Source organism: Paramisgurnus dabryanus, chromosome 18 (genome assembly GCF_030506205.2).
Source record: "Paramisgurnus dabryanus chromosome 18, PD_genome_1.1, whole genome shotgun sequence".
Lineage (NCBI taxonomy): Eukaryota > Metazoa > Chordata > Actinopteri > Cypriniformes > Cobitidae > Paramisgurnus > Paramisgurnus dabryanus.
The window spans coordinates 27,583,877-27,708,163 of record NC_133354.1 but is presented as its reverse complement, the minus strand read 5'-3'; the positions used below and the strand labels follow the sequence as shown (position 1 = coordinate 27,708,163).

Genomic DNA, 124,287 nt, shown 5'->3' with positions numbered 1-124,287 from the left:
TGAAATCTTTTATAATTTGTAATTAGTAACATACATGTTGTTTTAGGGTCCCCACATATCATGTTGCAAGGTCCCCACATGTCACAGGAATGTGTGTGTGTTATGCAAATAATATGCAAATAAGATCCCCATAAGGCATGTTTACTCGATTTTTCAGAAGTCCCCATTTAGCATGGTCAAGTGATTACTTCATTATTTTAGATATTTAAAGTCGTGTATAGGCTAACAAAGCTATGGTTAGTATACCTATTTTTTTTTAGACCAGTAAAACCTTTCAAAAGGGTGGTCCCCACAGGTGATGACCAAAAAGTTGGTCCCCATACAACAGGGAAACCAGTATGTGTGTGTGTGTGTGTGTGTGTGTGTGTGTGTGTGTGTGTGTGTTTTCTTTCCTAACAGATGGTTTTTAATAATGAGTAATAAAAGTGTTTCCTTAGAAGTAGTATTGCAGTAAAAGATTTAATATGTGTTTATCTATCTAAAGAAGTCAATGTGTGCCTTATTCATATAACCAATTTTACAAATAATGAAATGATGTCATGATATTGAAATATGTTTTACATAATAATCACTTTCATCTTACAGCTTATGTTTTTTATAAATGAATGGTTTTTTTTGTTTTTAAGAAAGCATTATAACATGCTATGTGAAGTCAACCATATGTGAAGTGGAGGAGTACTAGGGAGGAACTGCAGGGCTCCCAGGGATGAGCGGAGAACAGTTTGTTTTTTCTTTGTCTGTCTTCCCCGGCAGGCTGAAATTGGGTGTGGTGAGGGAGTCAGGTTCACGAGGAAAAGCAGCCTTTGTGGGTGGAGACTCTAAGAAGAACGACGACGTCATATACTCTTTAAATAAATGTTTTCCCAAATGCTGTGCATTCGTTGCTTGCCGCTTGTGGCCTTGAAACGATCCAGCGCGCTGTTAAACTTTTTCATATCTGATCAATAAATATTTGAACTTAGATATTTGTATCTTGTGCCTTTCCTCTAAATTATGAACATGCAATGGACGCCTTAAAGTCCAACACAAACCAAAGTTACACCCTTGCATTCAGATATGTAAACCAACATGTACAGTCTTGTTCAAAATAATAGCAGTACAATGTGACTAACCAGAATAATCAAGGTTTTTAGTATATTTTTTATTGCTACGTGGCAAACAAGTTACCAGTAGGTTCAGTAGATTCTCAGAAAACAAATGAGACCCAGCATTCATGATATGCACGCTCTTAAGGCTGTGCAATTGGGCAAGTAGTTGAATTAGTTGAAAGGGGTGTGTTCAAAAAAATAGCAGTGTGGCATTCAATCACTGAGGTCATCAATTTTGTGAAGAAACAGGTGTGAATCAGGTGGCCCCTATTTAAGGATGAAGCCAACACTTGTTGAACATGCATTTGAAAGCTGAGGAAAATGGGTCGTTCAAGACATTGTTCAGAAGAACAGCTTAATTTGATTAAAAAGTTGATTGGAGAGGGGAAAACCTATAAAGAGGTGCAAAAAATGATAGGCTGTTCAGCTAAAATGATCTCCAATGCCTTAAAATGGAGAGCAAAACCAGAGAGACGTGGAAGAAAACGGAAGACAACCATCAAAATGGATAGAAGAATAACCAGAATGGCAAAGGCTCAGCCAAGACAGTCTGGAGTTACCTGTAAGTACTGTGACAGTTAGAAGACGTCTGTGTGAAGCTAATCTATTTTCAAGAATCCCCGCAAAGTCCCTCTGTGGTAAAAAAAGGCATGTGCAGAAGAGGTTACAATTTGCCAAAGAACACATCAACTGGCCTAAAGAGAAATGAGGAACATTTTGTGGACTGATGAGAGTAAAATTGTTCTTTTTGGGTCCAAGGGCCACAGGCAGTTTGTGAGACGACCCCCAAACTCTGAATTCAAGCCACAGTACACAGTGAAGACAGTGAAGCATGGAGCATGATATGGGCATGTTTCTCCTACTATGGTGTTGGGCCTATTTATCGCATACCAGGGATCATGGATCAGTTTGCATATGTTAAAATACTTGAAGAGGTCATGTTGCCCTATGCTGAAGAGGACATGCCCTTGAAATGGTTGTTTCAACAAGACAATGACCCAAAACACACTAGTAAACGGGCAAAGTCTTGGTTCCAAACCAACAAAATTAATGTTATGGAGTGGCCAGCCCAATCTCCAGACCTTAATCCAATTGAGAACTTGTGGGGTGATATCAAAAATGCTGTTTCTGAAGCAAAACCAAGAAATGTGAATGAATTGTTAAAGAATCATGGAGTGGAATAACAGCTGAGAGGTGCCACAAGTTGGTTGACTCCATGCCACACAGATGTCAAGCAGTTTTAAAAAACTGTGGTCATGCAACTAAATATTAGTTTAGTGATTCACAGGATTGCTAAATCCCAGAAAAAAAATGTTTGTACAAAATAGTTTTGAGTTTGTACAGTCAAAGGTAGACACTGCTATTTTTTTGAACACACCCCTTTCAACTAATTGCCCAATTGCACAGCCTTAAGAGCGTGCATATCATGAATGCTGGGTCTTGTTTGTTTTCTGAGAATCTACTGAACCTACTGGTAACTTGTTTGCCACGTAGCAATAAAAATATACTAAAAACCTTGATTATTCTGGTTAGTCACATTGTACTGCTATTATTTTGAACAAGACTGTATAAATTGCTATTAGTCAATTAATGGAAAGATAACCGAGAATCAAATCGAAATCGAACCGGACTGAAAATAATAATAACCGTTAGAATAACCGTTGCATCAAAATAATTATCGCCAGATTAATCATAAAAAAATGTATCGTTTATCCCAGCCCAAAATTTAAGTAGATGTTAATTGGTCAAGGAATTTCTTCTGTTTGCACAGGAAATTCTGGTGACGCAAAGCTGATTAATGGAGAGCCAGATCATCTTGTGCCTTCGTCCTCTGCATTCCTTGTTGAGAGTGACCTGTTTCTGATGGCAGGCTGCATGATTGGTCATTGCTTTTTGCATAGAGGCCGTGCACTGAAGATGGGTATTTGAAAAGCTTCTATGTCATGCAGTTTGAATATTCTTTAAACTATTTAACATCATTAATTATTCTCTTAAACCACTATACGTGTAAAGATTTGTCTTTGTGTCAATTTTATTTATACAGTGCTTTTCACAATAGTTAATTGTTTCAAAGCAGCTTTACATTAATAGATGTATGAAAAGCATAGAAAAACGAGCATAGTAATAATGTAACGTATACAGTAAAATAGTAAGTTAAGCCAAAGGTGGCGGACTCTCCAGGGGATGAAAAAACCCCCTAGGAGAAAAACCAACCTGATCTCACGAATTTCCGTGGCACAGTCACGGAATTTTTTGCTCATTTTTCCGTGGCATTCTCACGGATTGGTTACTCAACTGTTTTGTCCTATTTTCTTACCATTGTCGCTTCGGTTTAGGGTTAGATTTACATAAAATGACATCCCTACCCAAACCCAACTCTAACCCCAACACCAGGCGACAATTGATTAAAGTTTAGAAAATATAAAAGAATACATCAGAAAAAATAGTATAACCCAATACTTAAAGTTACATACTAACGCAAACACCAAATCTAACCCTAAACCGAAGCGACAATGGTTTGAAAATAGGAAAAAGCAGTTGAGTAACCAATCTGTGAGAATGCCACGGAAAAGAAAGTCTGTGGCAGGGCCACGGAAATATGCGGAGATCCGTGAGAATGCCACGGAAAAATGAGCAAAAAATTCCGTGACTATCCCACGGAACTTTGTGAGATCATGTTGCGAAAAACCCTCCTGGCTAGTCCAGGGGGAAAACTCCTAGGAGGGAAAAAACCCTTGAGAGAGATACATATATATATATATATATATATATATATGGGCCATTCTACCGAATTCGTGCAAATTGCTGTCCCAGAACCAAAAAACTAATTTAAAAAGCATTAATAAAAAAATATAAGCAAATAGCAATCAATACCCAAAGTAATATTTGAGGTAGCTGCAGGCTTTATATATAAAATATCATCATTTATATGGTGCTTTCAATTGAGACGTGGTTGTCCCAAACCCCAAGGTCTGAATTTCACCATAGAAAACAAAATATGAAATTATTTTTTTTATAATTTTTTAAAGAAGTATCATTTTGAATACTTTTGTTAATTAAAACCAAAAATATATTTATTGGATATTTTCAGTAAAAATCATGAATAATCATGTAAAAAAAACCACTGTCCCGCATTTTCACGTCGCTACCGAAACATTGCATAGTTTGGTCAATAATATAATACTGCTTTAAGCCACTCCCCTCAATTTTGAACCAGAAACTTTGTCTGTGCCTCGCTCCCTCCTGGTGGCATGGAGATTAGATCAGTCCCATGGTTTTGAAGTAAATGTGATCAAAAGTTTGGAAATCAGTGTGTGACATTTATGAATGTCACTACCGATCACACATTGTCAATGATTAATACATTTTTTAAATTTTTTTCTACTGGTCATTTAGGTTTTACTCATGTTTCAATGTCGAGAACTGTGCTGGCTAACTACGTACTGATTAGCATCTTAGCAGTAGGATCAAAGTTAGCTTAAATTGTCACTACCGAAACAGTCACAACCGAAACATGTGTTGACGTTTCGGTTGTGACGTGATTGTTTCGGTAGTGACAAAATGACACTTATTTCTTTATTTTAATAAATAAATAGAAACTTTCAAGTGCACATATATTCTTTTTCAGTACAAATAATTTGTCGGTCATATTTCTGTAATGTTGTATGTGATTTGACTAGGACTACAAACTAAGATAAAATGAACTAGGTCAGATTAATTTAATTCATAGTAGCTTGACTCATTATTGATATAAATGAAGGCTATATGATTCTACCTCTGGTCTCTAGGAAAACTTTCTGCGCTAATTTAGCGGGACTTTGACTGATTGCTTTTATATAATTGACATAACAGATAGCACTTATCAGTATCATAGTAAATTGACATGTCATTGTTAAGTGTAGACAGGTCAGGCTCACACCAATAATGTAAATGAAAATATCTTTGGTTAATTTGTAGAGATAGCTACAGAGAGAGAGGAATTGCCTATATGCATAGACGGAAAGATGAAAGTAGAGCGGACAGACTGAGAAAATACAGACAAAGATTGAGGGAGGATCCAGAAAGGTACCAAGAATACTTAAAAAAGGAAAGAGAACGAAATCAGAAACGCAGGGAAGAAGGGATGCTGAAAAGTATCAAAGAATTATCTGACAGAAAGCAAAGAAATGTCAGAAAAGAATGGAGGAAAAGACAGGACAAACACAGGAAGATGGTTAAAAGACAGTTCTGTGTGTATAGTTCTTTTTAGGGATCGACCCATATGGATTTTTTTTGTGCCAATGCCGATACCGATTTTTGTTTCATCAGCCTTAGCCGATGACTGATACAGGCTGCCGATTTTCTTGAGCCGATACTTGGAGCCGATACTGCTTTTGCTCACTCAGTTTACATTATAAATGTCTCAATTTAAAAAAGTAACATTTATTGAACTTAAAAAACTATATTTAACAAATAGTAAAAACAGGTGATGGTTCTATGGAACCATGAACTGTACTCTCCACAATGATGAGGAACTATCAGCAAAGGATATTGATTTCTAGCACTTTACTACTACAAATATATATAAATAAAAAATGATATAGAAATAAAAACCCGCTTTGTCCAGTTATGATCAGCTGTTAGGCCGAGCTTTCAATGTTGTCACGGAAAGGTTGTTTGTTTTTAGTGACATGACCTGCAATCGCTTGTGGCTTCCAGCACTCTGTCTGTAAATAATGCCAGTGATAATGTCGGTGAACACAGCAGCCACATATTGGCCAATATACAAATAAACACATAAAATACACGATACACACAAAACTCGCAAAAATCGGCTATCTTGCATCCCTTTAAGGTCTGAACTATCCGCTATCAGCGTAATGTCAGTGCAAAGTGCTTTTATGTGGTGTTGCTTTAGATATTTTTGTGCTGTATGTTTTGACTGCATAATGCCAATCATTTTTGACTAACTAATTACTTTTTTTTACACAAAATATGGACAATCCAATATGGATGTCACTACCGAAACATTACTGTCACGACCGAAACAAATAATGTTCTAGAAAAATAAAATAGGTTTTGTTATCAGAAAAGATGACATAATTTTATTTAGTTAGATAAAAATTTAAACTAATGAATCCTTGAATTTCAAATCTGTATCAGTGCATGTATGGCAATTACAGAGAAATATTGCTTTCAAAATGCATTTCATTTGATAAACCACTCTTATAGTTTTGTTAAAATTATATTTCTAATCAATATAACCATGACACTGTCTTTAAAAAAATTTAAAAAATATATTTAGAAGGTTAATGTACAGAAAACCAGAATAGGATATTAAAAAACAATTTTTTTTATATCAAATGTTGTTGTGTTTCGGTAGTGACACATTTTGGGAGAGAGAAAACATTTCGAAACTGTATAAAAACATGCTAGGAAACTAAAGTGTCAAATCAGTAGATTAGTGTTCCTTAGATGTTCTACTATGTTTATGACTACAAAGCTTGCAGGAAAAAACACACTTTTTTCAAGAAGTTTTGAAGTGTCAATTTGCACCAATTCGGTAGAATGGCCCATATATATACTATCGGGGTATGTGAACGTGTTGTTCTGGCCCTGTGTGGGTTTCTTTTTTTTTCTGGTGGGCATGGGGGAGGATATTTTGGGGGGTGGTGGTGGGCACGCAGCGGTGAGTGGCCGTGGGCTTCCATGGTGGGAATAAAAAAAATATGATGGAACTTCTTACCATTATTTAACAAAATATTTTCTTAGTCATTTATCCAAATACTTACAAAATATTTTTTTCCTACTATGGAGGTCTATGATTGCTTGCTGCTGTGTTTTTGCCATCATTTCTCGGGGTATCTTCTTTTGTGTTCGTCGGAGGGGGGGGGGGGATGTGTGCAGGTTTAGAGCAACGTGGGGATGGGTGGATGGTGGCAGGGTTTTTCATTTTGAAGTGAATTATCTTTAACTCAAGTCACTTTTACTCCTGTTTTATTCTTTTTAACACATTAAACTGTTTTTATTAAAATCACATTTATCTTCTTTAATTGTTATTTTAAATTCTCATATATCTTTGTTTTTATTGTGATTTTATTGTGCTTCTCTTATTTTTACATTTTCTTTTTATATATTGTTTTCTCATTTCTGTGAAAAGCACTTTGAATGACCTCTGTGTATGAAATGTGCTATACAAATAAACTTGCCTTGCCTTGCCTTGAACGGGTAAGTGAATTAAACTGGTTCCGCCTGTGGTCGCTGGTCAGGCAACGGCTGGGCATCTCGTAGAAGGACGGTCAGTAGATCAACAGTGTGATGACCTTCACGGTTGCAGGAACTGGGTCTGTTTGTCTCATTGTCCTCAGGTCGAGGACGAGACAGGGAGAGAGAAACAGAATCCAATTAGCATAGGGGCTGTTCACATGTAATGCAAGTGTCATACAGTATAGTGGTTTAAGTCAGCTCGGTTCCGGACAGGGTAACTATTGCGGCATAAGTATATTACCCAATATGAGTTATGTGAGTGCTTTATTCTAGACAAACTAACTATTGCGGGATAAGTATATTTACTGGACATTTTATGTGAATGCTTTGTTAAAGAAGAATGTCTTGTTTTAGTTTTAAATTGATCGACTGTGTCTGATACTCGAACAGTATTTGGTAAATCATTCCAGAGCTTAGGGGCTAAGTAGGAGAAGGATCTACCACCTTTAGACACTTTTGATATTCTAGGGATAATTAAGTGGCCAGAATTTTGTGATCGCAGTTTACGTGGTGGATTGTATTCTGACAGTAATTCTTTAATATACGAGGGTGTAAAGGATGAGACAGGGAATCTTATGCAAGTAAAATGTTTATTTGAATAAACAGAGAGAGGAGAGGCAAAGGGTAATCCACAAGGGTCTCAGCAAGTCAGCAGCCAACCACACAATCCATGAAAGTTCTCTGAATCGTAGTAAACCCACAGTCTCATAAGGAATCAGCTGGAATACACAATCCTCAATGCGGCAGGGAAAATAATCCTCAGTTCTCAGAAACCGGTAAAAATGGCAGTACGGACGGTGAGAACACCACCACGCTCAATCGGATCTAGCCTGAAAACGAGACACACCGATGAGCAGAGAAACGGGACACAAAAAGTTCACAGATGTGTACAGTACCGGGTAAATGAAAAAACTCTCCCAGCATGAATGAGGCTTGGTTGAATAATGGTGAATACGGCCACCGAAAGTCCACTAGATTCAAAAACAGTAATCCATACCGGAGGTGAGAGCGAGTACCGAGCGACACCAATCTCTGCCGAGTCCTGGAGGCAAAAATTCACAAAGAGAACAAAAACACGATCAACAGACCAACAAGAGTCTAGCATAGCATGACAGCGATCACCCGGAAGTAACTCAACGAACGCGCACAGAACACAGCAACCCCGGACCTAAAATAGAGAAACACAAACACACATCAGCTGGAAAACAATCAGGGATAACAAGAAGGGAGGAGACCGAGTGCGCACACATGAGACACAAAAGGTAAACAAACAAAAGGAGCGACCGATCACACCGGAGTCCTGACAGAGGGTGCTAGGCCATTTAAGGCTTTGTAGGTGATTAGTAATATTTAAAATTCTATGTGATGTGTAACTGGCAGCCAGTGTAAAGATGCCAGCATTGGACTTATGTGGTCATACTTTTTTGGGCGAGTAAGCACTCTTGCGGCAGCGTTTTGAACCAGCTGTAACTTGTTTACCTGTTTTGCGTGACATCCCCAGAGTAACGAATTACAATAGTCTACTCTAGAGGTCACAAAAGCGTGGATAAGCTTTTCTGCATCTGATGCAGACAGCATATGTGTATTTTCGAGATATTTCTAAGATGGAAGAATGCTGTGCGGCAGACATTGGAGATATGACTATAGAAAGATAGATTGCTGTCGAACATCACGCCTAAGTTCTTAACAGTGGAAGATGGCACCACCGTGCAGCCATCTATGGGCAACTTGTAATCTGACATATTATGTTTGGAGCAATTTGGTTCAATAATAAGACTCTGCTCAATCTTATTGGAGTTTAGCATAAGAAAGTTGTGCCATCCAGTAACTAATATCACTAATGCAGTCTGTTAACTTAGAAAACTGGTGGGTTTCGCTAGGATGTGACGAGATGTAAAGCTGGGTATCAACCGCATAGCAGTGAAAACTTATGTTATGTTTCCTGATAATGTCTCCTAGAGGTAACATATATAACGAGAATAGGATAGGGCCTAAAACTGATCCCTGTGGTATGCCGTATTTAACCGGGAAGCGATATGACTCTTCCTCATTTACATAAACAAAGTGATATCGATTGGTTAGATACAAATTTTTCTAGTCTATTAAAGGGATAGTTCGGCCAAAAATTATTTTAAACCCATGATTTACTCACCCCCAAGCTGTCCGAGTTGCATATGTCCATCGTTTTTCAGACAAACACATTTTCGGATATTTTAGAAAATGTTTTAGATCTTTCAGTTGATTAAATGTAATGTTACGGGGTCCACCCATAGTCCACGACCTTCAAGTCCAAAAAAGTGCATCCATCCTTCACAAATTAAATCCAAAGGTTAAGCCATGTACCAATAAAGAACTAACCATAACTATGTCATGAGTCATACAAATTCATGCATGAACAACAACCACCTTAACTACACGTTAATACATGTTTTTTAGTTAATGGTTTACCCATATCAAATGTGCTCTAAAAGAACGAAAATAACTTGTTTATGCATGATGTTTAGATTTGTAATGCAAACTGTTTATAAATTTGCCCCTGAAGTTGTTTTACAAACATCATTAAATGCACTGGATTTCTTGCGATATTTACAGTCAACCTTAATCACAAAATGGACAGTGATGCATTCATAATTAAAATAAGCAATTTTCTTATTTTGAGTGATTTTACTGCTGCCATTAAGAGTTATTTATGTATTTTTTTATAGTTTTAATGACACTTTTTTCTAAATTAAAATTAGTTAGCAATTAGATGCTATTTATTGTGCAGTTAGATGATATTTATTGTGTGAACTGGCTTAATGTATTAACAAAATGCACATTCCTGTCTTGTGTTCCTGCTCTTCTTTTAAGCCACTATAATTTTTAGATGAGCTGAATTTGTGTAGAAAGTGTGTAATTGATAACTTTTAAAGGTAACGCTTTAGATTACAGCCCGGAAAGTACCGCGTAAGTACAGCGAATTTACAGCGTTTGTTTTTGTAATTATAGTGTACTTATGAAGTTGGTATGTGTAATTATAAGGGAACAATTTATAATATTTTGGGAATAAAGGGGTAACAACCAGGATATATGCAGTAAAGTACTGCGTAAGTACAGCGAATTTACTGCGTAAGTTTCTGTAATTATAGTATACTTTTGAAGTACGTACGTGTAATTATAAGTGAACAATTTATAATATTCGGGGAATAAAGGGGTAACAACCAGGATATATGCAGTAAAGTACTCCGTAAGTACAGCAAATTTACAGCATACATTTCTGTAATTATAGTATACTTATAAAGTACATACGTGTAATTTTAAAAGAACAATTTATAATATTTGGGGAACAAAGGGGTAACAACCAGGAAAAATACAAATAATATATTCAGTAAGTATGTTATAACTAAGGGCTAATTATTTTAATATTACATGGCATTATGTAATATTACATATTATGCTAAAGACGTGGGAAATTACAAATTATTTATACAGTAAGTAACCTCTGGCTACCGATTCAAATATCAGGCCTAAGTGATATGGCGTAGGCTACATGCAAAACAATTTTATGTTTGAGAGTAATTTAGCGAGAAAACACATTCACTGAATTGGCTCGATCACACTCTTCTCCACATATCGCTGGTGCGTGGTGATCACACTGGCATCATCTGCTTTCACATGGATTCCACAAACTGCACTGATTCAGAAGAGACCTCTGAGATGGTTGTAACGTACGCTGGGTCTTCATTCAATCATAGTCATACACCACATATATTTTTGAAATAATATAGGTATAAAATATATTTAGGCTAAGTATTTTTTTAACCACGGGGTACCATATTTTATCATTTCATGATGCATGTGATGGAGATTACTGAACAACAAAACTTGAAATTCAGTTAATGTGTTTATGCTATTTATTAGTACGATACAATTTATTTAGAATTTTCAATAAAGGTGTAAGGGTGGATTCACTACAGTGGTTCAGTCTGTAGGAATGCCGAAATGACTGAGAAATGTTAACAGCAAGATATTATAAAACTGTGTATTTCTGGTCAATTATCACCCTTCTGCAACCTACTACAGATGGAAATAAGTGCAGTTATAATAGCAAGATATGTGGGAGAGCATTGCTAGAATATAAATATATTGAATTGCAATATGTAGCGTTTAAGTATTAACACTAAATCAAAACTAAACAACAGATTTGTAAATGATAAGGTTTAGTAACAGTACTGACTTAAAGTAACAATTGAACTGATTACACTATAAATGCATGAAATGGTACTTAATACAAACAATTAACTGTTTCGAATGTATGTGAGATATTACCTGATAAGATAGAGAACAGAGAAAGAAAGAAAGTTTAGATGAAAGAGAATCACCATTTAGAACTGGAATCTTGGCCTAATGGCCTAAACCCAAGAACTCAGGTAAAGAAGAAAAGCAGAGGGTAGCAAGCAAAAGGCAAACGCCAAAAGGCAAAAGCCCAGAGCTCATGAAAACCAAGACCTTTATTCTCTATCACTTGACCATGTGACTAAACCTAACATGATACATTTAAACTGACGAATCAGAAGACCACACCTTTAACCCCCACTGTATTGAATAAACAGCTGTGACAATAGTCTGTGATCACTATCAGTAAACACAGGAATGCAGATGGTAGAGTATGGAAATGGGGATTGTGACGAAGTTATAAATTCCTATATTTTTAATATTACAAAGGTTACTTACCATAAGAAAAAGAGTACAGGAATTTCAAGCAAAATTAAAAATAGGCAAGGCAACTATAGTGAAAGCAAAGCAAGCAAAACTAGAACTATTTTCTGTAGTTACTGTGTAAATATACAATATTTTGTGTTGTTACAGTCTAAGTCAAACTTGTTACCCCCTTGTTTCATGTAGTTACATAGTAAATACAGCATCTGCGGGCTGTAAATTAAAGTGGCACTTGTTACCCCTTTGTTTCACGTAGTTACAGAGTAAGTACAGCATCTGCAGGCTGTAAATTAAAGTGGCACTTGTTACCCCTTTGTTTCACGTAGTTACAGAGTAAGTACAGCATCTGCGGGCTGTAAATTAAAGTGGCACTTGTTACGCCTTTGTTTCCTGTAGTTACAGAGTAAGTACAGCATCTGCGGGCTGTAAAATAAAGTGGCACTTGTTACACCTTTGTTTCAGGTAGTTACATAGTAACTACGACAACTGCGGGCTGTAAATTAAAGTGGCACTTGTTACGCATTTGTTTCAGGTAGTTACAGAGTAAATACGACATCTGCGGGCTGTAAATTAAAGCGGCACTTGTTACACCTTTGTTTCAGGTAGTTACAGAGTAAGTACTACAACTGCGGGCTGTAAATTAAAGTGCCACTTGTTACGCCTTTGTTTCACGTAGTTACAGAGTAAGGACGACATCTGCAGGCTGTAAATTAAAGTGCCACTTGTTACACCTTTGTTTCAGGTAGTTACAGAGTAAGTACGACAACTGCGGGCTGTAAATTAAAGTGCCACTTGTTACACCTTTGTTTCACGTAGTTACAGAGTAAGTATGACAACTGCGGGCTGTAAATTAAAGTGGCACTTGTTACACCTTTGTTTCACGTAGTTACAGAGTAAGTACGACATCTGCGGGCTGTAAATTAAAGTGGCTCTTGTTACCCCCTTGTTCTGTGTAGTTATAGGGTAAATTCAATATTAGAGTACTGGTGTAGATAAACCTAATTTCAGCCCAAGTTATCAACAAAGAACTAAATTACAAATTTAAAAGCATAGTAGAAACACCTTAATTTAACCCAAAACAAGTTTATTTAAAACAAAAATATTTATCCAAACTATAACATATTAATACTAACAATTTTAAAAGAATAACAAGAAACTGTAAAAACAACTAACGATGAATGAACAATTTAACAAAAGAACATCAATTTAATTATTTGAAAATAATTAACCCCTAAATTTGTTTTTTATAGGCAACAGCTTGTTTGCTGCCTTCATTTTTTCAATTTTTGATTTCAGCTGGGGGCAGGATGAAAGAAATTTCAGCAAATCCTTTGCATATGACTGCAAGGTTGTCCCTGCAGTATAGGGAGGCACTGTGAAGTCTTCTCCCTCTGATGCAATTGCCACCTGTAATCACACAAGTAGAGAAATATGTATATATTTAGCAGAATGTCAAAAAAGAAAAAACTTGTTACACTAGTACAGGGATTCCCAAAGTGTGGTGCGCGCACCCCCAGGGGTACGCAAGCTGCCACCGGGGGTGCGCGAGAGGAAAACTGTAATGGCGGTCTGTTTCTTTAAGTGGGATTTTTTCCATACAATAAATAAATAAAAAAATGAACAGTAAACATTTCCTTTGTAATCACTTTTAATTTAAATAAAAAAACTATAATTAATTAGTTTTTGATAGAAACGTAGAAGACAGCTGCTGTCTTTTTCTACGCACTGCTCTTCTGTTATGCACTGCAGCCTAAATGCGTGCCAACTCGTTTCATTCATTCCATATATATTATAAATATGCTTAACTGGCTGAAATCAGGGAAACTGTCAAGTGTGGGACGTCTTATGATAAAGTTGTTAGACACGAAGGAGGAGAGTGACCAAGAGAGAGAAACTTTTTTATGGCAAAAATAGAAATAATAAAATATGACGAGACATGGGCACGTCTAATGCACAGGATATGCGACCAATGTGTTTTCATGCATGGTAAAGAGACCGCCAATGAATAATATAATAAAATACATAAATACTTACAAAGACAATGTAGAGAACTTAATAAAAGCTCTCATTTAATTTTGTTTTAAACTTGAGCTGTTATAATGAATATGATTCAATATGATTATAATGAATCATATTTCGTGAATGATGGGTCTGCACGTTACGCACGCATCTAGAAGGAGAGCGCACTGGTAAACATGAGGAAACTCTCATTTATCATCTATTAGCTGACGGCAGTAAGTGTATGTTTTTTACCATAGTAAACTCGAATGGCATCTAAATACCACAGTGGTTAAACGCATACACGGGGGCGCGCATCATCTACGCTGAGCGTAGCTGCGTCTGGTCGTAGTTTCAGATGGTGCAATAGGCGTAAATATTTTTCACAATGTCAGACGTAGGACTTACAGCCAACTTCTTTTTAGCAAATCTTTTTAGCATTTTTTTTTTTTTAAGCAGGGATTGGGGGTGCGCCAACCCGGTTGGAACATAGAAGGGGGTGCGCAGGAAAAAAAGTTTGGGAACCCCTGCACTAGTACAATAATAGGAAATTAATGCGAAAATATGGAAACAAAAATTGTTTTTGTGTGTGTACAATTCACAAATCAGCCACAATATAAAAAAGTGCTTTGCCGTGTTTGAGCGTGAGCATGTCACGCTTTGCTGTTTGTGTCACTGTCACGTATTGGTTACTCAACATTTTTGTCCTATTTTCAAACCATTGTCGCTTTGGTTTAGGGTTAGATTTGGTGCTTGTGTTATATGTCACTAAGTATTTGTCACTTTAAGTATTGGTTTATAAAAAAAAAAGATACAAGACTTATTCTTTTATATTTTCTAAACTTTAACCAGATGTCACCTGACGTTGGGGTTAGAGTTTGTTTAGGTAAGGATGTAATTTTATGTAAATCTAACTCTAAACCGAAGCGACAATGGTAAGAAATTAGGACAAAAAAGTTGAGTAACCAATACGTGACAGTGACACAAACAGAAAGCGTGACATGCTCACCCTCTGCACGCGACCCTCTGCACGCGCTTCTCCCGGCTTCGCTCTTCACAATCACCTGCCTGCTCTTGTGCTCAGCGCGAACTCAAGTCATTTAAAAAAAATTACCTCATAGACTAACATTGTTTTAGCGTTTCTTTTTTCTTTCTTCAGGTAGTAACTTAAATATATGAGAAGGAAAATATATTTGAGTGATTTCCGATCGATTTGACATGTCTACGCTATTAAGAGAATATAATGTTAGAAGCTTTTGATAGGTGACTAAACAGCAGTGGTAAGATATTACGTTTACCTAAAGCGAATAGAATGTGTGTTTGTCATTTCGTTTTACCTCAGAGTCTAACATTATTCTAGCGAAAATAAACGGCTATGGTAAGATCTGTTAACCTAAAGGGAATTAAATGTTTATTCCTTTTTAATAAATATCTGTTTTAAGTCTTCTATATTGTGTTAAAGTCACTGGTTGTTTATATATTTGATAAAATACCATGTTATCTAAATATGTGTTGAGGTATTTTATTATATTAAATTAAATTAAAAATAACCTGTGTTATAATACATTCATATAATATAACATTCAGTAATATAACATTCAATTATTCTAACGTTAGCGGAACATTAAAATAACCTAAAAATAACATTAGGGGAATGTTTATTTTCTTTAAGAAAACATTCCTTGCTATTAAACAAAAACCTTGGAAAATAACATTCTAGAAACCAAAAACTAATGTTAGGGGAACGTTTTGGGTACCAAATTGTTACCTGGGGATGGGCAGAAATAGTTGGCTTACATGGAAATCCAGGATTTATCAATATTCTACATTAAACAGTGTATTTTTTATTCGGGCTACTTGAATTCATTTCGGGCTACCAAAAATGAAAGAGTGCCTGCCCGAAGGGCTATCAGGGATTAAAAAAATTTGCGAGCCCTGGTATCTCTATGGCAAACATGCGGGGGAGGGCTGAGCCAACTCGGAACTATGGGAGCCCAGAAGGGAGTGTTAGCGGATGTTAGAGAGGAAACAGATTTGATTCAAACAAATCGATGTTAACTCTTTCACCGCCAGCGTTTTAAAAAAAAGTTGCCAGCCAGCGCCAGCGTTTTTCATGATTTTCACCAAAGTTTAATGCCTTCCAGAAAATGTTCTTCTTTAAATAAATAAACATACAATATACCAAATGAAAGAACAGACCCTCTGCTTTCAAACAAAACAAAAAAAACGTTTCATCCTACCTTTAGTGGTTCTTTTGCAATCAGCTTTTGAATATGGGTAGGCTTTTGCAAAAACACCATATTTTGAGCAAAAAGCAAAAATAATTCCATTTTTGTGACGGACTTTTCATAGAGATCCCATCCAGAGCGATCTTTAAAACAGACACGGACATGCAGCAGCTTGACATAGGGCAATACTTCCGGTTTTAAAAAGTTGCGGAAGGGCGCCACCTGGTGGATAATAGCGGTATTGCAGAAAGACGGAAAATCTCGTCATTGGCGGGGAAGCGTTTTTTCTTAATTGACGAGATATCTCGTCAATGGCGGGGAAAGAGTTAAACTACACATTTGAGTTAATCGATAAAATCGATTTATCGCCCAGCCCTATCTGATTGTGTAGTTTGTTTAGTGTGTTGTGATTCGATAGCAGCTAAGCTTGCCGTTAGCTAAGCAGACGACTGACGTATTCCTGTGGGCGGAGTTTAGTAAAAAAAAATTGTCTACTGAGGTCATTAAAGCAGGAAGTAGAGGGCTAAAGTCCAAACCGGCCGTTCGCTGTAGGCTTTGAAAGAGGAATTCTGTTAAAGAAAATATATCACCTGGCAGTGAACTTTGAGCTTCATCATTTTACAAGTATTATTAATGCTATTATAGCAACCTTACACACTAACTAGGGTTTAAAAAATGGGATATAGAAGAACGTGACCTTTAACTAAAGGTGGCATAGGTCTAACAAATTTCACACTTTTAAAACCTGTGCTTTTAATATTGTCTGAACATTTGTAGATAAATAACATATATAACACATTTTGAGTTTATGCATGAGAGCGTCCTCTGGCTTTTGGATGTGGCAGCATTTGACCATAACTTATTGAGAAACTGGGCATAATAATTGTACAATTAATTATTACACCCCTACAGTATAGCCACTGTGCATCTGTGATGGATAAAAGTTTGCCGCACAATGGGTAACACTGAATAGACACACAACAGTACATCATCTAATCATACAAAAGAAGTAATGTAGTACCTATTATAACACAACACAGCCGTGTTTTTCAAAGGCCTTCTTCACCCCTGAACCATCCATGTTCATTGTTGCCATCAATCTGTTTGTAAGAACTTCATTTTAATCTTAATTTTAATCTTTAAAACTGCATCTAGATGCAGACGACGCAGCTATTCTGTCATCTTAGTTTCACTTCTTTCACACATTCACTGTATGATTTAACGAAATATGAATAGCATAGTATTACATTTTGAATTGAAATTTACGTAAAACAAGTTACTCTCTTAACTCTTGACAATCTATTTGGCCTTTATTATACATGTATGATGTGAAAAACAAGAAGGGCATAGCTATATATGAATTTAATGTGAAAAGCGCAGTTGTTGCGGTTACGTGTCATTCGTGCGGTTAAGCTTCTCAGCAGTGCGGTAATGCAGGATTGCGGTTACCGCGACAGCCCTATGTGGAACTCAGACCATTGTTACACCAAACAACACATATAGGCTAACATACAAGGAGAGGAAAAAACCCTGGATAAGCAAATCACAGGGATTCAGAGCACCCACTCACCCCTGGGCCCCGGACAACATCACATGGTGAAAGATGCAAGAGTCACAACACTGGCACGGACAATCCGGATAGTAGTCTCTGGACGAGCATGAAGGAACACAATGGCTGGAACAAACAGAGACTCCAAACAAACGATCTGACAAAGACAAGAGAGACAGGGTGTTAAATATCAGGTGGAATGAGCAGCAGCTTACATCTCCATTTTACAGGGTTTTTCACCACCTTCACCAACACGACATATGACTGAAAAGTTCAATAGCTTAAATGAAGCGGTTCAAATGAGTCATTCGTGTGTGAGAACGTCGTACTGGGGAACTCGCTGTGTACAGTTACAGTATAGCCTAACTTACCAATTCAACGATCCAACTGCACTGATAAAGACATAACAATAATGTTGCCTATGCTATAGTAACTTTAGTGAACAATTTTTTGAGTAACTTTTATTAGTACAAACAAAAACTGTAAAACTAACATTACTCGTGACATTTCAAAATCATAGACATTTAAAAAAAAAACAAGTTATCTGCTTAATGGATCTAACTCTGTTAAATTACCTCAGAATCCTTCACAGTAATGTTACATTAACTAACGGGTAATTTCAATTCACAAAAAGAACAAATTAATCATTGCAACGTCAAATATTTAATCAAAACACAATCTTCTAAGGTTTTAAAGTCACCAAATTATGTTTTATTTCATGAGATGTTTATTACTCACCTGATAAAAGCGCCAACTTTCTCGAGCTTCTTCGACTTCCCCTCACAGCTGGCCTGACGTGATGACGTGCGTTTCAACGGTCATCAACGTCATAAATCTTCCAAATATTTTTTATTTTATGTTTTTCCGTGTATAAATGTATAACATTGTCATCCTAGGTTTGTATCAATTTACACACAAAAATAAATAAATTAATTGTTGTAGTCCATTCTTTAGCTGCAGAGAAACCCAAGAATGTCCAAAAGCTATGGCGCCATCTACAGGTGGTATTAGGAATAGAGAATATAAATAGGCATTGTAGGTCCTACATTTTTCATAATTAAAAATTAAAATTTTTTAAATATATATGATTTTTTTTAAGAACCCTAGCATTACATATATCAGTTAAAGACAAGAAAATCTAAATCATTTAAAAATATGTAGCATTTTCACTATGAAAACTCTTACTAATGTTAATTTTCCATAAATTACCATGTAGTTGTAATACTTTATATGCTTACATTATAGGATATTACAATTTCATTATCAATTACAGCAAATGTATTTTAATTTTAAAGTATATAATATCACTAAAAATAAAAAATGATTTTAAAAAAAAGTACTTCATGTGGGGTTACAGCAAAAATGCTGCCCTTTTTTTCAAATATAATAATTACTGTTCGCTTAATTATTTCATTATCAGTAATTCACATAAATAGTTTTTTTTGTTTGTTTATGTGTTTTACCCACAGAAGTTGCAGAAGTCCACTTTTATGCAGAATTCCAACAACATATGATTCAAAACATTTGTGCCAAATGGATGCATTTTGAGGCCCCAGTTAATTATTTTATTATTTTAAATTTACATTGATATCAATTTGATGTCAATTTGACATCAACTGAACGCCTAACATGACGTTGATTTGACGTCAACTCAATGTCAAACATGATGGCCCATATACTTACATAATCAATTTCAGTATGGAATAAAACTCATATTTTCACAAATTAATCACCAGAAGGACTTAATGTATAATCTAACTTTGAAATGATGCTTTGCAGCATCTTGATCAAATCTTGCCTAATATTTGACGTTAAATTGACATCAAGGTGCCCGCTGGGAAATATACTATAATTACAGAAATGTATGCTGTAAATTCGCTGAACTTACGCAGTACTTTACTGCATATATCCTGGTTGTTACCCCTTTATTCCCCAAATATTATAAATTGTTCCCTTATAAATACACGTACGTACTTCATAATACTACAATTACAGAAACTTGCGCTGTAAATTCACTGCACTTACGCAGTACTTTACTGCATATATCCTTGTTGTTACCCCTTTATTGCCCAAATATTATAAATTGTTCCCTTATAAATACACGTAAGTACTTCATAAGTATACTATAATTACAGAAACTTACGCTGTAAATTCACTGCACTTACGCAGTACTTTACTGCATATATCCTGGTTGTTACCCCTTTATTCCCCAAATATTATAAATTGTTTCCTTATAAATACACGTACGTACTTCATAAGTATACTATAATTACAGAAACTTGCGCTGTAAATTCACTGCACTTACGCAGTACTTTACTGCATATATCCTGGTTGTTACCCCTTTATTCCCCAAATATTATAAATTGTTCCCTTATAATTACACGTACCTACTTCATAAGTACAATATAATTACAGAAACATACGCTGTAAATTCGCTGTACTTACGCAGTACTTTCCGGGCTGTAATCTAAAGCGTTACCTATAAGGCAGGGGTGGGGAACCCTGGTCCTGGAGGGCCATTGTCCTGCAGAGTTTAGTTCCAACCCTAATTAAACACACCTGAAAAAACTAATTCAAGTATTCAGGATTACTTGGAAATTAAATTCAGGTGTGTTTGGTTAGGGTTGGAACTTAACTCTGCAGGACAATGGCCCTCCGGGACCCAGGGTTCCCCACTGCTGGTATAAGGGAATAATATTTTAAGTTTGGGGTAATAAGGGGGTAAGAATATGAAGAATTAGAATTTTTTTATTTTATAACTACAGGGTACCTATTGTAATATTACGTGGTATGTATGACTTAGTCAAGTCTATGGGGAAATTATGTATTAATTTTTTATGATTTTCTTGTGAATTTTTCATATTGACTACTGAATGTTGTATACAGCCGATGTTTACAAGCCACATCTGCAAATAAATATAACAGCACATCACTTTTATTTTAGTAGCCTATATAACTTGCTTTTAATAACAAAAGTCCAGCTGATTTAATGTAGCAACTTATTCCCTATTAGGTAACTCTAACATTTGCGGACATATTTGAAGTGGTGCTTTGCAATTGGATATGCTTGACTCTGAAAATTTTATTTCAAATGACACAATAATGACCACAAAGCAGCACGCTATTTGTTGTTTTTTTTTAATAGGTATTATCATTGGTAGAATAAAACTTTGCAACATGTGTAAACACAAGTATTTTAGCCAAATAATTTATGCAATAGCAAACCAGAAGGAAACAACAGCAGATGGGTAGCTCGTGCTAAAGCAAAAGAAGACTACATGCGTACTGCGCAGGCGTAGAGCGGGCACCCGCCTGCAGGAGGTTTGCTGGAACGCGATCCTGAGGTGAAATTTCTTTAAGAGGTTTTAAAAAAAAATTCTACACTGTGGAGTACGGCTGCGAGTGATGTAAGCAGGATCCGCATGCTGGATAAGGTGACTGGTTTTGTTAATACATGACTAACGCATTTCAAACAATGTTTTTTCAAGGCAGTTGCCAGCTAACTGTAGCTAGCACATAAGTTAGCCTAAAGTTAATAACTGGCTCAGAAAACTCAGTTTCTGTTAAGGCACAGTGAAGAAACATTTACAGAAGGCTTTCATTTATGTTTTTTATATGTATTGCAGAACTGCATTTGTGAGACAACATCAACTCAACATCCGAGTGGACAAGAACACCAACAGAGGAAGCCAAGCCGCAAAAACAACGAACAATTGTCATGACTTTTTCATACACAGAACAAGCGGGTAATAAGTGTCACAGGCCGGAGCGGACCCGAGATCTCTAAAGGGTCACGCCCCTCTCTAATTGCCACCTCGAGGAGTTTCCCAAGACCACCCCAATGACCGGACAGACAAGTATGCTATAATTAAAATGTAACTTTATTTAAATATCTAAAAGCAAAGGGGGAAAGGGAAAAGGGCAGTTTAAAACAATCTGATTCTTCTTGCTTCCAGGGCTGTGTGGACCATAAGATGGGGGCTGGGACTCCTTTTCGATTTGTTCCTTTAATCCGTGGCGCCCTCCGCTTCTTCCTGGAGGCAGAACAGGAAATACACCATTAGTGGCTTGTTTTCGTCCTTGGTTGCTACTTGCCTAATTTCTTCTGTCTCTCGTTCACCCTTAGGTTTCCTCGGCTGGGACACAGGTGAGTGGTTCACACTGTTAACACGGTCCATTCCTCCTTAAGACATTACTATAAGCAAGGGGTGTTTAGTTTTCCTCTGCTCGTGGGGCTCGAACCACAGCGTGTCCTTTCTTCTCACGACCCGTCTGGGGCCAGGGCAGTTCTGGTCGCTACAAGCACAGCATACACAGCAAGCTTAGTGTAAACACAAATGATAATCTCAATTCACCCACGGCACTCTGCACACACACTTTACGTGAATTTATGGACTAGACCGCCTGGCTTCGACTACCTCGTGAGGCGGGTTGAGCGTTGTTCTTTCCACAGAGAAGACGGGTTGGTACACAAGTTTAAGCAATGCAGCCCCTGTATGTTTATCGTTACCTCTTCGGCTCACCCACGCTTCTTTTATCCGCAGGGCCAGATGACAAACAGCACACGGTTCCCCGGTTGGGTTTTTCCTGCCCGTGTTTCCAGTTGATCAGCGGCTCGCCCACGCTTCTCTCTTCAGTGGGGCCAGAGACCTTTGACACACTCAGAAAGTAAACCAAGCAGTTCTTCTTTTAAATACTTCATCAAACACACATCCACTGTTACTCACTCTTCGTTGTCAACACCGTCCTCTAACAATGCACTCGATGACTCAGTAGTAGCCCATACACGAGTGAAATCGCCCAATAGTCTCTTCACCCGATCGTCTTCTACCTCTTGCTTCCCCAAGGGATCAATGTAGGCTGAGAAAAGCGGGTCTGCACAGCAGCAACACAGCGCACACAAAGTACACCAAAAGCACGTCCCGGTGCAGTGCTCCCTTAATTCCACCGCTCCGTCCTTTTCACCTTACTTGGCTGCCGCACTCTTTCCATGCGCTATAAGCGCTTCCATGAATCAACGGCGCCCTCCGGCTCCTCTAAGGACGGAGCGTGTGATCGGGTCTGCCCTAGGCAGTGAAGCAGCTCGTGCCCGAAACGACCCCCCTCTGTGTGTTGCTACCGCTCTATTTATGTTGCCCGTCCTCCTTTCCTCTTCCAATCGTAGATTGCCCCCTTAATCCTGCGCACCTGTTTCCAATAAACCCCGATTGTGTTGTTAGGGAGATCAGGAAGTACAAATGATTAAAAATCGGGTCCGGGCGGAAACCATACTCAACCGGAACCCTTCTCCGCCACTTTTGGTTCCTGCCCTACCATAGTCACCTGGTGACATAAGCACCACTTTAATTTACAGCCCGCAAATAAAAGAGTTACCTGGTAACTCCTGTATACATATACAGATCAAAGAGGTTGCTATTATTTTTATTGTACTTGCCTTAAAACACAGATGATCAAAATAAAGCAGCTGCACTTTTGCTATTACACAGCACATGCTATTAAAACATTCCCTAAAAACTGAGAAATAAGATAAAGTACACGACATCTTAAATCAAGATGCTAAACTTAACCTAAATTTACTTTACATAAAACTTTATTTTTTTAGTAGGTTGTCCTCTAAACAGGAAATGCACGAGAAATCTCTTTTATTAGACGTCCAAGGGGTCCCTGTTTATGTTTTTCACCAAGTCAGTTTGAGTGAGAGGTGTTCTTTAAGCATCTCCTCGGTCCTATTCCCCCTTAGTCTCCATATGCCTGTTTTGTTTTCAGCCAAGCTGTTTCAATGTTCTGAGTATGAGCTCCGCTGTGTGGATCTACAAACCACTGGGAATGGTTCACTGTAAAATGATTGTAGCCCATATTTGCCAAACCCCCCTGTAGGCTCTCCACTCAACCGAAATAATGGTGGTGCCTGGATTCACATATTTAACAACTATGGGGATGAGGTGACGTCTTGATCTTTTTCTCACAAGCCGCAAGACTGGGTGTCGGCATCTATCCCTCACACCTAGCATGCCGAACACCCATTTCATTTGCCGCCATGTTGCTGATGCTCTCCCTCGGCCATACTGTAAAAGTAAAAAATGTAATTATATAAAGAAATACCACAAATTTATAATCATTCTATAACATGTTAACACATACATATGGGTGCCAAATTAAAGGAAAATCGGGGGCATCCAGAGGCCCTGCATTTAGTCTGGGTACACAGGGGTCAGCAACCTATGGTACATACTAACATTGGCAGTACTAGAGGGGTAATTACAGTCATGCAAGCAAATGAAAGAAAAATTTAATTGTGCAAGTTAACTGAAAGAATGCAGCTCTGACAAACCAGAAGTAAGCTGCTAAATGCATAAAGCAGATCAAGACAGCACATGTCTGTTTGACTGACCGCTTAGAATTTGTTCTTCAGATGCAAAACCCTCCATATGTGCATCTGACATGTTTTCTTGTTAATTATCATTTTTTATCAGGCTCTTATGTTCAGGTTCAGTCATTCCACTATCTGCCTTATTTTCACAAATGTCACTTAAGTGATTTCATTGGTATTATCTTTTGCTGCAAAAGTGCATGCACAGTTTTTTTTTACAAAAACATCTTCTATAGAATTCACTTGTTTGGAAAAGACATAATAAGCAGTTGCAAAATCACTAACATAATATATGCATACGATTAATACAATTATCTCATTTTTGATGGTGGCGTTTATCGGATCTTGCCAACATGGTCATTAGTTGTTTTTGCAGACTCGATAACACCAACAGGGGTTTCAGATTGATCTGACAAAACCTAAAAAGTGTTGGTTGCTGTTGGTTGGCATCTGCAGTGTGAATTTGAAGTATAGGTTCTAAATTCACCTTTAGTTTATGACGAAAGTTGCTTTCATCAAGAACTTCAAATTCTTGACCACTTCCAATCATCTGTCCGCTTCTTCTTCTGAGTTGTTTCATGGCATGCGGGAAAACATTCCTGAGGACATGAGCCATCTTAGAGAGAGTTCTTGAAATTTACACAATGATGTATTAGAATAGGGAAAACTTAATTGTCCAAATTAAAACCATGATCAACAAAAAATGTGGCACATCTGAAAAGGTGATAGGTGCCTAGGAAAATAATCCAACACAACTGTCACGTATGATATATAAAAAATGAAAGATTACCAATAGCATTGTTCGGTCCACTGACCTTCATCAGTCACTGACCAACAACGATGAAGGTCATTGGACCAAAACTTTACTATTTTTAATAAATATTCCAGCATGTTTTGATAGTGGGCATGCTTTTCTTTTTCTTTTCCAAATTAAAAACATTAAAAATAATTATGTGTCCAAACTTTTGTGTGGTGCAGTAATTATGTATGGTAACAGAAAACTAGCTAGCAGAATGTAGAAGATAGAGCATCACAGCTTGAGCTAGCTACATGATAGCTAACATCAAATTTTCAATAAAATAGTGCTTGCTTACATTTAGATATCTGATTTACTGGCTAGCTAGCTACTTTACAAACATTTTGTAACTATAATACCATAGACAAAATATATTTGTCCAAGTTTTATCATCAAAACCTATAGACCATTTTGCAAGATGTAAACAACACTGGTCCAGAAATACTTCCTGTTTGAGTTTATAACCGTTTCCTTTATTTCACATATTTGTGATGTTTACAAGATGTTTGTTTAACTTTATGTTTCAGTTCTGTAAGACCCGTCACAAATGTCACCAGTGACACAAGTCGGCAGCACAAGTTTCGAGATAATGAGAAACAAAGTTTTTTTTTCAAAATTTGTGATTTTCGTTTTATTGCAGAATCTGTTAGTTGAGATCACGAAGAAGCCTCTCCATGTTTGAGATGGCAGTTTTTGTATATTTACAGTTTTTTACGATTGTTTACACACTAAAATATAAATTTCCACACAATTTGCAAAATTCTACTCCAATGAGCAAAACACCTCTACAGATTTGCACAACATTACACACAATGTGTGCTTCACTTTTTTTGCAAAACATTACACACAGTGATTTGTAAAACTCTACACACATTTTCACACCTTACACACAGATAAGGATTGTGAGGTTACTTCCTTGTCATTACAAAGCACCGGATTGCCAATTACCACACTAATGAACAAATTGTATAATCACATCCACCAGGTGTCGAAGCACACATGTGCTTATTTGAAAACGCAGCACTCAGGTGTCCTATAAAAGGCAGCAGGTGAGTTCACCTGTCTTCAACAAAAATGGAAGGAGTTAGAAGAAGAAGAAGAAGAGTGAGAATAAGAGATGAAGGCGGTAGAGGAAGAGGAGAAGAAGGAGATAGAGGAAGAGGCCTAGGAAGAGGAGAAGGAGATAGAGGAAGAGGCCTAGGAAGAGGAGAAGGAGATAGAGATAGAGGAAGAGGCCTAGGAAGAGGAGAAGGAGATAGAGGAAGAGTCCTAGGAAGAGGAGAAGGAGATAGAGGAAGAGGCCTTGGTAGATAAAGAGGTGGTAGAGGAAGAGGTAGAGAAGAACTTGAAGGGTTGATAGAACCTGAACAAAGAAGACGAGGACCAAATTTGACTCGAGAAATCCGTGCAACACTTATTGACCATGTTATCAACCATGGACTGACACTGATGGAAGCTGGACAAAGAGTTCAACCAAATCTCAGCAGAAATACTGTTGCGTCAGTAATTCGGACATTTCGTCGAGAAAACAGGTAAGCTACCCACACAGTACATTGAAACTGAAGCTTGCTGTACTTATCATCAATAATGTTTACTGTGACATTTGACAGTAGGCTGCAGATATATATATATATATACAGTAATATTTTTTTTACATAGGATTGAGGGTCGAGGACGCCAAGGTGGAAGAGGCCCTATGTTCACTCGTGCACAAGAGGCTGCCATTGTGAACATGGTTTTGGCTAATAATTGTATTAGGCTGCGAGAAATCCAAGCCAATATCATCAATGATGACAATATTTTCGATAACATCCAACAAGTCTCTCTGTCAACATTAGGTCGAATCCTAAAGAAAAATCAAATATACATGAAGCAACTGTATCGGGTACCATTTGACAGAAATTCAGAGAGAGTCAAACATCTGCGCAATGAGTATGTGGAGGTATGTATTGTTCATCTTACTATGGTGTGGTATTGTGGTATAGATATTGAACAGCATCCTATTGTCTTTAATGTGTTTCAGAGAGTCTTGTAAATGGATGCTGCAGAAATTCAACATGAATTTATATATGTGGATGAGGCTGGATTTAACCTTGCGAAAACAAGACGAAGAGGGAGAAATGTAATTGGACACAGGGCAATCACCAATGTGCCAGGGCAGCGAGGGGGTAACATCACTCTTTGCGCTGCGATCATACAAAATGGGGTCATCCACCACCATGCAAATCTGGGACCCTATAATGCAAATCTAATACTTGCATTTCTTGACCGATTGCATGACATTGTCACAGCATTACACCAACTGGACCAGATGAGGTACATTGTCGTTTGGGACAATGTCTCATTCCATCGGGCTGCTCTGGTGCAGAACTGGTTCCATGATCACGCTAATTTTGAAGTCTTATACCTTCCCCCATACTCCCCCTTCCTGAATCCTATATAAGCGTTTTTTTCAGCGTGGCGGTGGAAGGTATATGACCGTGGGCCCCTCATTCAGGCCATGGAGCAGGCCTGTGATCTTATTGAAGCAGCTTTAGTGCAGTGGTGGATTCGTCACACAAGGTGATTCTTCCAACGGTGCCTTGCCAATGAAGACATAGCCTGTGATGTCGATGAAATCTTGTGGCCTGATCCAGCCCGACGAAGAGATGAATAGTTACAGTATTCTTGTTGCTTTACTGTAACAGTAGTGTTCTGTAATTTCTGTTTACTTTACTTTTCTCAAAGTGTAAGTTCTGTAATTCATGCAGTAATTTTTATTTGAGTACAGATTTTGTTTCATTGAATTCATTGTTTGTTGATTACTGTAAATGATTATGGTAAGAAATATTGTTAGTATTGAAATAAATAATTGAAATAATCAGTCTGCAGCATCAGTGTTGTGCAGTGCTTTGTAAGTTTATAGTAGGCCTATTTGTGTACATTCACCCCTATATCTCAAACTAATCATGAGGAATGTTGTGGGTTTTCACAATTTTTTTTTCCCATTTAAATGATCCCTTACATAACAATGTATGTCCAAAAATCTAGCACATTCTATTTCCTAAAATTAGTTTTTTTACAAATGTGTTTTTTATTTATCACAGCAGTGTAAAACTGGCTGCAATAGTGTCTGATCATTGAGGACTGTGTTGGTTAAATGAAAACTAATAGCATTTTCACAAATATGTGTATATGTTTTGACTGAAGTGTGTATGTTTTGACTTAAATGTGTCCTTTTGCAAAGAATCTAGGAATTATGCAAATTGAGTGTGGTGTTTGGATAACTTGACAAAAAGAACCCGGTTTTCAAAATTGCGTGTAAACAATTGAAAAAAACTGTAAAAGCGTAGATTTTGCGGTTGAAATCGCCTTGTTTTTCCGGAGATTCTAGCGTGCAGCGCGGGGCGTCATTATCTGTGTGTATCTTTACAGACTGTATAAGCGGCTTGTGTTTTCGCCCCCGCCTCCAAACGGAATAGCGTGACTACTTAATAAAGATAGTTTTCCCAAAAATGAAAATAATGTAATTAATCACTTACCCTTATGTCGTTCTAAACTCGGAAGACCTCCGTTCATCTTTGGAACACAGTTTACAGTTTTTCTCAATTGCTTTGGCTCAATTCTCAAATGAAAATTTTATTCAGCCATCACATTCAAAACGATCCATTCACTTATCAAAAACTACTAAACATGCATGTACATTCCATAAATATCTGACATTGATATTGTTTGTAATGTCTGCTACATTGGTTGATTGGTTGATTCAAATTGTATTGCAATTAGAGGTAATTTGCCAATCAACCATTTAACCATTTAACCAATGAAGTTTGGGAACATACATATATATATATATATATATATATATATATATATATATATATATATATATATATATATATATATATATATGTAACCGGAATGGGCATGCTATGCCTTTAAGGGGCAGGTGATGCGATCAAACAGGTAGCCTTTAAAGTCTCGTGGGATTTAATGAAATTACGTTTGTTCTCGTTTTTCGCTCGATGAACGAGTGTGTGTGGCGTTCTCTCTGGCGCGTTGGAAGAACTGCTATATGATTACTGCTCTCCACAAGTTTGTAAGTAAATGCGACTTCGTTTGGTAGATTTTAATGAGAGATGTTAGTTTAATAAACTCATGTGTTTTTAGGATTGTTTTGTTCGCGACGACCTACTGATCTAAGAACGCTGTGTGCATGCATTTCTGCATTGGGGAAGCAACGTATGTTCTTGTTCTCCACTTTATGAATGAATGAGTGTGTGTGTGGCGTTCTTTCGCATTGGAAGAACTGCTCATGTGAATGCTGCTCTCGAAAAGTGGTGTGAGTAAACCCGACTCTCATTCATAGTAGATTTTTTTAATTAGAAGTGTTTGTTTAATATTCGCTAAATGTGTTTTTAGGATTAAGTTGTGCTGAAGATTTGTGATCTGAAAGCGCTGTGTGCATGCAACTCTGCGCTAGGGTTCAGTCATCTGCGTGTAAGTGTATGATTAAAATGACGAGTTGTAATTGATACAAAATGTGGTGTTATGAATTTAGCATATGTTATTTTAGGGTAAACTTGTGTCTATACAGAGTCAAGAGTACCAGCATTCATGGTGAATCCTTCTGCCTTCAATGAGACTGTTACGGCTTGGTCAACGTAATGAGTGATAGATAGCGTATTATGAGACGGTATGTGTGAATTTTATGTTTATTTTAAGGTGTAATATGATTGTTTTGGTGAATAAAAATGTGAACTCGTTTTAATTACAGGTTTCAAATTCTTCTTCAGTTATTGCTACTAGTGATGGGCGGATCGATCCTAAAGTATCGATATTTCCGATCCTGCCTTTGTATCAAAAGGATCGATTCTCCAGTACAAGTATCGATTCTATATGTTTGTTTGTTTTTTAACAAGTGATTTTAGATTTTTAAGTAATAGTTGGACCCTATAAATACACTTAAATTGTAACGTCAGTGGGAACTATATCTTCTTCCGCTGTATCACGCGTTCGCTCATTCAGTCCCAGCTCCTTCCGCTGTATCAGTATTACAGCGTTCATTCGCTCAGTCACTACCAGCAGCACACTCAGTAAGCGCAGGCAGATTTTAAAAAAGGGGTTTAAGTGCATTGTTGCGGTCAGTTAATAATGCGAAGCCTCGTGTGACATTTGTCAACAACAAAAAACACAACTGTGGTAATACCACAAATATGACAAAGCATCTGAAAGCAAAATACCTTACAGATCATGACTAAGTGCAGCCTCACAGTCATCAGCCTCACAGTCATCAGCCTCACAGTCATCCCTGGTTTGATTTTCAGTGCATCCCTTTTATCAGGGTTTTAATTTATTTTTAAAAGCAGTAGAGTTTATCAGTCAAAAAAAAAAAAAAAAATAGGCTCAAGAGGAAAATGTTAATGTCAGAATTCACTTGTTTTATTATCAAAACGTATACTGTAAAGGGAAGAAATCTTGTAATAGTGTTCAGTGCAAAAAGTTGTCATGTTGTAAGGGCTGGTGCTTTGAAGAAAGCGAGTGAGAAGGAGAATCCATTTGCAAAAGGTGTTTATTTGAAAAATCCCAAAAAGGGCCAGCAAACATATCCAATAAGGGTGATCCAAAAACGTAATCCAAAACTAGGCACAAGGTCAAGGCAGGCAGAGTTCAATCAAAAATCCAAACAAACAGGCACGGGTCAAACACAGGCAGATACACAGGCAGAATACAGAAAACAGAATACAGGAACAGACTACAGGTAAACGGGTTGGTTGGGCTAAGCATTAATCAGCCAGGAACAGGTGAACAGGAAGTGACTTATATACAAAAACAAACAGGAAGTGTGAAGCGTGACATGGCATGATGATGTTCAAAATAAAAGTCAGAACAGAGCAGGATATCAAAATACAAGTACAAATAACAAAAATACGCAAAATACAAGAAAAACACAAGACAAAACCTTACAGAATCCCCCCTCTAAAGGGCGACTCCCGGAGCCCAACATACAAATAACAAAGTCCAAATAGAGGGTGGGTGGGCGGGCGGGCCAGGACCTCTAGGCAAGGCAGGGCAGTTCAGGAGAGGTCCTGGGTCATGAGGCCAGGATGGTCCAGGGTCGTGGGGCCAGCATGGTCCCGGATCATGGGGCAGGTGTGGGCCCGGGTCATGGGGCAGGTGTGGGCCCGGGTCATGGGGCAGGCTGGGACCTGGGTCATGGGGCAGGCTGGGACCTGGGTCATGGGGCAGGCTTGGAGTTATATCATAGGGCAGGAATAGACCTGGCACACAAAGAGAGGAAGGGTCCGAGCACACTTCGGCCTCCGCCTTGGTGTCCCCTGCCTCCTCTCTGTGTCCGGGTACTACCCCCCCCCAAAAAAAACTTGGGAAAGCTCCCACTGTCCCAGGTGGTGATGTCTCAGATAGTGACTCAGGCCGGACAGACAAATCCGATGAGCCGGGCAGCTCAGATGAGCCGGGCAGCTCAGATGAGCCGGGCAGCTCAGATGAGCCGGGCAGCTCAGATGAGCCGGGCAGCTCAGATGAGCCGGGCAGCTCAGATGAGCCGGGCAGCTCAGATGAGCCGGGCAGCTCAGATGAGTCGGGCAGCTCAGATGAGTCGTTCGAGCCAGGTGAACCAGACGAGACAGGTGAGCTAGATGAATCATGTGAATCAGGTGAGTGAGACGAATCAGATGAATCAGACGGGACATGCGAATCAGGCAGGAAGGACGGATCAGATGAATCAGACGGGACAGGTGAATCAGAGGAGTCGAATGAATCAGATGGTTCCGATGGTTCAGATGCGGGGCCTTGAGGAACCTCAGGAACAACAGAGCAGAAGGCAGACCAAACGCACCACAGGGCTATGGCAAATTCAGGAATTAACGAGTCAATAAGACATACCTCTGTGGCGGTTGGTTCAGGCAGGGCGGCCATCTTTACATCAGGTGCTGGGTGGATAATAGCTCTCCTAGGTGCAGGTGTGGTTGTGATGATGGCTCTCTGAAGTTCAGGTGCAGGGATGATGGTAGCGCTCTCGAAAACAGGTGCAGGCACAGACAGGATGGCAGCCATTTTGGGAACAGGCAGGATGGCGGCCATTTTGTGATCAGGCATGGTGGCGGCCATTTTATGATCAGGCATGGACAGAACAGGCATGATTTGGTTTGGTGTGTTGTGAATAGCCTCTGGTTTGCTATCCACAACACCCACAGTGAAGGGAGAGCCACACAAACACAGAGCATGGTCAATATATTGTTCTAAAGTCCAGTGTGGTGTAAGGAGTGGCATGGAACGGGCAATGTCTCGATCTAATCCACAATAAAATATGTCTTTCAGGAATGACTCTTTAAAATTCACCTGATCTGAGAGTTCACAGAAATCCTCCACAAATTTCTCAATAGGGCGGTGGTTCTGGCGGAGACAAACAAGTTGATCTGCTGGAGTCATGGTGCTGGTGGGAATTTTCCAACCTCTGCTGGATTCCGGTTTGGGCTGATTAATCTGTAAGGGCTGGTGCTTTGAAGAAAGCGAGTGAGAAGGAGAATCCATTTGCAAAAGGTGTTTATTTGAAAAATCCCAAAAAGGGCCAGCAAACATATCCAATAAGGGTGATCCAAAAACGTAATCCAAAACTAGGCACAAGGTCAAGGCAGGCAGAGTTCAATCAAAAATAGTGATGTGACATCTGAAGCGAAGCTCCGGAGCTTGTGTCGAGCAAAAAGGGGCGTTCCAGATGAAGCCCCGATTCGAAGCTTGTATCGTTTCCGTGAAAATCACGTGACGATGACAAACGAGGCCTCGTTTTCTGTTGAATACGTCATTGCTTCACTTTGAGTATCGCCTCCGGATAAAAATGTTTCGAAACTCGCGCCTCTTGTGCGTTTTGCAGTACGTTGCATTGGTGTTGAGGTGTTGGTTGTACGTATGGCGAGTTTGTAGTGAGTTTGTAGTATAGTTATCATTATATATCATGTATTATATATTATATTACTTAGTTTAGACGATTATATTAGAGTACATTATACATAGCCTAGGAAAGTAGATCATTAGAGTAAATTAGCATATATCTAGTTCTAATACCTATAAAACGTAATTATTTTGCTATATATATATTATGATATATATAGCCTATATTAGTATTAGTTTTATTATTATATATAGTATTGCTGTTATTATTATTATTATTATAAGACTAGACTAGGACTGAGGATCCATTGGGATATTGAAACAAACAGAAGCTCCAATATCCCAATTTGTATAAGCTGGCACTGACCGTCTTATGTTGTCCAGCATCATCAGTGCCCTGTGAAAGGGTGTTTTCTAAGGTTTGAGAGGAGCTTTCTAAAAAGAGAAACCGCTTCAATCCAAATACTGTTAAAAAACTTTTGTTTTAAATAAAAACCAGTAAACACTTTTCCGTGTTGCAGTTTGCTGTTTCACACTTCCAGTTCAATAAGCATTGCACTATTGCATTCCCAGTCAGCATGCACTCATAATAATTTATTTACACTCATTCGGGGCATTCACGGTTATCAATAACCCAAAGAACTACTGAATAGTTTAACACAAAGTTGTGTTTGTATGAGTTGTGTGCACATAGGTTAACACAAGCAGAGTAAAATACTTTATTTAATACACAGGCAATAGATAAAGCCCACACCATGAAAATTTGGTTCCTCAGAATGAATAGATTTGTGTGCAATACATTGCTTCCACAGCAGGTGTCACTAGAGAGCACACTGTTCATGAGGCTTCGGGTAACTGAACCTTTTGGCGAACCAATGGGCTGGAAAGCCTCAGTGGTTCAGGAAGCCTCATTTGGCCATCACTAATCAAAAATCCAAACAAACAGGCACGGGTCAAACACAGGCAGATACACAGGCAGAATACAGAAAACAGACTACAGGTAAACGGGTTGGTTGGGCTAAGCATTAATCAGCCAGGAACAGGTGAACAGGAAGTGACTTATATACAAAAACAAACAGGAAGTGTGAAGCGTGACATGGCATGATGATATTCAAAATAAAAGTCAGAACAGAGCAGGATATCAAAATACAAGTACAAATAACAAAAATACGCAAAATACAAGAAAAACACAAGACAAAACCTTACACATGTCTATTTTATTTGATATTAATAATGATGGCTATCAAAAGACCCCATAAAATCACTTTAATAAACTTTAATATATACATAAAAATATTTCATAGAAGTATCGGAATCGGTATTGGTATCGGTGATACTTGGCTTAAAATACTTGGTATCGGATCGACAAGAAAATAACTGGTATCGCCCATCACTAATTGCTACCGTTTCCTTTCCATTCAAACTTTATTTAGGTTTATTTAGTTTAAATGTGGTAAATGTGTTTCATTTGATTTATAATTTTCTTTTCTTTTTTTTTGTCGTGCAATCTTTAATTAGCCGATTGGTTTATCACTATATGGGAGGTCTTCTTTTGCTCGTGTGATTTTGTTTTTTTGTGTTCACGTGTGGTTTGAACGTTTTGATTTATTTTGGTTTGGTTTCCTCCCGTGTGGCGTTATCCAGTCTATGATTTAAGGTTGTTTTGTTTGTTTGTTGGCTATTATATCGGTAGTTTTTTTTCATCATTGGATTTACTTTTCTATCCAAAATTATTTCTTTAATATTTTGAATCTCAAATTTTGGTTATTTAAATATTGAATTTAATGCTTGTTTTTGTGTTATTTGATTTAGTTTTTTTTGAATTCCTTAATTGTTTTTGTTTCTCTAAATGTTGAGTTTAATAATTATTTTGTTTGTATAAATTAGATTTTCCTTGTCTTAATTTGTTTCCTTTGTTTATTTATATTTTTGCAAGATCAGATCACCTCAATGAGCTTTCCTGTGGAGAAGGCATAAGCCGGTTTTCTAAATAAAGAAAAAAACATTTTGTACTCTGGCTTCTAGTTCATTTATTTGGACAACCTGTGCTTAAAATTATTATTAATAGGGTCCCTTATCCCCAGAAAGTAGGGGTGGCGTAGTCAATCTGGTCGACATTATTAACAGCTACCTAGTGTTGGTTACATATATATATATATAGATTGCCCACAGCACAATCAATATAATTTTTTGAGCATGGAGGACTTCCAGAACCCTGAACTGCAGCAACAGGCTCGTGGTAGACCAATTTGAAGACGTGTTAGGATACGTGGTGGTGGTGTTAGAGGAAGACATAACAGAGGAAGAGGTGGAAATAGAAGAGTCAGAGTCTCAGATGAAATCAGAGCCACACTTGTGGATCATGTCATATATCGTGGTTTTACAATGGAAGAGGCTGGTAGAAGAGTGCAGCCTAATGTAAACAGGTCCACAGTGTCATCAATTGTGCAAACCTTTCGTAGGGAAAACAGGTAAATATGTAATTTTTTGTTTGTTTTACAGTATATGAAGCATTTTTATACACAACAATATTGTAAAGTAAATGCAACTCTATTTGTACATTCTATAGAACTGCACAACAACCTCGTGCTGGTGGCAGAGCAGCAGTATTTAACCACCAGCAAGAACAAGAAATTTGCAACATGGTCATAGCCAACAATTCCATCAGGCTAAGAGAGATCCAAAGTGCAATCATAAATGACAATAATGTCTTTGCAAATATAGATTCTGTCAGCATTTCTACCATAGACAGAGTTTGAAAAGACATCAAATCTCCATGAAACAACTCTACAAGGTGCCATTTGAGAGGAATAGTGAAAGAGTAAAGGAGCTGCGGTACCAATATGTCCAGGTAAACTATTGGTGTATATACTTAGTGAGTTTTACTGTACTTCTAAGATGCCTGTAATAACGTTTTAGAAACCCATAAGAAGAGAAAACATTTATGAACTCTAGAATAAAAATTAACTTTATTTTGCTTCTGTGTTTCTTCGTAGAGAATCATGGAGTTAGAAGGACATGAAACACTCCATATTCTTGTTTTTGTGGACGAGGCCGAGTTCAATCTGTCCAAAGGCCGGAGACGTGGTCGCAATCTCATTGGACACCGAGCCACAACTGACATACCAGGCCAGCGTGGGGCCAATATTACAATGTGTGCTGCCATTTCAGAGAATGGTGTGAGCACACATATTCCACACATTGGGGCCTATAATACCCAACTGCTCCTGGCCTTCCTAGACACACTTTACAGAGACCTGATTCCAGAACAAGAAAGGGGTTTAGTTAGACCACATTGGCCTAATTATGTTGTTGTCTGGGATAATGTCAGCTTCCACCGAACCAACATTGTTAGGGAGTAGTTTGCTGCACATGAAAGGATAACAGTGGAGTTCCTTCCACCCTACTCTCCATTCCTAAACCCAATAGAAGAGTTTTTTTCTGCTTGGAGGTGGAAAGTATATGATCACAGACCACACGATCAGTTGTCTCTGTTAGATGCCATGAATGCTGCATGTGAGGACATCACAGCTGATCATTGCAGGGGATGGGTGCGGCATTCAAGGAGATTTTTTCCCCGGTGCATGGCAATGGAAAACATAAGATGTGATGTGGATGAAAATCTTTGGCCTGACCAACAAGAGCGACAGGATGTCCAACAAGAATAATTTGTTTTTCATTGAGGTTATTTTAGTTATTTTCTATTGTATTTTTGTTGTAACATAAGAAATATGAAATGTACAGCAATTGGACAAGCAAGATTTCAGTTTAAATGTAATACAGATACAAAAATAAATTAAGTGAATAAATAGAAATGGTCATTTACTTTTTTCTATACTGTTGCCTCTTCTCAATTATTAAGATTTTTTTATGAAACCTAATTTTCTATTGTGGACTTTCATGGTGAAAAAACAACTAAACATTTTGACCAGTGTTGCTCACACGATGACAAAAATACTTTATATTTTGGTGCCCTTGGCCAAATAACTGACAAGATAACTAGGTTTTGAGGCATGAATAAAATGTTTTGGGTGTGTAACTTCATTTTGCAGACATGCAATTAAGTTCTGAAGTTCCAGCAAACAGTTGTGACATTTGCACTCACAGTTTAGAGAATAATAAGACTGTTGCGAAAAATGTGCCAAAGCAATTGAGAAAAACTGTAAGATGTTTTAATGTTAGATTTATTCCGAGAGCTTTCTGTTACCTCCATTGAAAATCTATGTACAATTTTCTTGTCCAGAAATGTAATAAAAACATCATCAAAGTAGTCCATGTGACATCAGTGGGTCAGTAAGAATGTGTTGAAGCATCGAAAATACAGTTTGGTCCAAAAATAGCAAGAATTACGACTTTATTCAGCATTGTCTTCTCTTCCGGCTCGAGCGTGAAGTCACGTGACTGTAGTGACGCGGCTGCCCTGTACCCAGACATGTTTGCTAAGTTTTTTTTTTCAAACTTATAGCGTGCGTCTCCCCAGACTGTAAACGAAGCTCAGGTGCTCAAAACAAAAGAAAAATAAAAGAAGCTGGGGCGGAACAAATAACAGTCAGCCACGTCCTACGTCAGCCACGTCACTGACTTTATGTGGCGCCACAGTCGGATGACGTCAAAGTACCGCGAGAGCTCTTCAAGAGATCTTATGGAGTAGTTTAATTTCGACTCACTCGCGGTACTTTGACGTCATCTCTCTGTCAGTTCTTGCAGCGCAGCATGAGTCCAAACACAGAAGTTACAGAGAGAATTTGTTATATATAATTGGCTACATGTTTTATTTATCAATATTTTCCATGAAGTCATTGGCTGATGGAGGAATAAGCGAGCGATTGGTTACATACCTAAAGGACTTCACGTTTTCGACGGCGCTGTTTGGATTACCTATTATACAACCTCCCTATTTTAAATACAAACTTTGAAGGCGGATTCATGTGTTTAACGGAACGTAAATTACCGGAGTGTACTCTCATATACCCTTACATGTTACAATGTAAATAGTCCTCAGATTGTATATTATATTGTATTACCAGATGTTCATGCGAAATCCGATGTAAACAATAGACTATATATCTATATTTCACGGATTATACTCATTTGTGGACAAAAATGGTCATTGGATGATTCACACATCTAAAACAGACTGGATTCGACTTGTGATCCACACAAAGGTAAAAAGTCATGTTTATTTTTGTATGTTGTCATTCGGACTTCTGTCATAAAATACTACATATGATGCTAGAACATCTGTATCTCAAAACGGCTTTACAGGGGGTAAGGCTTAGCGAAATGAGATGTAAATGAGCCCTATTGTCTCCCCCAGCTGGAAAGAAGAGTCCCTTTCATCTAAATTTTCTCGGTATGCGTTTTTCTGAGTTCCTATATTCAAATAGCCACAACTTTTCCAAATCTTATCAGATTTCCATGTGTTACACATCATTGGAAAGCTTAGAAACTGCACTGAATCCGTGAATAACTCAAAATGGCCCAGATCCGACTTGTGTCACTACTTTCCGTGACTGGTCACATTTATGTAGTGTTACAAACAGTTTTGTTTTTGGCAGCCCAGTCTTAGTCTTTTGGACGAAAATGGTTTTTAGTTTTAGTCACATTTTAGTCACTTATAAACTTGATAGCTTTAGTCAAGTTTTAGTCGACGAAAACACAAAAAGGTTTTATTCAAGTTTTAGTCTATGAAAACGCAAAAAAGGTTTTAGTAAAGTTTTAGTCAATTTTAGTAAAAAAAAAGTATTCTTAAACAAATTAATTGAGATTAAAAAGTGTGGTGTATTTAATACTATTACAATGTGGATTAAGGTTGTCCCTGAGTAGGGCTGCAGCTATCGATTCTTTTTGTAATCGAGTAATCTAGCACTGAATCGATCGATTAATCGGATAAAAAAATTGTGTGTGTTTTTAAACAACCAAAACAAATAATGCATAACGAAAATGACGTGGCTGTAAAGCATTCAATGCTTCAAGCATTTGGCTTTTATTTCTAAAAAAACGAGGTATTGACATTTGGCTAAAAAAAGCCTATTTATTTAAATTTTTACCCATTTAGTGTTTATAAGTGCCAGTGCCAACAATTAAGCAGTGCACTTTAATTAATTAATATGCACAACAGGTTTCATGCTGTAATCTAGCCCTGACATCAAAGTAAATATCTGGTTTATGTACATTTCTACTCCTGCAGCCTTTACCATTAGGCTACTAATAAATAATATATAATTTCTGGGGTGAGCCTATTTGCTATGGTAACAACCTGTGTGTATCCGCGCACACGTGCACCTGTGTTTGTGTGCACGCGTTCTGTGCATGAGGAAGAGTGACAACCCAGTCAGACGTTCAGTTGCTTCATTGCAGTTTGGTTTCAGCAGAAATACATACATTCATTTTCAAATTCAATAGAACGCTGCATTTGGTTTGCATCACATGCATTGCGGTGCATTTTAGGTTAAGAATCCGTTCGAAAACTCACAAATTCACGTCCCGCTGTATACAGTGAATGCATGCAGCTGAAATTATTGTTGCGTGGCTACATAAAAGTTTAAGCATATGTGATGCATTGCGTGATCGCGTGAGAGAGAGACGAGGCTGCATGCTTGTGTGTGAAGGGGTTCTTTTTTAAGCTATACTCTATTGCAATTGAACGTGAATACATTTACTAATTAAAAACATCTAAGCTAAACATCATATCTAGTCAAACCGCATAACGACATCGCTTCAAATACAGTATGGGATTAAAATCAGCGAAAGCTACGTTACCTTGTTTCATTGACGCTTGGTGAAACAGCAGTGGATGTTTTCGGTTCACATGCTGATGTAATGTAATGATAAGAATGTAATGATCCCAAACTTTAGACAATCTCTCTCTGCCGCTTGTGGACATATTTACTCTCCGCCATCGCGCCAACTAAATTCAAAATGTATTACATGCTATGATGTGCTTCCTGAACATTAAACAACTGTCCGTGTGATCTCAGCGCGTGTAGTGCGCGTCATAGGAATTTAACGAGGCTTCGAGGCTGAATATTTGCCTCGAGGAATTTTTGAATTGAGTAAATCGAGTAACTCGATGAATCATTTCAGCCCTATCCCTGAGGGCTTGCCGTTGTTTTAGTCGGTGTGCCTTTTGCGCATGTCATCACAAAAAAGTTGAGCCTGATATACCCTCATGTTGAGTTTGTGTGTTACGCTGAGACCTCGCTTATAAAGTTGAGAAACGCGTGCCTTGCCTTGTTATTTAAATACACCAAAATAAGTATGGAAATGGGTTTAGGTTTGACAAGTAGATACATGTAAAACCTTAAGCTTACCATGAAATGTGTCACAAGCTGAATGTAGAGTAAAATTGAATGTATATGATATGTTAACAAACAGCGTGACTTGTTACTTACCTTTAAAAAATATTAGTTTGATGAGCATTCAGGTGCCGCTTGAGGTTGGTGGTATTCTTCCCACCTAGTTTGTGGCCACATTTACCATTGTCTCCTTATATGCATTCCGTTTTTCTTTCTGATGGATTATACTGAAAGTATGTCCATAAATCATCTCGATGTTTCCGTTTATTGGCGTCACCGCCACAGTCCTTCGAACTCGCCACAGCCGCAGGTGTGTTGTTATTATATGAAATCTGGTGCGCATCTTGGCGGCAGCCGGGTGGTGGTGGGCGTGAGTGAGTGTGCTGACCCAAAACAAGATAGACTTATAATAATTTTCGTTCAATCTTGACTCGTCAATGAAAACTCAAAAGCGTCTTGTCATGTTTTCGTCACCTTAGCGACATTTTTAGCTAGTCATCGTTGCGTTAGCATCATACAAAATAGGTGCGTCAACAAAATCATTTCGTCATCGTTGACAAAAACAACACTGGTTAAAAAACTGAAACAGGAAGTGCTTCTGGACCAGCGTGGTTTACATCTTGCAAAATAGTCTGTAAGACTTGAAGAAGGGGGAAAGGATTCTTTCCCCCCCCATGCTGCCCTGCTGAAAAAAACAATAAAACCAATACAGAAAATTCTAATGGTTTCCATTAAAATACCAATAGGAACCATTAGCTTTTACCATTAAAACCACTACACTGTAGTTTGTTTTGGGCCATATTCCATTAGAACCAATACATACCATTAGAGACCAACAAAAACCAATACACTGTAGTGTGTTTTGGGCCATATTCCATTAGAACCAATAAAATTCCTAATAAAACCATTAGAATTTTCTGTAATGGTTTTATTGTTTTTTTTTCCTGAAGGGTGACCCTGCTTCACCTCACGCACCCAGCTGTGACACGACACCAACCAAGTATATTCTCGTCCATGCGCATTGGGTCAAGTGCATCATCAAGACACTATTTTAGATCCATTCTGTACAACCAGAATTATATAAGATAATGAAATCTAGTGAGCTGCTTTTTACTACTATTCCATTGGAATTTAGTCCAATGATGTTACACTTACATTTTTAGACTGCTTTATTAAACTAAATATAAGCGATCCTTGGTGTCGAAAAATTTTAATATATTTAAAAGTTTTAAATCTGTGTTATTAACCGTGTCATATTATATCAGTGAAGTGAGCTAACCATGTTTTTGTGGAACAGGTGTTTTGATTAATACTATTACAGCCTAAAATTCTTTCTAAGGGAATGACAGGACGACCAACATGCTTAGAACCACATTCATTTTATGTTTATTTTAATTTTACTGTCTAAGACAGCTATCAGTCATATTTAACCAGCAGTAATAAATATAATATACAATAAAGAATATTTCTCAGTTACAATGAAATAAGTTCCTTTGAAACAACTCAACAGTTAAAGTTTTGTCTTTTTTAGATTAAATTAAAATGAAATTATTAGGTGAAATTAAATGTCAAGCAAGGGTTTGCTTAGTAATTTATAGGCTATTTATTCTATCTTGTATCAACAAGATATGTTGTGATGTTTGCTGGGAACCAAGAATTACAATTTTTTTTTTTTTTTTTTAAGGCAATGTCTTTATTGAGATTTTACCAAATATTAAAAAACAAAGAACAGAACAAAAAACCTTTCCCCAGGCAGGATAATATATAAACATAAAAAAACAACAAGTAAATAAATAACTAAATAAAGTACAGATCAATAATTAAATAAAATTAAATAAACCACATCTTACATTCTATAATTTCACACATCCAAAGCTTCTTCAATATCTCTATTTTTAACAAAATCTAGGAATATCTTCCATATATCAAAAAATTCAGAAGGTTTCTTTTTGATTACATAAGTAAGCTTTTCAAGAGCCAAACAGGTTATTAAGTTTTTCAGCCATAGTCCAAGTGAAGGGCAATTTGTATTCTTCCAAAAGAGGGCAATAGAGCGTCTTGCTTGTAATAAACACAAATACACCAATTTCCTTTCTTTAGTGGACAACGAACAATTGTCTTTGTACATACATAATACACACAACACAGGACATAAAGGAACTGGAGAGGAAGTAAACTGTGAAATATATTGAGTTACCCCAACCCAAAACCTCTGTATCTTCTCACACTCCCACACACAGTGGAAAAATGTACCTGGGATCTTATTACATTTAAAACACAAATCAGGGATATTAGGGTTAAATTTATTTACTCTTACATAGGGGTGTGACGGTCATTATATAACCGTGAGACCGACGGTTATAGTTGAAAACCGTCATTAGAACTCTATAACCGCCAAAACCGTGTTATTAAAATATTTTTTTAAACATTTTTTATCATAAAGAATTTTTAAATACTAATTAAAACAATTGTTAACAGTCTGTGTTATACGCACCCTCACGTTCTCACGCAGTGAAAAATACAGAGCGGAGCAGACACTGACAACGCGCGAACATACAGGACAGACCAGGTTACTTTTCGGTTACTTTTGAGATTTAACATATTAAACAAAGTCTCACCTTTCAAATCATCTCTTCCTTCTAGTTAATTTATAGCATCAAATAAACATGAATGACCATGAGAAGGAATGTTGTTTTAACCGCGGAAAGGCGTCAGTACACTCCGCTTTTCAAGTTCAAATCCTCCCATGCTAATCTTCTAACTCTCTTCAACGCACATTCACTGCTAGTTGTCTTGCTGTTAATTTTAAAGAAACGTAGAGCAAGTAGCTAATCAGTGTCTAGTTTATTCAAATGCCGGGTGAGCACTGTGCAGCGCGTCTGCGGAGAGCGTTTGCTGCGCGTGGCCATTGTGCTTTTACACCGGCTGCGTTTAATAACAATCTCAAGTTCACATTACTTTCTTTTACCTGCGCATTTATGAGCAAAACCTCTTCAATACGCTTTTAATCCACATTGTTTTCATGCTGTTCTGGTCCGTGTAATGACAGATATAGACACAATTACAGACATAAAAAGCCCAATGCACAAATATGTTTCTCCGAAGATTATTAAAATAGATGATAGATAGAGGATTAATTTATGCTGGGCAGAGAGTGACAGCGCAGTCTTCTGGCAACCGTGTGTTTTTTTTTAATATTTCATTGCTTTCTGTTAAATTGTTCAAAGTTATTACTGTTTAAAACACACTTGGCATCACATTCATGATTTTATGGTAAAATGACACTTTCCCGTCAATCCACGAGCATTTAAACGAGTAAAACGCCCCCCACTGACGGTTATGTGACGAACCGTCACATTTGACTCCCGTCATAACCGTCATCACCAATTCTGAAACCGGCACACCCCTACTCTTACAGGGGTTATATAAGTTCTCATTATCCAATTATATTGTTAGAGTTTCAATCGTGAGTTCAAAGTTTGTGTTTGTGTTTTTAAACAAATAGTATTCCAGTCATTAAGTTAAATGTCAATATTTAAATCTTGGGACCATGCGTGTCTTTTATTTTCATTGCTTTCTGTATGATTTTCTCTTAATATGTTATACAATTGGGTAATCCTCCCTTTAATATGGCAGTCTTGCGATGAAAAAAGTTTCTACTGTTGATGTTGAGGGGAGTTGGACAGAATTCTTTAAACAAGTAAAAATAAAACTTCTGAGTTGCAAATATTTAAAAAAGTGTTTCTGAGGAATGTTAAATTTTGCTACAAGTTTATCAAATGACATTAAAGTATTCTCTTCATAAAGATCCTTTACTCTAACCACACCTTTATTCATCCAAAGTTTAAACCCCATATCCTTTTTAGCTGGGGTGAAATTATTATTTCCCCAAATGGGGGAGAAGCATGAAAGTACTGGAAGGTCTCCAAGATATTTATGGGCATCATACCAGATTGTAATAGAATTTTTAACAAATGGGTTATCCGTCATTTTTTTTTAGTTCTTTTAGGGGTGCAGAATATAAAAAGCTGTCGAGTGCCAATCCTTTTGAGTTGCAAATATTTAAAAAAGTGTTTCTGAGGAATGTTAAATTTTGCTACAAGTTTATCAAATGACATTAAAGTATTCTCTTCATAAAGATCCTTTACTCTAACCACACCTTTATTCATCCAAAGTTTAAACCCCATATCCTTTTTAGCTGGGGTGAAATTATTATTTCCCCAAATGGGGGAGAAGCATGAAAGTACTGGAAGGTCTCCAAGATATTTATGGGCATCATACCAGATTGTAATAGAATTTTTAACAAATGGGTTATCCGTCATTTTTTTTTAGTTCTTTTAGGGGTGCAGAATATAAAAAGCTGTCGAGTGCCAATCCTTTTGCAGCCAATGTTTCAATATGTAACCATGGCTCTTTAGCTGTCTTAGAGAACCAGAACAATGTAGCTCTCAATTGTGCGGCCCAGAATTACCAAAGAAATTTGGAAGTTGGAGTCCACCCCTTTCATAGGGAAGATATAGTAAGGAAAGTCTGAGTCTTGCCTTCCTGTTATTCCAAATAAAGTTAGATAGAAGCTTTCTTATTCTTGGAAAAAAGTTAGGTGGAGGGGAGATAGGTAGTGATTGAAAAACATATAAAAATTTGGGTAATATGTTCATCTTAATTACATTTATTCTTCCCATTAGAGAAAGCGGTAGTGTCATCCATCTAGTTGTTTCTTCAGTTAATCTAGCTATCAAAGGTTCATCATTTTCTGAACTAAGGAGTTTAATTTTAGGGGTAATTTTAATTCCTAAATATTCAAAACCATTCAGAGCATTTACAAATGGGTGAATCACCTTAGGGTTTACTCTTTCTTGATTGTTGAGAAACATAATTGAAGATTTATCTTTATTTACTTTAAATCCAGAAAAACTGCCAAATACGCCGATAAGCTTTAAGAGGGAGGGAATAGAGATTTCAAGTTTTGAAAGAAATATAATGGCATCATCAGCATATGGAGCAATGCGATGTTCTAAGGCTTCTGTTCAATTGATTCTGTTCAACTGGGTTTGTAGGGTATTCAGATTCATACAGAGATTTATAAAATGAAACGAAAGTGTTATTAATTTCACCAGGGTCTGTCGTGATTTCCCCTTTTTCATTTCTAATTTCGTAAATGGATCTTTCTGAAATTAATTTCTTAAGCTGCCAGGCCAACAATTTGGAGGGTTTTTCGCCCTGATCGTAAAAAGTCTTACTTACCACGTGTAACTCGTCATGAAAATCCACCGCATCAAACACACACGCAAAACTCCGCTGCTAATCCGGATAATAAACTATATCCATTGTTTCCATAAGGCTGGATGTCTTCTCCTTACATCCAAAAACACACTTCTTGTTGTGCCATTGTTGACTTGTGAAATTAAACAAAGCTGAGTGGCGTGATAAGCTGTTAGCAAGCTCTAGCGTCTCCCTCTGACTGACGGCTGGGCGGGGTTTTCCGGGGGAAGTTTTCCGGCGGAAGCCCATATAAAGAAGTGATACGTATCGAAAACCCCTGAAACGTCAGTTAGAACCGTAATCGAAAAAAATTAGCCGAAACTTGTACGAACCCTGGCGAAGTGCATTCGGCACAGAAATACTCTGAAACACGCCCAACTGCATTTTTGACACTTTGCCTACGTTTAGCATGAGGAAACAACTCTATAACTGTGTTAATAAGTCAGAATGCTTGAAATACCATTAAACCCCCCCTTTAAGAACGGCCATTCCAGTCTGTCAAATGCCTTTTCGGCATCAAGTGAGAGAATGGCCGTATCAGGTGCTCCATCTCCTGCATGTACTAGGTTAAGTACTCTCCTAACATTATGAAATCCCTGACGATTTTTGATAAAGCCATTCTGATCTAAATGTATTAATTGAGGTAAAATCCTCTCCAGTCTCAATGCCAACGCCTTAGCAATAATTTTGGTGTCCGCATTTAAAAGAGAAATTGGCCTAAAAGATCCACATTCCACCAGGGATTTTCCAGGCTTTAAAATCAGAGTAATGACGGCACTTCTCAACGAAGGAGGGAGACACCCGTTTTGAAAAGCTTCAATATACATATCCAACAAAGGGGAGATTAATTTATCTTTAAATTCCTTATAGATATCGACTGGAAGTCCGTCCGGACCCGCCGCCTTACCACCTCTTAGACCCAAAATAGCATTAGAAATCTCTTCCAATTCCAATGCCCTATCAAGCTCAGATTTGGTTTCTTCTGTGGTAGAGGGAATATCCAATCCATCTAAAAATTGATTCTGTTCAACTGGGTTTGTAGGGTATTCAGATTCATACAGAGATTTATAAAATGAAACGAAAGTGTTATTAATTTCACCAGGGTCTGTCGTGATTTCCCCTTTTTCATTTCTAATTTCGTAAATGGATCTTTCTGAAATTAATTTCTTAAGCTGCCAGGCCAACAATTTGGAGGGTTTTTCGCCCTGATCGTAAAAAGTAAGCCTTAATCTCAAGATACTATTTTCAGCTTTTGATGAGGAAAGTTCCTCATACTCTGCTTTTAGGGCTAATAATTTTTGTTTCAATTGATTGGAATTGTCTATGTTTATTAATTTCTCTAACTCTCTAATTTCAAAATCTAAATTAATCATCTTTTGTTTAAATTTATTTAATTTAGAGCTGGTATAACCAATCATTTGGCCCCTGATATATGCTTTAAAAGCTTCCCATCTAGTAGTGGCAGAGGTCTGGTCAGTATTTAAATTAAAGTATAAATCTATTTGTTCGCCAATAAATCTAATGAAGTCAGCATTCTGTAGCCACTTAGAATGTAGGCGCCAGCTATGTGAGCCTTTTGTAAATTTTGAATCTATGTAAAGTAATGAGATGGGGGAATGGTCTGACAATACAGCACTATCATATATACAATTATCTATATTAGGAATTAAAGAAGTTGAAATTAAAAAATAATCTATTCGTGAAGATGTTTTCGATAATGATGAAAAACATGAATATTCCCTTTTTGATGGATTTAGTGTTCTCCAGGGGTCATACAAATTTAAATCCTTTATAAATTGTTTAATTTTTTTCTGCTTTGAGAGTGAGAGCTATCCTGTCCGGAAGAGCGGTCAAGCAGCGGGTCAAGAGTGCAGTTGAAATCACCTGCTAGTATAACTATACCTGGAAGAGAGGCTATTAGTATAAAAATGTTTTCAAAAAAGGACGGGTTATCCTCATTTGGGCCATACATATTAATGAGATTAAAAGTTTTACCCATATAAACTCCTTGAACTATTAAATATCTACCGGCTTTATCTATAATACTGTTATTTACTAAGAAGGGTACCGACTTATGGATCAACACCATCACCCCTCTAGAATGAGAAGAATAGCAAGAGGCCAAGACCTGACCTGGCCATCTTCTTTGCACCTTTAAGAGCTCCTCTTTAAGTAAGTGTGTCTCTTGTATAAAAACTATGGATGAGTCCAGCTGTTTAATCCTTGTAATAACTTGTTTAAGCTTAACCATTTTGATCATCCCTCTAACATTCCAAGAAGTGAACTTAAGTTTAGTTTGTGACATTTTCTTTAAATTAAGAAAGATTGTACATTTTTAAATACACATATATTAAACATGTGTCGTTTAGATGTGGAAGTTAACCTGAAGATCTGTCTATTCCAATTGTAGTTTTTAAAGAAATAGAACAAAAATGATAACTCAAAAATCTGCCATGAGCAAATTACATTAGCTGACCACCTGAACAGGACAACCAGAAACCCCCCTCCCCCATAACACCTTGGGATATAGTTATGTCCCATCACTGATCCAATAATACAAAGGGAGCAGTTAAGGGCAACTACACGAAATGTTAAGCAAAAAAAAAAACACCAATAAAACAAAATTATGTGAATCTCCTGACATCAAATTACAGATATTCACCCAAAGAAGGATTTGCAAATTCTTTAACTCTTTAGAAAAAAAATTGAACAATCACTATGTAAGCAATGAAACGGGTATACAGTCTTAGGTAGGGAACAAGGACTCTGCATAACAAAAGTGAAATGCAATCATTTCCGTCGGGTAAGTCTCAATACGGTAGTTAATCTGTCTTTTAAATTCTTATGCTTCACCTGCATTATGTATTTCTTGAATGAACTTTTCCACATCAGTCGGGTCTTCAAATTCACGTATCTTTCCATTTGCTGTCAGAGGAAGTTTGGCTGGGTAAACGAGACCGTAGTTAATGTTCAGGGAACGCAATTGTTGTTTAACACCGTCAAAACGCCTCCTCAGACGAAGCAGCTCTGCTGATAGATCAGGGAAAAACTTGATCTCTACGTCACCATACATAATTTTGCCTTTAGCCCTGGCAGCCCGCAACACTCTGACTTGATCTTGAAAATTCAGAAACTTCATGATCAGCACTCTTGGAGATGATCGATTGGGATGTGACCTTCCCGGTAACCTGTGCGCTCTTTCTATAATAGGCGGAGCAGGAAAGGTTTCAGGACCCAGCGTTTCAGGCAGCCACTTTTCCAAGAAGGCAACAGCATCCGGATTTTCCACCTTTTCGGGAAGGTTGACCATTCTGAGGTTCGATCTCCGCGAACGATTTTCAAGATCGTCAATCTTCCGTGTGAGAAAGGCAATGTGCTTAGTCGCTTCTTCCAGCTTTCCCTTTTCTGAGTTAACCGCATCCTCTACGTTGCCGATGCGTTCTTCGGCCATATCCATGCGCCCAGAGAAGTCCCGTATATCTTTTTTAACATCCTGTATCGCGTTTAGAACTACGTCAAACTTTGTTGCAAAATCACTTCTCATAAGTTCCAGTTTTTGGATCAAATCAGACTTTTGGCAAGCGTTGGCACATGTTATTTCTTCATGAGGTACGCTGCATACTGTATCCGATGAACTAATGCTACTAGCATCCCCCTCTTCCTCGTGTTCCACGACTGGGGGAAAGTCTAATTTAAGCTTAGCTTTGCGTTTTTTTGACGGCATCTTGATTTTAGATCACCACGAAGAGTTAATAAATCAAATTAAATCCGTGTGGGTGAATAAAAAGGATGGAATTCAGGAATTTAAACAGAATAAAGTCAGGAGCTCACGAAAATGCGTACGCCTAGTTTGGAGTCATAACCACGCCCCCCCGAATTACAATTTGATTATATTCCAATGGAGTTAGGTCAGCGGAATAAAGGATTGCCTTGAATCAGAAGCGACCACTAAGGATATCAGAAATGCTTGCCTAATATTAAATGAATGGTAAAAAGTTCTCAAGTAATTAAATAATCAAATAAACAAGTGTTAAAATAAGAACAGAGAAACAAATTAAAAACTGACAAATAAATATAATATTAAGTTACAGTTGTTTTTTGATTAACATATACAGCTGTCACTTTAAAAGCCTACAGAAATTTTTTATATACATTTTCGCCTATGGACATTTTGACTTAATTATGAGCGTATGTGACCGTCAAGCCTGAAAGATCACAGATCAGCATGTGCACGTTTGTTCCCACTTTGATCCCACAGATCTTTTGTGTCCCAGCAACTTATTATAAGGACTACAAAACAATAAATTGTAATACATTATGAAATTGCTTCACCAGGTCCTTGTATATGAAACATCAGGTGCGTCAAGCAAGTTACACAAGGACTTTTCATGTGTGTATCGTCATGAAATAATGCATTATATCTACAATTAAAGTTTATAAATATAGTAGAGATAATGGTTTTATGTGTACTCAGAAGATGTGATTCACTGTTAACTGTGGGGTGCAGGGCTGTTATGGTAATAATGGTATACAGCGTGCTATGAGAGGGAATGTTCATTCGCATTAGTAAACTAAAGCCCAAAATGTTCACCAAGTTGTCTGCTCTATATGACAGATATTATATTTGTTGATTTCACACTCTTCCGCAATCGTGAACAACAGGAGGGACTGGCTGGCAGCCGACATCTAACTCCAGATTGTACAATCAGCATTTTGTCTCTGGTAAGCCCTGAATTAAACAAATAAATGTGATCGTTTAGCACAGTGGTCACCAATCCTGCTCCTGGAGGTCCGGTGTCTCTGCAGAGTTTAGCTCCAACCCTAATCAAACACACCTAATCAAACCCTAATCAAACACACCATGTGCGCAAGCTTGCATCTCTGTGTAAACAACGCGGCGCTCATAATAAAACAGTGTTGCATGTAAACAGCTAATTAACCCTCTGGGGTCCGACCATTTTTCTGGTTCTGACATGCTTTTACATTTGGTCTTTTTTCAGTTGCTTTAAAACATAATAATGGCAAGTGTCTCATAACACTGTGTTCAGCACAAACTGGGCTAAAATATTATATGAGCTACATGTATGTACATGTTTGTATTTTTGAGAGAAAAATGTTTATGCGTGGTTTTTAAAAAAGCAAATACTTAACATGTTTTAACAAGACTTTTCTAAACAGAATCTAGTAGTCGAGAGTTTTTTCTTTAAAATGATGTGAAAATCATCCTGCCTACTCATTCATATAAAACAATATATTGAAAGAAATTGTAAGACACTTTTTGTTTAGAGGGGCCTTATGTGAGAAGGTTGATTGACAGCTAGCAAACAAAGGCTCGCATAATGAGCTGCATAATGAGGCAGGAGGGAACTACAGTAAAGAATGTGAGGACAAATAAATGTATGCATGTTTGTTTGAGGTTTATTAAGAAGTTAACAATATAATCAAAATAGAAATGAAGGTCAGTAGGACATTTTCAGTTTATTTGGAAACAAACTCTATTCAAAAACTAAACTTGTATAAGAAACTGATAGACAACAGAGCTGTTAACTTCATGTGGCTTATGTTACCATATAACTTTATGTCCAAAAAGTGTGAATATGTTTTTCCACTTCATAGTTTTGTACTGATGAGAGGGATGCAGACCTGTAAGAGAGTTATAAACAGCTGTTAGCATAAATTGTCCACAGAAATACCCTTACATACATAACTGATGGGTAAATGATAGCACTACATTCAGATAAACTACCATGTACATAAACTAAATTTAGAACATTTTTTCAATCTGAAGCGTGCAGTCTGCTGAGGTTGCTTATGAAGGCTGAACTGCACAAGTCATAAGCATATTACATGATAGCAAATATAAATGAAGACAAATGACTTACAGTTTCTTCAGGAATATATCCTCCTCCAGTGCGTCTTCCATTGTTCTTCTTCTTAGGTAACGTTAAAGATAAACGCTTCCCTTCCTCAATGTCCAGACATAAATGAAGATATTCCTCAGTTGTGTGTGTCGACGAGTTTTTGGACCCCTGGGGGTTAAGGTCCTGAAAGCCTAAAAAAAAACAGTCTACACAAAAAATTTGCAGAACATTAACTAATGTTCAACTAAATGTCCTTTTTCGATCCATTTATCAGTAAAAAGTCCATATGCTCGATAATACATCTTAAAATAAAAATCAATAAAATGGAATTGGACTAACAAAAGAACAATATAGCATAGTAACTCATAATTGACATACTTGACTCAAAACAAAATAATTTCCTTCCAAAATGCATTTTTCATTGTACCAAGATTAGAAATACACAACAAAATGTACCTGTGGGGTAACATCCATTGCTATTGTAGATTTTTATCCACTTGTAACGGTGCCACCCCGAACATATTATAAAAAGAATAAGAAATTGGAATTTATTTAGTTCGGGCGCCAGACTTGGAAAAATTGCCAAGTCAAAATATTTATAAAGTTATTTAGTTCACGGATAAGTTCAGAAAGTGCAACCGAAACACAATGAAGTATTCATTAAACCAATACAAATAATAGACATTTTACACTTTCAAACAATTGTTCATTAATGTCCAAAGGCATCAGAAACCGTGTTGCCCTGCAATTGTTCCTTTACAAACAAATTCAAAACACATTTAAAAGGAATTTGAGTTAGAAAAGAAAAGAAAACAACAAAGTTGTCCACCAGTTCACATTATGAGCAAATGAAACACTAGTTGCTCTCGAACTCATTTAAAGACAGTTTTGAAGTATATAAATGTTTCAAACTTCAATGTCCACACACAAAAAAAGGAAACAAAGTAAAGATTCAGCGGGACTCGCTCTTAAAAGAGAATGCGTGTGTAGCGTGAACTTGAGCGTGTGTAAAATAAAGTACTTGCGGCAAGCAAAGCTGTCCGGAACAGTCCTGTAGCCGATATAGCGAATCTCCTCAGAAATTCAGCAACCATTCATAGTTGCCTGCACATTCCGCATTCGGCAAGGATAGCAAAGCATAAATCCGTCACCCGTTTGATCACTTTCTCTCGCACACATTAAGAGAGCTCCGAAACGAGACCTCAGTTACAGAGTGGCGAGCTCTGGATTCACTCCGACGTTGTCGTTCTATAGACCTTTCTCACAACTTCCGTATTTATGACCGGAAATACATAATCGTCGCGGAAATCTACTTCCTCCGCAGTCAAGGCAATGTAAAAAGCCGTATCTGTTCCATTAATTCCCTGTTGATGGTGAAGTAAGACAGAAGTGGATTCAGGCTATCCGGCGAGATTAAGGACCTAACTTCACCATAAGAAAGGGGAGCACTTATGTATGCAGCAGACACTTCACTAAAGCAGACCTGCCAACCTTGGAATTTTTACAAATGACATTCTGTTATCATTTACTCAACCTCATATTGTGTCTAACCTTCATGATTTCTTTCTTGAGTTAAACACACACAAAAAAAATTTTGTTTTCCCCTGACTAGCAAAAAATACAATGGAGTGGGGACCAGACACTGTGGTTATCAACACTCTTTAAAATAACTTGTGTATCACACAATAAAGAAACTCATAAATGTTTGGATGGTCTGTTCTGTTATGTAAACTATGAATTACATGTTTTAAGTTAACTATCCCTTTAAGACAGTATTTTAGAGTTAACACTGCTTTAAATTCAACCATAACTGTTACACTAGTGCTGTTAACTGTATGTCTGTCTGTAATTTATTGTAGCTTTGTTTACAGTGCAGTACAGTACGGCATAGGCACCTATCACGTGGGTGCTTGAGACATGAGATATTCTCCATTTATAAAACTTTATTTGATGTGGTTTGTATATGACGTTTTATTTTATTGACAATTATCAAAAGCGCGTTATTTCAGAACACATTTAATCTGCTTCACTCGGATGTCAGGTGGATTCCCTTCACTAAGAGTGAACTTTCCGTTTTTTGACTAAAACTGGATGCTCTCCCCGTGGTAAAATCATTGTACTTTTTCGTAAGCTCTCAATTATAAATGATGCTCATTTACAAATCAGAAGTAATGTTAGCGCATCTTGCGGTCAAGTGCACGTTATGAAACGGAGCCCGCGCGACCATCGACTTCAAAGGATTAAGCTAATGCATTATTTCATTATTTGCACATCCACCCTGACCAGTTTACCTTAGCGGGTCAGCTGTCTTGACTCTCCGTTGAAAAAGATGGTCAGATACTGCGGGTGGAGGAAGGAGATCACGCTGGATTTTGTGATTCCATCGATAGCAGACTCTTGTTACTGATTGGCCATACGACTTGTCAATCATCCCCACTTTCTATGTGGTGGATGAGCCCAGTGCTATGATTGGACATATTTTTCTTTTTTCTGTTGCTTCTTTTGAGTACTTCGCGCTGCAAAGGGCGTCATCAGGTTTTTGCGTAGTTTAGAGTGACAAATCGTACCACCGTACTTTGAGGTCAAAATGAGTACCTGCTACATAAAATGCGTACAGGTTGGCAGGTCTGCTAAAGACGACTACATTTTAGGGCTCACTGGTCGCCGCTTGCAACCAAATGCTGTCTCTACCCATTTTTCTTGGAACGAGTTCACCCCAACACAGAAACATACGATCACAGACATTACCAGACAAAAATGTTAACTGATAATGATAGCATCCGGCTAACGTTATTGTTGCAACACACAAGACATTCACTTGGACAACCATTGTCGTGGATTTTTTCAGGAGAATCAGAGACAGTTGAGATGTAAAATTCTCTTTAAAGTATTTTATTAAAGAATTGTGTCAGACAGCTTGAAACACAATACTGGTCATAGGGTGTACACCTGGTAAAATGATAATGACAATGACCCCGTTCTGAGTTTTTCAGTGATTTAAATAGTGCCCCCGTTTTAGTAGCCCTCCCATTCAAACAATTAGTTTGTACTGTGCCTGTATCTTTGCAACCTTTAAGTTGCTACACAAAAAGACAGCCATTGCTGGTAAAACACAATGCCTTTGTTTTCTAATGCGTCATAAAGCTATCTTGCTATTCTTACCAAGGTCACACGTCCCCCATCCCGGCCTAGCTGTGGAAAAACACTGTCATGTGCAAGCATCAGAGAGACAACTTAATTCATTTAGACCTCAACCATAAAACACGTTAAAAGTATACTTTATATAAAACACTCAAAATTTCTCCACCATATCTCCCCCCTTCGGAAACTAAATGAGAAGCCGGGCTAGGTACTTTAAAGAAAGAATCAAAGAATAAAATACCCCTGACAGTTAGGGCCAGACCCTCAGTCACTTTTCTAGTTTCAACAGTCATTTCACACCGATTATCCTTTAAATGATAATTAACAACCTGTAAAAAAGAGTAATGATTAACAACATATAAAAAAAACATAACATTCCATTTTAAATCTAAAGCAAGCATATCATCTTTTCAAAAAATTCTTTTCACTTTCTGGTAAGCCGTGCTAGGTGGATGTTTTACCTCCACCCCCAGGAGATTCCTGGACCATCAGTCACTTACCAGGCTTGTTACACTGTCATCACACCGTGGACAGTGATGCTTAAAACCATCCCTTTCCCTATTTTACACACACTTCAGGTTTGCAACTTGCATTACTAATAAAAGATTATAATTTGTAATAAAAATAATAAATGCAAAAGATAATACCTTGTTAATAAATGATAACAAATGCAAAAGATTATAAATGAAGAGCTCTTTTCCAAAACGCTATAAATCCATTTCAAAAGTTTTCAGAAAAAGTACATTTTTTACCTAGACCCACACATTTTGTGAATATTCAATTTATGCTGTTATAATGGATTTTTTGCTCAATCTAAACATGTTGAATAATGATTATTAAATCAAACAACAATATTGTTGATTATAAATTCAAAGTTAATTTTATTTTTTTTCAAAACGCTATAAATCCATATATTTTTCCCATAAATGTATGTTTTTTCTTTAAAAAACAAAACAAAACAAATAACAGAATATGCAACATGTACTCAGGGACTCTTTATACTATAAATGAATAAGTAAATTATTCAGATTGTGATATATATTTGAAGCCAGTATGAAATAAACAGAATTACACATAACTAACTTGCTATTACTCCCTCCACCATTTCAGTTTTCTCCTTAGCAGGGCATTAGGAACCCCTTTTGCTTGATATATTTCACCTCTCTCTCTCTCTCTCTCTCTCTCTCTCTCTCTCTCACGCTCTCTCTCTCTCACGCTCTCTCTCCCTCTCTCTCTCTCTCTCTCTCTCTCTCGTCTACACACAGTTGTATTAACCTCACACGCACACACAGCGAGCTCCCCTCGGCTCGTTCTGTTCTTAATGACATACCATGTAACAACGCGCTCATAATGTCCAATCCAAAAAGCAAAACTTTACAGATGTCCCTGCATTGTTCACTACCCACATTTTGTACTTTTGCACGACATTGGTCAATGTATCAAACGCCAGTCTGTCTATCAGCAGGCTATCGAACTATTCAGTACTTTTCATGTTACGTTAGCAGGCTTCTTCACAGGAAAAAAACTTTATCGCAAACGTACAAAACGGTATTAAACGAGCCAGTTCTGAAACGAAAGTTGTACATACCAAACACTTTGATGAAGATCGCCTTGCAAACGGGTACCTTCTCCGGGTGATGTATTAACATGACATTAATCCTCATTTGAGTAATGAATGAACATAAACAAACATCTGTTCAGAGCGCCGCCATTGGATTGCGTCAAACGCTCATCGAGTTCTGATTGGTCGAGAGGATAAATCGCGTTTAGGCTAAAAATAGGCTCGGCGCTTATCGCGTTTTGGAAAAGAACGGCATCTTGTACCTACATTTTAACAAGGAAATGTAATGATTTGACATAAAACATTCATGGAGCAGTGAATAGGTTCAGTACACAGCCAAATGACCTGACAAACTCATTTTTTTTAAAAATGGCGTTTATCGCGTTTTGGAAAAGAGCTCTTCAAATGTTAATAAAAAATAATAAATGCATTAGTATAGGTGACACCCTATGTCCAGTTTAACATTACCAGTAACATAATGATTCTCACATGAGAGTGTTTTGCTCTGGTGGGCACTCCACACAGAGTCTTTCTAAGAAACATAAATTCTATATGTATATGTGTAGGGTGCATCTTCCAGCTTTCGACGGTCTTCAACCCATGCGCTTTGCACGCGTAGAGGGCCGTGTGAGGGAGGAGGGTACTAGAGCCTCGTTGGTTCCCCATCACACATGGATGTTGTCCTCAAATTTATCTCCCTCGTTGTCCTCATTAATTTGTACCCGTTGGTACATGATCTTACCCATTCCTGTGTCGATAGTTTTCTCAATCAAACCACTGATACATGGTATGCAACAACAACAACCACACAATGCAAGGATAGCAACAGCTACAGCAGTTGACATCAGTAAAGAAATTATCAGTGTACTCCACCTACCAAACCACTTTTCCATAGTTTTTGTAAACGAATCATCTACCACAGAGTTCTCAGCCAATTCATTAGACAAGGCGGTCAAAACTTCTAATGCCCTTATAATGCTCCCATCAGGGGCAGTATTGTCAGAAATAAATTTTCAGCATCATTTATAATTTTTTAAACACCCCCCTTTTCAGCCAACCACATATCTAATGCCAGCCTGTTTTGTTGTGCCATCAGTGACGTTAGTCCCATTTGTTCAGTTATCCCCTTAACGTAATACAATTAATTAATCCAATCCAAATTTTTGGTTGAGGATGGCCACCAGAAAAGAATTTACTCAAAACTTGCAACAATCTGATTTCTCGCTTTGTATTCATCTGGCACCCCCCTTGGAACCCCTATGGCGTCTATACTGTACACTCTATATACTCATTTTATCATAAGATCCACCAGGCAGATTTCTTTTCTGTCTGTTAATACTCCTAACACTTATTTTATCATGTAGGCTCCCAAAATCAGGTAATGAAAACATTTGAAATGGCATTATTAATTGTACAAGGGTACAGGTTCCCTTCCAATTTATTCTCAAACTTGGCCTTAAATTCATGTCAACACAGATTCACCATACGTCTGCCCTTTCTGTGGTCTGGCCTACAAACCAGTTTGCTTTGTATTCCTCTTTGTCATTTGTAGCATCAATTTTTCTTTGGCACCACCCATCTGTGAAATCGTTATTTTAAAACATGTATAATTAACCTTATAGGCCTGTATATTTGGTGGGAGAAACATTTTCATTAGTAGAAACAAATAAACAACATTCATGCAATCTTCATCCTCCATATCCTTAAATACTTTGATTATACATTACCCATTCATTGTGATCTCCAAATCCAGTTTCTATGGTTCATCACATCACTATCTAAAAAATAAGGTTACAGTGTTTATTTATCATATGGTTATTTCAACATAATGACATGGAGACAGGCGCCGCGGTTGTCTTCTCTGGTACCTGGAAACAAAGAGTATTATAATACCACAATTAGGAACATTTTACCTAAACAGCTGCTGGGCTAGCTTCTATGATTATATACGAGCCTTCTCGTCTGGGTTCATCCCACTTACGCTAGTAAACTTTGATCTACACCCCGGTTTCTACAGGAAAAGGTGTTGCAGTCTCGTCACCAGGTGTCTCTCTGGGCCTGCTTTCAATCTGTAAAATAGCTTTATGGTTTCTCATTAGTTCAGCAATATATTCATTAATTTAATTTTTTAGATCCTCCTCATGCTCCAAATTCAATTCATTTTGGTTGGGTTTGAACATTGGTCTCCCAGTTACCATTTCATGAGGGGATAAACGCGTTTCCCTGTTAGTACTAGACCTTATGGCCATGAGCGCTATTGGTAAGGCCTGAACCCAATTTAGTTTAGTCTGTGCACAGATTTTGGCTATTTTTGATTTAAGTATGCCGTTACACCTCTCAACCGCCCCTTGAGACTGTGGATGATACCCTGATCCAAATTTTTGGGTTATTCCTACCCTAGCAAGTGCTTTTCTCAACAGGTTGACCTGAAATCCTGGTCCATTATCTGCCTGCAATACCTTGGGAAGCCCAAATCTTGGGACCACTTCCCTCTTAAGTGCTCCAGCCACTGCTTGCGCACTCTGCGTTCACACTGGATAAGCTTCTGTCCATCTCTAAAAAACACATTTTCTCCTTAATTGGGTGGATCATATCTAAAAAATCCATCACTAAATGCACAAATGGTCGTTCCACACTTGGAAACAGACACATCGGATGTACTGCTAGTTTGACATTTCTTTTCATATGTCACATTCTGACAAAAATTTGCTAATTTTGTTTTGCATATTAATAAACCAGAAACCCTGTTGTCTCAAAATCTTATCTATCATCTCCCCCCTTGCGCAATGTTCACTACCATGCGCGTCCATCATTACCATTTTCTCCATTCTAGATGGAATTACTAATTGTTGTTGCTCGGTTTTCCACAAACCTTTTACATTAACAACACCTCTGCTTTGCCACTCTATCTTTTCAATTTGTGTCGCTGTATATTGCATGTCTCGGATTTCATCTACAGTTACGTCTGCGGAAATGCTCACCTGTTCACTTTCAGTCTTTTTACCTGACCTTGTCACTACCATGGTCATGGTTTCAGCTCGCTCTGGTTTTGCCGCGCCTAGTTTTGCTTCCTCATCTGCTTTTTCATTTCCTTTGTCAATAAATGAATCTCCTTTTGTGTGTGCTGCACACTTAATTACAATTACTTTAGCTGGTTTTTGTATTGCCTCAAATAGTTGTGTAATCTCTGTAAGATGTTTAATTGGGTGGCCATTACTTCTCTTAAACCCATTTTCACCACATATCAGTATTTACATTGATTTCCATATCTGTACCTTTTCCAATTTCACATGCTTCAATTAAAGCCATTAACTCTGCACGTTGTGCAGACATGTGTCCCTGCCTCACCCTCTTACACCTCAATACTTTAAATCTGTCAGTTGCTGGATCTCCCAGGATCACACTATTTCCCATGCAACTTTAGCCTATCTCATTTTTATAGCATGAACCATCTACAAACAAATGCTTGTAACCGGGATCCCCTTCGTAATCCAAATCTGCTCTCAGTTTCATCTTCTCAATGCCTTCTGTCATACAAACCTGCGGTGTGTCTTCTCTACAATATAACAACATCTGTCAGATTTTTTCCCATGTCCTTACATTTAAATTCCCTAAATTACTTGACCCTACTGGCATATTCTGGTAATAACTCTGGTATGAACTACAACACCCTGTGTGCCATCATTTGCTTCACTGTGTTTTGACATGGATAGTCAAGCATGGTTCTGTGGTGTTTGTCACAAATTTAATTTTGCCCTTCAAAGATTACTCTTTTTAGGTATTGTACACTGGTTTTAGCCAATATCAGCTTTTATGTTGATACTTTTTATCCACTGTTCAAAACTTTCTGTTAAAGAGCACCTATTATGGGATACACGTTTTTAAACATCCTTTTGTGTGTAAGTGTGCATTAGTACATGCTAACGATATTCAAAAAGTACATACCTCAAAGAAAACGATGACGCGAGTTATCGTCTCTAACGTTCGAGGACTACAAAAAACACTCGGATTGTAGGCAACAGTTTACTTCCTGGGATTAGTGACGTAGATAAGACCAACATTATCATAGTTCAGCCCTCTCTGCTTTGCTTGGGTACGCCCTCAAAGAAGGGGGTGGGGAGCGCCGAGTCAGAAGAGAGCTAAAATGGCGGAGGTTGTGAGTCCCTGCTTTGACTCTGTTTGCAAACTCTTGTTTCATTGTTTAAGCGATTAAATCTCTCGAGTAGACGCTGTCTCTTTAGATGCGAGGGCAAAATAGCACTTTATGGACTTACACAGAGGACATCATGTTTAATACGGTTCCGGAAAAATCCAGTCAGAAGTTGTTCACGGAGTTTTCACAATAACTGCTTCTCATGAACCGAAGCTGGATTTGCGCGACGTCTCCTCTTGAAAGTTGGATTACTGTGCACTTCTGGATCACAGGCTGTAAGTATTCACGTTTATTATTTGCCTTTTACTGTACATTACGTAACCGGTAACCGGAGATTAACGTAATGTGCGTGTAGAGCTAAGCTTGCAAGCGAACTGTTTTGTGTTGTAATACTGTATTTCATAAACAACGTACCATATTTACACACGTGTATGTTGAATTATGCAGACTATCGTTTTTTTATCGATGTTGGTTAAGACATGTTTACAAACTTGCTAAGTTACCAGCTAAACTGTTACCGGTAAAATTTGTTCTCATGATCAAACTCAAGAAACTCTAAGTACAGATGATTTGTTTAACGTTATATGTATTTTACTGTTGTATTTACTTGAAGCTTTCTTAGATTTTGAAACGAAGTAAACACGTAATGTGTGTTGCTAATGTTGGGCCATGTAATATGTAATACATTAACGTTTTAATGAATAGTCTAACGAGTTATAGTCGTTGTACTCTATTGTTATGTCTCTTTGACTGAATACATGTTTGTTTTATTTGTCTATATCTTAGATTCGCAGCTGGACACATCCTTCTACACTGTATGCAAACATGCAACATCATAACACACAGTACAAGGAGTCAGACTGGCATATGAGGAGCAAAGGTGTGTAGCACAAATGATGTATTTAGCTAATGAAACCACTACCAGTCTTAAATGTATAACTGATGATGACAAAGTTTTTTTTCTCTGCATAATAATAGGAACCCAGCCAGTAGCATCGTTTCACAATGTTTCCATCACCATCATCAGTGGATGCCTTTGCCGTCCGTAGCCTGAGATTTCAGATTTGCAGCAAAAAAATGTTTTCTCATTTATTGGAATGCTATGCAGGTATTTAAGTATTTTAGTAACTGTGTTAAATAAAGTAGTATTTACTTTTACAATAAATTTATGCTTGCTTATATTTTTACAGGTTGTACCTTGCAGCCATCCATTACAATGTCACCAAGCCGTAACAAAAGCAGGAGAGGCAAAAGTACAAGGCTATGTTCCCAAAACACACAAATTACATACCGTAAGCAGTAATGTTTTATTTCAAATACATTCATAATTGAAAACTTAATGTATGAAGCAGGGAAATAAATGATCAAAACAAAAGATTTATTGACTGCAATATTTCTACAGTTATGTGGAGGATGTGATCAGGCTTGTGTTTGCTGAGGTATTTGAAGATAAGCTGAAGGAAACCCCGATTCCAATGGACCTGGCATCACAGTTTGAGAGACCTTCAAAGGAGGACGTGATTGCATGCCATCTTCAGTGCAGGGGTCGTCGAAAGCCAACATTCCGATCAGGAAGCTCCAAGCATATCTGGAGAACAACACACGACAGAATGATAACCTTATAGTGTCGTCTTAAATAGCACCAGCTGACAAAGCTTTGATATGCCATTTATCTGAATAGATAGCTGTAAGAAATGAATTGAACAATTTTTGAAAGAAGAGCACAATATGGTTACTAAAGTATGTTTATTTGTATATTGTTTAACATTTAAATATATATTTGTAATAAATAAACTTTTGACTGACTACTATATTTTCTTTAAAGTTACATCTTTTGTTCTTTTGGGTACTTTGTTACTATAATAATACTTTAGTGTTATTGGTTTAAAAATGTAATAAAACTTACTCTAGTCCTGCGCCTCAAAGGCTTATAGTCGGTACAATAAATGTTCTGTGTGTAGGGATTTAGACAATTTGTGCAAAACCTGGATGATGAATCACGCAGGTAAGAGGCCCTGGAACCTGTTGCATTCTCCTTAAAACCTAGTAAGTAAAAACATAGCACATAGTCTTTCATAATAAAGTTTACCATAGTAAAATAATGTAGAACTAACATTCATTTCAATTAATACTTTCTTTGTGCTACATTTGGTGTTTCCATATAGTTTGCACAGTAAAATAGTATGTAAGCAGTATTTTATAATTAAGTTTACTATAGTAAAATAATGTAGAAATTACCAAGTGAAATCGTTTTATAATCATTTCAACAAATACTTTATATGTGCCAATTTGGTGTTTCCATATAGTTTGCACAGTAATAGAGTATGTAAGCAGTCTTTTATAATAAATTTTACTAGAGTAAAATAATGTAGAAATTACCAAGTGAAATCGTTTTATAATCATTTCAACAAATACTTTCTATGTGCTACATTTGGTGTTTCCATATAGTTATGTAGTACGTTATAATTACCTTTTGGATGTCTTTGCAACACATTTTCGTCTTCGTTTAGCATTCTGGCAGAGCTAAGGACACCTAAAAAAGTTAAATCCAATCGCGTTCATTGACGGAGATCGTTTATATCGTAACGGCCTTCTGAACTCTCTGGATCGAGCTCGAAGTGGTAAGGCAGTACAGACACCATCGTTTATAGAGAAATGTAACGCTTGTTTACGTTGCCTCTGAGGCTGTGACTCTCAGTCAGAATCTGTGTCAACCCACGCGTAGTCAGGGGCGTAACCTTTCAAACACACGCCGAACCCAGCTGACCAATAACAGTTGAGTAGTCATCTGACCAATCCGAATACACTAGACATTTTGGGAGGCGGAGACAGGAACTAAACCGAGCGTTTTCCAGACAGTGGGAAATCGGTGAGGTATGTAAGCAATTTATAAGACTCACAGTGCATTAGTTCAAGTTTTAATAACATGTATGTACTATGGGATATTGCAATAACGTGCCAAGAACTTTCTAGTTTTCTCCCTAACGGACCAATATAATCCAATTCATGGAGGCCCTCGAGCATAAAACCTTCACTGATAGGACTTAACTCTGGAAGAGATTCCTGGTAGGGCGCCATGGCTTAGCCGGTCAAAGCGCCTTTCTCGTAAACAGGAGATCCTGGGTTCGAATCCCAGCGGAGCCTTTATCATGTGGCCAACTAAGGTCCGTTTCTTTGGCTGTTTCTCAGTTGAGATATGGTACATCCTGATAATTCAGAGTTGTCACGACAGCGGTCTGTTTTCAGCGAAAGGCCTGTACTTTGGGCAAAACTTTCTAGTTTTCTCCCTAACGGACCAATATAATCCAATTCATGGAGGCCCTCGAGCATAAAACCTTCACTGATAGGACTTAACTCTGGAAGAGATTCCTGGTAGGGCGCCATGGCTTAGCCGGTCAAAGCGCCTGTCTCGTAAACAGGAGATCCTGGGTTCGAATCCCAGTGGTGCCTTCTTACGATGTTTGCGGTCCTCGGCCCCCACTCAGTGGCTTTCTTGTCACATTGCTGTATCTCTTCATACTGTGACTCATCCTCCCTCAAAACAGATTTTAAAATCCCAGCGGTGCCTTCAGTCTGTAGCCTGCTAAGGGCTTTCTTTGTTTCTGTTTATCAGATGAAATACAACCTCCTTATAATTCATGGTTGTTATGAAAGCTGTCATAACTTCCAGATATTTTTGGAAAACGGACCAATCTGATTTATGAACAACCTTTACCCTAAAGCCTTCACTAATAGGGCTTAATTTCCTGTCAGGACGCCATGTCTTTTGCCTGGCTTTGTTCTCAAGGGTGTCCATGGCCAAAGCACCTGTCTTGTAAGTGGGAGATTACGTGATCAAAATCGCAGTGGTGCCTTTTATCAGTGGTTGTGGTCTTTGGCCTTCATGAAAGGCAGAATGGCGTCAAGGAGATTAAACTTTCTTTTACCTGTCTAAATGAAAAGAAAGCCGTGCAATTTTAGGATGCCCTGGCATTGCTGTCCAAAGACCATGTCTTGTAAACTAATTGTTCGAATCCCAGCGTTTCCTTCCTTTGTCAGTCTCTGCTCTCCCATCTACATGAAAGGCAGGAGGTCCGGGCAGATAATACGACTGAAATGTTCCCGTTCGTATCCCAAAAATGCCTTATATTTGACAATTGTGCTCATTGGCATATGGAAAGAGCAGAAGGTAAAAATAGTAATTGTAACTCTTGGGCTGAAAAATACAAAAGCTAATAATAATTTAAATCTGTCTTCATCCAGAATTGTGTGCAAAACATCAGTGCTTTTGCAGGTAGGCTCTGTGGCGCAATGGATAGCGCATTGGACTTCTAGATTATGAGTTGATGTGATTCAAAGGTTGTGGGTTCGAGTCCCACCAGAGTCGCGGGGTTTTAGCTCCGAAGACCCTGCTCAATGCATTTCATCTTACATTGTTGTTCCTGTTCATACTGTGACTCACCCTTCCACAAGCGGCAGATGGAGGGTGGCGCCGTGGCTTAGTTGGTTAAAACGCCTGTCTAGTAAACAGGAGATCCTGGGTTCGAATCCCAGCGGAGCCTTTATCATGTGGCCAACTAAGGTCCGTTTCTTTGGCTGTTTCTCAGTTGAGATATGGTACATCCTGATAATTCAGAGTTGTCACGACAGCGGTCTGTTTTCAGCAAAAGGCCTGTACTTTGGGCAAAACTTTCTAGTTTTCTCCCTAACGGACCAATATAATCCAATTCATGGAGGCCCTCGAGCATAAAACCTTCACTGATAGGACTTAACTCTGGAAGAGATTCCTGGTAGGGCGCCATGGCTTAGCCGGTCAAAGCGCCTGTCTCGTAAACAGGAGATCCTGGGTTCGAATCCCAGTGGTGCCTTCTTACGATGTTTGCGGTCCTCGGCCCCCACTCAGTGGCTTTCTTGTCACATTATTGTATCTCTTCATACTGTGACTCATCCTCCCTCAAAACAGATTTTAAAATCCCAGCAGTGCCTTCAGTCTGTAGCCTGCTAAGGGCTTTCTTTGTTTCTGTTTATCAGATGAAATACAACCTCCTTATAATTCATGGTTGTTATGTAAGCTGTCATAACTTCCAGATATTTTTGGAAAACAGACCAATCTGATTTATGAACAACCTTTACCCTAAAGCCTTCACTAATAGGGCTTAATTTTCTGTCAGGATGCCATGTCTTTTGCCTGGCTTTGTTCTCAAGGGTCCCCATGGCCAAAGCACCTGTCTTGTAAGTGGGAGATTACGTGATCAAAATCGCAGTGGTGCCTGTTATCAGTGGTTGTGGTCTTTGGCCTTCATGAAAGGCAGAATGGCGTCAAGGAGATTAAACTTTCTTTTACCTGTCTAAATGAAAAGAAAGCCGTGCAATTTTAGGATGCCCTGGCATTGCTGTCCAAAGACCATGTCTTGTAAATGAATTGTTCGAATCCCAGCGTTTCCTTCCTTTGTCAGTCTCTGCTCTCCCATCTACATGAAAGGCAGGAGGTCCGGGCAGAAAATACGACTGAAATTTCCCGTTTTCAATAGACCTGAAGCCATGTGACGTTAGGGTGCACAGCATCAGCCGGTCAAAGGGCCTGTCTTGTCAACAGACTGTTGAATTTCAAGCCATGCCTTCCTTTCAACGGCTGTTCTCCGGTTTAATTTGGAGAAAAGAGGTCCACAAGGAGGTTTGACTTTCTTGTACTTGGTTTAATTAAAATATAGCCATGGAGTTTAAGGATGTCCTGCCATAGCTGTTCAGTGATCATGTCTTGTAAACAGATTGTTCAATTCCAAGTGATTCCATCCTTTTAGTTGCTGTTTCTCCGTTCCACATGAAAGGCAGGAGGTCCAAAAAGAAAATATGACAGTCTTGTTCCTGTTTTCAAAAGATCTGAAGACATGTGACGTAAGGTTGCACACCATTGGCTGGTGAAAGTTCCTGTCCTTTCATCTGGAGATCCTGAATTCGTATCCCAAAAATGCCTTCCATTTGACAATTGTGCTCATTGGCATATGGAAAGAGCAGAAGGTAAAAACCGTAATTGTAACTCTTGGGCTGAAAAATACAAAAGCTAATAATAATTTAAATCTGTCTTCATCCAGAATTGTGTGCAAAACATCAGTGCTTTTGCATGTAGGCTCTGTGGCGCAATGGATAGCGCATTGGACTTCTAGATTATGAGTTGATGTGATTCAAAGGTTGTGGGTTCGAGTCCCACCAGAGTCGCAGGGTTTTAGCTCCGAAGACCCTGCTCAATGCATTTCATCTTACATTGTTGTTCCTGTTCATACTGTGACTCGGCAGATGGAGGGTGGTTTAGTTGGTTAAAGCTCCTGTCTAGTAAACAGGAGATCCTGGGTTCGAATCCCAGCGGAGCCTTTATCATGTGGCCAACTAAGGTCCGTTTCTTTGGCTTTTTCTCAGTTGAGATATGGTACATCCTGATAATTCAGAGTTGTCACGACAGCGGTCTGTTTTCAGCGAAAGGCCTGTACTTTGGGCAAAACTTTCTAGTTTTCTCCCTAACGGACCAATATAATCCAATTCATGGAGGCCCTCGAGCATAAAACCTTCACTGATAGGACTTAACTCTGGAAGAGATTCCTGGTAGGGCGCCATGGCTTAGCCGGTCAAAGCGCCTGTCTTGTAAACAGGAGATCCTGGGTTCGAATCCCAGTGGTGCCTTCTTACGATGTTTGCGGTCCTCGGCCCCCACTCAGTGGCTTTCTTGTCACATTATTGTATCTCTTCATACTGTGACTCATCCTCCCTCAAAACAGATTTTAAAATCCCAGCGGTGCCTTCAGTCTGTAGCCTGCTAAGGGCTTTCTTTGTTTCTGTTTATCAGATGAAATACAACCTCCTTATAATTCATGGTTGTTATGAAAGCTGTCATAACTTCCAGATATTTTTGGAAAACGGACCAATCTGATTTATGAACAACCTTTACCCTAAAGCCTTCACTAATAGGGCTTAATTTCCTGTCAGGACGCCATGTCTTTTGCCTGGCTTTGTTCTCAAGGGTGTCCATGGCCAAAGCACCTGTCTTGTAAGTGGGAGATTACGTGATCAAAATCGCAGTGGTGCCTTTTATCAGTGGTTGTTGTCTTTGGCCTTCATGAAAGGCAGAATGGCGTCAAGGAGATTAAACTTTCTTTTACCTGTCTAAATGAAAAGAAAGTCGTGCAATTTTAGGATGCCCTGGCATTGCTGTCCAAAGACCATGTCTTGTAAACGAATTGTTCGAATCCCAGCGTTTCCTTCCTTTGTCAGTCTCTGCTCTCCCATCTACATGAAAGGCAGGAGGTCCGGGCAGAAAATACGACTGAAATGTTCCCGTTTTCAATAGACCTGAAGCCATGTGACGTTAGGGTGCACAGCATCAGCCGGTCAAAGGGCCTGTCTTGTCAACAGACTGTTGAATTTCAAGCCATGCCTTCCTTTCAACGGCTGTTCTCCGGTTTAATTTGGAGAAAAGAGGTCCACAAGGAGGTTTGACTTTCTTGTACTTGGTTTAATAAAAATATAGCCATGGAGTTTAAGGATGTCCTGGCATAGCTGTTCAGTGATCATGTCTTGTAAACAGATTGTTCAATTCCAAGTGATTCCATCCTTTTAGTTGCTGTTTCTCCGTTCCACACGAAAGGCAGGAGGTCCAAAAAGAAAATATGACAGTCTTGTTCCTGTTTTCAAAAGATCTGAAGACATATGACGTAAGGTTGCACACCTTTGGCTGGTGAAAGTTCCTGTCCTTTCATCTGGAGATCCTGAATTCGTATGCCAAAAATGCCTTCCATCTGACAATTGTGCTCATTGGCATATGGAAAGAGCAGAAGGTAAAAATAGTAATTGTAACTCTTGGGCTGAAAAATACAAAAGCTAATAATAATTTAAATCTGTCTTCATCCAGAATTGTGTGCAAAACATCAGTGCTTTTGCATGTAGGCTCTGTGGCGCAATGGATAGCGCATTGGACTTCTAGATTATGAGTTGATGTGATTCAAAGGTTGTGGGTTCGAGTCCCACTAGAGTCGCAGGGTTTTAGCTCCGAAGACCCTGCTCAATGCATTTCATCTTACATTGTTGTTCCTGTTCATACTGTGACTCACCCTTCCACAATCGGCAGATGGAGGGTGGCGCCGTGGCTTAGTTGGTTAAAGCGCCTGTCTAGTAAACAGGAGATCCTGGGTTCGAATCCCAGCGGAGCCTTTATCATGTGGCCATCTAAGGTCCGTTTCTTTGGCTGTTTCTCAGTTGAGATATGGTACATCCTGATAATTCAGAGTTGTCACGACAGCGGTCTGTTTTCAGCGAAAGGCCTGTACTTTGGGCAAAACTTTCTAGTTTTCTCCCTAACGGACCAATATAATCCAATTCATGGAGGCCCTCGAGCATAAAACCTTCACTGATAGGACTTAACTCTGGAAGAGATTCCTGGTAGGGCGCCATGGCTTAGCCGGTCAAAGCGCCTGTCTCGTAAACAGGAGATCCTGGGTTCGAATCCCAGTGGTGCCTTCTTACGATGTTTGCGGTCCTCGGCCCCCACTCAGTGGCTTTCTTGTCACATTATTGTATCTCTTCATACTGTGACTCATCCTCCCTCAAAACAGATTTTAAAATCCCAGCGGTGCCTTCAGTCTGTAGCCTGCTAAGGGCTTTCTTTGTTTCTGTTTATCAGATGAAATACAACCTCCTTATAATTCATGGTTGTTATGAAAGCTGTCATAACTTCCAGATATTTTTGGAAAACGGACCAATCTGATTTATGAACAACCTTTACCCTAAAGCCTTCACTAATAGGGCTTAATTTCCTGTCAGGACGCCATGTCTTTTGCCTGGCTTTGTTCTCAAGGGTGTCCATGGCCAAAGCACCTGTCTTGTAAGTGGGAGATTACGTGATCAAAATCGCAGTGGTGCCTGTTATCAGTGGTTGTGGTCTTTGGCCTTCATGAAAGGCAGAATGGCATCAAGGAGATTAAATTTTCTTTTACCTGTCTAAATGAAAAGAAAGCCGTGCAATTTTGGGATGCCCTGGCATTGCTGTCCAAAGACCATGTCTTGTAAACAAATTGTTCGAATCCCAGCGTTTCCTTCCTTTGTCAGTCTCTGCTCTCCCATCTACATGAAAGGCAGGAGGTCCGGGCAGAAAATACGACTGAAATGTTCCCGTTTTCAATAGACCTGAAGCCATGTGACGTTAGGGTGCACAGCATCAGCCGGTCAAAGGGCCTGTTTTGTCAACAGACTGTTGAATTTCAAGCCATGCCTTCCTTTCAACGGCTGTTCTCCGGTTTAATTTGGAGAAAAGAGGTCCACAAGGAGGTTTGACTTTCTTGTACTTGGTTTAATTAAAATATAGCCATGGAGTTTAAGGATGTCCTGGCATAGCTGTTCAGTGATCATGTCTTGTAAACAGATTGTTCAATTCCAAGTGATTCCATCCTTTTAGTTGCTGTTTCTCCGTTCCACATGAAAGGCAGGAGGTCCAAAAAGAAAATATGACAGTCTTGTTCCTGTTTTCAAAAGATCTGAAGACATGTGACGTAAGGTTGCACACCATTGGCTGGTGAAAGTTCCTGTCCTTTCATCTGGAGATCCTGAATTCGTATCCCAAAAATGCCTTCCATTTGACAATTGTGCTCACTGGCATATGGAAAGAGCAGAAGGTGAAAATAGTAATTGTAACTCTTGGGCTGAAAAATACAAAAGCTAATAATAATTTAATCTGTCTTCATCCAGAATTGTGTGCAAAACATCAGTGCTTTTGCATGTAGGCTCTGTGGCGCAATGGATAGTGCATGTGACTTCTAGATTATGAGTTGATGTGATTCAAAGGTTGTGGGTTCGAGTCCCACCAGAGTCGCAGGGTTTTAGCTCCGAAGACCCTGCTCAATGCATTTCATCTTACATTGTTGTTCCTGTTCATACTGTGACTCACCCTTCCACAATCGGCAGATGGAGGGTGGCGCCGTGGCTTAGTTGGTTAAAGCGCCTGTCTAGTAAACAGGAGATCCTGGGTTCGAATCCCAGCGGAGCCTTTATCATGTGGCCAACTAAGGTCTGTTTCTTTGGCTGTTTCTCAGTTGAGATATGGTACATCCTGATAATTCAGAGTTGTCACGACAGCGGTCTGTTTTCAGCGAAAGGCCTGTACTTTGGGCAAAACTTTCTAGTTTTCTCCCTAACGGACCAATATAATCCAATTCATGGACGCCCTCGAGCATAAAACCTTCACTGATAGGACTTAACTCTGGAAGAGATTCCTGGTAGGGCGCCATGGCATAGCCGGTCAAAGCGCCTGTCTTGTAAATAGGAGATCCTGGGTTCGAATCCCAGTGGTGCCTTCTTACCATGTTTGCGGTCCTCGGCCCCCACTCAGTGGCTTTCTTGTCACATTGTTGTATCTCTTCATACTGTGACTCATCCTCCCTCAAAACAGATTTTAAAATCCCAGCGGTGCCTTCAGTCTGTAGCCTGCTAAGCGCTTTCTTTGTTTCTGTTTATCAGATGAAATACAACCTCCTTATAATTCATGGTTGTTATGAAAGCTGTCATAACTTCCAGATATTTTTGGAAAACGGACCAATCTGATTTATGAACAACCTTTACCCTAAAGCCTTCACTAATAGGGCTTAATTTCCTGTCAGGACGCCATGTCTTTTGCCTGGCTTTGTTCTCAAGGGTGTCCATGGCCAAAGCACCTGTCTTGTAAGTGGGAGATTACGTGATCAAAATCGCAGTGGTGCCTTTTATCAGTGGTTGTGGTCTTTGGCCTTCATGAAAGGCAGAATGGCGTCAAGGAGATTAAACTTTCTTTTACCTGTCTAAATGAAAAGAAAGCCGTGCAATTTTAGGATGCCCTGGCATTGCTGTCCAAAGACCATGTCTTGTAAACTAATTGTTCGAATCCCAGCGTTTCCTTCCTTTGTCAGTCTCTGCTCTCCCATCTACATGAAAGGCAGGAGGTCCGGGCAGAAAATACGACTGAAATGTTCCCGTTCGTTTCCCAAAAATGCCTTATATTTGACAATTGTGCTCATTGGCATATGGAAAGAGCAGAAGGTAAAAATAGTAATTGTAACTCTTGGGCTGAAAAATACAAAAGCTAATAATAATTTAAATCTGTCTTCATCCAAAATTGTGTGCAAAACATCAGTGCTTTTGCATGTAGGCTCTGTGGCGCAATGGTTAGCGCATTGGACTTCTAGATTATGAGTTGATGTGATTCAAAGGTTGTGGGTTCGAGTCCCACCAGAGTCGTGGGGTTTTAGCTCCGAAGACCCTGCTCAATGCATTTCATCTTACATTGTTGTTCCTGTTCATACTGTGACTCACCCTTCCACAATCGGCAGATGGAGGGTGGCGCCGTGGCTTAGTTGGTTAAAGAGCACCTATTATGGGATACACGTTTTTAAACATCATTTTGTGTGTAAGTGTGTATTAGTACATGCTAACGATATTCAAAAAGTACATACCTCAAAGAAAACGATGACGCGAGTTATCGTCTCTAACGTTCGAGGACTACAAAAAACACTCGGATTGTAGGCAACAGTTTACTTCCTGGGATTAGTGACGTAGATAAGACCAACATTATCATAGTTCAGCCCTCTCTGCTTTGCTTGGGTACGCCCTCAAAGACGGGGGTGGGGAGCGCCGAGTCAGAAGAGAGCTAAAATGGCGGAGGTTGTGAGTCCCTGCTTTGACTCTGTTTGCAAACTCTTGTTTCATTGTTTAAGCGATTAAATCTCTCGAGTAGACGCTGTCTCTTTAGATGCGAGGGCAAAATAGCACTTTATGGACTTACACAGAGGACATCATGTTTAATACGGTTCCGGAAAAATCCAGTCAGAAGTTGTTCACGGAGTTTTCACAATAACTGCTTCTCATGAACCGAAGCTGGATTTGCGCGACGTCTCCTCTTGAAAGTTGGATTACTGTGCACTTCTGGATCACAGGCTGTAAGTATTCACGTTTATTATTTGCCTTTTACTGTACATTACGTAACCGGTAACCGGAGATTAACATAATGTGCGTGTAGAGCTAAGCTTGCAAGCGAACTGTTTTGTGTTGTAATACTGTATTTCATAAACAACGTACCATATTTACACACGTGTATGTTGAATTATGCAGACTATCGTTTTTTTATCGATGTTGGTTAAGACATGTTTACAAACTTGCTAAGTTACCAGCTAAACTGTTACCGGTAAAATTTGTTCTCATGATCAAACTCAAGAAACTCTAAGTACAGATGATTTGTTTAACGTTATATGTATTTTACTGTTGTATTTACTTGAAGCTTTCTTAGATTTTGAAACGAAGTAAACACGTAATGTGTGTTGCTAATGTTGGGCCATGTAATATGTAATACATTAACGTTTTAATGAATAGTCTAACGAGTTATAGTCGTTGTACTCTATTGTTATGTCTTTTTGACTGAATACATGTTTGTTTTATTTGTCTATATCTTAGATTCGCAGCTGGACACATCCTTCTACACTGTATGCAAACATGCAACATCATAACACACAGTACAAGGAGTCAGACTGGCATATGAGGAGCAAAGGTGTGTAGCACAAATGATGTATTTAGCTAATGAAACCACTACCAGTCTTAAATGTATAACTGATGATGACAAAGTTTTTTTTCTCTGCATAATAATAGGAACCCAGCCAGTAGCATCGTTTCACAATGTTTCCATCACCATCATCAGTGGATGCCTTTGCCGTCCGTAGCCTGAGATTTCAGATTTGCAGCAAAAAAATGTTTTCTCATTTATTGGAATGCTATGCAGGTATTTAAGTATTTTAGTAACTGTGTTAAATAAAGTAGTATTTACTTTTACAATAAATTTATGCTTGCTTATATTTTTACAGGTTGTACCTTGCAGCCATCCATTACAATGTCACCAAGCCGTAACAAAAGCAGGAGAGGCAAAAGTACAAGGCTATGTTCCCAAAACACACAAATTACATACCGTAAGCAGTAATGTTTTATTTCAAATACATTCATAATTGAAAACTTAATGTATGAAGCAGGGAAATAAATGATCAAAACAAAAGATTTATTGACTGCAATATTTCTACAGTTATGTGGAGGATGTGATCAGGCTTGTGTTTGCTGAGGTATTTGAAGATAAGCTGAAGGAAGCCCCGATTCCAATGGACCTGGCATCACAGTTTGAGAGACCTTCAAAGGAGGACGTGATTGCATGCCATCTTCAGTGCAGGGGTCGTCGAAAGCCAACATTCCGATCAGGAAGCTCCAAGCATATCTGGAGAACAACACACGACAGAATGATAACCTTATAGTGTCGTCTTAAATAGCACCAGCTGACAAAGCTTTGATATGCCATTTATCTGAATAGATAGCTGTAAGAAATGAATTGAACAATTTTTGAAAGAAGAGCACAATATGGTTACTAAAGTATGTTTATTTGTATATTGTTTAACATTTAAATATATATTTGTAATAAATAAACTTTTGACTGACTACTATATTTTCTTTAAAGTTACATCTTTTGGGTACTTTGTTACTATAATAATACTTTAGTGTTATTGGTTTAAAAATGTAATAAAACTTACTCTAGTCCTGCGCCTCAAAGGCTTATAGTCGGTACAATAAATGTTCTGTGTGTAGGGATTTAGACAATTTGTGCAAAACCTGGATGATGAATCACGCAGGTAAGAGGCCCTGGAACCTGTTGCATTCTCCTTAAAACCTAGTAAGTAAAAACATAGCACATAGTCTTTCATAATAAAGTTTACCATAGTAAAATAATGTAGAACTAACATTCATTTCAATTAATACTTTCTTTGTGCTACATTTGGTGTTTCCATATAGTTTGCACAGTAAAATAGTATGTAAGCAGTATTTTATAATTAAGTTTACTATAGTAAAATAATGTAGAAATTACCAAGTGAAATCGTTTTATAATCATTTCAACAAATACTTTATATGTGCTACATTTGGTGTTTCCATATAGTTTGCACAGTAATAGAGTATGTAAGCAGTCTTTTATAATAAATTTTACTAGAGTAAAATAATGTAGAAATTACCAAGTGAAATCGTTTTATAATCATTTCAACAAATACTTTCTATGTGCTACATTTGGTGTTTCCATATAGTTATGTAGTACGTTATAATTACCTTTTGGATGTCTTTGCAACACATTTTCGTCTTCGTTTAGCATTCTGGCAGAGCTAAGGACACCTAAAAAAGTTAAATCCAATCGCGTTCATTGACGGAGATCGTTTATATCGTAACGGCCTTCTGAACTCTCTGGATCGAGCTCGAAGTGGTAAGGCAGTACAGACACCATCGTTTATAGAGAAATATAACGCTTGTTTACGTTGCCTCTGAGGCTGTGACTCTCAGTCAGAATCTGTGTCAACCCACGCGTAGTCAGGGGCGTAACCTTTCAAACACACGCCGAACCCAGCTGACCAATAACAGTTGAGTAGTCATCTGACCAACCCGAATACACTAGACATTTTGGGAGGCGGAGACAGGAACTAAACCGAGCGTTTTCCAGACAGTGGGAAATCGGTGAGGTATGTAAGCAATTTATAAGACTCACAGTGCATTAGTTCAAGTTTTAATAACATGTATGTACTATGGGATATTGCAATAACGTGCCAAGAACTTTCTAGTTTTCTCCCTAACGGACCAATATAATCCAATTCATGGAGGCCCTCGAGCATAAAACCTTCACTGATAGGACTTAACTCTGGAAGAGATTCCTGGTAGGGCGCCATGGCTTAGCCGGTCAAACCGCCTGTCTCGTAAACAGGAGATCCTGGGTTCGAATCCCAGCGGAGCCTTTATCATGTGGCCAACTAAGGTCCGTTTCTTTGGCTGTTTCTCAGTTGAGATATGGTACATCCTGATAATTCAGAGTTGTCACGACAGCGGTCTGTTTTCAGCGAAAGGCCTGTACTTTGGGCAAAACTTTCTAGTTTTCTCCCTAACGGACCAATATAATCCAATTCATGGACGCCCTCGAGCATAGCCTGTCTCGTAAACAGGAGATCCTGGGTTCGAATCCCAGTGGTGCCTTCTTACGATGTTTGCGGTCCTCGGCCCCCACTCAGTGGCTTTCTTGTCACATTGTTGTATCTCTTCATACTGTGACTCATCCTCCCTCAAAACAGATTTTAAAATCCCAGCGGTGCCTTCAGTCTGTAGCCTGCTAAGGGCTTTCTTTGTTTCTGTTTATCAGATGAAATACAACCTCCTTATAATTCATGGTTGTTATGAAAGCTGTCATAACTTCCAGATATTTTTGGAAAACGGACCAATCTGATTTATGAACAACCTTTACCCTAAAGCCTTCACTAATAGGGCTTAATTTCCTGTCAGGACGCCATGTCTTTTGCCTGGCTTTGTTCTCAAGGGTGTCCATGGCCAAAGCACCTGTCTTGTAAGTGGGAGATTACGTGATCAAAATCGCAGTGGTGCCTTTTATCAGTGGTTGTGGTCTTTGGCCTTCATGAAAGGCAGAATGGCGTCAAGGAGATTAAACTTTCTTTTACCTGTCTAAATGAAAAGAAAGCCGTGCAATTTTAGGATGCCCTGGCATTGCTGTCCAAAGACCATGTCTTGTAAACTAATTGTTCGAATCCCAGCGTTTCCTTCCTTTGTCAGTCTCTGCTCTCCCATCTACATGAAAGGCAGGAGGTCCGGGCAGATAATACGACTGAAATGTTCCCGTTCGTATCCCAAAAATGCCTTATATTTGACAATTGTGCTCATTGGCATATGGAAAGAGCAGAAGGTAAAAATAGTAATTGTAACTCTTGGGCTGAAAAATACAAAAGCTAATAATAATTTAAATCTGTCTTCATCCAGAATTGTGTGCAAAACATCAGTGCTTTTGCAGGTAGGCTCTGTGGCGCAATGGATAGCGCATTGGACTTCTAGATTATGAGTTGATGTGATTCAAAGGTTGTGGGTTCGAGTCCCACCAGAGTCGCGGGGTTTTAGCTCCGAAGACCCTGCTCAATGCATTTCATCTTACATTGTTGTTCCTGTTCATACTGTGACTCACCCTTCCACAAGCGGCAGATGGAGGGTGGCGCCGTGGCTTAGTTGGTTAAAACGCCTGTCTAGTAAACAGGAGATCCTGGGTTCGAATCCCAGCGGAGCCTTTATCATGTGGCCAACTAAGGTCCGTTTCTTTGGCTGTTTCTCAGTTGAGATATGGTACATCCTGATAATTCAGAGTTGTCACGACAGCGGTCTGTTTTCAGCAAAAGGCCTGTACTTTGGGCAAAACTTTCTAGTTTTCTCCCTAACGGACCAATATAATCCAATTCATGGAGGCCCTCGAGCATAAAACCTTCACTGATAGGACTTAACTCTGGAAGAGATTCCTGGTAGGGCGCCATGGCTTAGCCGGTCAAAGCGCCTGTCTCGTAAACAGGAGATCCTGGGTTCGAATCCCAGTGGTGCCTTCTTACGATGTTTGCGGTCCTCGGCCCCCACTCAGTGGCTTTCTTGTCACATTATTGTATCTCTTCATACTGTGACTCATCCTCCCTCAAAACAGATTTTAAAATCCCAGCAGTGCCTTCAGTCTGTAGCCTGCTAAGGGCTTTCTTTGTTTCTGTTTATCAGATGAAATACAACCTCCTTATAATTCATGGTTGTTATGTAAGCTGTCATAACTTCCAGATATTTTTGGAAAACAGACCAATCTGATTTATGAACAACCTTTACCCTAAAGCCTTCACTAATAGGGCTTAATTTTCTGTCAGGATGCCATGTCTTTTGCCTGGCTTTGTTCTCAAGGGTCCCCATGGCCAAAGCACCTGTCTTGTAAGTGGGAGATTACGTGATCAAAATCGCAGTGGTGCCTGTTATCAGTGGTTGTGGTCTTTGGCCTTCATGAAAGGCAGAATGGCGTCAAGGAGATTAAACTTTCTTTTACCTGTCTAAATGAAAAGAAAGCCGTGCAATTTTAGGATGCCCTGGCATTGCTGTCCAAAGACCATGTCTTGTAAATGAATTGTTCGAATCCCAGCGTTTCCTTCCTTTGTCAGTCTCTGCTCTCCCATCTACATGAAAGGCAGGAGGTCCGGGCAGAAAATACGACTGAAATTTCCCGTTTTCAATAGACCTGAAGCCATGTGACGTTAGGGTGCACAGCATCAGCCGGTCAAAGGGCCTGTCTTGTCAACAGACTGTTGAATTTCAAGCCATGCCTTCCTTTCAACGGCTGTTCTCCGGTTTAATTTGGAGAAAAGAGGTCCACAAGGAGGTTTGACTTTCTTGTACTTGGTTTAATTAAAATATAGCCATGGAGTTTAAGGATGTCCTGCCATAGCTGTTCAGTGATCATGTCTTGTAAACAGATTGTTCAATTCCAAGTGATTCCATCCTTTTAGTTGCTGTTTCTCCGTTCCACATGAAAGGCAGGAGGTCCAAAAAGAAAATATGACAGTCTTGTTCCTGTTTTCAAAAGATCTGAAGACATGTGACGTAAGGTTGCACACCATTGGCTGGTGAAAGTTCCTGTCCTTTCATCTGGAGATCCTGAATTCGTATCCCAAAAATGCCTTCCATTTGACAATTGTGCTCATTGGCATATGGAAAGAGCAGAAGGTAAAAACCGTAATTGTAACTCTTGGGCTGAAAAATACAAAAGCTAATAATAATTTAAATCTGTCTTCATCCAGAATTGTGTGCAAAACATCAGTGCTTTTGCATGTAGGCTCTGTGGCGCAATGGATAGCGCATTGGACTTCTAGATTATGAGTTGATGTGATTCAAAGGTTGTGGGTTCGAGTCCCACCAGAGTCGCAGGGTTTTAGCTCCGAAGACCCTGCTCAATGCATTTCATCTTACATTGTTGTTCCTGTTCATACTGTGACTCGGCAGATGGAGGGTGGTTTAGTTGGTTAAAGCTCCTGTCTAGTAAACAGGAGATCCTGGGTTCGAATCCCAGCGGAGCCTTTATCATGTGGCCAACTAAGGTCCGTTTCTTTGGCTTTTTCTCAGTTGAGATATGGTACATCCTGATAATTCAGAGTTGTCACGACAGCGGTCTGTTTTCAGCGAAAGGCCTGTACTTTGGGCAAAACTTTCTAGTTTTCTCCCTAACGGACCAATATAATCCAATTCATGGAGGCCCTCGAGCATAAAACCTTCACTGATAGGACTTAACTCTGGAAGAGATTCCTGGTAGGGCGCCATGGCTTAGCCGGTCAAAGCGCCTGTCTTGTAAACAGGAGATCCTGGGTTCGAATCCCAGTGGTGCCTTCTTACGATGTTTGCGGTCCTCGGCCCCCACTCAGTGGCTTTCTTGTCACATTATTGTATCTCTTCATACTGTGACTCATCCTCCCTCAAAACAGATTTTAAAATCCCAGCGGTGCCTTCAGTCTGTAGCCTGCTAAGGGCTTTCTTTGTTTCTGTTTATCAGATGAAATACAACCTCCTTATAATTCATGGTTGTTATGAAAGCTGTCATAACTTCCAGATATTTTTGGAAAACGGACCAATCTGATTTATGAACAACCTTTACCCTAAAGCCTTCACTAATAGGGCTTAATTTCCTGTCAGGACGCCATGTCTTTTGCCTGGCTTTGTTCTCAAGGGTGTCCATGGCCAAAGCACCTGTCTTGTAAGTGGGAGATTACGTGATCAAAATCGCAGTGGTGCCTTTTATCAGTGGTTGTTGTCTTTGGCCTTCATGAAAGGCAGAATGGCGTCAAGGAGATTAAACTTTCTTTTACCTGTCTAAATGAAAAGAAAGTCGTGCAATTTTAGGATGCCCTGGCATTGCTGTCCAAAGACCATGTCTTGTAAACGAATTGTTCGAATCCCAGCGTTTCCTTCCTTTGTCAGTCTCTGCTCTCCCATCTACATGAAAGGCAGGAGGTCCGGGCAGAAAATACGACTGAAATGTTCCCGTTTTCAATAGACCTGAAGCCATGTGACGTTAGGGTGCACAGCATCAGCCGGTCAAAGGGCCTGTCTTGTCAACAGACTGTTGAATTTCAAGCCATGCCTTCCTTTCAACGGCTGTTCTCCGGTTTAATTTGGAGAAAAGAGGTCCACAAGGAGGTTTGACTTTCTTGTACTTGGTTTAATAAAAATATAGCCATGGAGTTTAAGGATGTCCTGGCATAGCTGTTCAGTGATCATGTCTTGTAAACAGATTGTTCAATTCCAAGTGATTCCATCCTTTTAGTTGCTGTTTCTCCGTTCCACACGAAAGGCAGGAGGTCCAAAAAGAAAATATGACAGTCTTGTTCCTGTTTTCAAAAGATCTGAAGACATATGACGTAAGGTTGCACACCTTTGGCTGGTGAAAGTTCCTGTCCTTTCATCTGGAGATCCTGAATTCGTATGCCAAAAATGCCTTCCATCTGACAATTGTGCTCATTGGCATATGGAAAGAGCAGAAGGTAAAAATAGTAATTGTAACTCTTGGGCTGAAAAATACAAAAGCTAATAATAATTTAAATCTGTCTTCATCCAGAATTGTGTGCAAAACATCAGTGCTTTTGCATGTAGGCTCTGTGGCGCAATGGATAGCGCATTGGACTTCTAGATTATGAGTTGATGTGATTCAAAGGTTGTGGGTTCGAGTCCCACTAGAGTCGCAGGGTTTTAGCTCCGAAGACCCTGCTCAATGCATTTCATCTTACATTGTTGTTCCTGTTCATACTGTGACTCACCCTTCCACAATCGGCAGATGGAGGGTGGCGCCGTGGCTTAGTTGGTTAAAGCGCCTGTCTAGTAAACAGGAGATCCTGGGTTCGAATCCCAGCGGAGCCTTTATCATGTGGCCATCTAAGGTCCGTTTCTTTGGCTGTTTCTCAGTTGAGATATGGTACATCCTGATAATTCAGAGTTGTCACGACAGCGGTCTGTTTTCAGCGAAAGGCCTGTACTTTGGGCAAAACTTTCTAGTTTTCTCCCTAACGGACCAATATAATCCAATTCATGGAGGCCCTCGAGCATAAAACCTTCACTGATAGGACTTAACTCTGGAAGAGATTCCTGGTAGGGCGCCATGGCTTAGCCGGTCAAAGCGCCTGTCTCGTAAACAGGAGATCCTGGGTTCGAATCCCAGTGGTGCCTTCTTACGATGTTTGCGGTCCTCGGCCCCCACTCAGTGGCTTTCTTGTCACATTATTGTATCTCTTCATACTGTGACTCATCCTCCCTCAAAACAGATTTTAAAATCCCAGCGGTGCCTTCAGTCTGTAGCCTGCTAAGGGCTTTCTTTGTTTCTGTTTATCAGATGAAATACAACCTCCTTATAATTCATGGTTGTTATGAAAGCTGTCATAACTTCCAGATATTTTTGGAAAACGGACCAATCTGATTTATGAACAACCTTTACCCTAAAGCCTTCACTAATAGGGCTTAATTTCCTGTCAGGACGCCATGTCTTTTGCCTGGCTTTGTTCTCAAGGGTGTCCATGGCCAAAGCACCTGTCTTGTAAGTGGGAGATTACGTGATCAAAATCGCAGTGGTGCCTGTTATCAGTGGTTGTGGTCTTTGGCCTTCATGAAAGGCAGAATGGCATCAAGGAGATTAAATTTTCTTTTACCTGTCTAAATGAAAAGAAAGCCGTGCAATTTTGGGATGCCCTGGCATTGCTGTCCAAAGACCATGTCTTGTAAACAAATTGTTCGAATCCCAGCGTTTCCTTCCTTTGTCAGTCTCTGCTCTCCCATCTACATGAAAGGCAGGAGGTCCGGGCAGAAAATACGACTGAAATGTTCCCGTTTTCAATAGACCTGAAGCCATGTGACGTTAGGGTGCACAGCATCAGCCGGTCAAAGGGCCTGTTTTGTCAACAGACTGTTGAATTTCAAGCCATGCCTTCCTTTCAACGGCTGTTCTCCGGTTTAATTTGGAGAAAAGAGGTCCACAAGGAGGTTTGACTTTCTTGTACTTGGTTTAATTAAAATATAGCCATGGAGTTTAAGGATGTCCTGGCATAGCTGTTCAGTGATCATGTCTTGTAAACAGATTGTTCAATTCCAAGTGATTCCATCCTTTTAGTTGCTGTTTCTCCGTTCCACATGAAAGGCAGGAGGTCCAAAAAGAAAATATGACAGTCTTGTTCCTGTTTTCAAAAGATCTGAAGACATGTGACGTAAGGTTGCACACCATTGGCTGGTGAAAGTTCCTGTCCTTTCATCTGGAGATCCTGAATTCGTATCCCAAAAATGCCTTCCATTTGACAATTGTGCTCACTGGCATATGGAAAGAGCAGAAGGTGAAAATAGTAATTGTAACTCTTGGGCTGAAAAATACAAAAGCTAATAATAATTTAATCTGTCTTCATCCAGAATTGTGTGCAAAACATCAGTGCTTTTGCATGTAGGCTCTGTGGCGCAATGGATAGTGCATGTGACTTCTAGATTATGAGTTGATGTGATTCAAAGGTTGTGGGTTCGAGTCCCACCAGAGTCGCAGGGTTTTAGCTCCGAAGACCCTGCTCAATGCATTTCATCTTACATTGTTGTTCCTGTTCATACTGTGACTCACCCTTCCACAATCGGCAGATGGAGGGTGGCGCCGTGGCTTAGTTGGTTAAAGCGCCTGTCTAGTAAACAGGAGATCCTGGGTTCGAATCCCAGCGGAGCCTTTATCATGTGGCCAACTAAGGTCTGTTTCTTTGGCTGTTTCTCAGTTGAGATATGGTACATCCTGATAATTCAGAGTTGTCACGACAGCGGTCTGTTTTCAGCGAAAGGCCTGTACTTTGGGCAAAACTTTCTAGTTTTCTCCCTAACGGACCAATATAATCCAATTCATGGACGCCCTCGAGCATAAAACCTTCACTGATAGGACTTAACTCTGGAAGAGATTCCTGGTAGGGCGCCATGGCATAGCCGGTCAAAGCGCCTGTCTTGTAAATAGGAGATCCTGGGTTCGAATCCCAGTGGTGCCTTCTTACCATGTTTGCGGTCCTCGGCCCCCACTCAGTGGCTTTCTTGTCACATTGTTGTATCTCTTCATACTGTGACTCATCCTCCCTCAAAACAGATTTTAAAATCCCAGCGGTGCCTTCAGTCTGTAGCCTGCTAAGCGCTTTCTTTGTTTCTGTTTATCAGATGAAATACAACCTCCTTATAATTCATGGTTGTTATGAAAGCTGTCATAACTTCCAGATATTTTTGGAAAACGGACCAATCTGATTTATGAACAACCTTTACCCTAAAGCCTTCACTAATAGGGCTTAATTTCCTGTCAGGACGCCATGTCTTTTGCCTGGCTTTGTTCTCAAGGGTGTCCATGGCCAAAGCACCTGTCTTGTAAGTGGGAGATTACGTGATCAAAATCGCAGTGGTGCCTTTTATCAGTGGTTGTGGTCTTTGGCCTTCATGAAAGGCAGAATGGCGTCAAGGAGATTAAACTTTCTTTTACCTGTCTAAATGAAAAGAAAGCCGTGCAATTTTAGGATGCCCTGGCATTGCTGTCCAAAGACCATGTCTTGTAAACTAATTGTTCGAATCCCAGCGTTTCCTTCCTTTGTCAGTCTCTGCTCTCCCATCTACATGAAAGGCAGGAGGTCCGGGCAGAAAATACGACTGAAATGTTCCCGTTCGTTTCCCAAAAATGCCTTATATTTGACAATTGTGCTCATTGGCATATGGAAAGAGCAGAAGGTAAAAATAGTAATTGTAACTCTTGGGCTGAAAAATACAAAAGCTAATAATAATTTAAATCTGTCTTCATCCAAAATTGTGTGCAAAACATCAGTGCTTTTGCATGTAGGCTCTGTGGCGCAATGGTTAGCGCATTGGACTTCTAGATTATGAGTTGATGTGATTCAAAGGTTGTGGGTTCGAGTCCCACCAGAGTCGTGGGGTTTTAGCTCCGAAGACCCTGCTCAATGCATTTCATCTTACATTGTTGTTCCTGTTCATACTGTGACTCACCCTTCCACAATCGGCAGATGGAGGGTGGCGCCGTGGCTTAGTTGGTTAAAGAGCACCTATTATGGGATACACGTTTTTAAACATCATTTTGTGTGTAAGTGTGTATTAGTACATGCTAACGATATTCAAAAAGTACATACCTCAAAGAAAACGATGACGCGAGTTATCGTCTCTAACGTTCGAGGACTACAAAAAACACTCGGATTGTAGGCAACAGTTTACTTCCTGGGATTAGTGACGTAGATAAGACCAACATTATCATAGTTCAGCCCTCTCTGCTTTGCTTGGGTACGCCCTCAAAGACGGGGGTGGGGAGCGCCGAGTCAGAAGAGAGCTAAAATGGCGGAGGTTGTGAGTCCCTGCTTTGACTCTGTTTGCAAACTCTTGTTTCATTGTTTAAGCGATTAAATCTCTCGAGTAGACGCTGTCTCTTTAGATGCGAGGGCAAAATAGCACTTTATGGACTTACACAGAGGACATCATGTTTAATACGGTTCCGGAAAAATCCAGTCAGAAGTTGTTCACGGAGTTTTCACAATAACTGCTTCTCATGAACCGAAGCTGGATTTGCGCGACGTCTCCTCTTGAAAGTTGGATTACTGTGCACTTCTGGATCACAGGCTGTAAGTATTCACGTTTATTATTTGCCTTTTACTGTACATTACGTAACCGGTAACCGGAGATTAACATAATGTGCGTGTAGAGCTAAGCTTGCAAGCGAACTGTTTTGTGTTGTAATACTGTATTTCATAAACAACGTACCATATTTACACACGTGTATGTTGAATTATGCAGACTATCGTTTTTTTATCGATGTTGGTTAAGACATGTTTACAAACTTGCTAAGTTACCAGCTAAACTGTTACCGGTAAAATTTGTTCTCATGATCAAACTCAAGAAACTCTAAGTACAGATGATTTGTTTAACGTTATATGTATTTTACTGTTGTATTTACTTGAAGCTTTCTTAGATTTTGAAACGAAGTAAACACGTAATGTGTGTTGCTAATGTTGGGCCATGTAATATGTAATACATTAACGTTTTAATGAATAGTCTAACGAGTTATAGTCGTTGTACTCTATTGTTATGTCTTTTTGACTGAATACATGTTTGTTTTATTTGTCTATATCTTAGATTCGCAGCTGGACACATCCTTCTACACTGTATGCAAACATGCAACATCATAACACACAGTACAAGGAGTCAGACTGGCATATGAGGAGCAAAGGTGTGTAGCACAAATGATGTATTTAGCTAATGAAACCACTACCAGTCTTAAATGTATAACTGATGATGACAAAGTTTTTTTTCTCTGCATAATAATAGGAACCCAGCCAGTAGCATCGTTTCACAATGTTTCCATCACCATCATCAGTGGATGCCTTTGCCGTCCGTAGCCTGAGATTTCAGATTTGCAGCAAAAAAATGTTTTCTCATTTATTGGAATGCTATGCAGGTATTTAAGTATTTTAGTAACTGTGTTAAATAAAGTAGTATTTACTTTTACAATAAATTTATGCTTGCTTATATTTTTACAGGTTGTACCTTGCAGCCATCCATTACAATGTCACCAAGCCGTAACAAAAGCAGGAGAGGCAAAAGTACAAGGCTATGTTCCCAAAACACACAAATTACATACCGTAAGCAGTAATGTTTTATTTCAAATACATTCATAATTGAAAACTTAATGTATGAAGCAGGGAAATAAATGATCAAAACAAAAGATTTATTGACTGCAATATTTCTACAGTTATGTGGAGGATGTGATCAGGCTTGTGTTTGCTGAGGTATTTGAAGATAAGCTGAAGGAAGCCCCGATTCCAATGGACCTGGCATCACAGTTTGAGAGACCTTCAAAGGAGGACGTGATTGCATGCCATCTTCAGTGCAGGGGTCGTCGAAAGCCAACATTCCGATCAGGAAGCTCCAAGCATATCTGGAGAACAACACACGACAGAATGATAACCTTATAGTGTCGTCTTAAATAGCACCAGCTGACAAAGCTTTGATATGCCATTTATCTGAATAGATAGCTGTAAGAAATGAATTGAACAATTTTTGAAAGAAGAGCACAATATGGTTACTAAAGTATGTTTATTTGTATATTGTTTAACATTTAAATATATATTTGTAATAAATAAACTTTTGACTGACTACTATATTTTCTTTAAAGTTACATCTTTTGGGTACTTTGTTACTATAATAATACTTTAGTGTTATTGGTTTAAAAATGTAATAAAACTTACTCTAGTCCTGCGCCTCAAAGGCTTATAGTCGGTACAATAAATGTTCTGTGTGTAGGGATTTAGACAATTTGTGCAAAACCTGGATGATGAATCACGCAGGTAAGAGGCCCTGGAACCTGTTGCATTCTCCTTAAAACCTAGTAAGTAAAAACATAGCACATAGTCTTTCATAATAAAGTTTACCATAGTAAAATAATGTAGAACTAACATTCATTTCAATTAATACTTTCTTTGTGCTACATTTGGTGTTTCCATATAGTTTGCACAGTAAAATAGTATGTAAGCAGTATTTTATAATTAAGTTTACTATAGTAAAATAATGTAGAAATTACCAAGTGAAATCGTTTTATAATCATTTCAACAAATACTTTATATGTGCTACATTTGGTGTTTCCATATAGTTTGCACAGTAATAGAGTATGTAAGCAGTCTTTTATAATAAATTTTACTAGAGTAAAATAATGTAGAAATTACCAAGTGAAATCGTTTTATAATCATTTCAACAAATACTTTCTATGTGCTACATTTGGTGTTTCCATATAGTTATGTAGTACGTTATAATTACCTTTTGGATGTCTTTGCAACACATTTTCGTCTTCGTTTAGCATTCTGGCAGAGCTAAGGACACCTAAAAAAGTTAAATCCAATCGCGTTCATTGACGGAGATCGTTTATATCGTAACGGCCTTCTGAACTCTCTGGATCGAGCTCGAAGTGGTAAGGCAGTACAGACACCATCGTTTATAGAGAAATATAACGCTTGTTTACGTTGCCTCTGAGGCTGTGACTCTCAGTCAGAATCTGTGTCAACCCACGCGTAGTCAGGGGCGTAACCTTTCAAACACACGCCGAACCCAGCTGACCAATAACAGTTGAGTAGTCATCTGACCAACCCGAATACACTAGACATTTTGGGAGGCGGAGACAGGAACTAAACCGAGCGTTTTCCAGACAGTGGGAAATCGGTGAGGTATGTAAGCAATTTATAAGACTCACAGTGCATTAGTTCAAGTTTTAATAACATGTATGTACTATGGGATATTGCAATAACGTGCCAAGAACTTTCTAGTTTTCTCCCTAACGGACCAATATAATCCAATTCATGGAGGCCCTCGAGCATAAAACCTTCACTGATAGGACTTAACTCTGGAAGAGATTCCTGGTAGGGCGCCATGGCTTAGCCGGTCAAACCGCCTGTCTCGTAAACAGGAGATCCTGGGTTCGAATCCCAGCGGAGCCTTTATCATGTGGCCAACTAAGGTCCGTTTCTTTGGCTGTTTCTCAGTTGAGATATGGTACATCCTGATAATTCAGAGTTGTCACGACAGCGGTCTGTTTTCAGCGAAAGGCCTGTACTTTGGGCAAAACTTTCTAGTTTTCTCCCTAACGGACCAATATAATCCAATTCATGGACGCCCTCGAGCATAGCCTGTCTCGTAAACAGGAGATCCTGGGTTCGAATCCCAGTGGTGCCTTCTTACGATGTTTGCGGTCCTCGGCCCCCACTCAGTGGCTTTCTTGTCACATTGTTGTATCTCTTCATACTGTGACTCATCCTCCCTCAAAACAGATTTTAAAATCCCAGCGGTGCCTTCAGTCTGTAGCCTGCTAAGGGCTTTCTTTGTTTCTGTTTATCAGATGAAATACAACCTCCTTATAATTCATGGTTGTTATGAAAGCTGTCATAACTTCCAGATATTTTTGGAAAACGGACCAATCTGATTTATGAACAACCTTTACCCTAAAGCCTTCACTAATAGGGCTTAATTTCCTGTCAGGACGCCATGTCTTTTGCCTGGCTTTGTTCTCAAGGGTGTCCATGGCCAAAGCACCTGTCTTGTAAGTGGGAGATTACGTGATCAAAATCGCAGTGGTGCCTTTTATCAGTGGTTGTGGTCTTTGGCCTTCATGAAAGGCAGAATGGCGTCAAGGAGATTAAACTTTCTTTTACCTGTCTAAATGAAAAGAAAGCCGTGCAATTTTAGGATGCCCTGGCATTGCTGTCCAAAGACCATGTCTTGTAAACTAATTGTTCGAATCCCAGCGTTTCCTTCCTTTGTCAGTCTCTGCTCTCCCATCTACATGAAAGGCAGGAGGTCCGGGCAGATAATACGACTGAAATGTTCCCGTTCGTATCCCAAAAATGCCTTATATTTGACAATTGTGCTCATTGGCATATGGAAAGAGCAGAAGGTAAAAATAGTAATTGTAACTCTTGGGCTGAAAAATACAAAAGCTAATAATAATTTAAATCTGTCTTCATCCAGAATTGTGTGCAAAACATCAGTGCTTTTGCAGGTAGGCTCTGTGGCGCAATGGATAGCGCATTGGACTTCTAGATTATGAGTTGATGTGATTCAAAGGTTGTGGGTTCGAGTCCCACCAGAGTCGCGGGGTTTTAGCTCCGAAGACCCTGCTCAATGCATTTCATCTTACATTGTTGTTCCTGTTCATACTGTGACTCACCCTTCCACAATCGGCAGATGGAGGGTGGCGCCGTGGCTTAGTTGGTTAAAACGCCTGTCTAGTAAACAGGAGATCCTGGGTTCGAATCCCAGCGGAGCCTTTATCATGTGGCCAACTAAGGTCCGTTTCTTTGGCTGTTTCTCAGTTGAGATATGGTACATCCTGATAATTCAGAGTTGTCACGACAGCGGTCTGTTTTCAGCGAAAGGCCTGTACTTTGGGCAAAACTTTCTAGTTTTCTCCCTAACGGACCAATATAATCCAATTCATGGAGGCCCTCGAGCATAAAACCTTCACTGATAGGACTTAACTCTGGAAGAGATTCCTGGTAGGGCGCCATGGCTTAGCCGGTCAAAGAGCCTGTCTCGTAAACAGGAGATCCTGGGTTCGAATCCCAGTGGTGCCTTCTTACGATGTTTGCGGTCCTCGGCCCCCACTCAGTGGCTTTCTTGTCACATTATTGTATCTCTTCATACTGTGACTCATCCTCCCTCAAAACAGATTTTAAAATCCCAGCAGTGCCTTCAGTCTGTAGCCTGCTAAGGGCTTTCTTTGTTTCTGTTTATCAGATGAAATACAACCTCCTTATAATTCATGGTTGTTATGAAAGCTGTCATAACTTCCAGATATTTTTGGAAAACAGACCAATCTGATTTATGAACAACCTTTACCCTAAAGCCTTCACTAATAGGGCTTAATTTTCTGTCAGGACGCCATGTCTTTTGCCTGGCTTTGTTCTTAAGGGTCCCCATGGCCAAAGCACCTGTCTTGTAAGTGGGAGATTACGTGATCAAAATCGCAGTGGTGCCTGTTATCAGTGGTTGTGGTCTTTGGCCTTCATGAAAGGCAGAATGGCGTCAAGGAGATTAAACTTTCTTTTACCTGTCTAAATGAAAAGAAAGCCGTGCAATTTTAGGATGCCCTGGCATTGCTGTCCAAAGACCATGTCTTGTAAATGAATTGTTCGAATCCCAGCGTTTCCTTCCTTTGTCAGTCTCTGCTCTCCCATCTACATGAAAGGCAGGAGGTCCGGGCAGAAAATACGACTGAAATTTCCCGTTTTCAATAGACCTGAAGCCATGTGACGTTAGGGTGCACAGCATCAGCCGGTCAAAGGGCCTGTCTTGTCAACAGACTGTTGAATTTCAAGCCATGCCTTCCTTTCAACGGCTGTTCTCCGGTTTAATTTGGAGAAAAGAGGTCCACAAGGAGGTTTGACTTTCTTGTACTTGGTTTAATTAAAATATAGCCATGGAGTTTAAGGATGTCCTGCCATAGCTGTTCAGTGATCATGTCTTGTAAACAGATTGTTCAATTCCAAGTGATTCCATCCTTTTAGTTGCTGTTTCTCCGTTCCACATGAAAGGCAGGAGGTCCAAAAAGAAAATATGACAGTCTTGTTCCTGTTTTCAAAAGATCTGAAGACATGTGACGTAAGGTTGCACACCATTGGCTGGTGAAAGTTCCTGTCCTTTCATCTGGAGATCCTGAATTCGTATCCCAAAAATGCCTTCCATTTGACAATTGTGCTCATTGGCATATGGAAAGAGCAGAAGGTAAAAATAGTAATTGTAACTCTTGGGCTGAAAAATACAAAAGCTAATAATAATTTAAATCTGTCTTCATCCAGAATTGTGTGCAAAACATCAGTGCTTTTGCATGTTGGCTCTGTGGCGCAATGGATAGCGCATTGCACTTCTAGATTATGAGTTGATGTGATTCAAAGGTTGTGGGTTCGAGTCCCACCAGAGTCGCAGGGTTTTAGCTCCGAAGACCCTGCTCAATGCATTTCATCTTACATTGTTGTTCCTGTTCATACTGTGACTCGGCAGATGGAGGGTGGTTTAGTTGGTTAAAGCGCCTGTCTAGTAAACAGGAGATCCTGGGTTCGAATCCCAGCGGAGCCTTTATCATGTGGCCAACTAAGGTCCGTTTCTTTGGCTTTTTCTCAGTTGAGATATGGTACATCCTGATAATTCAGAGTTGTCACGACAGCGGTCTGTTTTCAGCGAAAGGCCTGTACTTTGGGCAAAACTTTCTAGTTTTCTCCCTAACGGACCAATATAATCCAATTCATGGAGGCCCTCGAGCATAAAACCTTCACTGATAGGACTTAACTCTGGAAGAGATTCCTGGTAGGGCGCCATGGCTTAGCCGGTCAAAGCGCCTGTCTCGTAAACAGGAGATCCTGGGTTCGAATCCCAGTGGTGCCTTCTTACGATGTTTGCGGTCCTCGGCCCCCACTCAGTGGCTTTCTTGTCACATTATTGTATCTCTTCATACTGTGACTCATCCTCCCTCAAAACAGATTTTAAAATCCCAGCGGTGCCTTCAGTCTGTAGCCTGCTAAGGGCTTTCTTTGTTTCTGTTTATCAGATGAAATACAACCTCCTTATAATTCATGGTTGTTATGAAAGCTGTCATAACTTCCAGATATTTTTGGAAAACGGACCAATCTGATTTATGAACAACCTTTACCCTAAAGCCTTCACTAATAGGGCTTAATTTCCTGTCAGGACGCCATGTCTTTTGCCTGGCTTTGTTCTCAAGGGTGTCCATGGCCAAAGCACCTGTCTTGTAAGTGGGAGATTACGTGATCAAAATCGCAGTGGTGCCTTTTATCAGTGGTTGTTGTCTTTGGCCTTCATGAAAGGCAGAATGGCGTCAAGGAGATTAAACTTTCTTTTACCTGTCTAAATGAAAAGAAAGCCGTGCAATTTAAGGATGCCCTGGCATTGCTGTCCAAAGACCATGTCTTGTAAATGAATTGTTCGAATCCCAGCGTTTCCTTCCTTTGTCAGTCTCTGCTCTCCCATCTACATGAAAGGCAGGAGGTCCGGGCAGAAAATACGACTGAAATTTCCCGTTTTCAATAGACCTGAAGCCATGTGACGTTAGGGTGCACAGCATCAGCCGGTCAAAGGGCCTGTCTTGTCAACAGACTGTTGAATTTCAAGCCATGCCTTCCTTTCAACGGCTGTTCTCCGGTTTAATTTGGAGAAAAGAGGTCCACAAGGAGGTTTGACTTTCTTGTACTTGGTTTAATTAAAATATAGCCATGGAGTTTAAGGATGTCCTGCCATAGCTGTTCAGTGATCATGTCTTGTAAACAGATTGTTCAATTCCAAGTGATTCCATCCTTTTAGTTGCTGTTTCTCCGTTCCACATGAAAGGCAGGAGGTCCAAAAAGAAAATATGACAGTCTTGTTCCTGTTTTCAAAAGATCTGAAGACATGTGACGTAAGGTTGCACACCATTGGCTGGTGAAAGTTCCTGTCCTTTCATCTGGAGATCCTGAATTCGTATCCCAAAAATGCCTTCCATTTGACAATTGTGCTCACTGGCATATGGAAAGAGCAGAAGGTGAAAATAGTAATTGTAACTCTTGGGCTGAAAAATACAAAAGCTAATAATAATTTAAATCTGTCTTCATCCAGAATTGTGTGCAAAACATCAGTGCTTTTGCATGTAGGCTCTGTGGCGCAATGGATAGCGCATTGGACTTCTAGATTATGAGTTGATGTGATTCAAAGGTTGTGGGTTCGAGTCCCACCAGAGTCGCAGGGTTTTAGCTCCGAAGACCCTGCTCAATGCATTTCATCTTACATTGTTGTTCCTGTTCATACTGTGACTCACCCTTCCACAATCGGCAGATGGAGGGTGGCGCCGTGGCTTAGTTGGTTAAAGCGCCTGTCTAGTAAACAGGAGATCCTAGGTTCGAATCCCAGCGGAGCCTTTATCATGTGGCCAACTAAGGTCTGTTTCTTTGGCTGTTTCTTAGTTGAGATATGGTACATCCTGATAATTCAGAGTTGTCACGACAGCGGTCTGTTTTCAGCGAAAGGCCTGTACTTTGGGCAAAACTTTCTAGTTTTCTCCCTAACGGACCAATATAATCCAATTCATGGACGCCCTCGAGCATAAAACCTTCACTGATAGGACTTAACTCTGGAAGAGATTCCTGGTAGGGCGCCATGGCATAGCCGGTCAAAGCGCCTGTCTTGTAAACAGGAGATCCTGGGTTCGAATCCCAGTGGTGCCTTCTTACCATGTTTGCGGTCCTCGGCCCCCACTCAGTGGCTTTCTTGTCACATTGTTGTATCTCTTCATACTGTGACTCATCCTCCCTCAAAACAGATTTTAAAATACCAGCGGTGCCTTCAGTCTGTAGCCTGCTAAGCGCTTTCTTTGTTTCTGTTTATCAGATGAAATACAACCTCCTTATAATTCATGGTTGTTATGAAAGCTGTCATAACTTCCAGATATTTTTGGAAAACGGACCAATCTGATTTATGAACAACCTTTACCCTAAAGCCTTCACTAATAGGGCTTAATTTCCTGTCAGGACGCCATGTCTTTTGCCTGGCTTTGTTCTCAAGGGTGTCCATGGCCAAAGCACCTGTCTTGTAAGTGGGAGATTACGTGATCAAAACCGCAGTGGTGCCTTTTATCAGTGGTTGTGGTCTTTGGCCTTCATGAAAGGCAGAATGGCGTCAAGGAGATTAAACTTTATTTTACCTGTCTAAATGAAAAGAAAGCCGTGCAATTTTAGGATGCCCTGGCATTGCTGTCCAAAGACCATGTCTTGTAAACTAATTGTTCGAATCCCAGCGTTTCCTTCCTTTGTCAGTCTCTGCTCTCCCATCTACATGAAAGGCAGGAGGTCCGGGCAGAAAATACGACTGAAATGTTCCCGTTCGTTTCCCAAAAATGCCTTATATTTGACAATTGTGCTCATTGGCATATGGAAAGAGCAGAAGGTAAAAATAGTAATTGTAACTCTTGGGCTGAAAAATACAAAAGCTAATAATAATTTAAATCTGTCTTCATCCAAAATTGTGTGCAAAACATCAGTGCTTTTGCATGTAGGCTCTGTGGCGCAATGGATAGCGCATTGGACTTCTAGATTATGAGTTGATGTGATTCAAAGGTTGTGTGTTCGAGTCCCACCAGAGTCGCGGGGTTTTAGCTCCGAAGACCCTGCTCAATGCATTTCATCTTACATTGTTGTTCCTGTTCATACTGTGACTCACCCTTCCACAATCGGCAGATGGAGGGTGGCGCCGTGGCTTAGTTGGTTAAAGAGCACCTATTATGGGATACACGTTTTTAAACATCATTTTGTGTGTAAGTGTGTATTAGTACATGCTAACGATATTCAAAAAGTACATACCTCAAAGAAAACGATGACGCGAGTTATCGTCTCTAACGTTCGAGGACTACAAAAAACACTCGGATTGTAGGCAACAGTTTACTTCCTGGGATTAGTGACGTAGATAAGACCAACATTATCATAGTTCAGCCCTCTCTGCTTTGCTTGGGTACGCCCTCAAAGACGGGGGTGGGGAGCGCCGAGTCAGAAGAGAGCTAAAATGGCGGAGGTTGTGAGTCCCTGCTTTGACTCTGTTTGCAAACTCTTGTTTCATTGTTTAAGCGATTAAATCTCTCGAGTAGACGCTGTCTCTTTAGATGCGAGGGCAAAATAGCACTTTATGGACTTACACAGAGGACATCATGTTTAATACGGTTCCGGAAAAATCCAGTCAGAAGTTGTTCACGGAGTTTTCACAATAACTGCTTCTCATGAACCGAAGCTGGATTTGCGCGACGTCTCCTCTTGAAAGTTGGATTACTGTGCACTTCTGGATCACAGGCTGTAAGTATTCACGTTTATTATTTGCCTTTTACTGTACATTACGTAACCGGTAACCGGAGATTAACATAATGTGCGTGTAGAGCTAAGCTTGCAAGCTAATTGTTTTGTGTTGTAATACTGTATTTCATAAACAACGTACAATATTTACACACGTGTATGTTGAATTATGCAGACTATCGTTTTTTTTATCGATGTTGGTTTAGACATGTTTACAAACTTGCTAAGTTGCTAAGCTAAATACAAATACAAATGCCAGCTAAACTGTTACCAGTAAAATTTGTTCTCATGATCAAACTCAAGAAACTCTAAGTACAGATGATTTGTTTAAAGTTATATGTATTTTATTGTTGTATTTACTTGAAGCTTTCTTAGATTTTGAAACGAAGTAAACACGTAATGTGTGGTGCTAATGTTGGGCCATGTAATATACATTAACGTTTTAATGAATAGTCTAACGAGTTATAGTCGTTGTACTCTATTGTTATAATATGTCTTTTTGACTGAATACATGTTTGTTTTATTTGTCTATATCCTAGATTCGCAGCTGTACACATCCTTCTACACTGTATGCAAACATGCAACATCATAACACACAGTACAAGGAGTCAGACTGGCATATGAGGAGCAAAGGTGTGTAACACACATGATGTATTTAGCTAGTGAAACCACTACCAGTCTTAAATGTATAACTGATGATGACAAAGTTTTTTTTTCTCTGCATAATAATAGGAACCCAGGCAGTAGCATCGTTTCACAATGTTTCCATCATCATCATCAGTGGATGCCTTTGCCGTCCGTAGCCTGAGATTTCAGATTTGCAGCAAAATTTTTTTGATTTTCTCCTTTATTGGAATGCTGTGCAGGTATTTAAGTATTTTAGTAACTTTGTTAAATAAAGTAGTATTTACTTTTACAATAAATTAATTGCTTGTTTATATTTTACAGGTATTTGTACCTTGCAGCCATCCATTACGATGTCACCAAGCCGTAACAAAAGTAGGAGAGGGAAAGTACAAGGCTATGTTCCCAAAACACACAAGTGACATACCGTAAGCAGTAATGTTTTATTTCAAATACATTCATAATTAAAAACTTAATGTATGAAGCAGGGAAATAAATGATCAAAACAAAAGATTTATTGACCGCAATATTTCTACAGTTATGTGGAGGATGTGATCAGGCTTGTGTTTGATGAGGTATTTGAAGATAAGCTGAAGGAAACCCCGATTCCAATGGACCTGGCATCACAGTTTGAGAGACCTTCAAAGGAGGACGTGATTGCATGCCATCTTCAGTGCAGGGGTCGTCGAAAGCCAAAATTGTGACCGATCTGATCAGGAAGCTCCAAGCGTATCTGGAGAACAACACACGACAGGATGATAACCTTATAGTGTCGTCTTAAATAGCACCAGCTGACAAAGCTTTGATATGCCATTTATCTGAATAGATAGCTGTAAGAAATGAATTGAAAAAATTTTGAAAGAAGAGCACAATATGGTTACTAAAGTATGTTTATTTGTATATTGTTTAACATTTAAATATATATTTGTAATAAATAAAAAAAACTTTTGACTGACTATTATATTTTCTTTAAAGTTACATCTTTTGGGTATTTTGTTACTATAATGATACTTTAGTGTTATTGGTTTAAAAATGTAATAAAACTTACTCTAGTCCTGCACCTCAAAGGCTTATAGTCGGTACAATAAATGTTCTGTGTGTAGGGATTTAGACAATTTGTGCAAAACCTGGATGATGTATCACGCAGGTAAGAGGCCCTGGAACCTGTTGCATTCTCCTTAAAACCTAATAAGTAAAAACATAGCACTTATAAGTAAGCAGTTTTTCATAATAAAGTTTACCATAGTGAAATAATGTAGAACATTCATTTCAATTAATACTTTCTTTGTGCTACATTTGGTGTTTCCATATAGTTTGCACAGTGATATAGTATGTAAACAGTCTTTTATAATACAGTTTACTATAGTAAAATAATGTTAACAAATGAAATAGTTTTATAATCATTTCAACAAATACTTTCTATGTGCTACATTTGGTGTTTCCATATAGTTTGCACAGTAATATAGTATGTAAGCAGGCTTTTTTAATAAAGTTTACTATAGTAAATAATGTTAATAAGTGAAATAGTTTTATAATCATTTCAGAAAATACTTTCTATGTGCTACATTTGGTGTTTCCATATAGTTTGCAAAGTAATGTAGTACGTTATAATTACCTTTTGGATGTCTTTGCAACACATTTTCGTCTTCGTTTAGCATTCTGGCAGAGCTAAGGACACCTAAAAAAGTTAAATCCAATCGCGTTCATTGACGGAGATCGTTTATATCGTAACGGCCGTCTGAACTCTCTGGATCGAGCTCGAAGTGGTAAGGCAGTACAGACACCATCGTTTATAGAGAAATATAGCGCTTGTTTACGTTGCCTGTGACTCTCAGTCAGAACCGGAAAACCCACGCGTCAGGGGCGTAACCTTTCAAACACACGCCGAACCCAGTTGACCAATAACAGTTGAGTAGTCATCTGACCAATCCGAATACACTAGACATTTTGGGAGGCGGAGACAGGAACTAAACCGAGCGTTTTCCAGACATGCAGAAATCGGTGAGGTATGTAAGCAATTTATAAGACTCACAGTGCATTAGTTCAAGTTTTAATAACATGTATGTACTATGGGATATTACAATAACGTGCTAACGTGCTCATTTATTAGCATAATTGGTGCTCTTTAATTTATCAAACCCCTCTCTGTTGTTGTGTGCTGTCAAAATATCATTTACATATTTCAACCATACTCCCTCTCATCTCTCGGGATAACTAGCTTATCTTTTGGCAATTGGTTAAACAATACAATTACCTGCTCCTTTGTGCTGCTATCCTGTAAAATTATTTGATTCTCACTGCTACTCCAGCCTCACAAACCAACACTCCTTCACTTCTCAACTCAATATCTTCTCCTAATTTGAATTTTTGTTCATACTGTAAATCCTCTCCTTTGAGGCAATATTTCATTGTACAGTGACCCTCAAATCTTGGCTTTCGTTCCTGAAAATCTTTAGTTTTTTCTCTGGCAGCCGCCATCATTTTTTTCCAATTTCTCTATGCAATATACTTCTGGTCGAATTAAAGGGGTTAGTTCCTGTTTAGTTATTTTGGTTAGACACTGCAATGTTAATCCCTGTGGTGTGGTTTTGATGGTATCATCTAATTTACACAAAATGTCCCTTCCAATGAATGTGATCGGAACCTGAGGTGCCATCAAAAATTGATTTACAAAAGTTTTTCCTTCTATCTGAACCATAATTGGTTCTGACAGACACATTTCCATAGGTTTTCCAGAGAACCCCAATTGTTCTAACAGATGATTGTGATGCAACAACCCCAGGTACCAATTTTGGATCAATTGAGCTGCATGTAGCCCCGGTGTCAATTAAACATTCAATTTTCACTCCATTTATTATGCATGTTAATTTAGGTTCTTCCCAATCATTTTTGGATAATGCTACCTATTGGTTAATTGGACCCTCCGAACACCCCTATTGCTTCCATGGGGTTTTTGGACAGTCACGCCTAGCATGATTATTCTCCCCACATCCCCAGCAAACATTGTTTTGCCCGAAATATTGACCCAGATCAGCGGATGCCCTGTTCTGAAAATATCCCCTTCCTCTGCCCATTGGCCATCTTCAAAAATTAATTCCTCTACTCTGTCAACTAGGTGCCATTACATTCACAATTACTGGTTGAGACGGGGCTGCGCCATGGGGGTGCTGCCATGGGTTCTGATTTTGGGTTTGATCCACAGCTTGTTTTGGCAGATCTGCTACCTTTTCAGACTTGTTAGGAGGGTGTGTTGCAACCATTTCGCCCTGAGAGTGGCTCGCTGACTCATATGACCCTGCCCATCCCACTACATAGGTTCCCCTGGGGGCCTTACTAATGTCTTTGTGTCTTTTCTTTTCTTCCAGGCTAACTTGAGCCAGCTTTCGTTCAGTCTCTTTAGCTTGTTGCTCTAAGTCTCTTTCGTGTTTCTGGTGTTTGGAGGCATGGTGTTTCAGGGTCTCCACCCACTGGCTGTGTGGCATTGCATCTAGCCCTGGGGTGTCACTCAGTTTGTTTTGCACAGACACTGGCAGTGCGTCCAGCAGTTCCTTTCTGAACAGTCTGGTCTCAAAGTCTCTTGGGTCAGTGGGATCTTTTCTCAGCCCCTGCCCTCTCCAAGTTTGCATGTTTTTCCACAGTGCACAGTCCTCCTGACCCAGTGCAGTGGGGGTCAGTTTGGTGCTGTCAAACTTGACAGGGAACTCAGTTCTCAAGGCACCCCAAAGTCTGCCTCTGTAACAGTCAAGAGCCTGGCCATCAAAATCAAACGAAACCACACTCTGTCCCATAACTGCTGACCACAACACATCCTCCATTTCCCTCAAACTAGTGATTTTTGCCAGTAAGGCTTTTATGTCACCCACCGCCAATCTTGTACCTTGGGTCTTTTTCCCCAACGCACCGATGCAGGGACCAAAACCGTCTCTTAAACTTGGCAACAGATTTATTATAGTCTCTAAATCCCTATAAGCCCATGGGACATACACAGCTGTTTTCCCTTCAATACGCAACGGAAATACACTCACACCTAGCTCATTCATTTCACCTCTAGGGGTGCTTTTCAATAATGGGGATCTGTCCTCTATTGGGTCAAAGTCCAAAGCTGATGTGTCCCTATACTCCAAATCTCTGTTTCTCTCCTCTACCAACATCTTAGCTCTGTAAGTTCTTAATCCATCAGGTCCTGGCATTTTTGTCATATCTATACCACCTTTAGAGGCTGGGTACTCTTGTGTCATTTTCATATTTAGCCAGTCATCAGTTTCTCGCTTTCTCTGTTCCATAGCCTGCAATGCCCTGACCTTTTGTTGCATAAGCACTCTTTCTTTTGATATCTCTCTATCCTGCCTTTCTTGCTCCAAAATCATCCTTTCTTCTTGTAATCTTTTACCAAGCTCTCTGTCCTGCGATAGCCCTGCTAAACCCAAAGACTTCACCTCTTTAGTTAATTCTGTTATTTCCTTTGCTCTCTGTTCACTTAGTCGGTCCAAATGTTCTAAATGAGTCCTGGTATACTGACTAGCTTCTCCTGCTGCCTGACTTTGTTCACTGAATGATCCTTCTTTGCCTCTATGCATCTCATCATACAGTTCCACATTTCCCTCAACTTCTAATTCCCCTTTAAGCTACATAGTTCCTTTAATAACTGGATACAGTGTGCTAGCATTTGGTGAAGCAACAGGGGTGGTTGGGGCTGGAGTGAGAGCAGTGAAGGGAGGGCGACTTTCAGAGAGAGCTGTGAAGGGAGGTCTGTTTGTGTATGTGGTAAATGGGGGCATGGAATGAGGGAGGCAGAGGCAGTGGGCAGTGCATAGGGCGGTGGCTTAACTGTTTTAGTTACCACAGGTAATTGGTTTGCAGTGTCTACTGGCTGTTCTAGCAATCTTGTCTTTTCTGTTCTTTCGTTGTGCTTTGCCAGCTCTTGAACTCTGATGTCTTCTCTATCAGCCATCACTCTTTCAGCTTCCTTACTCCAGCAACCTCTAGCTTTTCCCACAATTCCATTCCATCTAACAAAGCTTTTCTCTTTTTCTTCTTTCCATCTTTCTTGGTTTTCAAATCCTGATTAGCTATATAACTAGGCAACCAAATTTTCATACTCTTAATTTTTTCTTTATTCCACGTTCCCTGTTCTGGCCAGTGAAAGGGAGGCTGCTCTCCTTTCTTATATTTGTTACTTCTGGTATACCATTTTAGATCATTACACCACTTAGCCAATGCTTTACCATCAAAGCCTTTGTCTTTTAAGTTACACCATTCTACCGGGGCCATAGTGATAGCATGCTCTAATTCTTTGGTTGCTGCTTCCATGTTACACTGAATGGTTGTTTGCTTTATTTATTTAACAAAAAATCAATGCACTTCTCTGCACTATAAAATGTTCCAGTCAGGCAACTGGAATAAATCACAAAGGGTCCCACAAGTATGTAAATGATCTCCTTTTCGCCAGTCACTTTATCTGTCACACAACCACTTTTAAGATTTGATTCAAACTTAAACTTAGCACTTACAATGCTCAGTTCTCTATATCCCACAATTGTCTTTGACACATTAATCTTACAACTGAAAAAACTTTTTATCTCAGGCCAACTAAAACTAACACAAAAGATCTCTCTGATTAATTGGGCTATTTTAAATGCAGACGTAACTGTATTGATCTCAGAGTCTTCTGTCTTAATTGTTAAACTTCCTTCTGTTAACTTTTCTTTTGTCAAATCAAATACACTCAATAATGACTTTTCAATATTAGATAAAGATTTCAGGTTCCACCAAAATTCAATGTTTTCAGTAACAACTGACATTCAATCATGGACAATATTTTTCACACAGGATAACTCTTACCCCTAACTTTCAAAATCAAAATTCTCATATGGGTTGAATAAAATGCAGAAATCCTCTTGGGTTGTTCTAAAACAATTTACTTATGGTAAATCCTTGCCATGCAACAATTAATGAACACTTTTTTAACTTTAAGTTGGACCGAAGCTTTTTCCCTTGTCTCTCCCGTGTTTATTTGATAGAGTAATTTATAGTATCATAGTTCATCGATAAATTACCCTTAAACACTGTGTTCGTCTCAAAGAATACTTTATAGTATCACAGTTCATCGATAAAGCACCCTTGAACACTGTGTCCATATCAGTGAGCTCTCTATAGTATCATAGTTCATCGATAGAGGCACTCATAAACACTCACTCAAGCAACCCACTGGTTTTTCCCTCACTCCAGTCTCTCTCGCTCACCCTCGTTTGCACGTTCTTAGCTCTTTGGAACACAAACTATGCAAACTCTTCATATTTGTTTCACAGAGCAATTTATAGTATCATAGTTCATTGATAAATTACTCTCAAATACTCATTTAAGCAACCCACTGGTTCTCCCTCAACAAAAATCTTCTCTCTTCTCTCACTTTGTTTCGTAACTTAACCAGTTACACCAAGAAACAGCTCACAATCAACCCACTGCTTTTTCTTTCCTTTAAAAAGATATATCCGTACTCATCTCAGATACTCTTATATAAATCAGCCCACTGGCTTTACAAAATTTAGTTTCAAAATTAATGTTTTAGTTTGAGTCCATAAAATCAACAAAATTTAGTATAATTAAATGCCCTCTTGGCTATTAACAGTCAACGCCCTCTTGGCTATGTTAATATTATTTTCCATCAACTGTTTCACAGCTGGGTCCTCTTGACCCTCAGATAAGAGTACACTTTACTCGGAAGACCAGGTTTCCCTATTAGAGATAATTTATCTTGTAATATCATCCACAAGTCCCTTCTCATTAATAGCAATACTAGTTCGTTTATGAGTTACAGAGAGAATTAAGGAATTCAAATGAAAACGCCGGGCTGTCTGTGTTTTCCAAACAGAGTCAAAAATTCCATCAATGCAGGTGAAAAAATGCTATAACGCTTTGCTTACCTTAATTTAAGAAGCAAGCGGCTGCCCACCAAACATGGAACGTCTGGGAGACATTCAGATCATGTCTGTATAACGTCCGTTAGTTCAGACCCACTTTTAAACGTCTGCTGGACGTGCAATAGAGGGTCAGTGTCTGGACGTCACTCTTGCACCCCTTTTGGATGTCTGTGAACGTGCCAAAAAGGTTCAGTGTATGAACGTCAGACTACCACCCCTTATGGATGTCTGTGGATGTTCAGGGTCAGTATCTGGACGTCACTCTTGCACCCCTCTTGGATGTCTGTGGACGTGCCAAAAAGGTTCAGTGTATGAACGTCAGACTATGACCCCTGATGGATGTCTGTGGACGTGCAAAACAGGGTCTGTGTCTGGACGTCACTCTTGCACCCTTCTTGGATGTCTGTGGACGTGCCAGAAAGGTTGGGTGTATGATTGTCTATTTGGTTCACACTGTGGGCGTCTGTGGACGTGCAGTACAGGTTCAGCGTATGAACGTCAGACTACGACCCCTTGTGGATGTCTGTGGACGTGCAAAAAAGGGTCAGTATCTGGACGTCACTCTTGCACCCTTCTTGGATGTCTGTGGACGTGCCAGAAAGGTTGGGTGTATGATTGTCTATTTGGTTCACACTGTGGGCGTCTGTGGACGTGCAGTACAGGTTCAGCGTATGAACGTCAGACTACGACCCCTTGTGGATGTATGTGGACGTGCAAAACAGGGTCAGTATCTGGACGTCACTCTTGCACCCTTCTTGGATGTCTGTGGACGTGCCAGAAAGGTTGGGTGTATGATTGTCTATTTGGTTCACACTGTGGGCGTCTGTGGACGTGCAGTACAGGTTCAGCGTATGAACCAGGGGCGTCGCTAGACCCCTTTTACTGGGGCACGTGCCCCAGTGTAAATCTTTTGTGCCCCTGTGTAAATCTCAAGTTTACATTTTAGCAGTTAACTAGTTTATTCCTTAACAAAGACAATCGCGGCAAAACGGATCTATATGCAATGTAGTTACCCAATTCACGTTTGAAAAAGCGACGCAACAGTCGCACTGACGCGTGCACGCCTCAATTCATGTCCGCGTCCGCGCACGGACATGAATGGGTGCACGGACGCGGACATGAATTGAGGCGTGCACGCGACTGTTTTGCCGTGCGCAGCCGCATACAAAGTACACGCGATTGAGTTGGTTTATGAAAACATGGCGAGACTAAAGTAAGTTTCTAAATAATAATGAAAATCTCATTGACGCATGTGATGGACATCAGAAATGTTTTGTGCAAAGCAGGAAAAGGGAAGGTAAAATGAGAGATGATGAATTTAAGGCAGTAAAGACACATAACATCCTACCCTGTCAGGGCTTAAACATTAGAGGGAAAATTTCAGGAAAACCTCTGTCAATAGTCTATAAAATTGCATTGTTCACATACAAAAACTGTGTTATACTGTTCTGTATTTTCAGATATGAAATTAATATTTAGTTCACTAGCTCTAGGTCATTACATAATCAGTTAGCAATAACTAAGATAGATTTTTTAGTAGTCATAAAATGAAAATATTCTTAAAAATAAAAAAAGAAGTTATTAATCATTGTTATGTAAAATGCAAATGTGCATAACATTTTTTTCTCTCCACCCATTATTTCCAAACATGTTATGCCTTAAGACATGTTAATTATGTTGTATATATGTATATATGAAGATGATACTTAAATATTTTTAAATAAATGTTTGTCTTTCCTAGTACTTGTTGCAATGTTGGAATAGTGGGTTGAGCAAAGGAAATTGTATCTTGCACACCGCAGGCTTTCAAGAAAAAGTAAAAAAAAAAAAAATGGGGGGCCTGTGCCCCAGTAGAGCTTTATGTCTAGCAACGCCCCTGGTATGAACGTCAGACTACGACCCCTAATGGATGTCTGTGGACGTGCAAAACAGGGTCAGTGTTTGGACATCACTCTTGCACCCCTCTTGGATGTCTGTGGACGTGCCAAAAAGGTTCAGCGTATGAACGTCAGACTACGACCCCTTATGGATGTCTGTGGACGTGCAAAAAAGGGTCAGTATCTGGACGTCACTCTTACACCCTTCTTGGATGTCTGTGGACGTGCCAGAAAGGTTGGGTGTATGATTGTCTATTTGGTTCACACTGTGGGCGTCTGTGGACGTGCAGTACAGGTTCAGCGCATGAACGTCAGACTACGACCCCTTGTGGATGTATGTGGACGTGGAAAACAGGGTCAGTATCTGGATGTCACTCTTGCACCCTTCTTGGATGTCTGTGGACGTGCCAGAAAGGTTGGGTGTATGATTGTCTATTTGGTTCACACTGTGGGCGTCTGTGGACGTGCAGTACAGGTTCAGCGTATGAACGTCAGACTACGACCCCTTGTGGATGTATGTGGACGTGCAAAACAGGGTCAGTATCTGGACGTCACTCTTGCACCCTTCTTGGTTGTCTGTGGACGTGCCAGAAAGGTTGGGTGTATGATTGTCTATTTGGTTCACACTGTGGGCGTCTGTGGACGTGCAGTACAGGTTCAGCGTATGAACGTCAGACTACGACCCCTTGTGGATGTATGTGGACGTGCAAAACAGGGTCAGTATCTGGACGTCACTCTTGCACCCTTCTTGGATGTCTGTGGACGTGCCAGAAAGGTTGGGTGTATGATTGTCTGTTTGGTTCACACTGTGGGCGTCTGTGGACGTGCAAAACAGGGTCAGTGTCTGGACGTCACTCTTGCACACCTCTTGGATGTCTGTGGACGTGCCAAAAGGGTTCAGTGTATGAACGTCAGACTATGACCCCTTATGGATGTCTGTGGACTTGCAAAACAGGGTCAGTATCTGGACGTCACTCTTGCACCCTTCTTGGATGTCTGTGGACGTGCCAGAAAGGTTGGGTGTATGATTGTCTGTTTGGTTCACACTGTGGGCGTCTGTGGACGTGCAAAACAGGGTCAGTGTCTGGACGTCACTCTTGCACACCTCTTGGATGTCTGTGGACGTGCCAAAAGGGTTCAGTGTATGAACGTCAGACTATGACCCCTTATGGATGTCTGTGGACGTGCAAAACAGGGTCAGTATCTGGACGTCACTCTTGCACCCTTCTTGGATGTCTGTGGACGTGCCAGAAAGGTTGGGTGTATGATTGTCTGTTTGGTTCACACTGTGGGCGTCTGTGGACGTGCAAAACAGGGTCAGTGTCTGGACGTCACTCTTGCACACCTCTTGGATGTCTGTGGACGTGCCAAAAGGGTTCAGTGTATGAACATCAGACTACGACCCCTTATGGATGTCTGTGGACGTGCAAAACAGGGTCAGTATCTGGACGTCACTCTTGCACCCTTCTTGGATGTCTGTGGACGTGCCAGAAAGGTGGGTGTATGATTGTCTGTTTGGTTCACACTGTGGGCGTCTGTGGACGTGCAAAACAGGGTCACTGTCTGGACGTCACTCTTGCACACCTCTTGGATGTCTGTGGACGTGCCAAAAAGGTTCAGTGTATGAACGTCAGACTATGACCCCTTATGGATGTCTGTGGACGTGCCAAAAAGGTTCAGTGTATGAACGTCAGACTATGACCCCTTATGGATGTCTGTGGACGTGCCAGAAAGGTTCAATGTATGAACATCTGTTTGGTTCACCCTATGTATGAATGTAAGACCATGACCCGTTTTGGATGTGTGTGGTTGTGCCAAAATTATTAAATATCTGAATGTTTGACCAGAGACTGTCATGAACGCATATGTAAATGTGTTTTTACAATAAAAAATATTGTCAAATAGTCTGGAGAAATACCTGCTACATAAAGAATTCACAATTGGCAAATAAAAATATATGTAATTCTTTACTATTTAATATACAGCCTCAAAACTGCTTATGCCTCCATGTAACATCTTTTAAACGTTAGACAAAGACGTTATAATGACGTCTTTTGCACATGTTTTTGCTCTGTGAGTTCTGAATGCAGATGACACTATGATTCTTTATACCATTCCAGCATTTATGGCTATATTCATGGCAAGAACTGGTTAATTCATTTACAAGTTTTCTTCAGACTCAGGCTGGGGGAGGGACAATTTGACAACTTGCATGTTTTTGGCCAATGGGAGGAAACCGGAGTATTCGCACGTTGACACAGGGAGAACATGCAAACTCCACACAGAAAGGCCACAGTGACAACAGTGCTAGCCAGTCTGTCTGGAAGTTAAAGGAAAACAGATTATTTTGCTTTTCTGAAAATAAACGTGTGTGTGTGTATGTATATATTGGAATTTGTCATTAATGTCAGAAGATGAAATAATGAACAAATTATCTTAGGTGAAATTGCAATCTTTCACTATTCTGTCCCAATACATGTTTACAAGCTTCCAATGTTTTGTATGTGTAGAGGGAAAAATATAAGCTTTCACGATTAAAAAAATATAGAGCAATTTCATCGGACAGGTGGCGGTACTGCGCGAAATTGGTGCGACCCGAAAAAGAGAAAGAAGAGATCGTCATAACGGGCTGCTGATGAGAGATAGAGGCTACACGTGAAAAGGTTAGTAAAAACATACATTAAATGTTTTCGATTAATTTTATGTGACATGTAAACTTGTCAACTTGCGCGGGCCCCATTAAAATGTGCAAATATCCGGATCGATGGCTTGGTATCTTGGTATGTTTTGAAACCGTATTTTTACTCTAAATATGATCACTGGAATTTATCATGTTAACCCATTTTGTTTGCTGAACAAACTTTCCATGGTCGTGAAAGCACGTTTTGTACGTTAAAATGTTGTTTCAAACAAAGCATTTGGAATGGTAAATATCACACTTAGGGTGAAACGATTAAACCAGGCATTTCAAAGCTACTGTAGGCGGTAACGTTATCCCATTCATTATCGCAGGTGAGCGATTGTGAATTGGATATTGCCAGCTTGTCTATAAACTCGTTGCGTCCCAAACCACCTACTTCCATACTAAAAGTACGAGAAGTAGTGCTTTTCGCCTACTATATAGTATGGAAGTATGCGGTTTGGGACGCAGCGTACGTAGGTGCTGCTCCATCTGAAATCAGGTGATAGCGTTTTATTAATCAAGGAACTAACGAGATGCGCATACCAATCGCATGCGAGTTATCGATAGTTGTACCTAATAACAAATTATTTTGACAAGTGGACATTGCTCCCGTTAAAAAATATTTAATGTTACCATTTAGCCTATCTTCCTAATATGCTTTTTTGGTGGTTGCTTGTTGATTGATGGAGGACACACACACAGTGGCAGAAACATAATTTGGCGCCTACGTGATACACATGGTTTACGTGGTTTAATACATTATTCAGAATTTGGCTTTCTCGCCACAGACTGGAGATTACTAGCCTAGAAATCTAGACGCACCCTAGCGGCCGCAAAATATATTTGCTGCCAGGGTTTAGTCTAGGCACTCACAATACACTTAACCGGTCCAAAAACCAAAATTTGGTCAGGCCAATCACATCGTGTGTAGCGTCTGTGGGGCGGGCTTAACATGATGACGACAGAGCTGCAACGGTTCCTACTTGAAAACAGAGAATAGCTGCTGCTGCTGGCGAACAGCTATCTTTTGAAGCGGCTTTGGCCGCGACTCTGGAGGACTTAGACTTATGTTTTTCTTTGAGAGAAGAGCAAATAAACCCTACTGAAGTCTTTTTTAAGCAAGAAAGATGTGTTTGGAGTTTTGCCGACTGGTTACGGTAACTACGTCACCTTCTTCGTTGCTCTGATCCGTCATAGCGCTATCCTATTGCGTGCAGAGGCATTTTGAGGGACAACCTTATATCCCGCCCCTTGCATTGAGTCGTTTGTGTGAAGAGTTGCCAGACCTTACATCTTGATGTAGGTCTGGCTAACCAGGCTAGGAGATTACGGAACGAAATGCAAATATAAAGGTATGCACGAAAACGACTATTAAAGATTTTTAATATCAAAAGCGCCTTGCGCTTTAAATTGCTTAGATCGTTAAAATAGGGCACAAAGTGTCTACAGGGCAAGGGTTTGGGGGCCACTGGTGCTTTGACATTTATTATAAGACATTGCATTAACATTAAGGGGCGGTTTCCTGGACTTATCCTAACGTCAGTCCCAGACTAAAATACAAGTTTGAGCTACCTTAATTTCTCAACATATTTCAGTGCCATTGGTCTGTGTCAAGATGCACACAAGTATTGTTTTTTTTTTTAAAATGTCCTATGTCTGGTCCTGGTTTAATCTAAATGCTGTCCTGGTAAACGCACCTAAAACGCACAGCAGCATGTCATTTCATTTTAAAATGAATCTGATCTGTATGTTCAATAGCAGAAAGGCATATCAAAATAATTATTTTATTATTATTATTGATTATTTAATAATATATAGTAATTAGAATCCATAAACGTATAATATTTTGATTGTGTTTTAATTTGGAATATTTTTCTTTATCTCTTTTAGGTTGATGCACTAAAGACTCAAAGGTACGTTTATTTTCAAGCAGAAACCCTTTCTGTTGTGTGTGGTGCAGCCTGAACCCAAACAATGTCACAGGCACAACCATACAAGTTTTTACCACTTAAGGAAGCACATAAAGGAAGCACATAAATAAATCATTAGCGGACACAGACATATAGTTTGTGTGCAAAGACTGCAACATTTTTACTCTTTAACAGATAGGAAATTAATTATTGCCAACAACTATGTACACAAATTATCAAAACAATACCAGAAGCCCCATTTAAGGCGGGGCTTCTCTGAAGGAATGCCAGTGGGCAAAGCGGTTCTTGAAAAGGATGCAAAAAAATGAATAGAATAAAAGTATTGTTTTCGCTTTTGTTTGTTTTCTTCTTTGAAAGCAGATGTTCTGTTCTTTCATTTGATAAATTGTTTGATTTTATATATATATAAAAAAATGCTGGTGGTGAAAAGTTAAACATGCAGGACATATTAATGATACTAGGAGTACTTTAAGCATGGAAAAAAAATCTTTTCTTTTTACATTGTATGTGGCCTTGCAATCAAAAATTACTGACCAGACTGCAAGTTAGTTACCCATTATTCACACATACCCCTGTCGGTTGTGCCACCACAATTAAACTGTAAGTCTGTTTGGGAAACATTAACTCATAATGACAGATGTAAGAAGTGTTGACATCAAAACCGATTACAGAAGCACACTTCAAAATTCCACTCAAAATTATACTATGTATTACAGATGGCTTATTTAAAAGCATGGCGTAAAAGGAAGGCAGAAATTGATCAGTTCCTGCATTCGGACAGTGACGATGATCAGGAAAGTCAGAGATCAGTGACCGAAAGATCAACCTGTGGATTACATGACAGTGCTAACAGCAGTTTGGAAAGTTTTCATTTGGCAAATGACAGTCTGACAACAGATGAATCAGACTTTAATACTGATGTAGAGTATGTGTCTTCTGATTCAGAAAAAGAAGTTCTACATGATGATTCAGAATTTAATTTTCCCAATTTAGAGGATGACTTAAGGCAATGGTCGACAAGGAACAAAATAACACAAAGATCCTTAAATGAATTATTGGCAATATTAACAAAGCAAGGACACTTGCTACTAAAGGATGCAAGGACACTTCTTGCTACACCACAAGCCATAGGACCTCAGCTGAAATGTAGTGGACAATACATATATTATGGATTAGAAAAGGGTATTAACAAATTGTTAAGTTTGAGATCTTTCAGACATGATTCAATAAACCTCAGCATCAATATTGATGGTGTCCCACTTTTCAAAAGCAGCAAAGTTCAGTTCTGGCCAATTTTGGCAAAATTTCACAACTTTGACCCATTTGTTGTAGCGCTCTTTTGTGGGGACAAGAAACCATGTCCTCTTGAGGAATATCTTAATGACTTTTTGATGGAGTGTAAACATCTCACAGACAATGGGATGATTCATAAACAGAAGACCTACACTGTTCATATTGCAGCATTGATCTGTGATGCACCAGCAAGAGCCTATCTGAAGTGCATTAAGAATCATAACGCCTATTATAGTTGTGAAAGATGTACCACCAAAGGTGCTTACATCAATAGAAGAATGGTATTCTATGAACAGGGATGTAACTTGCGAATGGATGAGGCGTTCAATGCAGTACAGTACAAGAACCATCAAACTGGTGTCAGCCCCTTAATTGCTGCCGGGATTCCTTGTGTTAGCCTATTTGTATTAGACTATATGCATATGGTCACCTTGGGAGTAGTTAGACGGATGCTAATATTCTTGACGCGAGGCCCATCACTTTGCCGCTTATCTGTGAGGCAAAAGAAAGAAATATCACAGAAGCTGAATGGACTGAGAGGAAAAATGCCTAGTGAATTTGCTCGGCAGCCCCGTGGTCTGGATGAGCTGGACAGGTGGAAGGCCACGGAATATCGACAGTTTTTGTTGTATACTGGACCAGTTGTACTTAAAAATGTTTTATCTCCTGAAAGATACTACCATTTCCTGTGCTTGACAGTAGTAATGATGCAAAGTCGGCAACACCAAAGCTCCAAAAATATCAAAAATGTTTATTAATTAAAAACAGTGCTAGGCATCAGGTAACGTTTCGAGCACGCAGGCTCTTCATCAGACAAATTAGCCCAGCTGCTCAACCACTATTTATACACAAACCACCAGGAAATGAGGTGTCACATGTTCAAACCAAATTAACAAAAACAAAAATTAATTCTTATATATGAACAATGAGAAATTATAAATGACAATATAGAATAAAGGAGAAAATAATAATGAAAATAAACGAAAACAACTGAAAATGCACAATGCACAAAACAAACAGATACCAAGTATTGCGAAAATCACAGCTGATAACCACAAAAATGTCAAAAGTATAAAAACTTGTATACATTAAAGAAAAGGACGAATATCAAATTCTTCATTTAAACCTTTTGGTGACAATGTGTTTAATGTGTAAATCCAGTACAGCTCACGCTGTAAAAGTAATTTATTAATGTCACCACCACGGCGTGGATATTTAACTTGCTCAATGCCAATGTACTGCAGAGTGGAAACAGAGTGTCTCAAATCAGCAAAATGCTGTGCAACCGGACTTTTTGGATCGCGATGTCTAATAGCACATCGATGTTCAGAGATACGAGTTTTTAAAGGTCTGCTGGTTTTTCCAATGTAACACAACCCACAAGGGCAACGCAAAAGGTAAATGACGTTAGCCGTCTTACAAGAAATAGTTCCTCTGATCTTAAATATTTTTCCCGTGTGAGGGTGTGTGAAAGTCAAAGTCTTGTATGTGAAATTGCACTGTTGGCAATTGCCACATCTGTAATTTCCATCAGGTATTTTATTTAAGAAATGACTCGGTGGTTTCAAATCAGCTCTAACCAAGATATTTCGGAGATTGGGAGTTTTCTTATACACTACACGGGGAGGTTTTTCAAAGCATTTCTTAAGATTAGGATCGCTTTCCAAAATATGCCAATGTTTCAATAAAACCTTCTGAATGCTCATAGAGACGGGCGAATATTGGATATAACAATTCAAACGCCGGTCGACTATTTTAGTGTTCTTAACAAGACTCTCATGTTGTGAAACATCTTTAAAACGAGTGACCGCAGACTGAATCCACTCTTCATTGTAAGATCTTTGTCTGAATCTCTCTGATAAAATTAGAGATTGTTGTCGAAAATCGTCATCACTACTGCAAATGCGGCGGACCCGACTCAATTGGGAAATAGGTAACGACCGTTTTAAAGATATAGGGTGATAGGATTGTCCGTGTAATATAGTGTTACGGTCAGTAGGTTTTCGATACAGGGTGGTTTCAATGCCCAATGCAGTGTTAAGAACAAGTACATCCAAAAAATTCATTTTCTCATGATGAAATTCCATTGTAAATTTTAATGCATTGCAGTTATCATTGACCCAACTATGAAATTGTAATAGTTCAGGTTCAGTACCACTCCATATCATGAAAACATCATCGATGTATCTCTTCCATAAGACAATATGTTTAAAAAAGTCATTGATCTCAGGCTTAAAAAACAAACTGATGTTCAAATAACCCACAGAATAAAGATGCAAAACTAGGAGCCATCTTAGACCCCATGCTTACCCCTGAAATCTGCAAGTAGTAATCTGACCCAAACAGGAAATAATTATATGAGAGTACCAATTTGGCCAACTCAATCAAACATGCAGTACTAGGAACTTGACTAGGACGTTGATCCAGAAAAAATTTAATAGCCTCTAGCCCTCCCAGAAAAGGAACATTGGTGTAAAGTGATTCGACATCCATTGTGACTAAAAGTACAGGACACTCAGGTAACGTCACATTCTTAATCAGTTGAATAAAGTCCATAGTGTCTCTAATGTAAGAGGGTAAAGAAGTTACCAAAGGTTGTAAATGAAAATCAACGAAAGACGAAATTTTTTCTGTAAGTGACCCTATAGCTGCCACTATGGGTCTGCCAGAAGGAATGTCCTTATAAGGTTTGTGAATTTTAGGCAGAGTATATAATACAGGTGTAATCGGATGCTCAACAACCATATATTCATATTCATGTTTGGTCAGTGAACCTGAATCAACTAAATGTTTTAAAGTGTCATGTACAGCTGCTTTATACTGGGACAATGGATTCGTATTCAACTTTTTATAAAAAGCTGTATTAGACAATTGTCTATGAATTTCACTTTCGTAGCTTTGTCGATCCAAAATGACCACAGCTCCACCTTTGTCAGCATTTTGTATAACTATAGACGAGTCATTTTTGAGTGATTCCAATGCAGATAATTGTGACTCCGTCAAATTGTGTGCAAGTTTGTACTGACATTTAGATTTAAAAATGGACCCAACATCGTTTTCTACAAGCCTACAATAAGTGTCCAATGAAGCATTTCTGTTTTTGAAAGGAACAAATGTAGATTTACCTCTAAAATCTTTTGACATTTTTGTGGTTATCAGCTGTGATTTTCGCAATACTTGGTATCTGTTTGTTTTGTGCATTGTGCATTTTCAGTTGTTTTCGTTTATTTTCATTATTATTTCTTTCCTTTATTCTATTTTGTCATTTATAATTTCTCATTGTTCATATATAAGAATAAATTTTTGTTTTTGTTAATTTGGTTTGAACATGTAACACCTCATTTCCTGGTGGTTTGTGTATAAATAGTGGTTGAGCAGCTGGGCTAATTTGTCTGATGAAGAGCCTGCGTGCTCGAAACGTTACCTGATGCCTAGCACTGTTTTTAATTAATAAACATTTTTGATATTTTTGGAGCTTTGGTGTTGCCGACTTTGCATCATTACTACTACGTTTTTTTTTGTCGAGCACCCTATTTAAATTGATGTGCGTGCTTTAGCCTGCTTTCTGTGCTTGACAGTAGCCATGTCAATTATGTTGGAATCAGATGAGAGCACTCGCAATGCATACCTTCAATATGCCCAAGAACTCCTGTCACACTTTGTCTTACGCTGTGCTGACCTGTACGGCAAGTATTTTTCAGTGTACAATGTACATGGACTGATACACCTTCATGAAGATGTTCAACACTTCAATTGCTCATTGAATGATATTTCCTGTTTTCCTTTTGAAAATCATCTCCAAAATTTCAAAAAACATGTACGGAGTGGAAAAAATCCCCTACTACAGGTGACCAGGCGAATGTGTGAGATCGAATATGCAAATGCCATTAAGAGCAAAACACAGTCTGAAGCACAACCTCAAATGTTTGTTTCTACAAAGGAAAAGGATAGCTGTTTTCTCTTGCGAGATGAAAGATTTGCTTTTATCAGAGAAAGAAGAGGAGACGGCATTGTGATATGCGATGTCCTGCACCAGCGTAACACATCAGCATTGTTTGAAAAGCCATGCAGCTCTAAACTTATAAATATAGTATACACAAGAAATGGGCGAGGAATGATGAAAAGACGACAACTGCTTGAAACCGATCTGTTTCGCAAGGTGGCTTGCATTCCCTATGAAAGTGGTGGTTTTGTACTCATACCACTTCTCCATGGTATAGAACACAGCATTTGAAGGTAGGCTAGTTATATCTTAATTTGCCTCTATGTATATGTGCCATACAGTGCGTTTTCATAACTCAGTACGAAGAACTTAAAGTGCAGGTCCGATGCTATTTTAAAGTCGCCTCATACTGTCATGACGGCTTAAGTTTCAAAGCGTTTTTTGCCATATGCACAAAAAACAAGACACGTTCCCTGCACAATTAAATTCTCTCTTTGCTGTCCACACTAGAATGCCATAAGTAAGATAATTTTATATAAAGAATATAAGTAAATAATAAAACAACAAGTAATAAAGTACTGTGGAAACATGCTAAGTCTTTTGAATGTGCTTTTGTTGCCAGATGTATGCTAGGGCTGTGTGGGTGGAGCATGGTAAGGAAGTGGAGGGAACTGCACCAGACAACTGGATTGATGTTGACAACAGAACAATTAGATGGCCAAAAAAGGGCGAAAAGACATCTTTCTTCAATCAACACCCCCCTCAGGATGACTGGATGACATTCACCTTAGTGAAGCGTAAAATGACCTCTGGTAAGTTTTTTTAATCCTCTTATAAGGTGTATTCCACTTTGTCAAAATACACTAGTCAACATTTGAAGTGGATCAAAATCTTTTATAAAAGGTGACATAAAAAATACTTAATACCTGTTCTTGTCTTAGGACATAGTTTATAAACTTTTTTGATCCACTTCAAATGTTGACTAGTATATAATTTGTAGGATAACCAAATGTGACAAATGAGTCAAGTCAAAATTATATGTAGTAATACAGTAATTTTTAGTGTAATTGTCTTTTCTGTGACTAACCTTACAGATAACATTCAAGAATGCGAAGATTATGACATGACAAGCCATGTGGAGGATGAAGTTGAGGAAAATGACACAGACGTTAGGAGGAAAAAGACCAAACGCAAGTTTGATGACTTTGTTCTTGGTAAGCCCCTGTCAGGACTCTGCCTTGAGGTCTTGTTATATTTGTCTTTTGTCATGGTGGCAGAGTTCTGGCAGTCCCTGGCCTTGTGTGGAGGTTCATGCCTTGTTTTTGTGTTGGCATGTGCCTCCGGTGTCTTGTCCTGTGACCCCGCCCCCCTTGTTCGCCTGCTTATTGTTAATTAGTATTTATTCCCATCACCTGTTCCCCGCTCGTTATCTTGTTTGGTTTATTCTATTTAATGTCAGTGTATCTTTAGTTCTGTGCAGGATCATTGTGTTGTGTCGTGTCGTGTTCCACGTCATTCAGAGTCTAGTTACCCAGTCAAGTTTAGTGTTATCTGTCAAAGAGTTCATGTTTCATGTTTTGTACCCCCTCGTGGGTTTTTGTTTTGTGTCACAAATAAAGTGTTTTCTGTTTTCCGCACTGGGATCCATTTGCCCGTTTTCCCCCACCCTAACAGTACGAACTTGCCACGACTGGATCCCGCGGAGATGGACCTATCCTGGTCTGACTACAGAAGCTGCCAAGCGCATGTCCTGTTCGGCCTCCGGCAGAAGGGGGCCAATGTGAAGGATTTCGCTATGGACTTTTTGAGATCTGCCAAGTACTCCGGCTTCAACGAGGCAGAGTTAAAGGTAATTTTCAACAGCTGCCTCGACAAGCCCCTCACTACGGCAGAGCAAAGGACCCTGAAACCCCTGGGCTTCCCGGATACAGTGGAGTATTTGATGAACCGTGAAGAGCCAGGGGATTCTACTGACACCTCTCATCCTGTCCCTTTGCCTTCCATCCCGGAGGGCTGTGTTGTCGGGGTGATGACCCAGGAGTTCTCTGCGCCCTCCACATCGAGTCCGGTAAGCTCCGCCCCGCAAGTCAGCCTTCGGGGCAAACGAGAGCGAAGAGTGTCATGGGAATCTGCATCGGAAGGGTCTTCTACCGAGCCTATCGTTCCCACCACACCACCTCCTGCCATCGCTCTCACTGCACCGCGCCCGAAGAAGAAGAAGAGGAAGAAGGGCTCCTCCGCTCTTCAGCCAGCTGCCACCCCTCAGTCCGCTGATAAGCAGCAGACTCTGCCTTCGCCGGTGCAGCCTCAGCCAGGGTCTATCCAGCCTGTGTTGTCTCCGCAGCCGCCCGCTGCGCTCCCTGTCAGTGACCCTGTGTCGTCTCCGCAGCCGTCCGCTGCGCTCCCTGTCATTGATCCTGTGTCGTCTCTGCAGCCGCCCGCTGCACCCCCCGTCATTGTCCCTGCCTTGTCTCCGCTGCCGTCCGCAGCCTCCCCTGTCATGATTTCTGTCTCGCCTCCGCAGCCGTCCGCTGCGCCCCCTGTCATTGTCAATGTCAGTACTGTGTATGTACTCGCCAGCCACTAGCTTTGCTAGTTTCTAGTCCTGTCTTGTTGTGTGCTTTTGATACGTCTAGTTTGTTCATTTATTGTTTCCCTTATTTTGTGCTCTCTGCTGCCCATGAGTCATTCTCTAGATACTGTTTCGGTGATCGCTGACTGTTTTCTCCATCTTCCTGTTTAAGGACTGCAGTGCTATCTGCCAAGTTGTCCACTGCTCTGCTCTCCTCCTCAGCTCCGACTGCCAGTTGGCTGGGCGTTGTCCAGCGTACCCATTCAGGGTCTGCAGCCGCGGTCCAGCTTGGCTGGTGTATGCACCGCGGCATTGGTTCATCTCAGAGGATCATTTACTCCGTCAGTAAGCAGTGGAACATTTTTGTGGTGTAGTGGATTTAATTAACTGTTGTACTATACTCTCTCCCACCGTTCGTTTGTCTGGCCGGAGCCCGAACGTGTGTGGCTTGTCTCCCCAGTGTCTGTGTGTGCTCCTCGCCCCAGCCTTCTGCCTCGGAGTGGCCTTTGCGCCCAGACGTGCTACTGTCTGTTTACACCCATTATTATTTAAATAAAGATTTTTCTGTTATCCGCACTGGGATCCATTTGCCTGTTTTCCCCCACCCTAACAGCCCCTATATCTGTTGAATTTGTCTTGATAATATAACTCTGTACACTGAATTCGTGTCACTTTTAAACTCGTAATTAATGCATGTTATAAAATGTTAATTTGTACAATTACAGAATCTGACGTGTTGGAGAAGGAAAAAGAGAACACGACCTGTGATTCCCAAGATGACCTTCCTCTCCCAAGTACTTCTAATGGAATTGCTATGTCATTAGATTACAGAGTTAGTTCTCATTATTTTAACACTCTGGGGTCGGCTGCGGCGCGGGCGCCGCAAACTCTTTATTTTTCGATCACTCCCCAAAGAGACTTAGATAACTCTGCTGATTTTTGACATACAGATATGATTTATACATCATTTAAAACGTTAAATTGTCTAGTTTTTTTCTGTCCACTCCCAATAAAAACAGCATGTTGTGCTTTTCGCCAAATTAAGAAAATAAACATGATGCACGTTTTGTTCTCTCTCCCTCAGTGAAGTCTTTTCAGAAACACGTCAGAAAAATTAACTGTAACTTATGTTGGACTTTAAGGCGTCCATTGCATGTTCATTATTTAGAGGAAAGGCACAAGATACGAATATCTAAGTTCAAATATTTATTGATCAGATATGAAAAAGTTTAACAGCGCTGGGTCCTCTCAAGTAGCGAACAACCAGCTCAGGAAGTAACATGCTTATTTATAAAATATGTGACGTCGATCTTTCTTCAGAAAATCTCCACCCACAAAGGCCGTTCCCCTCGTCCATCTGACTCCATCACCACACCCAATTTTAGCCTGTAGGCAAAGATGGACACACATAGACAAAGAAAAACAAACTGTTCTCCTCTCATCCCTGGGAGCCCTGCAGTTCCTCTCCAGTACTCCTCCACTTTGAATAGCATGTTATAATGCTTTCTTAGAAACAAATCATTAATAAAACATTCATTTATAAAAAACATAAGCTGTAAGATGAAAGTGAATATTATGTAAAACATATTTCAATATCATGACATCATTTCATTATTTGTAAAATTGGTTATATGAATAAGGCACACATTAACTTCTTTAGATAGATAAACACATATTAAATCTTTTACTGCAATACTACTTCTAAGCAAACACTTTAATCATTATTAAAAACCATCTGTTAGGAAAGAAAACACACACACACACACACACACACACACACACACACACACACACACACACACACACACACACACACACACACACACACACACACAGGAGATTCTGTTCTTCAAGGTTGAGCTGCCCTGCCCCCATTAGGTTATTCTGTATGCAACCTTCATTTCATTGGTTAATACACATTTATCAAAGACAACATCTTATATTTATTACATCAATTATTCAATGATTAATACTGATTAAGTAAGAAATACATTGCACATTTTATCCTTTGAACATTAAAGCATTAGTTAATGAAATAGTTGCCTGTTTGCTTTCCCCCTCAGGCCTCTCTCTTATCTTGATCTATACCAGGCGTAAATTCCTTGCTAATCCTCCTTACAGCACACACACAAAAACTGGTAACTCTCCACTCTCAAACATAAACACCTCATTTCTACATAATAGCTCAGTGCATATATGAAACACACAATGTTTATAGAATAAAATGATCAATTAAAGAAATATAAAAATGGAACAAAATCAATTTCCACAGTCCTTATTTGGACATCTTTGTAACTTTAACACTTTTAGCAATCAGCATGAAATGTAGGCAGTAAATATGTAAAACATAATTATTCAACAACACAACAGTACTCCATTGTTCATGAATTGGTTAAATGCATTCATTAGTTAAACATACTAATTTTCACTTTCTCTAAATATAACATAGTTATAAAGCAAACAACTTGTTTATTGAAACCATCTGTTCTGCGTGTTTTCTCTTCAGGGCTTTGTTCCTACCCCCAACTGGAACAGCCTTTCAACTTTACACACAGACATTTACTCACATATCTCAGCACAGAAAGCATAATGGCACATATCAATTATAACATGACATACTGATTAATAAAACAACATAAAAATCCCACACTTAACGAATATTTGTCATATAAACAAAAGATAAATGTCTACATAATGCTTGGAATGTCTGCTTTTGGAAGATGTAAGTGAAATCGAAAACAAATATTGTAATTCGTTATTAACTGTATTTCGCAGAAATCTGATACAGGGAATAGTGTGTTAATAAGAGGAATTGGACTGCAAACACTTTCTGTTCCCTTGCATAATGTGTTCCTTCAATCAGATTTAGTAAATGCACCAGTGGTGTTGGGAGTTCGACCTTCTCTGCCAGTGGAGGGAGTTTCAGTTATTTTGGGAAATAACCTGGCAGGTGACCGTGTATGGCGTGACGTTCCACCACCGCCACCTGTGGTAACTGTTTCACCTGTTCCTTTTGGTGATAATGATATTTCTCAGCAGTATCCAGATGTATTTGTGTCATGTGCCCTTACACGTGCAATGAGCAAACAGAATGCTGATGGAATAGAACTGTCTGATTCTAAGGATTATTCAACATCTAAGAGAATGGTGCCTGGTCTTCTTGCTTTACCTTCTGTCTCCCAGCAGGTTTGGGTGTCCACTCAAAAGGAGGACCCATCGCTGAGGTCTTTGTTTGATGCAGTGTTGTCTTCAGAGGAAGCAGAAAGTTCCACAAATGGGTACTTTATTGAGAATGATGTACTATTGCGGAAGTGGACCTCTAGTGGTGAGCAAGGTCTGGGTGAACCCATGATACAAATTGTAGTGCCTGCCTCTTTGCGAGACACTGTTTTGGAGTCAGTTCATGGAGGAGTGTCAGGTCATTTTGGAGTTAATAAGACCTACCAGCAATTGCTGCAGTATTTTTACTGGCCTCGTATAAAGAGTGATGTAAGACAGTATATAAAGACTTGTCAAACATGCCAGTTAACTGGTAAACCCAATCAAGTTCTGAAACCTTTTCTCTTTAGGTTAATTGGATCCACCTGTTTCCAATTTCCGTTGGCTACTTAAGAGATCTGGATCCTCACACCAGGGCTCATTCTCATTTGGCTTGGTTTTGAGTCTGGCTGGACCTTTTGTTTTGTTGTGCTTCTTTATATTTAAGTTGATTTTTCTGTTAAGTTAGGTGTATGTTTATGTTTAATTTGATTACATTTAAACCCCTTTATTAAATAAATTATATTTTGAACGTGCACCTTTGTGTTTTGTTGCTTCCTTGAAATGGGTTGTAACAGTGTTTACATTATATTGAAAAGTAAACCTTATCATGGTTTTACTACAGAGAAAGTTACATTCCTGTTGAACATCCCCATAAGGCTTATTATGTGGCTCATTATTCAACTCTTTTGTCTCTCAGCTGTCAATCACTGATTATTCAGGAGCTTTCCCGCCTCCACGCATACAGCCTTTCCCAAGCAAAAGTGTCTTAGAAATTATAAATCAATGTATTGCTTTATGTGATTGAGTAGGCCATATGATTTTCACATCATTTTGAAGAAAAAACTCTAGACTACTAGATCCTATTTTGAAAAGTCTTGGGAAAACATGTTTAGAATGAGTTTTGTGGTGTTATATCAGTGACTAAAAATTTTTCTAAAACCACGCATAAACATTTTTCTCTCAAAAATACAAACATATACATACATGTTGATTATATGATATTGTAGCCCAGTTTGTGATGAACACAGTGTTATGAGACTTTTGCCATTAATATGTTTTCAAGCAACTGAAAAAAGCACAAATGTGCATGTCAAAACTTCCCCAGGGCCCTAAAAACCCCTTAGACCCCAGAGGGTTAATGAGTGATGCTTCTATTTATTTTATGTACTTCATCTATAAGGTACCACTATCAAGTCGTCCTCCTTTCCCATTCCACCAACAAAGGTGATAAAGTCGACCCAGATTGAGTCTGCTGGATCTTGCAGAAAGCTCACTGGTAGTAAGTATACATCACCTGAATGTAATACTTTATACATATTTTGTTTCTTGCATAATACAACATGAAGGTGGTTAATATTAATCATGGACAAGCTCAATTTCAGACTTCAAAGTCAGCAGTTTCCCACCATGAACAGGGTGCTAAGTCCAGGGACAAGTCCACAGGCAGTAAGTATTCATCACATGAAATCAGTCACCTTGAATACCAAATATTTTTTTTATATAATAAACCATATAATCAACCATGTGCTTTGTGAATTCAGTTGAATGTCTAAGTATATTTCTTCCTTTTGTTTTTATTACTCCCATGAACCTGCCTTTTATTGTTAATTAACTCTGTGATTTGTTCTTTAGACCCTGGACATTCAAAAGGAAATACCAGCCAATCTAGGGGTGATGGGTGCAGTTATCGGTCCAGATTTAGATTAAATCGGTACAAGAATTCATTTATCCCTTCAGCTGTTAAGTTATTAAATAATATAAAGTAGGAATCATGATTTGCACTCGGTTTTTTTTTTGTTTTTGTTTTTTTGTACATGTGTATTTTTCTTTATGGTTGTTATGTAATGTGTTTGTTTGTGTTATGTTTGGTAGTGCAGTGGTTGCATTTGTGTGCCCAAGATAAATTTCCCATTGGGACAATAAAGTATACCTTACCTTACCTTACCTTACCTATAATAACCGTATAAGATAACATAGGTTCTACTAGAGTTCTACTATTATGACTAGCAAAATAAGATTTTACAATTTTTTTGTCTTTCAGCTTACCAAAGTGTTCAAACGTCAAACTCTGGCAGGTCTTTCTCAGAAAATTGTCGCATTTCACCTGCACATGAATCTGGTTGTACAGGCTCTAGTAATAGAACAGAGTTAAGATTTCCATTGGACATGGCAAGTAAGTACCTAACTGTTGGAGCTCGTATTAAAAGCACCACAACAGAATTGAACAAGACATAAAGCATTAGCAGGTTTAACTTGGTACATCCAATAACAGTAGCAAAGTTTTCCGATTGACTTTCTTGCTAGCAGTTTAAACTAACATGGACCGTTATATATACATGTTGTTGTTTTTTGTAAAATTTCAGAAAAAAGTATTAACAAAATTGGTGGACATCCACATGGAGGTTAGAAAGCTGGGAAGAAGCTAGCCTTCCCTTTCATCCACCCATATTGAGCAACTGGAAACTTTAGAAGAGTTTGAGAGAGAGGAGGAACGCCTCAAGGACAAGCAAGCCTTGGAATCTCTGGTATGATCTGCAAGGCACACATGACACATTTGAACTGCTCTATATATAAATGTCTATAAGGCTGACCGTTATACACTGTAGAAGTGATAGAATTTTATGCTCTGTGGTACAGTATATCAGTTAAACTTGTTATAGGCTATTGTTTTTTTAAGATGACTGTAATATTACCCGCTCTCTTTAAAGGTGTTGCAACTCTCAAGAATTGGAGGGAAAGATATCAGAGATTGTGTGCACAAAATTCTTGATAGGTATTTTCATCAGTATCCCTAAATGCATAGCTTTCCAAACACATTACATTTCCCCATTACAGTTTTCCAGTTGTAAATTGTAAGTAAACTATGGGAAAACAAGAGCTCCAGACAATTGCATTGACTTCCATGTTTACATTTCCTAAAAGGGTAAATTGGTAAAAAAAAATATGAATAAAAACAACTACCCTGAAATGCAATCATGAAACTGCAGAGAAACCTGACATGTGAAGGAAAATTAGAACATTCCCACATCCGCATATCCTTGAAATATGAATATTAACCGTGCTTTGAATAATCATGATTTTATTATTGCATTATTAATGATTGCATTGCCTTTAATCTTAAAGATTTTAAGAATAGCTTTGAGTATTAACCTTTAGCATATAGTACTAAAGTTAGAATAGTCTAGCAGGCTTAGAGATATGATTCCATTGTATATGGGTTTTGATAGTTGACTTTTAAATGTCATGTGCAAATTTAGCAGGCTTGGAGTTTTTGCGGTATGTATGTATGTGTGTTTTTTAACTTTTGCTTTGCAGAAACACCTGGGGAGAAAAACAGGATGTCGGGGCAGGGTGAAATAACGGTCATAGCTATTTATAACAGGATGAACTTCTAAAACAGAAGTACAACTTTCCATCGAACGGGTCTGGTAAACCTTTAAGAAAGAAGTAAAACTTTCCATCGAACAGGCCCCCACCAAACTGCACATATATATATTTTGGGTCAGAGGGAGAGGCAGAAGAGATCAACCGCTCCTCGGGGGATCTGTCTCTGCATTGGTGTTGTGTAAAGACAGGGACAACGTTGACCGAGAGCTCTGTAATATTTCATTTGAGATACTTATTAAAAATAATTTGATTTGAGTTACGTGTCTATTCTCCTCATTCAAAGAACATGCAGGACAATTAAAGTCCAACACATGGAAGGTTTTTTATTTTCATTTTTTTATGTTTGAAATATTAATTTGGATAATAGTTATGCACATAGTTTATTTTCTAAATGGAGCTTTTGTTTCTTCAGGCTGTTTACCAACCGGCTGATGGCCAAATTCAACATGAAGGGGAAAGGGAAGAAGCAGAAACTTCCTCTGGAAAAAAGTGAAACTTACAAAGCAATTACAGGTACACATACTTTTTTCCTCATTTCATTTGTTTTACACCAACTGCAATGTAACTAAATTGGTATTCTTTACATGTTTAGAATGTTTGTTTTGTTTTCTCTTGCAGCTGCTGTAATGAAATGGGACAAGACAGCTACAGAGGCAACAATAAACCATCATGCAGCAGAACATCTGAAACATGCACCGGGGAGGAAGGGAGGGGGAGGGCATACAGTGTTGCAAAGTAACTAAGTATAATGTGTATATATAAAAATATGTTAAAGTTACATTTAAATATGAATTTAAATTTAAAATAAAATATTACACACACACACACAAGGTTTACCAGACTTATCCGTTCACATTGCATGTCATGTACCTTTTTGAGTTAATTAATGTCAGTAAACTGTGTGTGGTGTTGTTGTTGTTGTTTTTTTAAATAGCTTAAGTTTTGAGGATAACCTTATTAAAGACTGGCAAAATGTTATTGTCATGAAATGTTTTATTTGTGTACTTAAAAAAAAGAGATGTCATGTAATAAAAAATTTCTTTGCATACTGTACCTATAGTTCTTGAATGGGTACATGTCAGCCAAGGGGCCAGATATTATTTTAAAGTGTGCACACTGTCTTAACTCTAAGCTTTTAGTCATCCACCATAAAGTACCTGTAGACGTGTTGATGTCCAAAGCCTTGTGTAGTATATTTGATGGTATTGATGGTAAGACAGGACTGAACTGTGGCCTCTGGCTACTCAGTGGACGTCTTTTGAACGTTCAACAGGGATGTCAGTGAGACGTTTAATTTCAACACATATAAGACGTCTAAAAAAGACGTCGCAAAAACTTCATTCTGGCTACTCAGTGGACGTCTTTTAAACGTTCAACAGGCATGTCAGTGAGACATTTAATTTCAACACATATAAGACGTTTAAAAAAGACGTCACAAAAACTTCATTCTGGCTACTCAGTGGACGTCTTTTAAACGTTCAACAGGCATGTCAGTGAGACGTTTAATTTGAACACATATAAGACGTCTAAAAAAGACGTCGCAAAAACTTTCATCCTGGCTACTCAGTGGACGTCTTTTAAACGTTCAACAGGCATGTCAGTGAGACGTTTAATTTCAACACATATAAGACGTCTAAAAAAGACGTTGTAAAAACTTTCATTCTGGCTACTCAGTGGACGTCTTTTAAACGGTAGACAAAGACGTTATAATGATGTCTTTTGGACGTATTTTTGTTCAGTGGGTGGCCAGCCTTAGCAGTTTAACACCCACAAAGACGAAACAATCGACTCAGGTTGGAGAACATCTCCCCCCGACCGTGAACGGCCTCTGAACGATCCCACTCGGTTGTCCAATGTTCTCTCTTGTAACCCTGCTCCGCAACGCCAAAATGTCGTGGATTTTTTCAGGAGAATCAGAGACAGTTGAGATGTAAAATTCTCTTTAAAGTATTTTATTAAAGAATTGTGTCAGACAGCTTGAAACACAATACTGGTCATAGGGTGTACACCTGGTAAAATGATAATGACAATGACCCCGTTCTGAGTTTTTCAGTGATTTAAATAGTGCCCCCGTTTTAGTAGCCCTCCCATTCAAACAATTTGTTTGTACTGTGCCTGTATCTTTGCAACCTTTAAGTTGCTACACAAAAAGACAGCCATTGCTGGTAAAACACAATGCCTTTGTTCTCTAATGCGTCATAAAGCTATCTTGCTATTCTTACCAAGGTCACACGTCCCCCATCCCGGCCTAACTGGGGAAAAACACTGTCATGTGCAAGCATCAGAGAGACAACTTAATTCATTTAGACCTCAACCATAAAACACGTTAAAAGTATACTTTATATTAAACACTCAAAATTTCTCCACCATACCATAGGCAGTAATTGAAGGTAATTGGTACCATAATGCTTCATT

At 39.2% G+C, this 124,287-nt stretch overlaps 7 long non-coding RNA genes and 38 other non-coding genes across 45 annotated transcripts; 42 read left to right on the top strand and 3 right to left on the bottom strand.

Annotated features, from left to right (window-relative positions):
• Window positions 1–61,498: 61,498 nt before the first annotated feature.
• LOC135776964 (uncharacterized) lies at window positions 61,499–62,789 on the bottom strand. Its single transcript, XR_010544249.2, has 3 exons — window positions 62,610–62,789; window positions 62,046–62,182; window positions 61,499–61,727 (listed from the first exon to the last, which is right to left on the bottom strand). It is a non-coding gene; the product is annotated as an uncharacterized lncRNA (long non-coding RNA).
• Window positions 62,790–63,209: 420 nt separating this feature from the next.
• On the top strand, window positions 63,210–63,283 carry trnat-cgu (transfer RNA threonine (anticodon CGU)). Its single transcript has one exon. It is a non-coding gene; the product is annotated as a tRNA-Thr (tRNA).
• A 232-nt stretch (window positions 63,284–63,515) lies between these two features.
• trnat-cgu (transfer RNA threonine (anticodon CGU)) lies at window positions 63,516–63,589 on the top strand. Its single transcript has one exon. It is a non-coding gene; the product is annotated as a tRNA-Thr (tRNA).
• Window positions 63,590–64,415: 826 nt separating this feature from the next.
• trnar-ucu (transfer RNA arginine (anticodon UCU)) lies at window positions 64,416–64,505 on the top strand. The gene is given in 2 exon segments: window positions 64,416–64,452; window positions 64,470–64,505. It is a non-coding gene; the product is annotated as a tRNA-Arg (tRNA).
• A 101-nt stretch (window positions 64,506–64,606) lies between these two features.
• Window positions 64,607–64,680, top strand: trnat-agu (transfer RNA threonine (anticodon AGU)). Its single transcript has one exon. It is a non-coding gene; the product is annotated as a tRNA-Thr (tRNA).
• A 232-nt stretch (window positions 64,681–64,912) lies between these two features.
• trnat-cgu (transfer RNA threonine (anticodon CGU)) lies at window positions 64,913–64,986 on the top strand. Its single transcript has one exon. It is a non-coding gene; the product is annotated as a tRNA-Thr (tRNA).
• Window positions 64,987–66,244: 1,258 nt separating this feature from the next.
• Window positions 66,245–66,334, top strand: trnar-ucu (transfer RNA arginine (anticodon UCU)). Its single transcript is given in 2 exon segments — window positions 66,245–66,281; window positions 66,299–66,334. It is a non-coding gene; the product is annotated as a tRNA-Arg (tRNA).
• Window positions 66,335–66,417: 83 nt separating this feature from the next.
• On the top strand, window positions 66,418–66,487 carry trnat-agu (transfer RNA threonine (anticodon AGU)). Its single transcript has one exon. It is a non-coding gene; the product is annotated as a tRNA-Thr (tRNA).
• A 232-nt stretch (window positions 66,488–66,719) lies between these two features.
• Window positions 66,720–66,793, top strand: trnat-ugu (transfer RNA threonine (anticodon UGU)). The gene has a single exon. It is a non-coding gene; the product is annotated as a tRNA-Thr (tRNA).
• Window positions 66,794–68,052: 1,259 nt separating this feature from the next.
• On the top strand, window positions 68,053–68,142 carry trnar-ucu (transfer RNA arginine (anticodon UCU)). The gene is given in 2 exon segments: window positions 68,053–68,089; window positions 68,107–68,142. It is a non-coding gene; the product is annotated as a tRNA-Arg (tRNA).
• Window positions 68,143–68,243: 101 nt separating this feature from the next.
• On the top strand, window positions 68,244–68,317 carry trnat-agu (transfer RNA threonine (anticodon AGU)). Its single transcript has one exon. It is a non-coding gene; the product is annotated as a tRNA-Thr (tRNA).
• A 232-nt stretch (window positions 68,318–68,549) lies between these two features.
• On the top strand, window positions 68,550–68,623 carry trnat-cgu (transfer RNA threonine (anticodon CGU)). Its single transcript has one exon. It is a non-coding gene; the product is annotated as a tRNA-Thr (tRNA).
• Window positions 68,624–70,072: 1,449 nt separating this feature from the next.
• On the top strand, window positions 70,073–70,146 carry trnat-agu (transfer RNA threonine (anticodon AGU)). Its single transcript has one exon. It is a non-coding gene; the product is annotated as a tRNA-Thr (tRNA).
• Window positions 70,147–70,378: 232 nt separating this feature from the next.
• On the top strand, window positions 70,379–70,452 carry trnat-ugu (transfer RNA threonine (anticodon UGU)). The gene has a single exon. It is a non-coding gene; the product is annotated as a tRNA-Thr (tRNA).
• An 826-nt stretch (window positions 70,453–71,278) lies between these two features.
• trnar-ucu (transfer RNA arginine (anticodon UCU)) lies at window positions 71,279–71,368 on the top strand. The gene is given in 2 exon segments: window positions 71,279–71,315; window positions 71,333–71,368. It is a non-coding gene; the product is annotated as a tRNA-Arg (tRNA).
• Window positions 71,369–72,767: 1,399 nt separating this feature from the next.
• On the top strand, window positions 72,768–73,295 carry LOC135776963 (uncharacterized). Its single transcript, XR_010544248.2, has 3 exons — window positions 72,768–72,899; window positions 72,982–73,083; window positions 73,194–73,295. It is a non-coding gene; the product is annotated as an uncharacterized lncRNA (long non-coding RNA).
• LOC135776962 (uncharacterized) lies at window positions 73,257–74,559 on the bottom strand. The gene is made up of 3 exons (XR_010544247.2): window positions 74,255–74,559; window positions 73,690–73,826; window positions 73,257–73,379 (listed from the first exon to the last, which is right to left on the bottom strand). It is a non-coding gene; the product is annotated as an uncharacterized lncRNA (long non-coding RNA).
• A 295-nt stretch (window positions 74,560–74,854) lies between these two features.
• Window positions 74,855–74,928, top strand: trnat-cgu (transfer RNA threonine (anticodon CGU)). Its single transcript has one exon. It is a non-coding gene; the product is annotated as a tRNA-Thr (tRNA).
• Window positions 74,929–75,989: 1,061 nt separating this feature from the next.
• trnar-ucu (transfer RNA arginine (anticodon UCU)) lies at window positions 75,990–76,079 on the top strand. The gene is given in 2 exon segments: window positions 75,990–76,026; window positions 76,044–76,079. It is a non-coding gene; the product is annotated as a tRNA-Arg (tRNA).
• Window positions 76,080–76,180: 101 nt separating this feature from the next.
• trnat-agu (transfer RNA threonine (anticodon AGU)) lies at window positions 76,181–76,254 on the top strand. Its single transcript has one exon. It is a non-coding gene; the product is annotated as a tRNA-Thr (tRNA).
• Window positions 76,255–76,486: 232 nt separating this feature from the next.
• Window positions 76,487–76,560, top strand: trnat-cgu (transfer RNA threonine (anticodon CGU)). Its single transcript has one exon. It is a non-coding gene; the product is annotated as a tRNA-Thr (tRNA).
• A 1,258-nt stretch (window positions 76,561–77,818) lies between these two features.
• Window positions 77,819–77,908, top strand: trnar-ucu (transfer RNA arginine (anticodon UCU)). The gene is given in 2 exon segments: window positions 77,819–77,855; window positions 77,873–77,908. It is a non-coding gene; the product is annotated as a tRNA-Arg (tRNA).
• Window positions 77,909–77,991: 83 nt separating this feature from the next.
• trnat-agu (transfer RNA threonine (anticodon AGU)) lies at window positions 77,992–78,061 on the top strand. Its single transcript has one exon. It is a non-coding gene; the product is annotated as a tRNA-Thr (tRNA).
• A 232-nt stretch (window positions 78,062–78,293) lies between these two features.
• Window positions 78,294–78,367, top strand: trnat-ugu (transfer RNA threonine (anticodon UGU)). Its single transcript has one exon. It is a non-coding gene; the product is annotated as a tRNA-Thr (tRNA).
• Window positions 78,368–79,626: 1,259 nt separating this feature from the next.
• trnar-ucu (transfer RNA arginine (anticodon UCU)) lies at window positions 79,627–79,716 on the top strand. The gene is given in 2 exon segments: window positions 79,627–79,663; window positions 79,681–79,716. It is a non-coding gene; the product is annotated as a tRNA-Arg (tRNA).
• A 101-nt stretch (window positions 79,717–79,817) lies between these two features.
• trnat-agu (transfer RNA threonine (anticodon AGU)) lies at window positions 79,818–79,891 on the top strand. The gene has a single exon. It is a non-coding gene; the product is annotated as a tRNA-Thr (tRNA).
• A 232-nt stretch (window positions 79,892–80,123) lies between these two features.
• On the top strand, window positions 80,124–80,197 carry trnat-cgu (transfer RNA threonine (anticodon CGU)). The gene has a single exon. It is a non-coding gene; the product is annotated as a tRNA-Thr (tRNA).
• A 1,449-nt stretch (window positions 80,198–81,646) lies between these two features.
• On the top strand, window positions 81,647–81,720 carry trnat-agu (transfer RNA threonine (anticodon AGU)). The gene has a single exon. It is a non-coding gene; the product is annotated as a tRNA-Thr (tRNA).
• Window positions 81,721–81,952: 232 nt separating this feature from the next.
• Window positions 81,953–82,026, top strand: trnat-ugu (transfer RNA threonine (anticodon UGU)). The gene has a single exon. It is a non-coding gene; the product is annotated as a tRNA-Thr (tRNA).
• Window positions 82,027–82,852: 826 nt separating this feature from the next.
• On the top strand, window positions 82,853–82,942 carry trnar-ucu (transfer RNA arginine (anticodon UCU)). Its single transcript is given in 2 exon segments — window positions 82,853–82,889; window positions 82,907–82,942. It is a non-coding gene; the product is annotated as a tRNA-Arg (tRNA).
• Window positions 82,943–84,341: 1,399 nt separating this feature from the next.
• LOC135776961 (uncharacterized) lies at window positions 84,342–84,869 on the top strand. Its single transcript, XR_010544246.2, has 3 exons — window positions 84,342–84,473; window positions 84,556–84,657; window positions 84,768–84,869. It is a non-coding gene; the product is annotated as an uncharacterized lncRNA (long non-coding RNA).
• LOC135776960 (uncharacterized) lies at window positions 84,822–86,133 on the bottom strand. The gene is made up of 3 exons (XR_010544245.2): window positions 85,829–86,133; window positions 85,264–85,400; window positions 84,822–84,953 (listed from the first exon to the last, which is right to left on the bottom strand). It is a non-coding gene; the product is annotated as an uncharacterized lncRNA (long non-coding RNA).
• A 295-nt stretch (window positions 86,134–86,428) lies between these two features.
• On the top strand, window positions 86,429–86,502 carry trnat-cgu (transfer RNA threonine (anticodon CGU)). The gene has a single exon. It is a non-coding gene; the product is annotated as a tRNA-Thr (tRNA).
• Window positions 86,503–87,563: 1,061 nt separating this feature from the next.
• On the top strand, window positions 87,564–87,653 carry trnar-ucu (transfer RNA arginine (anticodon UCU)). The gene is given in 2 exon segments: window positions 87,564–87,600; window positions 87,618–87,653. It is a non-coding gene; the product is annotated as a tRNA-Arg (tRNA).
• Window positions 87,654–87,754: 101 nt separating this feature from the next.
• On the top strand, window positions 87,755–87,828 carry trnat-agu (transfer RNA threonine (anticodon AGU)). The gene has a single exon. It is a non-coding gene; the product is annotated as a tRNA-Thr (tRNA).
• A 232-nt stretch (window positions 87,829–88,060) lies between these two features.
• On the top strand, window positions 88,061–88,134 carry trnat-cgu (transfer RNA threonine (anticodon CGU)). Its single transcript has one exon. It is a non-coding gene; the product is annotated as a tRNA-Thr (tRNA).
• A 1,258-nt stretch (window positions 88,135–89,392) lies between these two features.
• Window positions 89,393–89,482, top strand: trnar-ucu (transfer RNA arginine (anticodon UCU)). Its single transcript is given in 2 exon segments — window positions 89,393–89,429; window positions 89,447–89,482. It is a non-coding gene; the product is annotated as a tRNA-Arg (tRNA).
• An 83-nt stretch (window positions 89,483–89,565) lies between these two features.
• On the top strand, window positions 89,566–89,635 carry trnat-agu (transfer RNA threonine (anticodon AGU)). Its single transcript has one exon. It is a non-coding gene; the product is annotated as a tRNA-Thr (tRNA).
• Window positions 89,636–89,867: 232 nt separating this feature from the next.
• Window positions 89,868–89,941, top strand: trnat-cgu (transfer RNA threonine (anticodon CGU)). Its single transcript has one exon. It is a non-coding gene; the product is annotated as a tRNA-Thr (tRNA).
• A 1,258-nt stretch (window positions 89,942–91,199) lies between these two features.
• trnar-ucu (transfer RNA arginine (anticodon UCU)) lies at window positions 91,200–91,289 on the top strand. Its single transcript is given in 2 exon segments — window positions 91,200–91,236; window positions 91,254–91,289. It is a non-coding gene; the product is annotated as a tRNA-Arg (tRNA).
• Window positions 91,290–91,390: 101 nt separating this feature from the next.
• On the top strand, window positions 91,391–91,464 carry trnat-agu (transfer RNA threonine (anticodon AGU)). The gene has a single exon. It is a non-coding gene; the product is annotated as a tRNA-Thr (tRNA).
• A 232-nt stretch (window positions 91,465–91,696) lies between these two features.
• trnat-ugu (transfer RNA threonine (anticodon UGU)) lies at window positions 91,697–91,770 on the top strand. Its single transcript has one exon. It is a non-coding gene; the product is annotated as a tRNA-Thr (tRNA).
• An 826-nt stretch (window positions 91,771–92,596) lies between these two features.
• On the top strand, window positions 92,597–92,686 carry trnar-ucu (transfer RNA arginine (anticodon UCU)). The gene is given in 2 exon segments: window positions 92,597–92,633; window positions 92,651–92,686. It is a non-coding gene; the product is annotated as a tRNA-Arg (tRNA).
• A 127-nt stretch (window positions 92,687–92,813) lies between these two features.
• On the top strand, window positions 92,814–94,244 carry LOC135776959 (uncharacterized). The gene is made up of 3 exons (XR_010544244.2): window positions 92,814–93,384; window positions 93,921–94,014; window positions 94,114–94,244. It is a non-coding gene; the product is annotated as an uncharacterized lncRNA (long non-coding RNA).
• Window positions 94,245–120,875: 26,631 nt separating this feature from the next.
• LOC135776958 (uncharacterized) lies at window positions 120,876–122,912 on the top strand. Its single transcript, XR_010544243.1, has 3 exons — window positions 120,876–121,010; window positions 122,285–122,385; window positions 122,491–122,912. It is a non-coding gene; the product is annotated as an uncharacterized lncRNA (long non-coding RNA).
• The last annotated feature ends 1,375 nt before the right edge of the window (window positions 122,913–124,287 follow it).